General features: G+C 51.4%; 2 protein-coding genes and 1 long non-coding RNA gene across 7 annotated transcripts; 1 reads left to right on the plus strand and 2 right to left on the minus strand.

The window, feature by feature from the left end:
- Positions 1-8,197: 8,197 nt before the first annotated feature.
- Positions 8,198-77,304, minus strand: Ski (Ski proto-oncogene). Of its 4 annotated transcripts, none has more exons than NM_001100715.1 (7): positions 75,573-77,304; positions 14,930-15,052; positions 14,679-14,794; positions 13,966-14,228; positions 13,576-13,868; positions 12,120-12,350; positions 8,198-11,525 (listed from the first exon to the last, which is right to left on the minus strand). In NM_001100715.1, exons 1-7 carry the CDS (start codon positions 76,539-76,541, stop codon positions 11,337-11,339), a joined length of 2,184 nt encoding a protein of 727 aa, NP_001094185.1. In that variant the 5' UTR covers positions 76,542-77,304; the 3' UTR covers positions 8,198-11,336. The 4 variants fall into 4 exon arrangements, 3 of the variants coding, with proteins under 3 accessions (NP_001094185.1, XP_063143907.1, XP_038967302.1); XM_063287837.1 differs by lacking the exon at positions 75,573-77,304 and adding an exon at positions 74,436-75,494 and having other exon boundaries at positions 8,217-11,525; XM_039111374.2 differs by lacking the exon at positions 14,930-15,052 and having other exon boundaries at positions 8,217-11,525; positions 75,573-76,842.
- Positions 77,305-84,382: 7,078 nt separating this feature from the next.
- On the minus strand, positions 84,383-92,370 carry LOC103692526 (uncharacterized). Its single transcript, XR_005505152.2, has 2 exons — positions 89,592-92,370; positions 84,383-84,834 (listed from the first exon to the last, which is right to left on the minus strand). It is a non-coding gene; the product is annotated as an uncharacterized LOC103692526 (long non-coding RNA).
- A 3,304-nt stretch (positions 92,371-95,674) lies between these two features.
- On the plus strand, positions 95,675-109,946 carry Faap20 (FA core complex associated protein 20). 2 transcript variants are annotated; one of them, XM_006239585.5, is made up of 4 exons: positions 95,675-103,473; positions 104,021-104,165; positions 104,269-104,543; positions 109,360-109,940. In XM_006239585.5, exons 1-4 carry the CDS (start codon positions 103,229-103,231, stop codon positions 109,430-109,432), a joined length of 738 nt encoding a protein of 245 aa, XP_006239647.1. In that variant the 5' UTR covers positions 95,675-103,228; the 3' UTR covers positions 109,433-109,940.
- The last annotated feature ends 3,653 nt before the right edge of the window (positions 109,947-113,599 follow it).

The raw sequence follows: 113,599 nt of genomic DNA on the forward strand, positions 1-113,599 counted from the left end.
CTGGACCCGCCTTCTACCCTTATCTCCTACACTACTTCTGAGCATCACTTCCCAAGTCTGCCCTTCAGACAAGTACAGCATTCTGTAGCTTCCTCCTCCTCTTCCTCCTCCTCCTCCTCCTCCTCCTCCTCCTCCTCCTCCTCCTCCTCAAGATGAAACCACATTTCTGTCAAAAGAAAACAAAGAAAATCATGTTTCAATTTAGGAAGGAAAATGGCTGGGAGTGAGCAGCCGCAGCTGCCGTTTTCCAGCCCATCCTCAGGCAGCCTCTGGTATTTAACTCCCCAAAAGCATGCTGAGCTTTTAATGTCAGGAAACTTGTAGTCACTACTCCATGAGGCTATGGCACTACAGAGGCTTCTCAGCTGACATCAGGTCTGTCCAGGCAAGCGGGGCCAGGTGGGGCTGCTTTTAATCACAGAACCTCTGCAAATAGACAGCTCTGAGCTAGCCATCTACACAGTCACCAGCAAACCTACCAGCTGATCAGGGTCTAGTGGTCCAGGCAAGACCCCAGCTTCCTGCTCTAGCTTCCCGACACAGCCACTGAGGTTCTGAGATGACACTGGCTTTTTATCCTCATCTCAGGACATTAGGGGTAGCCACAACACCCAGACAGACACTGCCTCTTCCGGCCAAGTGTATCTGCACCAGTAACTGCTGGTCTTCTGAGAACTGTGGTCACTGGGACTGGTCTGGCCCTCCATGTGGCCAGGACAGGAACAGGTGCAGATGCTCTTGTCTGTATAACTCCTCCCCCTCCCAATGCCCTGCTGCCAAGTGGTCCAAGCATCTGAAATTTGAACACCCAGGAAGAGTTCTAGAGCCAGGCCTGGTAATGTGTAATCCCAGCACTTGAGAGGATCATTGTCCATTCAAGTCCAGTCTTGGTTATATAGACAGATCCTATCTTAAAACAAGAAGAGCAGAGACTAAACTCAGGATAAAGGAGATAGTTCAGTTGGTAACGCACTTGTCTTGCAAGCAGAAGGACCCATTCTCCAGAGCTCACATAAAAAAATAAAAGCCCCTGCTGGGCTGTGGTGGCACACACCTTTAATCCCAGCACTCACAGCACAGAGGCAGGGGGATCTCTTGAGTTTGGCCAGCCTGGTCTACAGAACGGGTCCTAGGACAGCCCAGGGCTACACAGAGAAGTCCTGTCTCAATAAATAGCCCCCCCCAAAGGAAAAGAAATGGGTGCTGTGGTGGTTCACACACATGCACATATGCATACATGCATATATCTGCACACACACACACTCAGGTATAACTGCACATGCATGCACATATGTGTAGCATATATATAGCCACACAATGTGCATATGTATAGCTGCACATATACATGCACACAGGTATGCCCACACACACACACACACACACGCACACACACATACACATGCATGTATCTGCACATACACTCACACAGGTATATCTGCGCATACACTCACACAGGTATATCTGCACATACATACATATATGTATAGGCACACATACATGCACCTATGTATACTTGCACATATATGCATACATAACAAAGTTCAGTGGGGCAGGTCTTGGATATAATTTGCTTGAGGTGAAGAGGTTGGGCATCCAAGCTAACCCAGTGCAAGAACTGCAGAGTGCACAGCCTATAACTACAGAAGTGATTGGCCTCCAGGGCCTCATTAGGCAGCAACATGGTCAGGCTGACCTCTTGGGCAGTACCGAAGCCTGAGGATCCCACCCTGGGGTTCCCTCACTATCCTGGGATTGGGTGGGCTCATTTCAAAGGTGACTAAAGGTACAGTTTCCAGGACTCAGACTTTGACAGCCAAGAACCCCCACTCCAGGTTTGTCCATCCCCTGTGGGATCCCCTCTTCTATGATGGCCAGAATTAGGATGGAGACCCAACAGGAGCACATGCCCAGGGGGTAACTTCACCCCAGCTACCCTCTCGAGGTCTTGGTCTGAGTACCAAGTTTCCACTGGGAAACTTGAGCCTGTGGCCAAGATGAATGAATACAGGTCTGGCCACAGCTCCCAGAATGAGGTGGCCTCACTTCCATCCAGAGGCCCAGTGCCTAGCACAATAACAACCATAGCTTCTGTCCTGCCTGGGTAGGCCCCCTTCTGTGGGTGGGAGGGACTAAGGGGTGGGACTCCATAACTTTAGATCTACAGCACTGCCTGACAGAAACTGTTAGGAGTCAGCTAGAGGCTTACGCAGGTGAATATAGCAAAAAAATCTCTGGACTGCCCCGAGACCTGGTGACAGTATGAATGACAGAGCCTCTGGGTACCTCCTCTGGGAGCTAGTAGCCCTCAGTTCTCAAACCACCACTCCAAACACGCTGACCCACTTGGGGATTGCAGGGGCAAGAAAGAGAAGACGGTTGGGCAAGTTAGAGGGTGTGGACCACCCTCCCCACTCCAGCCCAGAGTGAAGAAGCCGTGAAGCTGTGACTCCAGACAAAGCCTTTCTCTCCTGTGCTACATTCTAACCATGGACCCCTCCAGGGAGGAGACTACTGGTCTGCCTGTCATTTACTTAACAGATAATAAGATACTGAATGTCAAGACAGGGCGCTGTCAGGTTTGCTTGTGTGAGATACAAAGAGAGAGAGAATGGGATGGGAGGTGGGAGAGACATTCAAGGAAGGAAAGACAGAAGGAGTCAAGGAGACAGGAATGGAGAGAAATGAAGGAAAAAGATCCAAAGGAAGACCTGCCTGCCCATCAAGGTCTAGGCACGCAGAGGTGCCTCAGAGAGCTGGTTCATCAGGCCACCTGGGACACATGTGGGGTCAACAGAGGACAGCATGACCAGGACACAGCCTGAAACCAGGCTGTACGCCTGGTCCGTGCCACCCTCTCCCTGGGCCTGTTTGGCACAGGTGGCCATAGCTCCTCCCAGCCTCTCCCACTGGTCAGACTGGTCACTCAAGATACTCTGGGGGAGGCCTCCCCAAGCCCTGTCTACAGCCTGGGCAAGTTGCCTGGTCTTGGTGCCAGGCGGATGTGAGGCCAGCTGTGCTCCGCCTGGGCCCCTCCCAGCCAGGGCTTCCTGGAGGTTCCAGGGCCAAGCCTGCCAGACCAGTTCCTACAGCCTGGCCAGTTCACTGGGAGCCCTGGATCCTGGATAGTATAGGGCAGGCCACAGGCCTATCCCAGCAAGACCACTATGGAGACAATTTTCAGTGGTGGCTGGCAGACCTGCCCCTTTCTGCTCAGGTTTCCTCAGGGAAAAAAACAGCCTCAAACAGCCTCTCACAGCCAGAGGGAAGGGGGAGGTTCAGGTGGAGTCTGGAGGTCAGGTGAGGAAGGGACTGCCCATGGCTGAGGAACCACTGGTCCTGTGTAGGTCTTCAGGAGCCAGACAAAAGAACAGGGGACAGCAGTGTATGGGCAACCCATGCACATACACAGTGGCTCTGTCCAGGCTCCTCTTGGCATAAAATGAAACCGAAGGAGCAGACAGGCTGCCCTGTCGCAATGGCCAGACACCTGAAGACTATCACCAGGCTGTCCATGCCCACCAGGGCTGGCTGTGTTAGACCTCAGTCACAGGCTCTGTTGCCTCTTGTATTCATCCCCCATGGCATTGGGGATGGTGCCACTCTCCCACCTTTGTTCTGTAAACAATCAGGACACAAAGATCTCAGGTTTGCAGCTGGAGCCCCAGTAGAAACAGGGGACCTCTCTCCTTGACTTAGTACAATGCAGGCTAGGAGACACAGGAGGGCAGACCCACCCCAGGCTCCTAAACCACGGCTTCTGAGTCAAGTACACCAGCGAGGAGCCCAGGATTAGAGTTGCAGCACCCTCATACTGGAAGGGGATCTTGGGCTATGGCCCAACGGCCCAGTGTCTTTAATGTTGGGGTGAAGGTGGGGGTGGGAGTGGGACTGGACCAACTCAGGGCATCCTGTACCCAGCCCTCAGCCAGAAGCATTCCTAGGCTAAACTTCAGGAATCACACCTTAACTCAGTCCTTGTCCCGCACTCCTGTCCAAGGACCTTGGGCCACCTCCCAGGACCCCAGCAAACTTCCCTAGGGACCTCAGCAACCAGAGGCACATCTGGTCCTCCACGAGTTTCATGATTCATGAGACAATTATTTGTGAGTACCTGTAGAGGACCAATTTCTGTGGGGCTAGTCAGGTGCTGAGGGAAAGAAAAGCCCTGCAGGTTTGGCCTCGAGTCTCAGAGCCTGCTTCCAACACGTAGTCTCTGGCCCTGGGGTGGGGACAGGGACTTGGCTATGGGTTGGGTAGAGCTCTACACACTCCGATCCCGGTGTGTGGGTGTTATACACACTGCTCAGGTGACAGGTGGAACTTCATATTCGCCGGTCCCGTGGGTTGTGCCAGGCTGAATTCTGATGGCAGAGGCAATAGCTTCTGCAACTGCGGGTTCCAGCCGTGGGATCCTGTTAGCTTGGATGGTGGCTTTGGGAAGGGCATCCACTGGGGCGTCAGTGAAGCGACTAGGGACCGCAGCAGAAAGTTGCTTAAGGCGACCGGATCCCTTTTCAGATAACATATGGGCTGCACTCCGTGGCAGGGCTGGCGAGAACCTTCCAAAAAGGGTGAGACCCTTCTACGCAGACCACGAACGCACGCTCTGAGACCGATCCGGAACCCGAGGACTCTGGCCCGGAGTCCCTGGGGCTCGACGCCGGAGGAAGTCGGGTTGCGCGCGGGGCGGCGCGGGGCTGGTACGGCCCGGCCGAGCTCCCTCCTCGCAGCCGGAAGCCCCGGGCCCAGCCCGTCGGAATCCGCGGCGGGCGGGGGAAGGGAAGCGCACGCGGGCAGCAGGGCGAGGCGGAGGCCGCGCGGCCCGTGGGCGGGGCATGCCCGGCGGGAGCCGCGAGCCCCAGGCTTTGGGAGCTGGCCGGACTTGGGGTCCAGGAATGATTCCGCAGGCTGGGACCGCGGTCGGACCGCAGGAAGGCCAGCGCGGTCGCGCTTCCCCACAGCAGTCGCCTCCGGGGTCCGCTCATCCCGGGCCTGCAGGAGCCTAGCAGAGCTTCGGACCACTGCCGCCCCCGCCCGTCGGAAGGAGCGGGAATGTGGGAAGTTGAAGGGCGCGGCGGTTCCAGGGCGTCTCTCTGCCGCGCCCTTCCCTCCTCCTGGAGGAGTGCTGCGGGCGGCCGCACAAAGCCAGAAGCCTGTTTGGTGGGTGAACACCGTACTGGAGAGGCCGTGGATCCAACCGGGCTTTCTGTCCTTGATGTCCAGGTGGAGGACAACTCCTTGTCTGTCAGACCTTGGGCTGCTAGCCCTGGCCTTAGTGCAGGCTGTATCCTGACCCGAGGCCACCAAGCACTATTAATGGGGGATTCTAGCCATACTCATCCTTTAGGAGCCTCCATAACCTGGGCTACAGGGGAACCGTGTGGGGAAGGCCGACGGTGGGCAACCCCTTCCTATAGCAGATCTCCACCTCCACTACTTGATGGGGCAACTTCCTCAACCACCACCAGAGTCTCTCACTAAAGTGGTTACTCCGTAGAAAAAGGAAACAGAGATGTGAACTACTTGTCCATCCCGAGTAGTGGCAGCATGAGATTGGACTCCAAGATTTTGCCATAGTGACCCATGAACCCTGGCTCAGGCAGAAGCCCCATCCTGTGTCCAAGATCAGAGCGGAGCACAACACACAGGACCTTCGAGTCCCACGTCCTGGCCTTCCCCGATGCTCTACACCTTGCCTAACGCAGGTCAAATTCATCTGGCTCTGGGCCTCTCCCCAAGGGTAGGGGGTGGATACAAAGGACTGCCCCAGGGCCAGCACCTGCCTCTGGTCCTGTCTCCGATATACAGCCTTTTACATGCACATAGTGCATGCACACATATACACATGCTAGAACAGATAGATATACTGGTGTCTCAAGGACAAGAGACCTTTGTGTACCACCACAGATAAGGTACCTAGATTTGGCTGTCCCTTCAGCCGTGCCCCTGGCCCATCTCATTTTGGTGACATCAGTGGTAGGCAGGGCTAGGGTGAAGGTGCCCCTTGTCTCCCCTTTCTGGTGGGACTCACCACTTCCTCTCCCTGGTTCCTCAAGAGCTGGGACAGCTAGCAACCACCCCACCCTAACCCCCACCCTCTAGCTCACCAGGCATCTGGAGACATACATTTTTCTTTGAGTAGCCAGTGTGAACCAGTCCCCAACTGAGGAGTAGTTGCATTAGGGACCACTTGTAGGGGAAGCCAGAAATCTCTCTGGGAGACAGCTGAGGATAATAAACTCACGTGTTGGGGACAGACCATCAGTGGCCATGGATACTTGAAGCCCCCTGGGGTTCAGGACTGGGTTGACAGAAACTGAGCAGTTTACAAGGGCCAGCATGGGACCCAGGAAGCATAGGAAACCTGGTTCACCTATGAATGGGTTTGGGTTAGCAGCTTGGGGCTAAGTTAACCGGTTCTTTAGCTGTAGAGCCGAGCACATTGGAGAGCTGCCGTGGAGCAGATTTGGGGGCTGGGGGTAATAAGTCTCTGCTGGAGATTGTGGTAAGGATCCCCAGGTTGAGTTCCCTGTTTCCCTTGGATGTACTGCCTGTCTGCCCAAGCAGGCCTTTGTGTATCTACATCAATGTGAGCCAGAGCCTGGACCCATCTTCCTGCCGGTGACGGCTACCAGATCCATACACAGGAAGAAGAGGGTCCGTGCCAGACCAGCCGGACACCTGGCCCAGCACAGGATGCTATGAAGACGTCAGGCTAGCCAACTCCTCCTGCCTGTGCCCGCCTGCAGTGGGCCACCTGTTCCATGGCTTGGTGCCCCTGATGCCAGTACACCTACCAGCCTGGCACAGGCCTGATCACAGATGGCCTTATGCGTCACCAGGACCACGGGGTGGCAGGGACGGATGGGCATCCAGGCCTCAAAAACAAGCATCCTCCCTCCATCCCCAGGGTCACCTGGCTGGCAGAGGGATGAGCTTTGGCCATGTGTTGGGTGTCTGTTGGGAGGGCTGGGAGGCTAGTAGAAAGTCTTCCAAGCCCGGCATCTTAAGCCACAACCCTGTCCTTTGCTTTTGGAGTTTCCTCCATGTAGGTGATGGACTCTAGAAGTTCCCACACCCAGGTCACCAAAAACAGGAACAAAACTCCCGCAGAGCAGGCAGTCCTTCTCTTAACTCAGAGGCCAGCATGGTAGTGCCTGGTTCTACCTCATACTTGTCTGAAAGAAGTTTGAATCCAGGACAGGCAGAGGCTCTTCAGAGCAGGTGCCAGAAAGGTTTAGAGTAGCCTGCCTAGTCCAGGGTCTGTTTGGCTGGCCTGAGGGAGGAGTGATTCCCCTCTAGGCAGGATTTGAAGAGTAGGGATAGTCTTAAGGTAAGGGGACATGTAGAAGGTACAGGCTTATCACAATGACAGAGCAACAGGACATGGGCCTGTTTCCCATGGATAAAGTCTGGGATCTATCTTCCCATAATGGGTGGGTGGATAGATGATAGATAGATGATAGAGGCTTGTTTGCTTGGCCTAGGGCCAGCCCACTTAACTCTCTGGTGGTAGGTAGGAGCCAGGAGACAAGTAGGCACAGCTGAGCTGAGGGTGTGACTACTGGTGACTGAGTAGACATGAAAGTGGGGCTGGAGTCACCGGACAGGAACGGGGACCACCTGGGAGCTGCCGGCCCTTCTTAGGGAGTCCCCAGGTCTTGGGGAACTCGGGAAGCAAGTACTAGCCAGGAAGTGAGGTCTCAAGAGTTGTAGCTCAGGGTGGAGGGGCAGCTGTGTCCATATAGAGGACCTGGCTGATGCAGATCTCAGCCAGACCTTAAGATGGGGGCTTCTCCACCCAGGCCTCCCCCGTCTACCCTTTTCACTCTTTTTTGGCCCCTGGGAGTTCTGATCTCAGCAGACCCTTGTGGAAGCCCTGCCAGGAAGGGCTACGCCCATTCCATGTGTCCAGCACCGCTGAGTCCTGTCCAAGAGGTTACCGAGGCTGGAGTTCCTGATAACCCAGCTGAGTGACTGACACCCCCAGGTCTATCCTGTGGAGATGCCTTCCCCCTTTCCTGAGGACCTGACTGCATGCATGGGGGCTGCAGGCACACACGGCACTCCCAAGGTCCTTTATTGTACGATGTCATCTGTTTGGGGGGGGGGGCTTTAGTGTATGATGATGTCATCTGTTTCTGGGGAAGGGTTGGGGGAGGGTAGAGGGTCAAAGGACTAACAGGTACACGGAGAAATAGATAAATATGGCAAGCTTTTTCTTTGTTTCCTTTTTTTTTAAATCAGGCATTTATAAACAAGAAAGCATACATTAATTACATAAAAATAGTTCTCGAGTAGCAGAGTAAGCCGTCGTATTGTCGTTAGCAGCAGCGTAGGACTGGAGGGCGCAGGGGTTTGGGCAGTTATGAAAGTTGAGGTGGGGTGGTTTTTTTTTTTTCTTTCGTTGATGAGCGTGTCATTTGAGACTTCTGACTTAAAGCAAGAGCCCCTCCCCATCAGCCCTGGGGTAGGCATGTGGGGAGAAACCACAGGGGATAACCTGCGTAGGAACTGGGAGAGGGGGTGCCATGGAGGACACCACATGGGAAATGCCACAAGATGCTTTTGTCCCCTCTGGCAAATGAGCATTTTTTTTTTTCTTCAGTTAAAAACAACCCAGGAAACAAGACAACCAGCAGGTAAGAAGGTTTCTGGAAAAGGAGTCACCATATACACGTTATGCTACAACGGTGTGAAATGGAGAAAAGTTATTTACATGTGAGTTGTCTTTACACTGCCTTGTTGTGTGTGAAAAGCAGGGTGTGTACCAGTTAGCTGCTCACCAATGACTTTATTGCTGTTGGTTTTTCCCTTTGTTAAAAATCTTCTAGGATAGAAACGAGTGAACCGGTCAAGGGTTTAACACACAGGGAGGGTCAACAGCCAACATGGTGGAAACCTCTCTTCCCTTTCTCTGAAATCTGCAGCCTTCCTCAGAAGGAGACAGGCATGCAGTGCCGGGCTGCCCTCAAGTCTACCTCAGACCCTGCAGGGAGCAGGGCCACCATCCACGGCAGCTGCACCAGATACCCAGTGCTTTGCCAACTTCACCCAGGACTGGGGCCCAGGCATCAGGCAGAAGTGGCTGGATGACCTCGACGCTATGTCCTAGAGGTCCCGGACAAGTTACTAGTCCACGGGAGCCAAACTGTGATCCAACCAGAGGCAGGGGGAGGAAGGATCCAGGAGGAACAATGGATGAGATGACACGCCCTTCCCAGATCTAAGTCATTCTGGTAAGTGGGGAAGAGCCCCTGGGGCACACATAGACAGCACTCCCTTCCCATATTGGAGCCAGTGCTGGACCATGGAGACCAGGGAACTGAGGGTGACCAGGGCTGTGGCAAGGAGAGGCTCTGCTGAGAGGAGTGAGCGCCCCTGGAGCCAAAGGCTCAAAGGGGACCAAATCACTGGGATCTCCTAGGCAACAGGGCAGCCACACAGAAGCACACCAACACACTTAAAGCTTTGCTCCAACTAAATCATTTAGTTTTCCTTGAAGAAATGACTGAAAAACACAACTCTAGAAAAACAAGGCTGAGACAGCATTCTTCGTGTTGCGTAACAAAACCGACCCTTTAGGAGACACGGTCATAATGCCCATGGCGGGTCTAGCTATGGAGATGTGAAATCCATGCATACAAGTTTCATAACTGAAAGAGAGGAAAAAAAGCCAAAGGAAAAACTCCAAATAAACGCTGCGTATACATGATGTCCCTTTTGCATTGCACGTCAGAAGGGGGGACCAGCAGCAGCCCAGCCCCCCTCAGTAAACCAAGGGCAAAACCCTGCAGACGACCGACCTCGGCACCAGACATCAGGGCTTAGCAGTCTCCAGTTGCAGGCCGCAGTCCTTGAGGTCGTTTGTACCTGCACAAGCCTCCCCCTCCCCTCGGCTCACAGCTGCCCTGCTAGGACTGGAGGGGAGGGCTTTTGTATGATCTTCTCAGGTAAATAAACACAATTGGAGGATGGGTGGGGGCCTCTTGTCTACTGGGAAATCATTTTTCAAGCTTGGGCATAAGAAACCTTATACAATTTGCATAAACAGTTAAGAGTAAACGAGATTATTTGGAATAAATGCAAGTAACGTATTTTGACAGTGGCAGATTCAGTCGCTACTGAAGACGATATTTTGGGGGTAAAAAGACAAGTCAGGGTTTGCTGTACAAGATGCTGGAAGGCACAGAACGACCCCCAAGTCCAGTCTCTGCATTTTCATTGTCTCGTGATTCCCTTGTTCAACCAAGCACCAGAGGGGATGTGTGAGCGCTCGAGCACTTAGGGTTTGAACTGCTCTAGAGATCCGTAAAAACCGCAGTTAACGGGGGAGTAAGGAGGGAAGGGAAGGTTCTGACAAAGTGCAGTTCTAAATACATGTTTAAATGAACAACAAACAACAACAACAAAAAAAAAAAAAAAAAAAGGAAAAAAGAGAAAGGAAGAGTGATATAATGCTGTTTGCTCCAATGCTGCAGCCTCAGTCCACGATGCGAGGAGTGATGTCTGCCGCACTGAAGAGGGGTTGCTGTGGTCAAGCAGCGCATGGGTGGCTAGGTGGCGTGTGTGAGAACAACACAACAGGACACTGGACCATGGCCACTGCCTAACACAGGACAGCCCCTCAAGGTGTAGGTGGGCAGGGGCACCCAGGGGCCTGGGCAAACCGGCTCAGGCCTCCCGGTGCCCGCAGGGCAAGGTTAGTGGTGATGGTGATGGGCGGGGCAGCGGCGGTAAGGCGGGCAGTGTTGGGGCTCATCTCGCACGCGGCGCTCTCCCTGCTCTTCCTGGCAGCAGCAGGAAGACTGGGGTCCTTGTTGCTGAAAAAATAGACTCTGAAGAAAACCCTTGCTGTCCTCTGTAGCCGCGGGCACAGATGAGCGGTGATGGCTTCCCAGGACGGCGGTGGGTGGGTGCCACCCAGCCAGTGTGGGTGTCCAGATGGCGTCACGTGTAGGGGCCTTTTACAGTTAGTCATAAAAAACATGTTGATTTTCTGAATATCAAGTCTCCTTACTGGTTTTAAATAGCTTATAACAAAAGTGTAAATGTTAGAATGTTCTAGCAAGCAGAGGACCAGCTACAAGCCACAGAGCCAGTCTCAACTCTGGCTGCAGCTGGGGGACATGGCTTGCTCACTTGAACTTGGCCAGTAGAAAATTTTGCAGTGGATTCCAAAAGTATGTGGTTACAAACACTCGCTTGGTAATAGGCACAGTAGAGACGTTGTGCTGTGTGGCTGCAGAGGCATGGGCTGGGCCTGCAAAGCCACGTACCCGCCGCTCTCTGCGCACGCATAGAGGTCCATGTGGCAGTGGCAATCACTGCCCAGGCTAGGGATCCAGCTCAGCGTTGCTCTCACCTCCAGAATTCTCAGGCCGTGGCCGAGGCCACAGCTGCTCCTGAAGCTCCTTCACCACCTTCTCCAGGTGCTCACGGGCCTCCCGTTCCCGCAGCAGGTCAGCTCGAAGCTGCTCACGGTCAGCCTCTGCATGCTGCAGCTTTGCTTGCAGGTCCTCAATCTGCAAGGGATGCCAAGTGGTCAGTAGTGCTGCACCTAACTACTCAGGAGTCCAGGACCCTGCTGAGTTCACTCAGCCTAGGTGCCAGGTCTGTTCCTCTCCTACCTGAGGCTACATGGAAGGGCCCAGATACCCAGGCCTGGGAGAGCTCATTGCACCAGAACAGGAACAGGCTCCACGTCCACCCTGCTCTTCTCAAGTACCCAAGAGGAAACCAAACAGCACTGAAAGTGTGGAGACCTCTTCCCTTAAGGGCTCACTGGACTGGAACCCTAAGATGCAGAAACTGCACAGTGTGTCCATCTTCTGATCCTAGTTTAGAGCTTGCTCTCCAAGCCAGGGCAGGGAGAACAGCCTGTATTCTGGGGCCCTAATGGTCCTATTGGGGTGATGGAGCAGTTGGACTTCCACCCATGGCTATGGGAAACAGCCCCCAGCACATGGCCAGGTCCTGGTCTGCTGGACCTGCAGGGCCTCCAGGCAATGCACACCAACACCTCAGATCCAGCTGGGAATGGGTAAACTGAGGACCTTGGATTGGTGGCAGCAGCTACCTCTGTACTTTCAGTGTTACCAGCCCACCCACTGCAGTACCTGGGCTGAGTACTTGGCACGAAGGCGCCCGGCCTCGCAGCCCTTGTCACACACCCGGACCTGCCGCGCCTGCTCCAGTTCTCGCTTCAGGCGCACCCGGGACTCGTTGGCCTCCTTCATCTTCTTCTCATTTTCAGCTCGGAGCCGCTCAATCTCTTTCCTCAAACTGCGCTTGGCCTCTGTGGCTTCCCGCAGTTTCTCCTTCTTGGCCACACGCAAGAATTCTAGCTCCTGGGAGGACATGGAGCCAACAGGTTCAAGGTCCTGCCAGTCCGGCATCTTCCCACCCATCCTGCCACCCAACAAGCAGTCCCCTTCCCCTGACTGCCAGTGTCCTTTCCTACAGGGCCCAGCAGAAAGCTGTGACTGACTAGCTGCTGTCTGCTCCATCACTGCAGGCTACAGCAGACCCTCCGCACACCGCCCCCTCCCCCCTCCCAAGTACACTTGCCCTGTCTCAGCGAGGATGGAGGAGAGCACCAGCCGTCTCAGACACTGCACCTGAGGCCTCAGTTGCCTCCCAGCCAGATGGAGCCATCTACTTGTGGTACTTCTCATGTTCTCCCCTACGTGTTGGCATGCAGTGTGACCCCTGACCCCCATGAATACTTATGTGAAGACTCACACCTCCATCCAGAGTGGGGGCAAGGAAGGATGAGAGAATGACTAAGATTCACTCTGAGGAGAACTCTGAAATCCTGCAGCCCCGAGGATTGACAGGGTTGTGTTGTGTTAAAGCCCACGCATGTGAGGCTGCCCCCAGAGCTGCCAGACTCAGGCTGAGGTGTGAAATCAGCTGAGGTTGAGCCTGCAGCAAAGCCTTAATGCTGAGCCCTGGTGGAGAACATTGGCTAAGCTCTTCGCTTTCCCTCGGCTGCCTGAGAACTGGGCCTCCCTTACTCATGTCAGATAAACAACAACAGCAACAGCAACAGCAACAGCAACAGCAGCAGCAGCAGCAGCAGCAGCAGCAGCAGCAGCAGCAGCAGCAGCAAGCAAGCAACAACATCATCATCATGGCGTGAAAAGAAGGTGCAAAAGGAAAGTTTCCAGCCCAGAAAGGAGTGTATTCCCAGATGCCTTAGCTCTTCTCCAAGGCCTGCTGCTAACTCCCTTTTGGAGATGGCTTCAGAAGCCATCCCTGCACTGCAGCTGGGAAATAAACCAACTCCTCACAGAGCAAGAGGCATCCCTCCTATAGCCACTCCTCCCTCACCATTAACACTCTGGCCTTTGTCATGGCCGAGAAAACACGCCAGTTCTTTAGTGAGGCCCACAGATAGGGAGAGCTGAAGCTGGGACCACTATGGGAGCCTTCCCTGAAACACAGAAAGGCTCTGGATATCAAAATGCTTCACAGGGCTGGGCCCCCCAGAGGACGGGGGAAGAACCCCAAGCGTCCCCAAGAGGGCTTGGGCAGCCCAGGAGGATGCCTCCTGTATTTCGTGGGCCTTACCTGGTGCAGGCTGCGCTTAGCCTGAAGGGCTGCTGTCAGCTTCTCCTCTTGCTTAACTCGCATTTTGACCACCTCATGAAGGAACTTTTCTTTGGCTTCCTTGGTATCCAGGCCACCCTCCAGGGCTTGCCGAAGGTGCTCCAACTCTGCCTCCAGCCCACTTGGGGCATCAGCATGGGCTGCGGCATCAGGAGCAGCCACAGGGGGAGCATGCATGCCGGGGGAGCTTAGATCCTTGGCAGAGCTGGACGAGGTAAAGGATGGGGAGGACAGCGAGGACAAGGAGGAGGTGACTGAGGACAGACAGAGAAACCAAAGCATTAGGCTCGGTCACCAAACGCACCTCCTTACCCCACCTCCCAAGGGGAGCAGAGTCCAGTCCACACTTACATTCCTCTCTGCTTTCAACTTCAACCTCGGCCTCAGAATCCTTGTCCTCCTCTGCAGCAGCCACGGGTGTGAGCATGTCTGGGGCTCCTGGTGCGTCCATGGTCAGCTTTCGCTTTCGTGGCTGGATACACGTAGTAAGGGGTTCTGGTGCCCGGGAGACCACGGTGGTGCATGGTGGACTGTTCACAACCTTTTGCTGGGTTGGTGGTGCTAGGGCCACATTGGGGGCCACAGCTGTCTCAAAGCTCTTGTAGGAGTAGAAGCTAAAGGAAACAGATGCTTAGCCGGGGTATATCTGCCTCTCAAATCCCTACATGAGCTATAGAATGCACCCTGCTCAGTCAGCCAGGACACAGGACCTCTCCCCACTCTAACTCTCGAGGTCCAGATTCAAATGACCGAGAACCACAAATTTTCCTGCAGGTTGGGTTAGTATAGCACATAGCTAGACCTTCATGTTTTTAGAGGCACAATCTTCATGCAAGCCTCGCTGACTTGGAATCTGCTATAAACTCCAGACTGGCCTGAGACTCACAGAGATTCATTTGCCTCTGCCTCCTGAACGCCAGAAGCGAACTCTTAGTACTGTCTGTGAGCCCAGCATCTTCATTCAAGACTTCAAAACTCTAGGCAGTTTATCCTAGGACTAAGGGCACTGATGCCATGGAGGCCTCTTATACCAGAGCTCAGTTCTCCTGTCCATCCCTGCTCACCTGTCTCGAATCAGGGCTGGTAGGTGTGGGGACGTCTCCTTCTCACTTGCGGACACTGCAGGGGACCAGGGCCGGAAAGCAGAAAGGCGCTGGCGAGGGTGAGCACAGCCGAGGCTCTGTCAAGAAAACCCATGTAAATGACTACAGAACTACAAGCCACTTTATGTCCCTGAGGCCGAGTAGAGCCAGAGTTGGCTTAAGAAGGGCCTTACTCCCTCCCCAAAGACCCCAGACAGGTTCCCACATAGCACCTTATTGGAGGAACCAGCCAAGGTCCGCAGCCAAGTGGACTGCTTGTCCTTCTCAGAAGACGCAGGGGACTGTGAGGAAGTGTCGTCTGTTTTGGGTCTTATGGAAGCTGGGGGCTCTGAGACCTGTGATCAACACAAAAGGCCCTGTTGGGATCCCTGGGCCCAGGCAGGGTCTGGTCTCCCTACCAGCCCCATAGTAGCAAGCTCTCCACTGGACCATTGTAATTCCACAGCTAGGAAGGAGCCTCAGAGCCACAAACACAGAGCACCTTGGCCTTGTGCAGAAAGGTAAGCCTGATGTGTCTGCTAAGGGACGAGGGCGTCCCATGAGACAGAGAAATACTGTGCTGCTGTGGGCTGCTCTGAGGTGACCTCATCACAGCTGCAGCGGGTGCTGTGTGGATCGCCAAGACCCATTCCGGCTTCCACAGCACTCTTAGGTTCTTTGCCTTCAGTCCCACTCTGTGGCCACATCAGGAATGGGCTAAATGACCCAGCACTGACTCCAGGCTCAAGTGTGACCCAACAAGCAGCCTGTAAGGAACCCAAGAGGGCTGCCCTCTGGGCATCCTTTATCACTGCTTCATTGGAGAGCATTACGGTTACCACAGCTACCCCCTCCCCAGAGGAAGGAAATATTCAACTTGAAGGACCATGACATACCTCACAAAATAGCTTAACCAGGTGTCACCACACTGCCTTTGCTGTCAGCTTACAGAAGCCAGCCAGTACCCTAACTTATCTTGGGCACCAGCTGTGGTCTAGTTTGACATCCAGCATTAAGTGGTGCACACCTGAGCCAGTCTGTATGTGAAATCCAATGACCCTCCACCTAAGTGTCACATTACACACACACACACACACACACACACACACACACACACACACACACACCGGCGTTCCACCTGCAGAACAATCACAGCATGGGCCTCTCCCAGAGCAGATAAGACTAGAGGAGCTAAGCTGCTGTCCCCCAGGTAGGGCCTAAGGAGATGACACAGACCCCAAGGCAGGCATACAGGGTTTACACCTCGGTCCCACGCACAGCCTCGTTACCTTGGGTGTAATGGGAAGGATGCAGCTAAAGTGAGACTTCCAGCCAGAGCCCTCCGGCCTACAGAAGAACAGGGCTTTTATCACAACACCTGCAAAGAGGAAGAAGGCAGCCAAGGTGCCAGCTTGATAGGTTTCTTACTAGGAAACCTGGAGAGGGCGATCAGCCCCCCTGGCGGCATGCATGTGCCTGGGACGACACTGGTGTTCCCAGACACATACAAATAACTGTTCAAGAAGAAAAGACACCGAAACCACTTTCTAGAGGGAATAACTCTTAGTGTCAAGCTGTCACTTAGCAGAGGATCTGTCAGCGGAGGCCGTGTGTACTCCCTGAAGGAGTAGATACCCAGGATGCTGGCTGGGGTAGAAGAACCCACTTCCGGAACTGCAAGGATCCCTCTCACAATGGAGGCAGAAGGGGGGTGTTGCACACCAGGGTGGGGCTTCCTGTCTGAGCAGACACTGGAACAGGTGCAAAAAGTGAGTTTCTATTCTCTCACAGAGAAAGCCACAAGTCTAGTCTGGGACACCGCTCAGGCAGCCTCAAAACTGTGACCCAGCAGAAAATGCTGGGGAATAGGACCACTGGGTGAGGCTGCTTCCTGTTCAGAAGGGCCACAGACGGGGGGAGTGGTAGACTACCATACTGGGGTCAAAGTCTCCTAAGGTAACCCAGCTGCTTCACACATCGGATGGGGAAGCCCCTGGAGCTAGTGGAGGAGTCTTAGGGTAGCTGGGACAGCTCTCCTGAGATTTTCATACAAAGTCCAAAGGCAACCAGAACTCTTACAGAACAAGGAAGTGTTAAAACTAGACGGTGCCAGGAATCCCTTTAATACCAAACTAGCTGTACACATAAGGGGGAAGCTGAAGGGCATTTGTTAAGCAACAGGACCCTGAAGAAGGGTCACTTGACAGGGGTCCTGCTTGACAGGGGTGCAGTGAAAAAGCTTTGTCAGACCTGGGATACCACCATCTATAGCATGGATACTAGGGGTCCTAGGAGTCAGTCAATGGTTAGGACCAGTCAGTTACCTCTGGATCCTGTCCTTTCTTGGGGCCTCAAAACCATCCCAGTGTCTATAAGCCAGGAGGGGAGCTCTGGGCCCATATGCTAAAGCCAGGAGCTAAACAGGTTGACAAGAGACAGCCCTGCTGCCAAAAGTCCAATACCAAGGGCTATTATCAGGCTGTATCAGGGGAGGAGCCAGCTGAGCTGGCCACAGCAATGCCCTGTGGCTACTTCCTCTCTGGAGCTTCAGACAGTGGTGCTTGTTTCCTCCACATCCCAAGGGCAAAGACGCAGAGAACAGGTGTCACTGAGTGTGACCTTTGCACCTGTGCAGGAAGGGCTGGGCCAGGCAGGGCTGTGGATATGTAGATCCCAAAGCAGATGAGGAGCCAGCTATATACGCCCACCCCCACTCCCACCCCCACCCCCCATCGCTGAGTCTGTGTACTCTTGACCTACAGGGAACTTAAGAATTCCTCACCTCCACCTCCAAACCTCAGAAAGAGCACTTGAGACACTCATGCTGCCCAAGGGCAGAAACAGGGCAGGACGACATGGGCCTACGGGTTACAGTGGAGGCTGGCATTCAGGTGAGCTGTGGCCAATATGGCTGCTGTGTCTAACACTCTCCTCTAGCCTCAGATGGTACAGAGAACTGCCAGGCAGAGCCTCAGGGGTTTGTGGCCAGCAGGAACCATACAGCACAAGTAGAGGGCTTGAACCGGACAGACAGTGCACCCTGAAGATGCCTATGCCCAAGAAGCAAAGACGGTAGGTCTGGAGAAACCTCACGAGGCAACTTGCCAGAGGCAGTGGTCCCCTTGGCTAATACTGTGGAGGCAGTGGAGTGGGTTGGGGGTTCTAAAAGAGGCCTGCACATTGCTAAGATCATGGTAACCAGATACCCACAAAGAAGCTGAGAACCACTGGGGGTCCCTACAGAGCATCTGCTCACCTCACACGCTATAGAATCTTGATAGCCTCCACTCATTTCCAGTCCTGAGAGAAGCAGCTCACTGCCATTCTTCACCCCAAGATAACCCCTCTTTAGTCAGAGCCAGGGTGAAGGGCACACATGCACTTTTAACACCAGCACTAGGAAAGCAGAGGCAGGCAGATCTGGGAGTCCAAGGCCAGCCTGGTCTACACAGCAAGTTCCTCGACAGCCAGAACTACCTAATAAAGAGACCCTGTCCCCAAAACAAAACTAACAAGAGTCTGCCCCAGAAACTGTCCCCAAGGTGCCTGCGCTCCCATCCTTCCAGCCACATCCAGTTTCTTGTCCTTGATTTTGTGTGTGTGGGGTTGGGGGAGGGGGGTCATCTCAAATGCTGGCTGATGACTCAGGGTCAGGGTCACATCAGATTGCAATCATAACACGGAGCCTAACTTCCTATAGTGCTTTGGTCACTGCCCCAGACGCTGCCAACCATCTTTAAGCGACCACCAAACAGCCATGGGAGAACACAGCAATTCTGCTCTATGTCCCTGGCTATGCAGACAGTACCCATATCACAGGACAGACCCAGGCAGGCTTCCTAGAGACAGAGGCAGGAGAGGCCAACAGAAGGAACAAGTGTCAGGAAATGAGACTGGCCTGATTCCAGCCAGGCTCTCAGCCTATCTAGTGCCAGGGTTTCTTGTCACTTAGGCCCTTAAACACACAAATACAACAGGATGGATTATGAGGGAACACCCAAACTCAACAGCTGCCAACAGCAGTAAAGCAGGCTAGGCCCTGCTCTCTGTGCCACGCAAAGGGCCACAGCCATCTGGAAGACATCTACGGCGTCTCGGTGCCTCGCTCCTGAGCATCCCCTGTGAAATCTGTGCCAGCCCTGAGCCCTGAGCACTAAACAGCAGTGATGGGAAGGGACTTGGAATTTGGCTTGTGACAGGAACAGTCTCTCCAGGTGTGAGCCAGCTCTGATGTGGGGACATCATGGAATGACACCTGTTTAGAAGCTCCCAGAAATGCTGACTCTATATCCCTTGAGACTAGAGAGATGGCTCAGTGGGTAAAAGCTCTGGCTGTTCTACCAGAGGACTTGGATTCAGTTCCCAGCACCTGCAAGGTGACTCACAACCATCTCCAACTCCAGTTTCAGGGGGAACCGATGCTCTCTTCTGGCTTTCATGGGTACCAGTCATACATATGGTATAGTATGCATGCATGCATGCATACATACATACATACATACATACATACATACATACAGCTCAGTGGTAAGCATTTGCTGCTTTGGCAGAAGACTTGGGTTTTATTCGCAGCACCCACAGAGTGGGTCACAACCATCTGTAACCATTTGTTCCAGCACCAGGAATGTACATGGGTATGTGTGCAGACAAAGCGTTCAAACACATAAATTAAACAAGTCTGTTATTTCACTTTATGTGTATAGTTTTTTGTTGGTGTTTTTCAAAACAGGGTTTCTCTGTGTAGTCTTGGCTGTCCTGGAACTCACTGACCTTGAACTAAAAGATCTGCCTGCCTCTGCCTCCAGTGTGTTGAGATTAGAGGCCTGCTCCACCACTACTTGGCTATGAATGTTTAGTCTGCATGCATCTGTATTATGTATGTATCTGTTGGAGCCTCTGCAAGTGAAGTTATGGACAGCTGTGAACTACATGTGGGTTGTGGAAATAGAATCCAGGTCTTCTGCAAGAGCAAAAGACGTGTTCTTAATCATTAAGCAACCTCTCCAGGTCCCTTCCCAAATTGGAAAGTTGGGAGGGAATGAGGAAGAGAGGGAGGGAGGGAGAGTCAGCTGCAACTCTCTCAAGACTCTGGCTCACTGTGGACAAAGTGATAGCTGTTCTCTCCCAGACTCTAGAGTCAGTTACAAGGAGATGCCAACACCCCAGAGCAAAGGAGGCTTCATCTTGTCTGCCCTGGTAGGAGGTGCCACACATATAAAAGATTCACCAGATGCCAAGACCCAACTAACTACCATGGCGCAGGTAGTCTCTGCCTAAGGGTGTCAGGGCCTGGCTGCCTACACACAGATACACTGAGATAGACTGGGCCCAACTGACACTCAGCTAGGTGCATAAAGACCTTCAGGGGTTAAATTGGCAATCTATCTGTGACGGTCACTCTGGTTGAGACCTTCTGCCAGTATAATGCTCATGATGACTGCCTCAAACCTCCTGAATACTAGGGTTTGCCATCTATACAAAGACAGTCCATACCCAGGCCGAAAGAGCAACATATGTGGGTCATCTGGGAGTCCATGATCTCCTCCTGAGTGTGGGGTAAACCTTTAACAGGATACTTTGGTGTTACCCCAATTCTGGGGGAACCAGAGAAAATGTCAAGTAATCTTACCAAAGTCAGGGGCAGTACACCTGGCTACCCTTCAGGGTTAGGACCTCCATGGTACACCAGGGGTTCCTTGGAAGTCACTCAACTACGGGGACACATGGCTTGGTGGACAGGGCTAACCTATGCTTGTGTCCAAGAACAAGCAGTTCCTGCAAATTCCAGGTAAGGTGCCTTGGTCCACAATAGTGGCTTCCTAACAGAAAGTAGTAAGGCGGATCCAGCCATGCTTCATGAACAAGCCTCTCCTGGGCTTGAAAGGTTTGCAAGGTCTGGTGGGGTGAGCCTTGGGAAACTCTAGCTTTGACCTTGACATGGACCCAAAGGACACTATCAAACGGCAACCCCAGAAAACAGCTCTCTGGATAGGGAATGCCAATTGTGTCTAGCACAACTCAGCAACAGCCCCACGAAGGACCCAGGGACGGTAAGACACACCGTCTCACCCAATGTCCTACCCAGAGTTTAAGGTGCTGAGCATGTTTCACATGCACCTGAGGTGCAGCCTAACAACAGAGCCAGATAGAACTAGAATGGGGTCTGCGTGCCAAGGAAACTAAGTGGCTGACAGAGCAGATGGCTTCTTCTTAATACTCTTCTTTTTGTGCATGCAAATGATCAAACACCAGTGTCTTCTCCAGACCTCTCACACGTGTTGAAATAAGGGGTCCATGTAGAGCTCTCTCAACAATGATGTTGTGACTCCTTTAATACAGTTCTTCATGCTGTGGTGACCCCAAACAATAAAATCATTTTTCTCTGCTACTTCGTAACCTTTATTTTGCTACTTTTTAAAATCATAATGTAAATATCTGATATGACCCTTGTGAAAGGGTCTTCTAACCCCCAAAGGGTTGCAATCAATGGGTTGAGAACTGCTGATGTGGACGGTGCGCCTGGGTGGCAGCCAAGGTTAGTGCCATCTATTTCCAAAGGTCTGTTTTTCACCTGAAGGGTGACCTGCTCAGCTCTTAGACTCTAAGACCCGCAGGTGTGGCTTCCGCCAGAGGACACACCGTGGCAAACACAGCTTAGGCAGCCATGTCCACTTTCATCCTATTCCAGGTGGCTACAATAGGGCCGCTGTGGAAGTCTGGGCGGCTGTAGCCACAGTCTATCTAACCACCCTTGAGTGAGAAGGGCCAGCCTGGCACACTGGAATGACGCCTGTTCCTAAGGAGGGAACTGAATAGACAGACCCTCTAGCCAAGAACTTAGCCACCTGCACAAGCATTTCTCCTACTAAATCAGCCTGCCACCGGCTTCTAAGGGTAGCATTAGCCCCATTCCTGGGTCTTGTCAGTCTCATGCAGATTCCAGGGCGGGCTAGCCCCAGGTAGTATCCTCATTTGTAGACAAACAGGGAAGGGTACACACTATCCTCAGCAGCTCAGCTACAGGCTTACAGCAGGACCTTACTGGCTTAAGCACATGCCCTACAGATCCCCACATAAGATCTACAGAGAACGAGTTTCACCCACCCTGTAGCACCAAGCCCTCAACTACCCTGTCACAGGTGGACACTGCCCATGGCTGTCCTGCACCTTCTCTCCACATCCTGACCTAAGGCTGGGGTCCCTGACCCCTAGGACCAAGCACACCCTGACCCATTGTTCAGAGACCATCCAGGACAAAAATGCTGTGGACCCAAATTAGTATGTATGTGCATATGCAAATTTCTCCAAATTAATCTACTTTCCAGCAAGCACTGAAGATGTTCTGCCTGATTGAGGAATAAGCCAGATACAAGACACCATCTCATGCCACTAGGACAGCAGGGATGAAGACCACAGCCAACAGCAGGCAGGAGACAGGCTCTGTCAGTAAAAGCCCTGTGTTTGCTCCCCAGCACCACACCCCAAAACAATTTAAAAACCAACCAACAAAGAAACCAGCAGAGCCAAATGACTAGCGACCACACACTTGAGCATGTCTGACTAGCGACCACACGCTCGAGCATGTCCAGCTCTGCTGCAAGGTGCTGTCCTGAGCGTCCCAGGCCCACGCAGGTCTGCACTGATTCTTACAACACACACGGTTTTAAAGACCTGGACAATACAAGTATTAGCAATGACATAGAGACATGTGCTGCTGGTGGGAATGTAAGATGTCAAAGCCATACAACAGTTATGCAGGCCCCCACCCAAAATCACATGGCCCAGCAATCCCACTCTGGCTCTGTCCCCCAGGACCATGGGAAACAGACTCCACTACAGATGCACAGACTCATAATAGAGTCCAGTACATGTGTACATGCCTATCGATCACTATAGATGCGTACACACGGAAGAATCCACTACACATGCACACGCGTGTTCACAGCACCACTGTGTGAAACAGCCAAGAAATAGGAATGAAAACCGACAAACAATGGTGTGTCCACAGCCTAGGACCCCACTCAGTCCTCACAAGGAAGCACCAACAGCCACAATGCACATGACCTTTGAAAACATCATGCTAAGTGACAAAAGCTAGTTTCAGAAAAAAACAAAAACAACTAAGCCCCTTTATATTCTATAGTCTTCTTTGTACATAATGTCTCTGACAGCAACACCCAGAGACAACTTAGATCAGAGGTGGAGGGTGGCTGAAGGGCTGGGGTGGGGGCATCTTTAGGATGACAGCTAATGATACCAGAGTTCATGTCAGTGATGAAAATGTTCTAAATTAGACAGTGGTGATGGTGGCATATGGTCAAAGCTACAACTTTATGAGAAAGATAGATGATGCTATAATTATTTAGGGAAAAAAAAAGGTGCTAAAAACCCCAAAATGTGCCAATGACTTTTTGGTGGAAAACCAAAGCCTGAGGTTCACAGAATTGCAGTCTTCAGAGTTCAACACAGGTGTGGCACTAGAGAAACACACAGGTACCACAGATGCTGCTGCACGAGAACATACCACAGGAGCGCTCTAGGTCTGGGTTGCCGCCATCTACCAAGGTTATGTTATAAACTATAATATTCAGAATGAACATCTGGACAAGCAAGCAACAGCTCTTCGCTGCTCATGAGGAAGGGAACCCTCAGAGCGGGAGGCCTGACTTCTCACGAGCATTCCAGTCCTTGCCATGAGGCATATACACACCACAGGGTACTAGACACCGTGCCATCAAGAGGAACTCCTCAAACAAATACACAGGATGTTCTGGCATTGTTGTGAGGCAAGCAAAGACTTGGACCCCCAGGGAGGATTCCTGTCCTACCACAAGCATCTGCCTTCTATAGACAAAAACCTTGATGGCAGAGCTATAGTCACAAGTATCCTAAAGTAGCCATCCAGGGTCTCCAGGTATGCCATGGTGTCCCTCTTGTAGGGGGGTGTCCCAACAACTACCTCTCACAGCACCTAGTCCCTAAATTCCACTATCCTGGGTGGCAAACTCCCTCTCAGCTCCCACAGCAACCACAGGCAAGGACAGACACCATTAATAGACACACCATTGCTCATATCATGACTCAAGGACAGACCTATGCCACTGTCTGCCCTTCACTCAAGCTTGACCTCCATGCCCCAGTGCCCCGAGTGCCCCTCCCCAGGCAGCTTTCTCCCAGGACAGCCTTTTCTCTTCTCTGCCCCACTTGAACACCGGGCCAATACCCAGGGACCCCACCCTGTGCCGCCACTGAACTTCTGTGACCCACCATGTATTGTGAACCACAGAAGGAAACTCCAGCATTGGGAGGTCTTAGGATGTTAGAGACATTCTTGACACATGGGCAAACATGGGTCTAAGGATAATTTAGTACCTGAAGCAGCCCCGGCTGGCCAGGGATTCATGTGTGCCACCATATCTAGCTCACTTAGAAACCTTAGTAACACATAGATTTCCTAGTAATGGTTCAATTTAAAATCTGTTGTTTTTATTTTTAAGGTATTTATTTTTAATTATGTATATGTTTATATCTATATGTGAGTGTGTGCATGTGGCTGCAAGTGCCAAAGAAGCCCCAAGTGCTAGGAACCGAACCTGGGTCCTCTGTGAAAGCAGCGAGTATCTTAACCTCTAAGCCATGTCTCCAGCCCTTCTTTTTCCCCATAAGGTAGAATTCACTATAGACCTCAAACCAGTAATTCCTTCAAATTAGAAGCATTTATTCGCCCAATGTTAAAAGGAAAGTTTTCATTTAGCAATCTTTCCCATCAATCTAGGGATTTCCAAATCTCACGATAAAAGTCCAGAGCTGTCATTTATGTGCACATGGCCATGGTTCACATGTATGTAATGACTACAGAGCAGGAAGACATACAGGGTCAAGACTACTATCAGGGGTGTGGGGTTTCTGGGGACAGCTGCACATCTTGTGACAGCCTCACCCTCTGTCACTTGCTGGGGGCCCTTTAAAATCAGCGCAACTGTCATCTACCTTGTGATTTTCTCATCTAGAGGGTAAAACAGATGGAAACTATTCATAGTATGCTCCTTTGAACAAGGAAGATACTGGACTTTCAAAATAGTCCCTTCTTAAAATTCTACATCCTGTTATTAACTGTCCCAATAGCCATATCATATCCTGGCTGTCTGGAAGCTTCACTGGGGGTGGGGGTAGGGGAGGTAAAGCTGCAAAAGCAACCCGATGTGCTGGGGTCTCCTAAGACCCTCAACATGCACCACACCTCAAAGTGTCAGATGTGTCCTCTACCTTGGATATTCACTCCACAGACAGTAAGAACGGGATCATGTTGCTCACGTATCCATGACACTAACAGGCCCACAATGACCCACTCCGAATGTGGGTCTTCTGTAAGAACGACAAACATTCCTAACCTCCAACCTGTCTCTCCAGCCTCCTCCTTTCCTCCCGTAAAGCAGAAGTTACCCCAAGCCTTCAAAGTAGCAACACCTTCAAGTTGGAAGCATTTATTTACCCAAAGGTTCTGTGAGAATTTTTAAAATGTTCATTTGGACATTTTTGTCACATGAATCTCAGAGGGAACACAAGGCCTCACCACGCCTGGGGTACAGGACAGACTCAAGATGTGCACACAAAAAGGGAAGCCCTAATCATCGAGCGGCTCAACAGAGGAGCACTAAACGGGAACACAGGAAAGGAACAAAAAAGAAATTTCCAGAAAGATCAGGCATGTCAACAGAAAAAAACAAAAAACAAACAAACAAAAAGTTTTCCAAGGAAGTATCCTGATGTGGAATAGTGGAAATGTAGAGCGTCAGCCACAGACACAGAGTGGTGTCCACGTGCTGAGGAGCCATAATTCCAGAGGAAAATGGGGCAAGTCCTAGGCTTAAGATGTGGTTTCTCCTGCCTCCTCTTTCAAAGTAGGTCAGTGGGTCTTCCGCAACCCTCCCAGGCCAGCATTGCACGGCTCCCTCTCCACTGCCAGCCCTCAGCTCAATGGCTCTGACTACCCTCTATTGGGCCCTGCCACAAATTTACTCCAATGTAAGGGGAATCTGATTAGCGTCAGACACAGAAGCAAAGGTCCACATTCCTTGTTCCACTTAAGAGTCCTAACCCCGCACTGAGTCCTGAGCCACCCACCAGGTTCCAGGTTACTGCTGTATCTTGCATCTGCTCCTCCATGGCCAGGACCTGCCTGGCTCTGGCCACTGGCTAGCCCAGAGTCCTTCCTTTCCTTACACGTCAGACAAGGCTCCCGTCACACAGCCAACTGGGGCTGTGCACACGGCTCAGTGGGTAAAGTGCTTGCTATTTGAGAACAAGGACCGGAGTTTGGATTCCTAGCACCCGCATAAAAGCTGGGCATGGCACTGAACATCTGTAAAGCCAATGTTGTGTAGCGGAGACAGGGGGACCCTGGAAGCTCACTGGACGGCTAGTCCAGTGGGAATGGCAAGCTCTAGATAAAAAAAAAAAAAAAAAAGGAAGCACATCCACCGGCTCTAGGGCTGGTTGGAGCAGCCTTAATGCAGCCAGGGGACCTGAGAGAACAGAGTTCCAAATGCTCACAGCCAACCCACAGACCCCAGTCTAGCCACAGCAGGTCCCTAACGAGCATTCAGTCAGTGGAGAATCATCATGTACCATTCAACCAGAGCCAGAATAAAGTAGTCACTCAACCTGCAGTGAATGAGGCCTGGGGCTCCTTTCGGTAAAAAGACCAAGACATAGGCAACCCCAAGCCCAATACTACAGTTGCAGCTAATGCTTCCCACAGGGTGACTCAGAGCTAGGACCTCCACAGCAGGGCTTGTTAAAGTCATTTACCGTCTTCTACAGGTAAACCCTATGTGTTGCCTCACTCTGGAATTGGCTCAGTTTGAGCTATGGGTCTTTTCTGGAGAGTCCGCAGCTCTAGAAGTTGCAAAGCTATTTTTGTCATCGCCATTAATATTTTACACATCATAAGCCACATTCTCATCATGCTCAAATTAACCTACTTTCTAACTACTGTGCTACCGAGGAGGCAGACCGGATTTCTAAGACAACCCCAACCCCCAAATGAAGCAGGCACAGGCACCAGTTTCCACGACTGACTTTGATTCCTTTAGCTTAAGTAGGTCATTTCTCTAGTTATTCCAATCCTGTTCACAAGACTGAAACCAAGTCAGCGAGGGCCTGCCTTCTCCCTCCTGGGAGGACCCACTGAACAATCCTTCCCCTCCCACTGAGCATCTGTGAACAGCTCCCTCTCTAAAAGGAGCCCCAGGAGTTGGGTATGACAATAAACTCCTTCTATGGACCCGGGCCTGTCAAAATGGCAAGAACCCACCCTTGGAACGGGATTTCTTGCATGGGTTGGTTGGGGAGATGGGTAGGGAATGGTCAAGTCCTAGTGTGCCAGCCAAGCTTACAGAGAAGAGCTAGGGCCCCAGTACTCCAACCTGAGGCCAGTACTTGAACAAACGTCCTGGTCTTGTGAGGACACAACTCAAGGGCACACTCTGGAACTGCACTGATGCTTCCTCACAAACCTGTTTCAGAAGCAGAGAGTAATAAAGTCCCCAAACAGATATGGATGCTCCTAGGTGATCACTGGAAAGTAACTGTTAAAAGACCTATAAAACACAAGGATCACAGTCCTGAAGGCAGTCAGCTACTGGTACGCCAGCAGTCTGTGATGTGGGCGTGCCCCAGCCTGGGAGCTCTGGTCTGGGTGGGGGCAGGGCAAAAGGCCTATTCTTTCCTGGCGTCCCTCAGCTGCTCCCAGCAGACATTCCATCAAGATGACTCGCTAAGGGCGGGGCAGCCTATAATGGCTGCTTGGCCAGCTGCCACCCCTTCACCAGAGATTGATAAAGATAAACAGGCCTTCACATCTAGGGCTGGAGGAAAGGCTGCAGGCTGCAGTGAGGAGGACATGAAGTGAGGGAGGTGCATGATGCTGCAGGCAGGCACTGTTCTGGGAAGGCGGATTCACTAGAACCAGAGCCACGCTAAGCTTAGCTAAGAGTTTCCCCAGGCCAGCAGGAGGGCTTGACTTCCACCTCCCTTACTTCCTACAGCACAGCCACAAGCCCTCAGTAGCACAGAGCAGGGCAAACTCATGCCTTCCTCTCCAACATTAGCAAGTGGCAAGCTGGTTCTGACCCATCTCATGTGACCAGAAACACATACAACATGTATCACTGAGGAGCCATGGCCTCAGAAAGGACCAGGGTGATGCCAAGTCCTTCTAACGTTTAAGTGTGGAGACTAAGCCACTACCCAGCCTGAGCCTCAATGAGCTGCCAGGGGTTCTGTGAGCTACATCTTGAAGCCAGCTGTCTCCTGCCACTTACAGGCCAGCCCCAGCCCTTCTCCCAGGAACTGTGTTCCTAGGTCATTCTCTGTGCTCTCTAAGCTCACAGGCTCTGTCCCAGCATGCACTCTCATCTTAACATGCTACAGACAGGGTTAGTGACAGGTGAGAACCTCCACATTTGCACAGTCCTCTAGTTCTCCTGAGGGGTGGGGGACACTGCTAAGTTTGGATGTGTTCCCTCCCATCTCAAACCTCAGTGAGCAATTGAAGTCCCTCACTTCTGCAGGGGTGTAGAATGGACAACAATGCGTAGCCCAGGTTGGCCAGCCAGTGAATACCATGGACAGGAAAGCTAGATAGCAGGTGGTGGAAAGAAAAGACAGCTGGAGTAGATGATCCCAAAGCCACAGGAATCGTGACTATGCTAGAGAAAGAGCTTACTGGGGACCGAATGCAGGCCCCTCTAGGAGCCATGGCTTCTGGCTTTCCTGCTACCTTCCAGGAACTAGAATTCATGTGAGCCAAGGAGCAGAGAAGGGAGCAAAGCCACAGCATCTTATGGCTCAGAAGGGATCCTAGTCTGTGTGCTGATGGAGGGTGAAGGCAAGGAATTCTTCCGGAGAGGATACCTAGTTCTGATCCTTGGCCTCCTAAGGTTCCTTACTCTTCAAGGGAAGGGCAACTGTAGCCTACCAGGTTTCCATACAAAGTACAGTCTATGCTCAAGTTTCCTATCTTTCTTTCTAATAACAAGGCCCAGGTAGATGCTAGTGAGAGGTTATGTTCACAGCATAGTGACATGTGGGAACCAGAGTCTGGCCAGAGGTGACAGGAGAGCAACCAGGGCCCTGTGGGTGTTAGAGGTTAGCTCTGACTCAGACTTGCTGCCATGAGGGGAACCATCACCTCACATTCCCTGTGAGGTCAAACTCAGAAAGTGGGGCCTTCCTACATAGCTGTCTGCTTTGTGGGCGGCACTCACAGATGCAGTTAGCTTGATAACAGGGTCTAAGGTGAAGATGTCAACACTGACAGAAGGCCTCCCTCCTTCTACCTCAGCAGTCACCAGAGCCACTTGGATGGTGGTGTGGTGACCCCTCATGGGCCAGTGACAGCCCCACATTCAGATTTAGAGCATAGATGTAGGAAGTGAGGAGAAGAGCCACTGTCATCATACCTATGAGAAGAACAAGGCGGTATGCATGCACACATGTACCATTACATGTATGCAGGAATGAACACATGCGTGCAAAGACAGGAACAACTAAAGACAACAGTGTGCCATTCCTGCAGGAGGAAGTTGCTATTACAAATGCTCTGACCCTACAAGTGAGACTGAATTTGCACCTGTGAGCCACAGGTGACAGGCGGGTGCCCCTCAGTGCTAGAGAGGAGGGCACAAGAGGAAAGTGGTTCTGAAGATGGCGGTTTTGAGCCCCGTCTTAACTACTCAAGTGAGGATTCCAGGACCTGTCTCCAGAATCTGTTTTCTGTTTTGCTTTTGCAGAGCTGGAGATTTGATCTAGGGTCTAGGGTCTCACATGAAGCACTCTACCTTCCCTCCCTGCCTCCCTCCCTGCCTCCCTCCCTCCCTCCCTCAGTTTTGGTGGGGATAGGTTTGAGGCTGCTCTCACTATGTAACCCTGGCTGGGCTGGAACACACAAAGATCCACCTGCCTCTGCCTTCCAAGAGCTGGGATTAGAGATGCACGACACTACACCTGGCTTTTTATAATTTTTAGAAATTAGCCAGGCAGTGGTGACACACACCACACCTTAATCCCAACACTCACAAGGCAGAGGCAGGTGGATCTCCAAGCTCAGGCTTAGCTCGGTTTACAAAGTAAGTTCTAGGACAGCCAGGGCCACACAGAGAAACCATCTCAAACCCCACTCCTGTAGATTTTTCCTTTATATTCTCAACTCTTTTTCCTCCTGTCTCCTAACAATGTCTTCTCTGGCTCTGCTCAGCTCAGTTTCTCTTGTCTCAACTGTCACCAACTGTGTTCTCTCTCTTCTGTCCCTGGAAGCTCCTCAGTGCCACCCCCAAATCCACTCCCAGCTCTCAGCCTCGCTGGCTTTTATATCCTTCCCACCAAGAGGCAGCCACACTGAAGAGCACAGGGTCCTTTAAAGGTCCAGGCACAAACAAATCCTACTACACACTCCCATTTAATTTAATGAGTAAATTAGATTCACTCCTTTTTTGTTATGTGCTTTTAGCCTGCATAAATACCTGCTGTCTGTGCACCATGAGCTACCGGCTGCAGCGGTCAGAAGAGCACTGGGAACTAAACCCAGGTCCTTTCCAAGAGCAGTAAATGCTCTTAACCACGGAGTTATGTCTCTAGCCCTGTATAAAAGCAGCACTGAAGCAGGGTCACAATAGACTGAGGGCTGAGGACCAATGTCCCGACTCAGGGAAGGTACAGCTACCCAGGGAAGTCATTTGTTAGGGATATAGCTAAGGGCCCTGTAAGGAGGAGCCTCGGTGAGCAGTTCTCCGGAGGTGAGCAGATGTTCCAAAGCACCAGAGAAGCTCTCAAATAGATGCGGCCTGACCTCTGCGCTGGTGGCCACAAGAGATCCCTGGCAAGGTCTACTGCCCAACAAGCCCCTCTCGCTGGCGAGGTGCTCCTGTGGAAAGCGACAGCTTGGGGAGGAAATGCCAGCCAAAAGACTTTTGTAGGGCCAGACCCAGACCTTAGACAGTGAATATCCAGGTGAGGCGGACCCTTGTCCAGAACCCAGCACCATGTACACAAAGGTTCTACACCACTGACATTGATGCTCCATCCCAGAGTGAAATGTTTGGAGATTTTCATTTCCCTCTAAACTGGAAATTTTCTTGTCCAGAGAAAACATATGGCCACATTTCCTGTCCAGGGCCAACACCTTCCTATCTTCAAAGACTAAATAAAAACACCCCATGTGGCCTTGTCTCTCTCTGCAATGGACAGAGCAGGGTAGGGCTGGAGCCTGCATGGCAGAGCAAGGACCCCTGCGGCCCGAGTGAATACCAATTACCACAGCCCTGGGCATCGACAGAGTCTCCTGAAGCATATGAACACAGGCTGGGGGCTGTTCTAACACCTGCCCCAGGCAGACACAAGCTTGGCGCTGCGTCTGAGAAGAAAAGAGGCTTCTGCGATTGTCTTTAGTTCAGTGGCAAGCACCTCACCACTGGGTTCAACTCTAGAACAGCCGTTAAATATTCATATTGGAATATTCATATTGCCTTCCATCCCAAGCCACTGTGTACTGAGCATCCGTGACATGGGGGCCCAGAAGAGCCAGAGTAGGTTGGGGTGAGTCCTTACAAGCATTTCCCATATCTTCAAGGCCAGACTTTTTCAGACAGACTGTAGGATATGCAAAGCATGCAAAGCCCACAACATTGATACCAGGTGATTTTCCAGATTCACTCAACGCCCAAGCTATAAACCTGCAATGGGATATAACATAAGGCAGACGCACCCCGCCCACCTGTTCCTTGCTCCATCAGTGAGCTAGAGAGACTGCACAAATGTGAGGGCCAAGGAATGAAGAAAAATGGCGTTAGTTTTCCCACGAGATTTCCATGTTATAGCAAGAACAATTGCATGAAACTGTCCTGACATCTGTACCTCACACTGGTTCCACAGGGCAAATGATAGAACAGTGCTGGCTACCACTCTCTACTAACTAGATACCAGTTACCACTCTCTACTAACTAGATACCAGTCACCACTCTCTACTAACTAGATACCAGTCATCACTCTCCACTAACTAGATACCAGTCACCATTCTCCACTAACTAGATACCAGTCACCACTCTCCACTAACTAGATACCAGTCACCACTCTCCACTAACTAGATACCAGTCACCACTCTCCACTAACTAGATACCAGTCACCACTCTCCACTAACTAGATACCAGTCACCACTCTCCACTAACTAGATACCAGTCACCACTCTCCACTAACTAGATACCAGTCACCACTCTCCACTAACTAGATACCAGTCACCACTCTCCACTAACTAGATACCAGTCACCACTCTCCACTAACTAGATACCAGTCACCACTCTCCACTAACTAGATACCAGTCACCACTCTCCACTAACTAGATACCAGTCACCACTCTCCACTAACTAGATACCAGTCACCACTCTCCACTAACTAGATACCAGTCACCACTCTCCACTAACTAGATACCAGTCACCACTCTCCACTAACTAGATACCAGTCACCACTCTCCACTAACTAGATACCAGTCACCACTCTCCACTAACTAGATACCAGTCACCATTCTCCACTAACTAGATACCAGTCACCACTCTCCACTAACTAGATACCAGTCACCACTCTCCACTAACTAGATACCAGTCACCACTCTCTACTAACTAGATACCAGTCACCACTCTCCACTAACTAGATACCAGTCACCACTCTCCACTAACTGAACACCACTGTGACACACAAGCTTTCTACCTTGGCCACACCGTGGTGCTCCAAGTGCAGCAGGACACACTGCACAGCATGGAGGAGCCTCTACTCCCTCCCTTACCAGTAACTTACCAGGAAAAGGTCTACTGAACAACAGAGCAAGCTCTCTAAAGTACTTGTTCAGAATTTCTCTCAAACTAAAGGCATGCCGAATGTGTTGGTCTGCAACAGAGCAAGCAGCACCACTGAGCCCAGGACTCTCAGGAGACAAAGCAGGAGAATCTCAGCCAGAAGGTTGGACTCACCGTCACTAACTGGCTATGGGAAGTTGGGAACAAATTTCCAGTCTGTTACAAAAAAACCTCTCAGAGGAAAAGTCTTCAGCTGGTTTGCTCACACCTTCACATGCATGTCAGGCTATCCAATGTTAAGAGAGACGGAAATCCACTCAGCAGATGGGTATCTGGGCCATACAAATTGCCCTTGGTGAACAGCTCCTCCCCAACCTAAACCATGCCTACTAGGCCCAAGGACCCCCAATAGGCCCAAGATCAGAGAACTTTATCTGGGGGTACAAGGAGGGCCTCTCTTCTGCTCATTTAAATTACAAACAAAAATAGTTTTTGACTTATGAAAATGGCCCAAGTCTTTCTACAGTGGTGCCTAAGAAACAAGTCATCAGAGCCACTAGACATGCTGATCCCTCACCAGGGCCTTAGTATGGCCCTGTGGCTGACGGTACACACGACCAGTCCAAAGCAGATGGCTGTGTCCTCTCACCTCTCCCAGGTCTCATTAGGTCAATGGGGACAGTGGGTAAGTCTGAGCTTACCTGCACACCAGCATCTGCAGAATTCAATATTATGTGCACAAATCTCTTTCAGAAATGATCTTTACTTGGCAAACAGAAGCAAAGCCCTAAATTTCTGTCAAAACAAGACAAGCATAAAACCAGTTACAGGTTTCCTAGGCCCAAGGGGGAGGGTAGCCTTCCAGAGTCCCCTGTGAACCCATAGCCAACACTAGTAGTGAGGCTGCTGTGTCTGGACCTGCATTTATGGAACCCAAACCTGCCAGCCTTCTTTTGAAGGAGATGCACTCCCGAGATGGGAGTTGGGAGTGGAAAGCAGGCAGACCCAAGCCCTGACTGCGCCAGTGGAAAGTGACATAGGAAGTGCCACAGGCTCGGCACCTCCCCACATGGCATCTAGCCTGGACCTGAGTAACAGGCCTTGTGGACAGCAGTTCTGAAGTCCCTTTCCTGCCTCACCAGGAAGAGGAGGAACAGCTAGTACCACCCACACCCAGCAGTCTGCTTTGCTTCCTCAGCCTCCTCCCTCCCTTCCCCCCAACTGACGCCCACGTTGTTTTCTCTCCATAGAAACAGACACAATGCAGGGCAACGGCCCTCAGGACTGCGAGCTGCTTGGGGCTGCTGTGGCAGCTGTTCAACTTCTTTAAAATATATTTTTGAAATATGCATGGGTGTTTTGCTTGCATGTGTCTCTGTAAGCTGTGGGCATGCAGTGCCTGTGGCGGGCGGCTAGAAGGCAGTTAGATCCCCTTAGATTGGAGTTATAGACTGTTGTTAGCCACCATATGGGTGTTGGGATACAAACCCAGGTCGCACTGGAATAACAGCCAGCATTCTTAGCCACTGAGACATTTCTCCAGCTCCTCAACTTCTTGCTGGTGGGGTATCAAGTCAGGACCCCAACCCCATACGACGCCATGAATGTGTCCTGAAGACGGAGATGCCTAAGCCTAGGAACTCATGAACTGCCTCAGAGCACATCTGAGCAGAGGAACCGGCCAACAGGCCCTTTGAGGGCTGCTCTATCACACCCAGAAAGACAAGGTCACCAGGCATTCCACAACAGCAATGGGTTGTCCAAGTAAACTGGGAAACTTGTTCTGACAGACACACAAGTCTTCCAAAGAGGCCCAGTTGTGCAGATTCAAAGTTACTGCCCTTGGAATCGGTGAAAGATTCCAGAATACACTTACTTCTACCTGGTGTCCTGGAGACAAGGCCTCCTGAGACCTGGAAAGGGCCATGGTCAGTCCCCCCTGGAGAACTGGGGAAGGGGGTGTAAAAAAGTTACTATTGCCCTTGACTGGCTGACAGCACTGCTAGCTAGCAGGAAGGCTAGTAAGACTTAATCTGCTGTAAACAGACTCATTTAAAACATTTAGAGTGGTCTTGCTCAGAAGACTTGCATGCCAACAAGGACCAGTACAGGCTCTCAATTCTCCCTCACAGGGCATCTACAAGGGTCCAGAATTAGTGGAAAGAATCTGGGAGCTAAGCTGTTTTGTGCCTGGTATGAGAGAGAGAAAAAGATGCCTGCCCAAGTGCCCTAGCCACCTCCATGTCTTCCCTTCCCTGCTTTCTTTTGCTTATCCCTCCCCCAAAGCTGGAGTGGAGTCATAGGAAAGGAGACGGACACTTCCTGTGTCCCCCACTCCATCCCACCCCCTAGTTCCCCCAGCATTCTTGGCAATCCCAAAGAGAAGCAAATTAAAAATCAAGGAGAGAACCATCAGGAGCTGGAAGAGAAGCCTGGCAGCCACTTATGGGTGGGACTTGCAGAGCTGGGCTGGGAAGGAAGTGGAGGTAAGAAAGGGACAGACAGACAGACAGACAGACAGACAGACAGACAGACAGACAGACAGATGACACACATCATGGATAGAAGGAGGCCTCTGCCAGGCAGGGTTCTCTCCCACAGCATATCAGGCTACCGACTTCTGTTAAGAAGCCTGGAGAGAGAAAGGCTAGCGCAGGGTCTTTTGGTTTTGTTTTGTTTTTGTTATGGTAGAGAAATCCCTCCTCTAAGGCACACCATCACTCCTCTAAGGCCACAGGTTTCCAAGTGATCACTGCAGTCAAGGCAGAGACGTGCACAAAGCGGGGTGCCTGCTGGGGTTGGTTAGTCACTGACTACTCATGCCCAGTAACTAACCAAGACCACCCACGTCTTGCCTATACAGAGCTTGTGGCAGAAGGACAAACTAGGGCTGCAACTGGTGGTGCAGAGAGCGCACCACTGACCCACCACTCTGCGTTACACATGTGGCACAGCACAGGCTCCTTTTCATCAAGCTCAAGCCTCCAAAACCATCGGAAATAAAGCTCTGTTACCCATTCTCCAATTAAGCCACCTCCCTCTAACACAGCTTCCCCTCATCGGGAGTCAGGAGTGGGTTCAATGGGCAAAACACCTGATTCCACAGCATGGTGGTCTGCAGTGCAACTGGGGGCTCAGCAAGGCAAGAGGCAATGTTCAATATTTCCCCTTTCCATACCATGAACTGGGAATTAGCCCAACTCTCACAGGGGTGGGAGAGCGTTTTCTGGAAGGCTGATAGTTAGAGGTGTTGTCCTGGTTCAACATGAAGGAGCTCCCATCCAGAGGACTTGGCTGCTGTATTAGACTTTCCTTGTTGCTGTGGCAGACACTCTAACAAAGCAACTACAGAGAACACCTCACTGCTGCCCCTCTCCCACTCCAAAGTCCGTGTGGACCATAGGCAAGCAATCTACATGTGACAGCCCTGGACACACAGGTGAGAGAGCAGGCTGTCTCATGGGACCCGACGGTAAAGTGCAGGTAAAGTGCACTGCTCTGAAGGCTGGGAGCTCTTAGGGGTCCTAACACCAGGCTTTTCCAAGACGGCAAGTGACAGGCTGGCCTTCTGGACAATGTAGAACAACTCAAGTTCATCTGAGGCCTGTATCCAAGATCCCTCCCCTTAGTTCACTTTCCTTCCAATGCACTCAGGGACCGAGCATGCTCTACTGCAAGGGAGGTGGGCCCAAGACCCGGCCCCCCACCGCCTCAGATGAGCCATTACCGAGAGAAGAGTTTGTGAGCTGCTCAAGAAAGACAGGTAGATATTAAGTAATAAGGACAGATTTCCATAGAAGAAATCGGCTTCAGTTGGGTCTGGAACCACAGACCCATAAGGGCTCCTAGTTTGTGTCCAAGGCCCACTTCAGTGTAAACCCCACCCCATTACCAAGGACAGGAGAACGGGTGACCCAGCAGCACACCTTGCTCACGTTAGCAATGCCCAATCACTTCCTTCACAACACAGCCACATGATATGGCCTCCCCCATAAAGACCTCCTCCAGTCTAGACAAAGAGACAGCTGGGATGGCCACTTTAGGCCTTGCTGAAGCTCCTGATGACAAGACTGCTGCCAGCTCCACCCAAAGTTTCTTCCTCTAGACTTTATTTACCCAACTGAGAAACAAACATGCACTCGGCCCAGGAAAGCCCCAGGTAAACACACGAGTAGTTGAGCAGCATAATTCTACTGGGTGCAGCCAATCACTGCTTCCTAGAAACCATCTTGGAGGCACAGGATACCTGACAGAGTCCCAAGTCCCAAACAGGTCAAATTTAGATTTATTTAGTAGTCCTTCTTGGACAACACAGTCCTGGGACAGGGATCCCATCAGCAAACCCAGTCCTCAAGAGAAAGCTTATGGCTGAATGGCTCACTGCACATACAGCAGGGGTTCCCAGGACTCAAGAACCAAAAGGAAGCCATCCAGGGACCACTCTGGCCATTAAGACAGAAGCACCTCCCATCTTCAGGGGACAGCAGGGATGTGAACAGAAGTTCTGTTTTGAATCTGAGTGTGCAATCCAAGTCCCTGAGCTGGTAAGTAAGCACTCCACCACTGAGCTATAACTCCAACTCACAAGCTGTTAAAACACATGCGGGCTGGTGGATGAGTTAGTGGTTAAAGGTACTTGTTAGCAAGCCTAACGGCCTAAATTCAATACCCAGAACCCAGATGACAGAGAACTGACTCCCACAGCCTGTCCTTGACCTCTGCTGACCTGTATTTTTAAAAGTTTTCCTGGACTACCTCCCTGGAGCAACTTCAGACCACACAAAATAAAAAGATTTTCAAGTTTTGAGACTTATCTACCTTTTAAAAAAATGTGTTTTTGCCTGCATACATACATACATGTGTACATGTGTGTATGTGTGTATGTATTATATGCAGTGCTCTCAGAGACCAGAAGAAGGCACTGGAACTCAGTAGGGATGAGCCTCCAGGTAGTGCTGGAAACTAAATCCAGGTCCTTTGCAAGAACAAAAACTGTTCTTAACCACTGATGCATCTCTTCAACTCAACTTAGAATGGATTTAAAATTACAAAAGGAAAGGAGGCAGGCTCAGAGAGCAGCCACACTCAGGTGTTCTAGCAGGTGACACCTCACCAAACCTTCCTCAGAGGACAAACTATGAGCACTTCGATCTTCTACTTACAAGCTAAAAGGTCCAGACAAGCATTTCTGCAGGATCTGAAAATGCTCCAGGGAGGTGGTCCAAGAAAACCGTCAAGTACAGAGACCCCAAGACTCAGAAACAGGGTTCTGTGGGCCTAGGACAACAGTAGCTGCAGGTTCTGTTACTGGGCCTACCTGGGATGTGGGTTGCAGGCTGCCTGGGTAGTCTGTTGTCTTAAGCACGTGGTCCAGTCCTTCTAATATTTCACATCGCAGAAATAAGCTCTGACTACTGAATCTCTGGGAGTGGGGTGCTTCTGGGGTGGCTTGGTTGTACGGGGTAATTCCTTCCTCTGTAAACGGGACAAAACATGTCTGTGCCTGTCAGACTTTGAGAAGCAAGGAGTTGACTTAGATCACCAGATTCTTTGGTGCAGATTCCACAGCCCAGCACCTCCTCTCCAGGGAGGGAGGTTGTGTGCACGCCGCAGATGCCTTGAAAGAGCAAAAGGACGCATGGCAGACCCACAGTACTGAGAAACAGCAGGAGCCCTGAGGAGCCCCAGGCTCAGCCCCAGCTCCACTGCAAGCTCCAGGGCTGGTAAATTCCTACTCTGGAGGGGGACATGGCTGATAGCCAGGGGGTTCTGGGAGGACTGCAAAGGGCATCTGTATTAGACCCTCCCACAGGTAGGGCCAGGCCTGGAAATGTGGCTATTTCAAGACCAGGAGACAAACTGAATCTCGTTTTCTCTTCTACAGCAGACTGGGGACTAGGGCAAAGAGCTTAGCTGAGATACCTCCCGGTAAAGGGAGATGGCTTGACCCTGTCATTGCTGCGCAGGACTGCATCAAAGTCAAGGAAGCAAACTACACAATCTTGCTGGGCCACCAAACTAAAAGCACAAGCCATCTGCCCCAGGACACCAAAGCTCAGAGCAGACCAGAAGCCAGAACATGCTATCAGTTCTCAAGTCAAGCATGATCACTAGAGGCCCTTCTCACAAGGCAGCAGTCCAACTATAGAGAAAGGGGACAGGGCTCACAAGCCAACCCTCCCTTGCCATGACCCAAGCAGGATGACATGCAGACTAGAGTTATTGAGGAAGATTACTACAGAAACCAGAGGATAGCCAAGATCCTAGACAACTAGGATCCTGTGCTCAGCTCATGATGAACGTATCTCCTTGGTCAGGAATGGGACAGATGTTATCGTGCACCAGTCAGATAGTGGTGAGCCAGATCAGCCAGGAACAGCGCTGACCGCCTCATGCCTGAGCAGACCCTCACGGCTTCTCACTCCAGTGCTCCCCATCTCCATCTCTGTTTCCTGGGGTTCAGCAATGTGATCATGGCAATCCTGAGCCGCCTCAAATTTGACAAACAAACTATCATGAGACTAGCTGGCACAACGACCCATCATGCCCTGGAAGCCCAACCTGGAATCTCATTGCTACAACATGCTACAACAGTGGCCCTCACCCTTCCTAACACTGCAATCCCTCAATACAGTTCCTTATGTTGTGGTGACCCCCAACCGTAAATTTTTTGTTGCTACTTCATAACTGTAATTTTGCTACACACACATATATTTATATACACACATTATAAATCATAATGTAAATTCTGTATTTTCCAATGGCAACCCCTGTGAAAGGGTCATTCAACACCCAGAGAGGTCACAATCCCCAGGTTGAGAACCACTGTGCTACAGGAAGGTCTAAAATTAGTCATCGCCAAGATGGCCAACTGTGGCGGGAATAAACCCAAGAGCCTCTGGGAGGGCTAGCTGTTGTCTACTGTCAAAATATGCTTGGCTATGATCTGAGAAACTGGACCTCAGAATGCTGAGGAATGCTGTCACTTGAGCAAATTCCGAGTGTAGAGACAGCACCCAGCGTCCAAGTCTACATACACCAGGCCTGTCTCCCTAAAGTCTGATGAGGAAGTGAATGAAGCCAGAACTGTTCAGTTGTGGTACAGGGTCTAGCAACAAGGCCTTGGTATGCACCGTGAGCACAAGAGAGATGCAGAGCCTACAAAGAGACACGGGCATGACCTGTCATGGTGCCCAAGGCAGCAGCTTCCCTAACCAGAGCCATCTCCTCATTTTCCAGGGGGCTTTAATATCACAGCTAAGAATGGGCTCCCAGCACCAGGCCAACATCTGACAGAAATGAAGAGAAGGAAAGGCTCAGCCTGATGGGAAAAGCAGCTACCATCCAGTGGACCTGGGGCCACCCTTTCCCAGTTCCTCTACAAGACCCCATGGGGATTGTCAGGGTTACTTGATTTGGGGTCAACAATACCTCCAAGACCTGAAAAGGTTAAAAATTCAAAGTCTTTTATGTGTTTCTATTTACTCAATAGAAATCTGCAGAAAGGGAAATGGGCAATGATGAAACAGAACTCAAAGAATAAAATCAGGCCTCCCACAAAAATGCTAGACTTGGCAAACACCGTTGGAGCGGGGCGGCACACACCTGTCATGTCAGTAACCATGAGACAGTGGCAGGAGGGTCAAGAGTTCAAGCCCATCCTCAGTTACACATTGAGTAAGCCCTGGGGATAGGGTTGGGGGGGACAAACAAACAAGAAAATAGGGCAGGGGAATGGGAAAGGGGGAAGGAAGAACAGAAGCTATTTTTTTTTTCCATCCACACAGCTCTCTGGTAGAATGTGTGCTTATTCGTAGGTGGCCTGGGGTTAACCTATCAGCCTCCAGCATTTGTAGGGATAGAAGTCACCCTTCCTATGTAGACTGAACTACCTGCATATATTTTACTGACTCCAGACTAGGTCAGAGCAGGGAGCTATGCCAGGGATCATGTCCCAAAGCTACCACACAATGCTAGCTAGCCCTTCCCCCTTCATAGGGCTTACACTGCAGCACCAAGGCCCTGAGACTTTCCATAATGTGAAATAATGTCTCAGACTTTTTCTTTTTCTCCCCAAGACAGGGTTTCTCTGTGTAGCCCCCTGGCAATCTTGGAACTCACTTTGTAGACCAGATTAGCTTCAAACTTAAAGAGATTCACCTGCCTTTGCCTCCCCAGTGTTGGGATTAAAGGTGTGCAGCACCATGCCTTAGCAACCTCAGGTTTTTACACAAGTTACAAAAAACTCCACAAACCCCTTTCCACCCCCTTGCAGACCCAGTGTAGGTGCCTACGAAAAGTCAAGAAAAGGTCATGGGTCAAGAGCCTATCTCTAGGATCACATCCTCCCAGAGAACATATTGGTTCTTGAGGTAATTCTACTGCCCATGACTTAGGGACCCAGCTCTTCTCTTGCCCTAGGCTCAGGGCATGGCCATTCATTCAGAGGCTGCTGTAACTTGTTCCACCAAAAGGGGCAGGGCTGCGATTTTCCATATCCAGGCAGGCAAAAGAATGGGAAGGAGCTACTTCAGCCCTTTACTGCCTTCTCTGCCTGAGCACTGAGGTTCTCAGGCAGACCTCAGAAGTGACCCACTTCCTATGAGGTCCCACCCACTAAAGAGCTAGAGCTAGCAGGACAGATATCAGATCTGTCTATCTGTCTGTCTGTCTGTCTCTCATGCGCACACACACAGAGAAACATACACAGACATACACAGACACACGTACACAAGACACACAGACATAGACACACACACAGACACACAGACAATACACACACAGACAGACATACACACAAACACAGACACACAGACACACAGAGACACAGGTAGACACACATATTACATACACATTACACATCATACAGACACACACACAGACAATACACACACAGACATACACACAAGACACACAAACAGACACACAGAGACACAGGTAGACACACACATATTACATACACATTACACATCACACAGACACACAGACACACAGACACAGACACAGACACAGACACAGACACACACCTCTCCCCTCTCCCCTCTCCCCCTCTCTCTCAGCAATCTACTGACCTGAGGAGTGTGGGCAGAGCTGAAGTCAGACACTCCAGTGCACCCCTGGGGCCAGTTGAAGAACTCTCTTCATCTGTCACCAGGACAAAAGGCCAAATGGTTTCAGGGGTCACCTCAGGAAGAGTGCCTGTGACATTTGCACTCTGAATTGGTGGCAGCCTAACAAATGTCTGTGCTTTCAGGTGTCCTCCTGGCTATTTGATTACTTTTACTGCCACTAAGGCAGTTCTCCTGATTTCAGACTGGGAAAAAGTACCCTCAACATTTAACAGGCCCCATGGAGCCTCAGGGAAGAAGGAGCACACAAAGAAGACCCAGACATAATACCTCCAAGATGGCAGAATAACTGCAGGAAAAACCTCGTTATGACAGAACACGCATTTCCCTTAGGGGCGATGTTTGTGATGCCACACTTAAGGAGCTTGGGACAAGTCACTCTTCATTACAGAAGTTACAGCAGGTCTAGGATATGGAGACACTGCTGCTCTGAGGACTCACTTGTGCATTCTGATGCAGAAGTCTTAGAAGGCTGCACAGCCTCCAGCACCTCCGCCTCCATTGTTAGTATCCAGTAGATCGCTCAGGTCTTTAATACATACAGACACACACAGACAACAGACACACAGACACACAGACACACACACAGACACACAGACACACACACACACACACACACACACGTCAGAGATAGAATTATGGAAGTCGGTCTTCCCAGAGTACTGGTGAGTACCTGCAGGCATCAGCCTTGGCCAGAGGCACCTTTACCCACTGCACCATTTTACTGACCCGTTTGCTTGATTTTTAACATCGATTCTAGGCTACTGAAACACTTAACCTTGGTGGCTTGAGATTCAGACCATTCAGTGGATTTTTAATCCTCAGAAGGCTCGGGCCCTGTAAAAGGTCCATTCCCCATGGTCTGTGCAAAGGGCAAAGGGTCGTGAGAACTTAAGATACACAATAAAAATCAGGGCAGTGACCTTTTGAACCGGACTCTTTACAGGGTGAAGGCCTGTAGAAAACAGTGGCCAGGGGCACACAGGGCCTCAACCTCTTTCCAGAGTTTGGCTGCCTCTGCACCTGCCGGGGGGGGGGGGGGGGGGGGGAAGGGGAGTAGGAGGGAGACAAGTCCTCTCCCCAGAGAAGGACCAGAGCCAACAGACACTGTCCTCCTAGTCCCAGGGATGGTGCTTGTTGTTTTGTGGATCAGGTGTGTCTTTTAAAAACCACCCTCTGGAAACACTGCCAGTCCTCCCCAGGGTGCCAGCCTCTAGAGCCATCAGCACAGATGTTTCCAGAAACCTCCATGGCCCTCAGGGACTGGCCTGGATATCAGGGAAGGGAGCAGTTGGTATTCCCAAAGCCCCCAGGAACGGGGGAGGGGGCTCAAGAGGACAAAGGTTTCTGTAGGGACAGAGCAGATCAACCTAAAAGCTGGTAGTGGGATCAGTGCTTTGCCAAGGTCAAGGGTTTGAGCCTAGGCCGGGCGAGGAGGTAGGAGTCTAAGAATTTGAATTAGAGGCCGACCTAGTCTACAGAGCAAGTTCCAAGTCAGCAAGGCTACTTAGCAATGTTTGTCTACATAGCAAGTTCCAAGTCAGCCAGGGCCACTTAGCAAATATTTGTCTTAAAAAAATGTAAGGAGGAGGAGGAGGGGGAGGAGGAGGAGGAGGGGGAGGAAGAGGAGGAGGAAGAGGAGGAGGAAGAGGAGGAGGAAGAGGAGGAGGAGGAGGAGGAGGAGGAGGAAGAAGAAGAAGAAGAAGAAGAAGAAGAAGAAGAAGAAGAAGAAGAGGAGGAGGAGGAGGAGGAGGAGGAGGAGGAGGAGGAGGAGGAGGAGGAGGAGGAGGAGATGACAATGAAATAACCTTAGGGGATAAAGAAATGGCCGGGCTTTTAGGAGAGCTCCCTGTTCTTCCAGAACTCAGTTCTCAGCACTCTTACGGGGTGGCTACAACTGCCTGTAGTCGCAGTTCCAAGGGATCCAGCACCCTCTTCTGGTCTCCAGGCACCCTCGCACACATGATACACACACACAATAATAAGATCCCACCAAAACTAACACTCACTGAATAGTAAGTACATTTTAAAGAAGAAAAAAGGCAGACTCTGGAGACAGACCCCCATGGAGATCCCTGGCTCAGGGTGACTCAGCTCCCTCCCGCAGACACCAGCCAGACACTTATGCCTACTCCTGTGCCGGCTTGCCTGTGTCCCTGCATGTCCTCAAGGGGGTGATTTTGCAGATAAGGTTATACTCTGGTCAGACAGTGCGATCTTGTCTCCTCACTGCTTGAGGTTTCCCTACGGTGACTTGAGGCACATGTCCAAAAGGCAAGCTGTCTGTGTTAAGATTTGGAGTCACCACCATCTGTGAGTCTGCCCAGGGCTCTTCCACTCTCTGTGGGTCTCCCATGGGGGTTCTGGGAGATGCTGGTTACACCATCCTGATACTAGGGGCTGGAATAGCCCTGGGATGGTGTTGTCTCAGATGCAGCCCTAGTAACCTGAGCGTCCTCTGCTGGTCCCTGGAGGGCGGGAGGTGTGGCCACAGGCTTTGTTCTGTTTATGGGAGGTCAGGCGGCCACATGGGGGAGGGAGGCCTATGGCCCCTGGGGGCTGCCATCTGGCAATTGTAAAAGGGGCAATCCACATTTTTGGAAGGGGGATGGTAGGGAACAAATTGCAGACGGGTCAGAAGGGCCCTCCACCCCATGCCTCCCAGGCAGACACCTCTGTGCCCAAGGTGAAAAGTTCAGGCTGTCCAGTCCCCAGGGGGATGAAGACGGTACAGTCTTGCAGAGAGAATCTAGCTAGCTACTCCTGTTTTCCCTCCTGTTCCCTGGAGGCTAGGGTGGGTCAGCCTCTGGAAGTTCTAGCCAGTACTTGGGCTAGCATAGGACAGATGAATTCATACCCACCCCCTCGGGCCTCAGTGATCCAGACCTTGGGCCTCCTAGGGTTGTAGTGAGTGAGTATATGCAGGGTTGAGCACACACTACCATTAGCGGGTCCTTCGGAGTCTCACCTCATCGCCATCAGCCCACCCTCCTTGCCTGTTGGAGAGGCTCAGTGAGCATATACTGTATGTAGTTCAAATGCTCTTCCACTCCCACCCACGTTTCTCTTTCTGACTGACTGTAGTGTAACACTGGCTAGCCTTGATATTCCGCCCTTTCAAAAGAACAGGGCCTCACTGTGTGGTCCTGGCTGGCCTGGAACTTGCTATGGAGACCAGGCATGTGCCACCACATCATGTAATCCCAGAGATTATTTCCACCACCAAACCATGTTATAGTTCATGGGCAACGCCTCCCTTCTTCCTCTCTCGGTGGTGACAAACCTGATCATGACACAAGAAACACATGCCCCTAAGAATCTTTAACAATGACACCCCAACCCCAGCTCATGGATCAACTCTACTTCAAGGAATGATACAGGCAACTGCATTAGAAGAGTTAGCTGGCCTGGACCCCTGGTTTGTATCAGAGACCTTGCTGGACCCACTTCTAAACCATGCTGCCTTTCATCGCTGAAAAACTCACTATTATCGCAAGCAGACTCTTCTTTTGGCTTATCTTGTCTAACCAGCCGTAAATCAAACCCTTCCCTTCTTCTGTATCTAATAGAAGAAAGAAATCAAAACACAGTAGGGCCACACAGCCAGTTCTCATCCTCTTTCTGTTGTGATCTCTCCCTCATCTGTGCCAGGTCCCTTACCCAACAACCCTCAGGAGCCCAAAGGAAGCTGGAAAATGCTGTAAAACTCCCCATGCTGGGGCTGGGGATTTAGCTCAGTGGTAGAGCGCTTACCTAGGAAGCGCAAGGCCCTGGGTTTGGTCCCCAGCTCCGGGGGGGGGGGGGGGGGGGGGGAAGGGGGGGAGAAACCTCCCCATGCTGCTGGAGAGAGGAATACAACCTACAAACGAGACAAGACCTACCACAAACCCCCAATAAAAACAACCCATGGCTGCCCTGTAGAAAGCGGATTGTTCAAAAGCGATGCACAGAAATCCCCTGGGCACTAGGGCTGCATCTCCCATGCATCCCTACAGTATGCTCCCAGGAGCCTGGACTTAGGCTGTTTGTCCTGTGGTTTGTCCTCTTCAGAAGAGTGCACACCTCTTGTTCAGCAAGGAACAGGCAGCTACACACTCAGCATCTTATTCTACATCAAGGTGTGTTCTGCGGGCCACACCTGGCTAGACGGACCATCCAACTGACTTCAAGGACAGCACAGATTAAGACAGGAGTCAGGCAGGGCCTGAGAGCAAGCTCAGATGAGCTCCATGAAGTACCAAAAGTGTTCTGAGCTCTGAGAAAGACATCCTAAGACAGTAGCCAAGCTTGGTGGTACACGACTTGAATCCTAGTACTCTGAAGGCAGAGATGGACAGATCTCTGAATTCAGAGGGCAAGCCTAGTCTACATAGTGAATGAATTTCAGGAAAGCCAGGGGGGAAAGACCTGTCTCAACATCCCCCCCCCCAAAATAAACAGGGGCGCAGGATGTGGGGGAACACAGTAAAAAAAATGCCTTTTAGATATGTAAAAATAGCTTTGTCATGAACCCAGGACTTCACCTGAAAACCCCCCAAACCCAGAACATCACGCACTCAAGAGAACCAGACCCAAGTATGACTAGAACCCACAACACCCACTGGACAGGACAGAAGCAGAGACCAAGAGCCATGCTCTGCTCTGCACATCTTCAGGACGGCCAGAGACTGCTGGACAAGATACTATCTTGATCTGCCCTGCAGCTAGAGTCTCCTCTAGGATCCTGACCCTTGAACTACAGACTACCTTCTGTGAGAGGCTGGACCCAAGCTTTAGCTAAGATATGTCGTACAGGTGAGTAGCATGGAGAGAAGGGCTTAAGACTGTAGAAAACTTTGTGTGAAGACCTTCGGCATAGTAAAATGTGACTTCAGTTATGGTAACTACACGTCTCCATCTTCTTGCAGTGGAGATCTTAAGAGTGAAAGGTGTCCACAGCAGATTACAAAGCGTACAGGAGTGATCCAGCTGCAAGGCCTTGGATTAGGGTCCGAAACAGCCAGGGTAACAGAACCGGAGTTAAATCCTTATGGCCTCGATGAGCCCCAGCCCTCCACCAAGATGGCCCCAGACTCAACTAGGAAATGGAACCAAACTGTACCTCTGAAAGGTCTTGTAGGCTACTTAGGATGTGTGTGTTCTTGGAAAACAAACTCACTGACACCATCCGTACACAGTGTTCTAGGACAGTCTGGGAGCAGAAAGGCCACAAATCAACGCCTCACTTCTGAATGCTCCAGTCACTCGTGTTCCCTGACGGTCCCTGGCCCCAAAAGCAGTTTGGAAGTAGAACAGAGCACTTGGTACTTCATTAGAACAAGACCATTCGCAGGGCTGCTGCCCCTAAAGCTCTTCTTGCTCCCTCAAAACACTTCATAACGCATCACTACCCTCAGGCCTAGACAGATCCTAAAGCCCCTTTGCTCTGGAAAGGCCTCTACAATGAACATAGTATGTGAACACAGAGGTCCATCCCCAAGGACACACCTCGGGCGGCGGGGCGGGCCTTCCCACCACTCCACTGCAGTCTGCACGGCTCAGATGTGCCACCCTGCTTCACCCTGAGAGGGGCTGGGATGCCTGGAATTTTCTGCCAACAAATTGGGAAAAAAAATTCTGTTTCATATCTGCTTAAGCTGAATTTCGAATGGCCTCGGTGATCCCCTTCCTGATCGCCAGCCCCTCCGCCATTAGCATTGCCTGGTTTTGCAGATGTTACTGGACCCCATGCTTGTTTAAAAAACAGCGGAGTGCTGTCTCAATGCAGTTGTTAGGCTGAATAGTCAAAATCATGGCACTTTGTTCATAATCAATCTCAGCTAAAACTGAAAAGGCAGTAATGAAGATGTTAACAAAACGAATTTAATGCAGCCAAAATTATTGCAAAAGGAAAACATCCACTCAGAATGGATGTGCCAGTCAGCACAATTCAGGCTTTTTTTTTTTTTTCCTTTTTTTTTTTTGGAACTCTGCTACTGCAGAGCGTGGCCTGCCTACCTTAACCACATTAAGTCAACATCCCAAGGGCCTCTCTCCAAACTCTCAGGTTCTGCGTTTTGTAGTCTTTAGTCCTAGAGTAACCAGGCAACTTTCTCAAAACGTTGTAAGAAGGGGCCCTGAGAGTGGCTGCAGATGTCTGAACCAGACGTGAAGTCAGCAGCGAAAAGAATGCTGATTAGAGAGCTCAAAGTCACACACGGATGAGGCAGCAGGCTCCCAGGTCTGCAGTGCAGTCTTGAGTTCAACAAAACCCAGCTCAGCGTGGAGCACAGGCATCGAGGAGGTCAGGGAAAGTGAATGGGTCCAGGGCTCACAGTGGTGAAAGTGGTCTACCCTCACCCAGACAGGCTCACAGGGTCTCGTTCCTCGGGGGGGTCTCCATGGTAATGGGAAGAGCACTACTGAGCCCACCTAAAACAAACTCGTGAAACCCAAACCAGAAAGACCGAAGTATCTCCAGCTAGCTGCAACCAAGCAAAGCCCAAGAGGACGTACAGAGAGTCTGCGCATGCAAACAGGTAAATTCTAAAATGCTAGCATCCGAGAAGCAGAGATTGTAAGCTTTAGTGAGAAAAATGGCCCAGCGCCGGCAGAGGGGCCCATAGGCAGACAGTACTAAACCTGTGCTTCCGGCTGAATTCCATTTGTTTAAATGCCAGTGAGTAACAGTAAATCCCCAAAACTCAAACTCTGGAGATGAAATTAGCACTAGAGGACGGCAGAAAAGGGGACCCGAGATTCTGTGCACACAGCAAGAGAACCACTCAACAGAGGAGGTCTAAGAAGACAGGCATTGCTGCAATACAGTCCGATGTACAAGTAACTGAGCTACCAAAAGGACAGCCAAGTGCTGTGCCCAGAAAATAAAACCTGTACAAACAGGATCCCAAACCTTCCCAGACTTACCCTATCTTGTAAGTTCCAAACACACAACCTGGAGAGCGAGCGGTCACGGTGGAGCAGGTCACGCTCAGGGCTCTTGCTGTCTCAGAGCCAGCTATTGGCGGGTGCTGGGTACCAGGGGCGAGAGGAGGCGAAAGGAGGTGAGAGGAGGAGCGCTCTTTGGAAAGCAAATAAGCAAAAAGACCAAGGCGGCCAAGTCTGCAGGTTTTTCTGGGTACACAGTCCACCTGTTAAAACAACCAACTTCAAGGCACAAGGCAGAGGCCTAAAACAGTCAAAGGATCTGGATCAGACAAAACATGTTATCTGACCATAGGGAATTATTCGGGTAGCAATTAGTAACAAGTATCACTGGAAATCTTGCGTATCTGGAAACTAAATCACACACTTCAGCAGCCCACATGTGAAAGAGGTAACCGAAGAGCACTGTGTAGGCCTCAGAACAAGGCTTAGGGACCAGGCCCCAATGCTGCATTGAGAAACAGCACTGCTCAGTGTTCAACTTAGACAACAGAAAAAGGGTCAAATTCAACCCAAAGCCAGTCAAAGAAATAATAGCAAAGTTAAAAATGTGAACCAGAGGGGCTGGGGATTTAGCTCAGTGGTAGAGCGCTTACCTAGGAAGCGCAAGGCCCTGGGTTCGGTCCCCAGCTCCGAAAAAAAGAACCAAAAAAAAAAAAAAAAAAAAAAAAAAATGTGAACCAGAGAAGCAGGAAAAATTAGACAGTCAATGAAAGCTAAGACCTTTGAGAAGATCCTTGGTGGGACTGAATTTAGGACAGGCTGGCAAGACGGGGGGTGGGGGAGGGATCAGCACAAGAGTGGAAGGCTGTACCCACTCCACAGTGAGAACATAGCACTCAGCATGAGATCTTGAGTCTGACTACCCAGACCCAGTGTGCTGAGGCACACACAGGTACAGACCTGTGGCTGCAGACGCTGTAAACCGACCTGAAGCATCCACGCTAGCACAGCTTCCTGCTAACTCTTGCCAAACACACACTCGGAATAAACAACAATTACTTCCTGACATGTATGAAGAAAGGACACTTCTCATCAATAATTCAAAACCAAAGGTATTCTGGGGTGGAGGGAGTGTGAAACAATCCTACTACAGACCAACTACCACAACCTTCACGAGAACTACTTTAAAGCCCTGAGCTGGCAAGATAAAGGTAAAGATAACAGGGTAAAGGTGCTGTTACCTTAAATTCAATGACCTGAGTTCACTATGTGAAGAAAGGAGAAAACCAACTCCCAAGTTGTCCTCTGACTTCCACACACACATTGTGGCTTGTATAAGTCCACATACATACATACATACACACGCACACACACATAAACCGAATAGATTCTCACCAAGCTGACAAACTCCAACATCTATCCCTGAGAGAACGTGAGCCGGGGCAGGCGTGGGGGCTGAATGTCCACTCTCCATCACCTGGGCAGCTGGAGCAGATCGATCGGTCTGCACAGTGAGACCTGAGGGGACTGGAAAGAAGGATCAGCAGCTACGAGCTGTAGCTGCTCTTCCAAAGGACCCAGGTTCAATTCCAAGCAGGTCACAAATGTCTGTAATTCCGACTCTAGGGGATTTAACGCTCTTACACCACCACCTGGCTGGTGTTTTTATTTGTTTTGTTTTTTGCTGTTGTCATTTTCTAAAGTTTGGGGGTGGGGAGAGGACTTGTGAGATCAGTGAGAAAGGGTGTGGAAGATCTGCACACAGAAAGTCACAAAACAACCGGAGAGCATGGGGAAGCAGCCCATGGAAACAGGCAGAGTTCTTCCCAAATTGATCACAGAAATCAACAAACTGATCCTAGAATTCAAATAAAAAGCAGAGTCCCAAGAACAAATATGAAAAGAGGTTATGGAGCTAAAGGCCCTTGACTTCAAGTGCTGACAAGCTTGGGGAAGACCGTGTGGTACTGACAGACACACAAAGCGAGCAGTGGGAGCACCAATAATGCCCAGAGCCATAGACCCCGTCAGGTGACGGTGACCTCACAGTAGCTGGCTCTGGTGCCCACACAACTGCACATCCAGACGCAAGATAATGAACTGTGTGGAAAGCAGCCGGCAGGCCTAAGCAGAGAGGCGCTGAGAAGCTTCACACGCTGCTTTACGTTTTCTAAAAGAACACAGAAGATGCTGCCTGCAACCGGAAACTGAGAAAAGATGCTCAGCTGGGAAACGAGCCACAAGGTCAAATGAAAAATTGGGGGGAGTGGAGGGAAGAAATCTTTTCACAGGCAGGGAGGGTGTCTGTGGAGTACAAATGTGGGCGTGGCTAAGATCCCAACAAGGAAATCAGCAGAGAACCCAGCCCAGGCCAAGCAACAACCAAGGTAACAAACTCATCAGTCAGAGCAGCAAGAACAGTAAGACATTCCAAGTAGCACGAGAGTCAATAGATACCAAGGAAATGCAATGGTCATGTACAGTGTGAATTCAGAGTGACTGGATTAGTGCTGTTGCAGCAGCTAAGCTAAGCTGTGAGGGCTTGACCACCCCACACCTAGGTATCTACTGCCAAGGGGAAGAGCTGTCTGTCCCCGAAAACCCCAAGACCTCTGACTTGTAATGGCAAAGAGTTGCAAGCAGCCAGCTGTGGTGGTCCAGCCCTGCATTCTCAGCACAGAGGGAAAGAACTGCAACCGCAAAGCTTGCCTGGCCTGCAAATGCAAGACCCTGTCCTCTACAAAGGAGAGAACATGAACAAGAAATAAGTGGAATCTGTACCAACAGGTGAATGAGTTAAAAACAGACACACATATCCACAAACAGAATGCTAGCCAGCAGTAACAAGGAGGAACCACTGATACATCCCACAATGTTTCATTATGTCTCAAAAAATAAAATTGTTACACTAAAAAAGGTATACCAAACTTCAGTACTATATGGATGCATTTTGCACAGAGCAGGAGGGAGGCAAACTCCTGCAATGGTAGAGGTGCAAGGTTTCAGTGAATTCTGGAGTCGTGGGGGCACAAGGAGTCCAGGTACAAGATGGCTGGCTCATGCCATTCACTGCTTGATTCATTCAGTATGTGGTGCACAGCGAATCAGGAGCTGGAGACGTGGCTCAGTTGGCATAGTGCTTGTCTAGCATGCATGAGACCCTGAGTTGGGCACCATCACCATATTAACCAGGTACACTGGGATGCGCCTGTAACACCAGTACTCGGGAGGCAGCAGCAATACAATCACCAATTCTAGGTCATGGTCAAAATTCAGGATTCAAGAACAGCCTGAGTATAGAAGACACCATGAATTAGTAAATGAATGAACTGCAGATTCTTACATTGGTATGGTAATTACACTTCAAAAATCCATTTGAAATAATTATGCAGCCATCCCTCAAGCTGGACCCTTCATGGACAGATTTTTATTTGTTCTGTAGCCGTAAGCACTCTCCACAGGTCAAGACCCTGTAACATAGCAACAGAAGGCCAACATTTCTTCTATGAACAGTAATTCCAAATATATCCTTTTCCACATCAAAACATTTCAGGACAACAAGGCAGCACACTGCTGCAGTCACATCTTTCTGTGATCACTGTGAAGGGCAAATCAGTGTGTGTGACTTTGGGGACATGTGCTCTGACTCACAGCTCCAAGTCTGCTGCGGTATCACAAAAACAGCCACAGACATCACAGGCAGGAGCAGGCAGAGCCTGGGCCTCTGAAATCTGTTTACCTAAGCAGGAAGGGCTACTGTGGCCCACACAGCAGCAGTCACCATCACCACATTTCCTAGGTACTTGTCAGAAACAGACATTTTTCAGGCTCTACCTCCAGTAACAACAACAACAACAACAACAACAACAAAATCTGAAACCTATCACCTAAGAAGTTACCTTGTGATTCCAAAGCTCACACTTGAGCCTCTGGTCCAGAGCCAGACCCAGAAGAAACAACCCTAGGACCAACTGCCTGCCAGAAGCTGCACTGGGCCTCGGGTACTCAGTTCTGCACCCAAGCATTCAGAGGCAAGCACTTGCCTGCTGTGTGCAAGACTCCAGGTTCCATTGAGCACAGGGAGACCTTCAAGGGGTGAAACCAACCGAGGACACTCAAGGAGTGGAGAGCACCAAGCACAGGAAAAACAAAAAGCAACCCAGAATTCCCTGTGACCTGTGCTCCTGGCTAAGTGGCAGCTCCTGGTTCTCATCATGGGCTGTGCTGGGGACGGGATCTGCACACACCGGAGATCCTCTGCCTGAGCTGCATCCCCAGCCTGTGCCAAATGTTGACCCTTCTCACGAAGCCCAAGTGCCAGACCATTGCTGTTTTTCTTAACCCCGCATCATGAATAGCAGCCTCTACTGTTTAGATCTGCTCTGGGGACTGCCCATCTTGAGAGTCCTTAGGTGGAGCCTCTGGAGTCACTCCTCAAAACACCATCAAGACTGTGCCTGCAGCAGACGCTGAGGTCAGGATATGCAGGAGTCGGAATTATCTGAGCACTGCTTAGAGTCACAAGTGAATGGTATGTGTTTTCCATTTTACAGCGCCATTTCCTCCTCCAGTGCTCTGGCCAGTGAGATAGCTCCGCAGGCACAGGCACCCACCACCATGCCTGACAATTTCAACTTGGTCCCTGGAGTTCACACAGTGGAAGAAGAGACTCAACTCCTACAAGTCCTCCACACGTGTGCACACTCATATACACACAAAATAAATTAAAATGTTCAACATTAACACGTGCCTAAAAACTTGTGGATTTGGTGACTGTGATATAAGAAAACACAGCGACACCACAAACGAAGTGAGCTTCACAGGACGGCTCAGGCACAGGTGCTCACCACTGAGTCTGATGACACGAGTGACCCATACAGTGGAAGGAGAGAGCCAATGCCCTCATATTGTCCTCTATGTGCCCTAAAATATGTGGACCAAGCATGCATGTGTACACATGTGCGCGTGCGCGCACACACGCACGCACGCACACGCACGCACATGCACAACTAAACAAGTAAATACATTTTTGGTTTTTGTCTTGTTTAGTTTTTCCAGACAGGGCTTTCTTTGTAGCCCTGGCTTTCATAGAACTCGCTCTGTAGACATGGTTAGCCCTTCACTGAACTCAAAGATCCACCTGCCTCTGCCTCTGCCTCCTGAGTGCTGGAATTAAAGGTCTGTGCAACCACTGCTGGTCCAAATATAATTTAAAAAGTAGCTAGCTTCAAAACAGAAGAAGAAACATGTTCCAACTTTACTGTCTCTGCAATCCTCACAAGTAACCTGGATTAGTGGTGAACCACTATAAACCTACTACTGAGAAAGCCACGGTAGGGGCAGAAGTCAAAACCCCTGCACCCCAAGCAACCACTACAACCTGCTCTCTGAAAAAGAACTGCTTAAATACGTCCCAGGCCAGGGCAGAGCTGCAGAGCAAAGTGCCAAGAATCCCAGATAGGACTCAAAGAAACACAGGAAGTGGGCTATCACACAGTCTACAGGGAAGTCTATAGAGAAAGCAGCAAGCACGCTTCCAAAGGCCTGGACCCTGCAGCCGGTCCTGGCTACTTCAGCCCTGGGAAGACCTGCAGGTCACGAACTGCCAGCTTGGAGAGAGAGGAACCCAAAGGAGATCCAACACAGGGAGCCAGAGAAAGAAACCTCTTTAAAAATTTCAACAGAAAACAATATGGCATCCCCAACACAGGACAGGCAGAAGCTTTTAGAGAAAAAAAAAAGAAAGAAAGAAAGAAAATGAGACTCCCCTTTAGAAACTGAAACAGAATTCCAGAAGCTGAAGACAAAGTGTTAGATATAAAATGGACGAAGTCTCTAGAAAGCAATACCAAGAGAGGTGAAGGTAAAGCTCTAGCCACACAGGACAGCCATGGAATGACCAACTGTACATACAGACAAAGCTCCCAGCCCTGGGCTCAGGACACGGTCTTCAGAGCCCTGGTCAAGAAGTCTTGAAAGAGGCAGATCACAGCCCACATCACATGGCATCGGTCTTCTCAGACACTGGAGGCTAAATGTTGTCAGGCAAGCAAACTACTCCCAGTCCAACTAACCCTGGATGCAAAATTAAATATCCCGCTATGCACCAGGCATGGTAGCACCACTGTTCATGAGGCAGAGGCAGGTGGATCTCTGCACACCATACCAAAAGCCTGACCTCCCTGCCCCTTAGGTTCCCCTAGGTGGTCACTCAGACTCCGAGGGTTGCACGTCAGAAGAGACACAGATATACTCAGAAAAGACATGAGACAACAGCTAGCAGCAGACAGGAGGATGCAGACCGTCCACACGGTTACAATACCACACAAAGAGAACTGTGCTCAAAGGCAGGGGACAGTGCTACAACAGCGGTGGTAGCCAGACTTCTGAGAAAACCTCGTTTATGTAAAAGTAGAGACAACTGACTCCAGGAACAAACCACACAAAGTAGAGAGGAAATAAGGTCAGACATGCAACTTCGGGGCAGAAAGTTGTCCAGACAGGAAGTGAGGTCAGGCAGAAGAATGGCCCAGACAGGAAGTGAGGTAAGGACAGAGTGCTACCCTGAAACCGAGGTTTTGGGGAAGTAATCCTCTGAGTCGCCAGTGATTTATTTAGGTGGTAAGAATTGATTGGGAGGAGAGATGTAGTTGGAGGAAGGGGGTCACTCGAGATGGGCCCTGAGGAATTACTGACTCGTGCCTGGGCCTTCCTTCGTTTCCTAACTGCCACATGTCAGAAGCATTCCTCTGTCATGCTATGTCTGCTTTGTTTCAGGCTTATAAAAAAAACTCTGAAACCATGGGCGGAAATAAACCTGTAAATTGTTTCTGTCACCTCATTGAAAGGCTGTGGTTTTATGGTGACTGCTCAGTAGCTATATGATTGCTAAGAATGGACCAGTCCTACATACTCTGTGCCTTAGGTCACTTCCTGCGTTTGAGTTTGCTGTGCCAAGCATAGGTCTCCTATTTATACTTCACCATTAGCCACAGAATCTTGCGTGCCCTAGTTACTCAGTGTCAATGGCCAAGTTGTGACATTCACAGCCCCGTTCTCTTTAATTCTGCTTGGCCACAGGCAGGCTGATCTACGTTCCCTCTTCCTTCCTTTCAAGGTCTCACTCACTTTGCAGCCCCAGCTGGCCTCACACCCTGCCAGGTCAACACTTGCCACAGAGCACAGCGCTGCTAACTCCTGCTCAGCGGTGTGGATCTGTGCTTCTTCACAGCACTTGCCTTGTACACCTGCTGCCACTGAACACTGCGTTTTGATGAATCTGCTCCTTTTTCTTATGAAGAGTTAGCCACATTTTGACGATTCTGCCATTTACTTTTGATGTCATTCTGCCCTAACATCATTCCCTACTCTGGATACTGACATTCTTTCCTGACTTCATTTCCTGTCTGGGACACTCAGAGTCCTAAGTACAGGACTTTGAAATCTGGCTCCAGAACCCACGGCCACACAGTCAAGGAACCACAGTCAGACACTACAGAAAGTTCCAAGGGCTTTGCTATTCTGCCAGCGAACTCCCAAGTGACCCAGGCAAAACTGATCCCCACAGTGATGGAGAGCAAACTCTTATCTCGGCTCCCACCACCACCCTGCAGTCAATTTCACTCAGATTCAAAAGCAGAGCAGCACTGAGTCCATAACTACTGATGGCCATGAGCTACTGCATGGCCCATGCAGAACAGACTCGACTGGAAGGAAAAGCAGCCTGGTGAACACCTAGTTAAGACCTTGAGCTGTAGAGTTTGGTGATTCCTGGAATGGGGTGGCATCATCACAGTTTCCTGCTCCAGTAACAAACTGGGCTGAGGTCTCCAAAATCCCCACCTAACTATCTACTACCACCAACAGGAGGAACGCTGGCTAGGACTACGTTCCCCTCTGCACAGCAGCCTTCCACCCTCTGCAGCACCAATGTCTGAAGATAACTGAGTGACTCCTATGTGTTAAAACCTGCATGGGGCACTGCTATGTTGGTTCCCTAACACCAAGAGCCCACCTGGAACACATGCTAACCGCCACAGCTAACTAAGCACTAGAAACTACAGCGAGGCAACGTGAGTGCCTGCCACGACACATGTTCATACACCCAAATCCACTCCCACCAAATCCAGAAGTCCCTGGGGCTTCTCCCATTCCTACAGCCTGGGCCAGTGTGGTCACCTCCAGCTACCAGGGCAAAGCCACAGTCACAGTAAGATGGCTACCCACACTTGGACAGTTCTTCTACCAAAGGAGACCCCAAAGCTGAGAGAGGTGCAGACCCAAGAAGGTACCTACCAGCCCTGTAGCTGAGACTTCTCTATGAGCTGTCTGAGACACAGAACTCTCCGCTTGGTGGAGATGCTCTGGCAGGCACAGGATTTACACAATGGCCAATAAGACCTCTGCAATGCCCTGCACTGCCACCCACCACCAAAGCAGTTTCACGTCCTCTTATGTGTGGTGCGCAAGAAAGCATGAACATGTCTCATCAGGGACAGGTCAACACATGTAGGGAGCCTCATCCTTACTGGGCTCTAGGGATGCAGCCTGCCAGGCAAGGATGCAGAGCTGGACCACAGCTGCAGTTTCATCTTTCCCCCAGGTCCACCTCCTCTTCTGCTTCAGCATTTCTAACCATCAAAACTACAGAGTTTGTGGCTAATTATTGAGTTCATACATGCTGGAACGGGATCCCTGGGAGGGACAGCAAACACACTGATAGATGCCAGCAGCCTCTGAGATACGGCTGCACGTGCAGGGAAAGTTTGGTAGAATACAGAAACTCGGAGAGGGCTGATACATGGTGCACTGTCCTCTTGCCCTACAGAAGACCCCTCTAGGCTTCTGTCAGAGGAATAAGAAGAAGACAGATCAAAAGTTAAATTGAGGCTACAAGGCAGTATTTTCAGCTATTCCTCAGTTTGCTGCCCTGTAATAAGTTTTTCTTTTCAGTTTCTCTAGACATGGGTTTCTCTGTGTAGCCTTGGCTGTCCTGGGACTCACTCTGTGGATCAGGCTGGCCTGGAATTTATATCGATCCACCTGCCTCTGCCTCCTGAGTGCTGAGGTTAAAGGCGTGAGACACTCACCATGCATGCATGCATGGCCTCAATAAACTTTTGAAAACAAAAATTAAAACTAAGCTAAGCATGATGGTTCACACCTATAATCCCTGCACCCCAAAGACTGAAGTGGGAAGATCACTGTGAGTCCAAGGTCATTCAGCCAGAGCTATACAGAGAGACCCTGCCACAAACAACTAAAAAGAACTAAGACCAAACAAAAACTGAAAGCGATAGGGAATTGGAAAGATGGCTCAGCAGGTAAAGGCATTTGCCCCAGCAAACTGAGTTTCATCCTTGAGATCCACATGTTGGAAGAAGAGAATCAATTCTCTAAAACTGCTCTGACCGCTGCACATACTGTAACACACACAGTCTTAGACATAAACGGCCTGCACATGCACAGACACACAATGACAATTTTTCTGAGATAGGATCTCATTGTGTATCTGTTTGGCCTGGTCCTTCCCAAGTGCTGGGAATGAAGGTGTGTGCTATCATGACCCGTGTAGTAACATATTCTTTCTTAAGAAAACTATAATAATAATAACAACAAGGAGGAAGAGGAGGAAGAAGAGGAGGAGGAAGAAGAAGAGGAGGAGGAGGAGGAGGAAGAGGAAGAAGAGGAGGAGGAGGAGGAGGAGGAAGAAGAAAGGGCTGGAGAGATGGCTCAGTGGTTAAGAGCACTGACAGCTCTTCCAGAGGTCCTGAGTTCAATTCCCAGCACCCACGTGGTGGCTCACAACCATCTGTAATGGGATCTGATGCCCTCTTCTGGTGTGTGTGAAGACAGTGATAGTGAGCTCACATACCTTTTTTTTTTTTTTTTTTAAAGTAATAAAATGAAGAATTACTTTCAGCAAACTCCCTTTTAAAAGAGGGCTCATGTCTGGCACAATGGCACTCAGAGACAGCAGGCAGGTGTCTGGGAGTTTGAGACCAGCCTGGTCTCAGGACAGACAGAGTTACATGGTAACACCATGTCTCAAAAACAAGAAAAATGGGGTTGGGAATTTAGCTCAGTGGTAGAGCGCTTGCCTAGCAAGCGCAAGGCCCTGGGTTCGGTCCTCAGCTCGGGGTGGGGGGTGGGGGGTGGGGGGTGGGGAACAAGAAAAATAAAGAGGCTCAAGACTCCTGTGTCCTTTGGAACTTCCTGGTTTCCTCTCAGTGTCTCACACTTCCTTCACTGTGGTCGCTGGTGCTAGGGCTAGCAATGGCAGCCTTCGTCTGGGTGATGTGCACTGAGGTCTGGGACACTGTGGTACACAACAGCAACTAAAGCAAATTTAACCAAATCACATCATAAAATACTGTAGAACTTTAGCCCTTCTTCTCCATTCTAATTCTAATCTCTTCTGGGGAGCCAGAGCCACCAAATGCTCTAAGACCAGAGAGTCTGAGCACCAGCTAGGCCCTGAAGGAGGAGCCCCAGACTGTGCGGGGAAGGCGGGCCCTCCCGCCCGCCCTCCTGCCCTCCCTCTCCCGTTCTGGAACACTTATCACTGAGTTATCTGATTTTGCCTAGTGTTGTAATATGCAGGGGACAGCAGCTCAAAATAACACCTTTGACAGGCAATAAAACGAGTAACTGGTCGGGGCCTAAAGCTCTCTGCCAGGAGTCCTACAGAGAACAGTGGACCCTCAATCACGCCACCAACTTAGGAAGCAGAATCCACTCCAAACTTCCTTAGCTCTCCTGGGGACTAAGATTGGACTGAATCCATCTTAGAATACTTTCAAACTTTTAAGGCAAGATGGATTTAATTCTGTTGTTACTGTGACATTGTTGAGAAGCAGAGCACACATGCCATGGCGTGCAAGTGGCAGCCAGATGACAACTTGCAGAAGATAGCTCGCTCCACTCCACTCCGTGTGGGGTCTAGGAACTGAATGCAGGTTGTCAGCTTGGTAACAAGCACCTTTACCATTCTTTACCTGATGAGCCATCACAATAGCTCCAAGTGAACTAAATTTTATTTTGAAACTAGATAATCCTGGGCAGCAAAGCTGATAGAGAGAACTGTGGGTAGTTGTCTATGGGTACCCTGGGCTGAAGGGATGGCTCTGTAGTGAGAGTGTCTGCCGCTCTGGCCGAGGACCGGATTAACTCTAACACCCACATCAGACTGCCCTGGGGAACCTGACGCCTCCTCTGGTCTCCTCGGTTACACGGCACGGATGTGTTTATACAGAGACACAATCAAAATCACCCACATAAATTTAAAAAAAAAAAAAATCTGAAAAACAGAGAGTCTTGAAATCCGCAGCACCTGCATATCCCTTCTCACACCGCTCACCAGCCATCCACACATACCTTCCTGAAGACCCCAGGGCACCCTGTGTGGTGTGTGAAAAGCATACCAGAAGAGAGGAGGAGTCCCGCTTGCATGTCTGGGCACAGCGAGAGTGGCACAACGGGACAGACAGCTTCGGAGACAGTATCGGGAAGATAAACCATAGCTTGGCCGCACTGATGGAAGGAGTCAGGGGACAGGAGAAGTACAGGAGAGAGAGGAAGCCTGTGATTCTTACCAACAAGAGGGCTAGGAAGGCAGTCAACACGCACACATTGGATATTTGGCAGAAGATTTTGCAGGAGGCAGCCATTTGGTACAATCCAAATTTAGTGATGGAGACTTGGGAATCTGTGGGGTAACTGGGCTTCACTAGTAATGCAATGGCTTAGCATCAGCCACCATGGATGGCAGCGCCAGTGCAACAGCACGGACTCCACCGGGAGAGCAGTGGGGTTGAGTGGAATCAGGCAGTCACCCAGTTAGAAGAAAGCAAACAGCACATCATGGGCCAAGACAGGGTATCGGGGCATTGGAGGCTGTGTGTGCGCTAGTTCTCTAGAAATCATCAACAAGACAAAGGGTGATCAGAAACAGATGACACAGATAGCAAAATGGCCATGATATGGTGACAAAAAGATGGGGTAACCAACACAGTGGAGAGCTAGGCCTCAAAGGCTGTAGCATAACTGGGCCAGGCAGGATCACAAGGGCCCCACACCCACTGGAGCAAAGTTCATGAGGACAGGAGACCAAGGGCTGAAAGTCTGCTCCTTGGTTACTTAGTAACCACAGATAGGAAAGGCTCCCAAAGTTGGATACAAACACCCATAACACCTCAAGTGCTACCAAGTCCCTAAATACCTGGCTTACCAAGGCTCAGGAGAAATGTGGTGGCCACAGTAGGGCCACTCAGCCATGTGCCCTTGCCTTGGCGGGAGGACACCACTGCCTGAACATCCTCACCACTATCACCAAAAGCTAAAACAAAAAAAGAGAAAGGCAAAGAACAGTAGCACAGGCCTTTGATCTCACTGCTCAGGGAGCAACATGTAGATTTCCATGAGCTCAAGGCCAGCTTGGTCTACACAGTGAAGCCCTGTCTTTCAAAGCAACAGTAGGACAGTAGTTTTCAACCTGTGAGTCGTGACCCTCTGACAAACCTCTATCTCCAAAAGTACTTACATTGCGATTCGTAACGTAGCAAAATTACAGTTGTGAAGTAGAAACAAAAATGTTATGGCTGGGGGTCAGCACAGCATAAGGAACTGTACTAAAGGGTGCCAGCGTTAGGAAGGTTAAGAGCCACTGCATTAGGGAACCAAGTGAGGCAAAGCAGAGGAGACGCTGGCTGACACAGGCACACAGAGGTCCACCACCCGCCTCTCCTAACAGTTTGAAGATTCTTCAAAACAAAGCCTTAAGCCAAAGACGGGCAAGCTTAGTGATGGTCAGTCCCGTCCCTTCAGCCTTGGAGGCAGCACACACAGAATAAATAGCAGGAACATCAGGACTGAGAGGAACCCTAGCCCCACCTACCCTTCATATGAGCCACATTCACAAAGCCATATTCAAGTGGCTTCTCTGAATCAGGCAGAAACATCAAATCCAAAACAGAGTAACATCCAACTGGAAAAAATCCCCAAACTTCTGCGCCCACGAGAACTTAACATGGGCCCTTCCCACTGGCTCCTCTCTCTCAGCTCTCAGCCCCAGTGCAGCAGGGCAGAAACAGACCTCTCTAAGGTGCTGTGCACACTGCCTTGCTTGCTTTCCGGAAAAAGGTTTTCCCAGAAAATTCCCCAAGATCAAGCAAGCATCACTCGTGGCGAGGTCAGTCGGTCTGGAAATGCCTAGACAGCCCATGCTCTGAAACTTATAGTTACCATGTGAACTCAGCAGAGAAGTGACTTCCTTTACCAGATAGCGGGCAGCTGCAAATATACCCACACGGTCACCTAGACCTCAGAGTTCACAGTATCTTCAACCTGTGTCTCCCAGAGCAGCAGGTGTCCCACCAAGATCCCAACCAGGTGAGTCCAACAAAAGGCAAACCCTTGGGAGGGCCCTGGCAATACCAAACACTGTCGTCGGCATAGGCACAAAAGGGCAGACGGGAGGCATTCTGGCCTGGCAGCTTTAGTGAACCGTGTCTCCTGGTGCCTTTGATGGTCACTGACTGAGTGCCAGGCTGGTGACGGCTTGCGTCACTCACACTCAGGCTACAACACATGTGCTCAGACCACTGTGGGTTCTGAGACTGCTTGCAGAATACAGCTGGCTCTCCCCAAAAAAGGGCCAAAACACTGAAAGTCTTCAAGACAACGTTGCCTCGCTGTCTGTTCACAGGGTGTTCTAGTGCTTCCTTTCAGAAACTCCGTGACCCAGGATCGGAGTGACCCAGGCCCAGCTATGCTGCCTTCAGACCTCACACCCCTAACCACCACACAGATCTGCCTCTCTCTCCAAGAAGCTGACACTCAAGCCAAAGGCACAAAACCCCATGGCTGAGCTACTGCACACAGGAAAGGAGGGTGAGAATCTCGACCCACAACAGCAAGAAAAGACTTTCACTTCATCACGGGCCAATCACCAGCAGGACCAGTGGAAAAGTGGCTAGATAATCTACTGACTCTCCCTTTTCTTAAAGCCAAACACAAAAGAACCACCATCCCTGAGGCTACAGGTCAAAGGCTACTTACTAGCCCCAGCCCTAGGCACCAGGGTTGCCTTTGGAATCCCACAAGTACCACCCGCCCCCCCACTACTAGCAGGGGTTCCTAACATAATTTGCAAAACAAAAGGCAAGGGCCCATTTTTCAGGAACCACCCTGGCCTAGCCCCCACTAGCCTCCCTCATTAACATTCAACAATTATGACCAAGCCAAGCCTCACAAAACTGTTCGGGTCATCTCAGCCACGCTGCCAGGCTGACCAGGCAAGAGAGACACTTACAAACCAATGCTGAGAATGGGGCCTGGCCAGGCGGAATAATCAGTCAGGGCACTGAGGGCCCTAGAGGATCCCAGGTTCTGGACGTGCTGCTACAGGCACCAGGAAAGAAACAAAGGGGCTCGGCGTGGGCGGTGTACATGAGCTACTGTGGCTCACAGCACACAGAGACTCTCCGCACTTTGAGGCACTGAAGCCCAACAGTAGAGACAACCTAGCAGGGCCACTCATCACCAGTCACCCATAGGAGCAACCCTGGTGAAGGGAGAAGTACACAGAGGCACAGGAAATTGTGCCTGGAGACAGGAGGGAGACTCAGCAGGGAGGGGCAGGCTCTGGTCAGTTCTTTCCTAAAACCAAACTGGACAGATGATTAGGAAAATGAGAGAACACATCCCAATCTAGAGGGGAGGCCCTGAACTCCTCTTCCATTCCTAGAAAACAGAGGCTGAGCCAGGGTGGTCCCTACCAAGAAGGAATAAACTGTGTGTGGTGCTTCAGAAAGTCTTTTTCTTTCTCCAGAAAGCAGGACAGACAACCTTACAGCCTGAAGTCTGCCCCACCCCCTTTGCAGTCCTCTTTTCCCGAGTTGAAGTAACCATCTTCCAGGTCCCACACCCTTCAGGCACATGCCAATAAAAGACAAAGACAGACTTGCACACATGCGTGTGTGTGTGTGTGCGCACGCACACACACACACACACACACAGTAGCAGTCATAACAACAAGAAGTCACGTCAGTCACATGGACAAAGGGACTGAAGGGACACATGACAGTGCTTAACATCATCGACTACCAGAGGTGCAGCTCAAACCACCGACAAGTTCTACCTTACACACTCACACATACTCAGGGAAAGGAAAAGAAGGAAGGTAGGTAGGTTGGTTGGTTGGCTGATATTGATTGATTGATTGGTTGGCTGGTTGGTTGGTTGGCTGGTACATATGAATAAACCCTGAAGACACTGTGCTGAGTGAACAAAACCAGAGAGCATTTGCTTGCTGTACTTAAGTTCCTAGAGTAACTGGGCTGACAGAAGGAGACTTTCAATAGAAGTGGGTCAGGGCTAAAGGAAGGAGAGGCCAATGTTTAAGAGGGACACAACCTCAGGACAGGATGACTGAAGTCAACTAGGGGACAGTGGTGACAACGGCACAAGGTAACGTGCTTGATGCCCACAGCCTCCTAAGGTAAGATGGTGCCGCACGCCCGGTGTGCCTTTGATCCCAGCACTGTAAGAGGCAAAGGCAGTCAGGTTTCTAAATCTGAGGCCGGCCTGGGCTACAGAGTGAGTTCCAAGACAGCCAGGGCTGTACAGAGAAACTGTCTCCAAAAACAAACAAACAAGACAGATGTCCCAAGCTCGGTGGCACACACCTAGACCCACAGCACGGAGATGTAAGAGCAGGAGGAACAGGACTAAAACAGCCACAGCTACAGAACGAGTTCAACGCCAGAGACCAGAATCAGGCCATCACGTTTGGCAGCAGGAAACTTTTCCCATCTCATGGTCTCACTTTTTTTTTGAATTGCACATGTCACCTTAGGCCTTGTCTTACACACATTGCAGAAGAGTCACTGTGGCAACATGGAACACCATCAATGCCTGTGCACGGTCAAGAAGTGCAGCGAGTGACCTCCGCCAGTGCTGGGCCCCCAGAACTAGGAAGGGGTGCAGTATTACGCCCTAGCACTTCCCATTGGCGTACCATTCTGTTCCCACCTCCAGCTCCTGAGGGTTGAGGGCGGTTGGTCACTATAGTGCCAGCAGTGTTGCTCTCAAGGCACCCCTGTCATGCGGGTAGGCTCAGTGTCACTGTGTGTGGCTTTGTTGTGTCCCTGTTCTTGTGTTGATGTGTGTTTGGGGTCTGGAGACAAGAACATAGACTTCAGTTGGGCGTGTCTTGATGCAGCTTGGGCATGAGCTGCAGGTAAATCTGGGGCAGGCCCAGAGTGGAATGGCTCGATGAGAAGCTCAGAGTCAGTGAACGACAAGCACCCCTGTCCCACTGGAGTGCACAGGGGCTCTGAGCTCCTCATACTCTGGATGGGGGAGGGAGGAACCCAGCAAGAAGCTCTGCTCTTCACAAACTCCAAATCTTTACTAGTTGGAGCTAAAAGGGGGGCAACCTTGGGAGACTTGCAGTCGCTACCTGGAGTGGCACCCGTGCCGGTGGCCATCCAGAGCACACGACATACTGCAAGGTCTACCTATAGCCAAGAAGGATCAGGGCTACAGAGCTCTTGCTCTAGGTGAGTTGTACAGGGCTTCGTTGCAAACGCAGAGGCTGAAGGTAGAGGCTGAAGGAAGATCACCTCTCCCAGTGAGAAACCGGGACCCAGGATGTGTGGGACAGGATCCTGCATTTCTTCCTGCCACACCACTAACATGCTCTGCAGCATGAGTGGCCCGCCAGCCCCCAACAGGAGAATGTGCCCTCCATATGTCCTTGCTATATTACTATGGTGGTCTACCACCTTGCTAACAAAGAGAAGGAACTTCACCTCTATATAACGCCTACTTTTCTTTCTACAGCGGACAGTCTCTTTGAGCTAAAGGCTAAAGGCATTCCCATCTTAAAATCCACAAACTGTACACCATGGGTCTCGAGGGAACTGGAAACCCTGCCCGTGGACCCAGCTCTGAAGTCTTCTCTCTTCCCCAGCAGCGACAGCTTCTCAGGCTCAGGAGCCAGGTGTCCCTTCTCCGGCTCCTCCTCACTCACTGACATGGGCTTTTGGAAATTATCGCAGAAGGCTAGGCTAACGGGACAGAAGAACCTGAGGACGGACTGCAGGAGGGCTTCGTGTTACAGGGCCACCCTGACGAGTCCTCAGCCCACAGACACTCTCTACAGAGAAAGAGATCACTTTCTCCATTCAGAGTCAGATATTACCCAATCCCCCAAAACCCAATCCAAATTAAGTATTTAAACAGGGAAATAGACCTCAAGCCCAGGCAGTGCAGTCCTATACCTCAAGCCAATGCTTTAATAATAGGCCACAGGAGCGGGGCTGGGGATTTAGCTCAGTGGTAGAGCGCTTGCCTAGGAAGCGCAAGGCCCTGGGTTCGGTCCCCAGCTCCGGAAAAAAAAGAACCAAAAAAATAAATATATAAATAAATAAATAAATTAGGCCACAGGCACAAAAGCAGTCCCACGAGGTAAAAAATGGGGCTCAAAACTTCCTACCACCTAGTATCTCTCTCTCCCTCCACGGAGACAGAGCCTTGAGCTGGCCTGGAAGCTGCCACCTTCATGCCTCAGCTTCCTGGGTGCCGAGGCTGCAGGCATCTGCTGCCAACGTCAGCTCCGTCTGGCATTTTTACTGCACCTTCTGCACCTCAGACACGGAGATGAGTGAGAACTTACCCAGCACTCTCTGACGGCCTGCACCACTCAGGGCATGCAAACCTGGTACAGGCCCGCAGCAGGCACACTGGGCTATGACCGAGTCCAAGAACATGGTCAGCCATACCACCTAGCTGTGTAAGCACACTTCTCACAAAACACTGTGTTCCTCAGAAGACATCTGCATCATCAGGCAACACAGTAAATCTGAGGATTATCTGAAAGGCATTATAAGCCAGAGAGGAAAACCCTCTTTTCCCCCACAACAGAGATGAATTTAATAGCAACAACAGGCGAATCAGAGTAAATTCTAAACCCAATCAAAAGAGCCATTTATAACAACTACCCCTTACACACTAGAACATGCTGGTAGGGTGGGTGTGAGGGATTCAGAACCAGCAGCTGCAAAGACATGACCAGGCTGTATCTGGACACAGGTGTCGGGCAAACCTCCCTCCAGCTCAGGAGAATCAGAGCGAAGCTTCCTGGCCTGAAGGCTTTCAGGTAGCCAGGCAAAGAACTTTAAAAAAGCAGGACTCTTCGCCTCTCTTAAATGGAAGAACAACAGGAAGACTCTGAGTGATGTCTAGGGAGGGTCAGCTGCCCCATCAGGCACCTCACTTAGGAGGACGGACGGATGCCCAGCTGCACCATCAGGCACCTCATTTAGGAGGACGGACGGATGCCCACCCACATAGCTCCTGACTCCCACTCCAGGCGCCCAGCTGTTCCTGGGTAGGATACCTGTGCTCCATCAGCACCAGACCCAGGCTGGAAGGGGCCTTCTCTCCAGCATCCACCAGGGAAGCCCGGGGAGTCACCCTGCCAGCCTGTGCCAGGAAAACAAGGAGTGTGACCTAACTAGCCGAGCTGTGCGGAGGTAACCTACAAGGCCCACCTCATTTTTACAGTTTCAAGAGCTTCATGAATGGAGACAAACCCACTAGGGTCACGCGAGCTGGGCCACACTTACTGCATAGAAGGATGTTAAAAAAAAAAAAATCACAGTTTTGATAGTTCTGCAAAAAAAAACTTAGCAAATTTACAACAAAACTGTCAAGTAATTAAAGCAAGGCACTTCACACATGAACTTAAACTGCTAATTAAAATCCCCTCGCTTAATTGACTACATTTGCATATCATTCAACTTGGGAGTATAATTCTTTTAATGGTTTGGGCAACACCGTTGTAACACCAGGAAGCGGGAGGCAGCAGGTGAAGCAGAAAAAGAGACAGGCAACGCCATCAAACACCAGGTGGCAGCCCCAGCAGTGTGACAGGGAGGTCTCCACAGAAAAGACTCCATCTCAGAGCATTGTGCCAGCCATAGGGACCTGGGCATCTCCAATCAAGGCCTCACCCCCAAAGAGCCATGGCAGGTTCCCAAGCAACACACCCCAGAACACAGGACACCCACAGCAACGTGGGGGGGGGGGGTGCGCAGCAGGACTTCCTGGGGCTGCACTGTGGCCAAGCCCAGGGATGCCCAATTCCAACTTAAACCTCACTTAGTTTCTGCAGTACGAGTGGCCAAGTAACTCCTAACATCACACATGGAACATGGGCCTGTACGCAGGTTCTTATGGTGTGGCCCAGCTGTCCCCCACCTGCCAGCCTGGTCCACCTCCTGCTAGAATGAGAGAGGTCAAAGTCCAGGCCCAGCATTCACCTTCAACAAACAAGCCCATCAGCCCATGTGGTGGTACATCCCTGTAATCTCAACTCAAAAGACTGAGGACCACAAGTCAGCAACAGCCTAGACTACAAGATCCTGCCCCCTCCTCTCCCCAAAAAAAGCAAGTCCCTCTTCTCTTCCAGAGAAAGGTGCTCTGATATTTGCCCCTCAAAACTGTCATCTTCAGGTGGATGAGATGGAGAAAGGAGCGCACTCTAGCCCAAGAGCCTAAACAGAATTGGAACACAGAACACGGTGCTGAAACCAAGGCTGGCTGGTGTTGCAGGACGGGCCCAGAGTTGCCAATCCTTCAGGGTGGCAGGGTGTAGCAGCACATCCCAGACACAGGTCCGATGCCACCTGGTCAATTACAGAACCACAAGGTACCAGAGGGACTGCAGGCCAGTGGCAAGGGCCTCTCTGTCATGCTGAGGGCACAGGAGACACAGAGGGAAAGCACAAACTAATTGCCCTGCTCTCGCCTACAGGTCCGCCTATCCCAGTGTTTCTCTGGAGTGTACATTACTTTGGGTTACTAAATAAACTGAAAGGGGAGTGGAGGAGTCTCTGAGAAAGGTCTGCATTGTTACCCACAATTTCTCACAGAGGGGACCCAGATACAACACCCTCAGGCTACACCAGGAAGGGACTATCAAGCGGGCCATTGGACAGGGACTAGCACAGAGAAGTCCCTTATGCCAGCATGCATAGGGACAGCAGTATTGCTGTGCAAGCAAATCAGTTTCCCTAAGTGCTCGACCCCTGCAGGTTACACATCTTCTAGGGCTAAAGACACTCATGAATGAGGGCCTCACACTTCCTGGAGGTCTGTCACTCAAGGAAGGGTACCCCAGCAAGGCAACTGAGACAGCCTCAGCCTCATCTCTAAAATCAGACATCAAGGTCCAGGGAAATGGCTAGGCAGGCTAAGTGCTTGCTGCACAAACAAGAGACCCGAGTGCAGATCCTCCGTACCACACCCTTGCTCACAGCACCTGTAACCCCAGCACTGGGTAGAAGAGAGAAGCACATCCCCATGCTCACTAGCCAGCTAGTCTAGCCAAAACAGCCAACTCCAGATTCAGAGATAATTGCAAAATGAGGTGGGGAAGGACAGAGGACATCCAACATCAACTTCTGACTTCTCACAAAGGGCATGTGGACTCATGTGCACACATACACCATGCACACACACGAAATAAAAATAAAAGGAACAGGCACTAAGAACCTCTGTCTACAAGCAAAGGGCCACATTCCATAGTCAAAACAAAAACATTCCCATGTTGCTTTCAGTACAGAGCCAACGAACTCTGCTGGCAGCCGCCCACTCTGACTGGCCTTCCCAGCAAGCAAGGCCAGCAACGCCTACTATTAGCTGAGGGGTCTGCAAGGGCAACAGCCACTTCTCACTCCGGTTACTTATAGACTTGCTTGTGGACAGACAACACTACACTTAGAAACAATCTGTACGCTGACAATGGTTTTTCTCACAGCAGTGGAAAAAGTTGATACCAACGGGGACTATCAGCAGAGAGTGTGCATGGACCACAAAATCGCATTTAACAGCATCAGGGTGGTACCACGTGACACCAGTTATACCTCAGGTATAGCCACAACTCCTCACTAAACTGGTAAACCCATTCTGGGAAACTTCAGTACCCACCCCCCTAAATATTGTCACCTGTCACATGGTGGATGGGCCTTCCTCACACCCAAACTCAGGGGAAGTGAGGGAAGGGAAGGGTCACATCAGAGCCCCATTACCACCCTGGCCCTCCGGTCAGCTCCATTTGACAGCCCACAAGTCTTCGCAGCACACCACAACCTCCACCAGGTCGTTCCCAGCACCCACGCCAGGCTGCTGCACTTCCCTGAAATGCTAGCACAGTGGGAGCTACAGGAAGCCGCTTCCAACAAGAGCTGCTTCTTTCACAGTGACCAGCGGACGTTCCAGAGGAAGCCACAGTCGGCTAGAAGAGGGCTGGGAAGAACATCAATGCTCAGTTTCAGCCAAGGGAAACATTCTAGGGTTTTCCAAGCACTCCAACTGGAAGCAGGGAGCAGGTATCTCCCACGTCAGACATGCAAGAGCAGGCCTTCTTCAGAGCATTCTGTGAGATGGAACCGTGCTAGGGACAAGTCCAACCTTCCCTCCCTTCCCTTCTGCAGCCATGGAGATCTGGGCACTGAGGCCCGCCCGCCCGCAGTGACTCCTTGCTTCCACTGAATCATCCCTCCACCCCCACTACCCAGAGACCCAGCTGTGATCAGCCCCCACTCATTCCCAGAAGCCAGAAACAAAACACACCATACCACCGCAGACAGCAGACAGCTCCCACAGTGCACACAAGAGCCTGGGTGGGTATGGTGTGGCACCTCATTCCCTGTTACCAAAGTCCTGGCATTCTTTCAGTCATTAGAAGCCAAAAAAGTAAAACTCAGAGAAGGCACAAACGCCAAACAGCTAGACAGATCTTGGGTGACTCTGGGCTCTTGCCAAGATCCCTTTATCGGTTTCCACACAAACAGGTCAGTGACTCAAAAGAATACACAGACAAGAATAGCCAAATCCACTCACAGGACACTTGGTAGTGTCACTGTAACCAGGTGCGCATGTCCCTCGAGGGCCACAGGCTCCCGCCTGGACTTTACTATCATTTCCAAATCTTGGTCCCTGTTTCAGAAACAAGGATTCTGGCAGCTGTGAGTCCAGAACCCACGGATCTCTATGCAGCAACACAAAAGTGCGGGGACGGGGCCTTGTGTGCAGAGAGAGAAGCTAAGTGAGCAATCCCTTACTACACTGTGGCCCCGGTGACATGGGTGCTTGCAGAGGGTGATCCAGGATAACCTCTCCAAGTGCCTCAAAAAGCAGCAAGATCATAGATGCACACTCCTTCATCTAGACAAGGGACCAGACTTCACTGGGTCACAAGAGAAGATGGGAGGCACCCTTGATGGAGCAGTGCAAGCAGGTCAGCATGATAGCACCCAGAGGTGTCATCAGTGGCTACAATGGATACTGACCAAAACCTGTTCCTGACCACACACGACACCAGGGGCAAAGCACATCTCAACCAATGATCCCAAGCCCCCATCTATATATAACATCTGGCTCCCAAACCCACAATTCCTTTCCCTCCTCTGGCAGCCAGGGCAGGCAAGAGAGGCTCCCCTCCATGCCCAGGTCTCCTAGATCTCACAGAAGTAATTTAGCCTGTGTTTTGATTCAAAACAAAGAAACTTTTAAAAAACATTTCAGTTGAAACTTGCATAATTCTTCTAAAGGAGAAACCTTCCCTCAACTTTCGCAATCCTTAGAAAGAGACACTGTTGCAGAATCCAGCCCCAGCCATGGCCACCTCACCTCCCGCCAGACAGCAGGGCAGGCAAGCCCCTCAACCGCAGCCTCCCTTCTGAGGCTGCAAAGACAGCAGCTCAGACCTGGGGGTTGGGGGAGGCTCTGCTCCAGGGCAGGGCTGGGTTCACACTTGGCCCAGACTTCCTCACCCTCTACATCCTGTCTGCCCTTAAACACTTCAGACAGACATTACACAAACCAGCTGCAGGGGAGGTTGAGAAACGGCTGAGAGAGAGTCAATGACCTTACTCTTGGAAGCTTCTTGATGACCAGGGCCTTCAGTGGGCATCCGGGGACAAAGGTGAGGGCTACTCAATGACCCTGCTTCCTCCAGATGGTGAGGGACCCAAATGGCTCCCAGAGGAGCCCCAGAAGGTAGAGAAGGATGAACAAATAGGCTGACAGTTCTCTATGCTATGAGAACTGGCCCTCTCAGAGGTAGGTCTGCACCAATACTCACTAACCCTCCACAAACAGCTGGCCCTGGTGTACTAGAGCCCACTCTCAAACTGCTGTCCACTCTCTGACGACTCACTGGCCTTGGACTGGAACTACCATCCGGCCAAAGAGCCCCCTTCTTCTACTCCTGGACCTCAGGACCTGACCTCAAGGCCTGGCACCCCATATTCTTGGCCTAAGCATCTGCAGGGGGAAAATCAATACCAACTCTAAGAAAGCCCAGCACAGGACATAATCTCAAGGAATATTCTTCAAAAAGAAGCCACTGGACAAAGGGCAGTTGACTTTCTGAGGAACACCCAGACCTGCAGGTATCCAGGAGACAGGGTCCCAGCATATTGGCCTTGTCCTCTCCTAAGGCAGTCTTCATGGAAGGGAAAGCCACAACTCGGCAGTGATACACAAACGTGAAGAAAAAAACACAACTGGGCAGTGATACACAAATGTGAAGGAAAAAACTCAACGCAGTGATACACAAACGTGATCCCACGGCTCAGGAGGCAAGACCCTCTCCCAAGAGACCAAGAGCAAACCGCAACCCGCTGAGAGGACTCCTGAACCCAGCACACCTCAGCTCTGCACCCTAAAGCCACAGGCATGTCCCAAACATACCCAGGGCTCAGCTCCCTAAAACTGACCATCTGACTAAGCGTGGATTTAGGAAACATAGTCCCAGGCCTACTGTGCTGCTCTGAGGAATCCTGACAGTCTACATCAAGTAGTTATCAGCTGACAGAACAAAGTCCTGAGAACCCAGGGGCTTCAGAACACAGAGATGCCATAACCTACCAAGTTCCTCCACACCAAAGCCCACTTCTCAGACCCACAGGTGGGTCCCTACTGTATCCGGAAGGAGGCCAGAAGGAGACCAGCAGGAAAGGCAGCTGCCCGTAACTACAAATCTTCCTAGGGGACATCAGCCACATCCCACTGGGTACACAAAGTGGCAGCTCAAAGGGCCGCTGTCCATTTTCCTTCAGGGTATGTAGATACCCTGAGCTCTGTGGGAAGTTGAATGGCTATCAAACAACCCAAGAGGAAGGGAGAACTGTCCAGGAAGCTGCTGGATGGAAGGGAAGGCTCAGAGGCTCCCATCCATCTGTGCTCTGCCACCACCCACCCTAGAAATGATCTTAAGACAGGTTCAACAAAGCATTAGTCCTAATTTACTTCAGAGAAAATGGGGCACAGAGGGGTTAGGCACCTTGCTCACACAGCCACTGAGGAAGAGAGTGGGAATGTGACCCCACAACCAAGCTGGCTCCCTGTGAATCTGCTACCTAAGTAGCCAAGGGGGTCCCTCAGAAGGACCTACTCACTGAGTAGGCACCCGGTGAGCAGCCTTCATTTTCTTCAAAGCTTTACCAGCAGCAGTGGACATTTCCTGCTTCCTTGTGACATTAGGAGGGTATTGCCTCCACCACCAGCCTTCACATTGTCATAGCCCACATGCCAAAGACTGGGGTACAGCGGCCCGCACCCCCAAACATACTCAGCTGACCACAGGAGCCACAACTCCACCTCAACCAGGCCAATCCCACCTGATCCAAGCAGACCCTACCTCAGTCAGACTGAAGCCGCCTCAGGCAGGCTGCCCTGGAGCAGAGCAGCCAATTGTCATGGGAGTATCAAGGACTCAGGAAAACCAGACCTCTGTACCTTCCCACCATGGGCTCAAGAACCCATACCTCTCCACAAAGTGTTCAGCTCACCCCTAGGTCAAGACAGCCCAAGGGCCTGTCAAGAGCTGCATGCCCTGCAGTTCTGGTGCACTCTTTGTCCCCTGTGCCCTCCTCCTCAGTAGATCAAAACTGTTAAGATAAGCAATGAAGGAAGCAATGAAGGTCCTGACATCCAGTGGACAGGAGCAGACACTCAGGCCACTGCTTAGAACCAGAGAAGTCTGGGCAGCCATGGGTCTGAACCCAGACTGGCCTCCCCTTCCTGGGTGTTACCTATGGTTCATGGAGATAAACGCATGGTGGTCCCATGGGGACGGAAAGAGGACAGTCCAGCCTAAACCCAAGGCAGAGCTCACCCGAAGCTGGGAGCACCTCACAAAGAGGCAAAAGACTGCCACCTTGTCATGTAAGCACTTAGAAGGTGGTCAAACTCTAGAACCCAGGGTGAAGCCACTGCTGCCTGAGAGGAGTTATGGGGATACAGAGCACCTGAGAAGCTTCCCTTCGCTCAACAATCGAGGTGTCAGGGCGCTCCCGGGGTGGCTAACGGGGAAGAGCAACTAGACAGAAACCATGGCGGAAATGACCCGAGCACATGACCATGGTCAGTGCACTGCCTTCTAATCCCACAGTGCTGTCATGGGCATCTGAACCATATCCCCTGAGCCCAGAGAATCTCATACCCAGCACCACAGGACTTGTAAGAAGACAAGACAGGAGTCTTCTCAGCAGCGGCTGGGACAAAGGGGACCATGCTAGTCCTCTAAGCCTAGACAGAAAGACCACAAATACACAGGACCCAGACAAACACAAACACAGACACACCCAACTCAGACAAGATTCTCTGACTGCTCCCAAGATAAGAGGCGTGAAAGCGTCCCGGAGGCACAGCCCTCTCCAGTCCCACGTCTCTATAGTGGTCCCAGGGAGTCCACCAGTTATCATACACATGACTACCTCAGGTCTCAAAAGGGTGCAACCAACCCAGACAGACAGGTCTCCACTGAAGGGAACCCCACAAGCCAAGTCCATTTGGAAAGACCTGCCTGCAACATCCCCCACCCGGGGCACCAGCTGAGGTAAAAGTGCCTTAGAACACACAGCATATGCACTCCCTCTGCAGCCCCCAGAGAATGAGGCGACCATCCTTCTTCAGAGCCCCTCCCCCCACAACTCTGACACTCTGCTGGAGGGGCGCCCAGAGAAAACCGGGCTGCAGCATCTATTCACAGATTTAGAAAAAAAAAAAGTTTGATGCAATAGCTGAATTAATTAGGTCTCCCAAGAATAGCTGAGCCAATGCAACATTCTGTGTGTGCAATTTAATAAGCCTGGATATTTAAAAGTTAAAGACACTTAGGATGCATATGCAAAGAAACTTCCTGTGGACTCCAGTGAATGATTTAGGTACCAAGTGGCCCAGGAAATGCCCAGGCAGATCTCACAAAGCTTTCTTTGACTCACATACAACACAGCCTGGGCTGACAGGCCTCCACACCGAGCAAGAAGAGCAACAGAAGGAAATGGGTGAGTCCAAGTAAACTGCAGACCATCAGCAACTCCCGCAGGCCAGGCCACTGACCACGACAAAGTAGCCTCGGCCGAGCACAACTCGGGGGTTGCAAGTGCCAGGTCTCTGCCAAGACAACTGGCTTGCTTCACTTTAGCTGTCCCTGCCCCACGATTTAAAGACAAAACCGGAGAGGCAGTAAATATGTATGGATAGTCAGCTGAGGCTCACAGGAAGGCATCCCTCCCGGTCATCAGTCAGAGAGAAAGGGGGCAAACTTCATTCTCATGGGGACATCTCTGCCAAGGTCCCATGGAGATATGGGCCAGAAAGTCACAGCCTCTAGAGTCCAGGTACTCTAACCTCCCAGAGCTTAAGGTGGCCTCTTTCTCAGACCTTCAGAGCTTACTTAACCTGTACGGTCGAGGACTATGAGCCCTCAGAGGGCTTTCCCGTTCACTCTACTCCATAGGTGCAGCTCAACAGACAGCACGAAGGTGGCCTCATGGCCTTTCCCACAAGAAACTGATGAGACCCCTACTTTCCGAAATCAAAACAACCCAAAGCCAGATAAGGTCGAACCATGAGCCCCAAGCCTTTACAACCCACAGTCCCCAGAGCAGAAGGACCCCACCCACCCACCCACCTTGGGCATAGCTTGCCAACTCCCAAGACCCGGAGACACTTACCCGGGGCACCCTCCGCTTGTACTTGTTGGCATAGTCGAACTTCTCCTTCACGTCGTCCAGGCAGCGGCCAAGGCGGGCCTGCTCCTCCTTGCCCGTGTAGTCCTGGCTCAGCAGGATGTAGGCCCGCCAGTTGGCTGAGTCGAAGCCCCAGTGGCAGGTCCGGTTCTCCAGGGCCTTGTGCGAGTGTACAACGAACTTGTGCGGCGGGTACATGAGGCGGCAGTCGAGGCACTGGATGCAGGCGGCGCTAGGACTGCTGTACAGCTCGGGCACCAGCAGCCCTTTGCACTTGCCGAAGCACTCGTGGTACACGCGGACGCTGCGTTCGCTGAGCTCCAGGCCCAGCGCCAGGCTGGCCGCCAACTCCTTCTTGCAAGGCGGCGGGTAGGCGCCGCCGTAGAGCAGCGCGTTGCACAGGCGCTCCGCGTCCGTCTTGGTGATGAGACCGCAGGAGGGCGCGGAGAAGGGCAGGATGCCCATGACTTTGAGGATCTCCAGCTGGTCGGCGGTGCAGCGCGAGCAGTAGATGTGCAGCTCATCGCACACCGAGTTGATCTGCTGCAGTGAGAAGTCGCGCAGCACCGAGTTGAGGATCTGCGGCAGGCACAGACGCTTCTCGCCTCCCACCACGAAACAAGAGATGGTTTCCCCTTCCAGCACGGTCTCACAGCGCTCGGTGGAGCGGTCCGACGGCATGAAGAAGGGCCCGGGAAGCACGGGCGGCGGCGGCTGGATGGCAGGCAGGTGCAGCACGGGCGGCGGCTCCGCGGCAGTGGGCACCGGCGCCGGCACTGTGGCCGCACCCGCCTCCTTGGCGCTCTCCTTCTTGTAGGCCTCCTGCGCCCAGCGCGCCGAGAAAGCGGCCGGGCCGCCCAGCGAGCTCATGGAGCTCAGGTGGAACTGCTCCAGCGTCTTCTGCAGCCCCGGGTGCGGCTGGAAGCCGCCCCGGCCGGCCGCTGCAGCTTCCATGGTGCGATCGGGCTCCCCCGGCCGCTCCCGCTCCCGTGCGCCCGGGCCCCCACGGCCTCCGCCGCCGCCCCGCGCACCCCGCCGCCGCCCGCGACCGCGGCCACGACCGCCCCCCGTCGCCGGCTCACGGCCGATCACGGCCCCGGCCTCGGCCTCTCCCGGGGGCGCGAAGGCGAAGGCGGGCGGGGCGAAGGGGTCCCGCCGCTGGAGCCCGCCGCCGCCCGGGCCCGGCGCCACATCCACGCGCCCCGCGCCGCGCCCGCCGCCGCCCGGGCCCCCCGCGCGCCCCCCGCGCGCCCCCCGGGCTCTAGGCGCCGGGCATGCCCCGGCGCGCGCCGCCAACGCCAACGCCAACGCTCGCGGGCCCGGGGCTCGCGGGGGGCGCGCGGGCAGGTGCCGGCGCCGCGAGGCGCGAATCGCCGCGGCAGCCGAGGCCGAGGGGCCCGGGAGGAGCGGGGGCGCGGGCGCGGGGCCCGCCGGGCCGTCCTCGCGCGGCGCGCCGCCGCTGCCCCGCTCCTCCCACCGCGCGGCGCCCGCTCGGCTCGTCCCGGCGGTGCTGACCGGCCGCGTCGCGCCCGCCGCCGGCCCCTGGCGGCCTGCCCGCCCGCGCGGCCGCCTGCCGGCTCCCGGCCGTCCGCTGGCCCGCGCGCGCGGCTCCCGGACGGCGGAGGCGCCTCTGGCCCGCGGCCTCAGAGCGCCGCGGCGGCGCGGGGTTTTGCGCGCTCAGCGCACATCTTTCCGGCGGCTCGCTCCGGCTCGGACTGAGCGCCCGGAGCTGAGCTCACGCCGCCGCGCGCCGCCCCGCCCCGTACCGCCCCGCCCCGCCCGCGCCAGCCCCGCCTCCCGCGTTGTTTGTTGCTGTGCGTCCGCCTCAGCCGGAGTGCGGGCCAGGAATGTGACCAGCTCTGGGCAGGCTCTTCCAAGAACGCGCGCTCCCCCTCCCGGGCTCAGTGGCATTCGGCTACGCCCGGACCGAACTCGGCCAAGCTCGGCTTTGTCCGCCCACAGGTCGACTCCGCTCGGGTTCCCCGTCCCGTAGCTCGGCCCCTCTCGGCACTGCTCGGCCCTGCTCGGCCCTACTCGGTCCGGGCTCGGCCCCGCTCGGCCCTACTCGGTCCTACTCGGCCCCGCCTTGTGGAGGCCACTGGAGGCGGCCACAGCGGAGGCGCCTGGGGCCCCCCTTCCGGCCGAGGCCGCTTCCTGCGCGGCTGGGAAGACTCCGGTCCTGCTGCCACCACGGTCTTGGGGGCCCCCCGAAACCCACAAGGCCCCCGCCACAACCACAGGCCAGCTGAGTGGCGGTCCGCAGCAGATCTCCGCTGCCGCCCTTCATCCCGGGGTCCCCATTCTACGGAGACACTCCGAAGTAACCTTCACTCCCCCCACTGCTGGAAGTCATGCTCCACGAGACATTCGTAACAAGGACACCATAGAACAAAACCCAGGTTCCCTCCCTCATAGCAAGGATGCCACAAAACATTCGGGTTCTGATACAAGAACGTCTCGAGGCACCCTACGGTCTCCACACACCCCTGTCTCCATATGATAGGGGGAACACAACGCGCATCCCAGGTTACATAAAGGACACCACAGAACACTCACGCCAGGTTACTCTATGATGAGAAGATGGCACAAAACCCCATATGCCTACACAACCAGAACCTCACAAAGAACCACCCAAGGTCTCCATTGCAGAAGGACTGCACAAAGTACTTCTGGGTTTCCATGTGTAGAGAGAATACCACTTGATATACAGAATTCTGCACCCAAGAACGACACAGGATTTGCAGAACCTAGGAGCTCACAGCATGACATGGGGATGCTGAGATGCATAAGAAATACAGCTGTGGCACTTGCCTAGCAAGTGCAAGGCCCTGGGTTCGGTCCCCAGCTCCGAAAAAAAAGAAAAGAAAAAGAAAGAAAGAAAGAAAGAAAAACAGCTGTGGAAAGCAGGCTACATGGACTACCCCATGAACTGTGATCCAGTCTCTCACCAGTGACATAGGTACCAGCAACATCTGTCTACTGGACCCTGTTGAGTGAGGTGGGAACTTTGGAACGGAATCCTGCCTTGAAGAAGCTGTACCTAGTAGCTATTGACCCTTCTTGAGCCAGCCATTAACCAATAGCTTGGACCGATCTCTGTGATTCTCTGTGATTCAGGCTGGCAGCCTCCAGGACTGGGAACCAAGTATCCATCTGCATATGTATGGCCCTCCATATATTGACTATACAATGGGATCAAGGCAGGACAGTCTTGCAGAAAGATAACTAAAGCAGGCAACGCCTAACAGAGGCCCTGACACAGGTATTCAAAACCAGAGCCAGGACAGTTTAAGTGAAGAAGTGGGAAATTTTCCCCCAAAAGACCAGGAGCTCAAATTGGCCTGGGCACAGGCCTTTCCTGATTGGGGAAGTAGGAGGGCCATACCCAGGGCAGCCTGGGTTATCTTCAGCTTGTGACAAGTTTCTTACCTCCTGGTAAGATCAAAACAGACACAAACCAACACTCCTAGACACAGCACCTACCTCGGGGCTGGCCAGGCATCTCTGTGCAAGCCTTAACTACCCCTACCTCAAGACAGGCCTTGATATTGAAAGTGCAGGTTTGATATCCCACAGTGCCCAGGAGATTGTCCTCTCTTGTTAAGCACAACTCAGGTTCCCAGTTTCTTAGTTGTCTCTTCTGTCAATACATGTGACAACTGGTATAAGACTGGCAAAATAACTCAGCAGGCAAATGGTTGCCCTCAAGCCTGACAGTCTGAAGCATAGTAAGAGAAAAATGGCTCCCGTAACGACTGCTGACTTCTGTACATACACTATGGCATGAGCCTCCCCACAACTTAAAAATCTTTTTTCAGTATAGTAAAATAAACAGTTTTTTTAAAAGACAGCTGATTGCTTCATTAAAGGAATATTAGAGAGAGAGAGAGAGAGAGAGAGAGAGAGACTTAGTTGTATCCCCATAGATAGCTTTGTCTGCCCGCATGCAGACTCCATACAAATTAATGTTGCATTTGAGAGAGTGACTTCCTCGAATGGGATTATAGTCTATCCAATTCAGGCAAATTGTAATCCAAAGAAGGTGACTTAGACAGTCCTTGAAAGATTCGTGCATGCCAAAATATACTCCTTTTTTTTTTATTTCGGCTCTTGGGAACAGAGTCAAACAGATCTCCGAGTTCCAGCCTAGCCTACCCTACACAGTGAGACCCATCTCAAAACAAACAAGGAAGTTATGATCTTTATCTTAGTGGGGCCCTGGGCACCAGTCTGGGTGGTTAGTGCTTTCAAAGATGCTAAACGCATGCTCTATGCAAGACCCAAGCCAGGGACTAGCATTGACTCCTAGGTGCAGGGTAAAGAACCCTAGAAAACAAGGAAGGTCTCAGGCTGGCTCCTGTAGCTTCCCACCTCAATGGACTCAAAAGCTTCTCCTCCATTTGAGATGATTGAGCTTCTGAAGCAGCCTGACCCACAGGGCAGCCGTGACAGACAGAGCTAGCAGGGCTCCATGTGCTCCCCGAGCTCAGTGGAGGTAGGTTTTCCACCTGCTGACTTTCTTCCTTCAACCCCTCCCACAGCTGCTCGGGCCCCTGACACAGTCGTGCTATGGGCCAGGCCTCCATGTGGGTAAATGGATCATCTAGTTCATAGACACAGTTGTGTCGGGTGAAGAACTGAAGGCTTGGTGTCTACCCGGAGGACCTTCAGCACACAGGCAGAAGCAGGGACCCAACTTCACGAGGCCCATTCAGCTCACTGCCTGGACCTTACCATACTGGTGTGCTGGTCAAATGCTTGTCCCCCTTCTGCAAATGCACACTTGCTGAATCTCCCTAGACAAGTGTCAGCTAGGGCCTGGGACTGGTTTACCTGCGTATGAAAACGCCATAGTGAAACTCATTACTTTGTATGCTAACTTAAGAGAAAGAAGTAAAGGAACCATGTGGTGTTGGGTGATACCGTGTGATCTTTCATCGTACCTATAAACACGTGTTTGCACAAACGTGGCCAACACTCCCGGCTTTGTCCACCAAAGGAGGGACTCTGAGAATCAGTCTCTGAGCATCAGAGAGCATTCTAGTCTTCCAAAAAGACCCAAAGCCTGGGGAGAAACACTGAGAAGCAGGTGAGCCCAGGTCAGTTGAGAAGGAAGACTCTCGGGGTTGGGGATTTAGCTCAGTGGTAGAGCGCTTGCCTAGCAAGCGGAAGGCCCTGGGTTCGGTCCCCAGCTCCGGAAAAAAAAAAAAAAAGGAAAAAAAAAAAGGAAAAAAAAAAAAAAGGAGAAGGAAGACTCTCCAAAAATCAAGGCAGGAGAGCAAGGGACACAGAGGGGATTTGGGGGAGCTCCCCTTAGCCAGATCAGATGGTGTAACGGATAACAGGGATGGGTAGTAATCACAAAGTAAGATAAGAAACCACAAGTTCATGCACATTTAATATCTACTATAATAGTTAAAGGCAAAATGAGAACTATCTGCACGTTTAAAAGCGTTTCCCTCAGAACTGCTTATTGGTTACAAAGGGAAAAGAGTAGTTTCCCAGTAGAGATTCTGGAAGCCACCATTTTAACTGGGCCCACCAGAGTGGATCCTGTAAGTAGTAAGAAATAGCTGCTGCCCACCTCAGTAGTGTGAGCAGATCCCGCACCCACCTCTATCACTATGTCCAAGACCCCACGGCCTACATCTAACTATGACAGGTTGTCAGCAATGAGACATCCAAACATAGATCTGGGTGCTTCTCCCCCCTCCCGAAGCCTCAGCAGGAGCCCTTATAGGCAATCAGGGCCACTGCGGGCAGGGAAAGGCCAGGCATGCTGAAGGCTAACCAGGACAAAGAGACAAGGACATTTTGGTCTAGCACGTGCTCCTGACCAGGTTGACCTATCTTGTCACAACAAAAGGCAATACTGGGACAACCAGGGAGCCCTGGATTGTGTCTCAGTCCCAACATGACCCGCTTTGGATGGCCCTGTTAGGGTATTGCAAAAACAAAACAAAACAAAACAAAACAAAACAAAACAAAAAAACAAAAAAACAAAAAAACAAAAAAAACCTGTCCTTGGTGTATGGAAAATTGTCACGTTAGCCACGTTAGCCACCGAGTGTCAGAGAGATGGACTCCTGAGTTACTCTTACAGCATTTCTTTAAATCTGGTGTCAGGGTGCCAACTTTATTGTGTGAGGCAGGCTGAGTTCTCCGTCTCTGCTGAGTACGTATGAAGGACAAACCGACCGGGTCTTGTGGGAACTGACAGAGCATGTGCCACAGCTCAACCAAGACAGTACAAGGTCCCCTTCTCAGGCCAAGCACAAACACAAGAAATAACTGTGCCAGGAGGAAAATGTGCTGTTTAAACATTCAACAAAAACGTGTGAGGAGCAGTAGACATAAGCCTGGTACCCACTCAAGCCACAGTTGTAAGAATGAAGACCAGGCTGTCAGCATGAGTCCTGGGAGAGATTCCCATCCACCCAGGGATAGGGATGAAGGCCAGAGTGAGGCTAAGTGTCCATTCTGAAGCAATAGCTGGAACTGGACTTCTGTGAAGACAAGAAGTAAGGGTTGTCCAGTCTGAGGACAATCAGCTCAGACCGATATAGAGGAGAGAAGAATCCAAGAAAACCTGGAACCGAACGGGACGCGTCTAGTTGTCTCAAATTAGGGGGTCGGTGGGGGGAGAACTTGTTGGAAGATATAAGAAAGATCACCTTGGATCCAGAGAAAACTCTGGAGGTTAAAAAAGAAAGCAAAGCGAATGCTAACTTCAGGGGGAAAAACAAAGAGAAAAATACAAGCAGAGTTTACTACTTGGCTCGGCCGTGAATAATATTTACATAGTTATAGTGATATAAATGACTTAACAAGAAATTATGAAATTGCTCATTTTTTTTGGGAAGAGAAAAGAGAAAGAAAGGTAGGCGGAGAGCACTGGGTAAGTATGGTGGCTCACACTTTAATCCCAGCACTCAGGAGGCAGGTGAGGTCTGGTCTACGAAGGGAGTTCCAGGACAGCCATGGCTACACAGAAAACCGTCTCAGAAGCAAAACAAAAACAAAACAGAAACAAAAAAAAATAAACAAACAAACCAAACACACGAACAAACAGACCCTTATCCTCGGTTACATCTTACCATGCCTTAGCAGCTAGACGCAGGACAGAAAGAGGAGACTCATAAGTTAGAAATACTGAGAGTGGTAAGACAAAAATGTTTGAGAAGATTGAAGGAGGCTGGTTTAGGAAACTGGAAGACACGGGGGGGGGGGGGGGAGGTCTAAAAGAAGTCCACAGTACATCTTGTAACTATCCCAACTTTGGGGGCTTTTAAAAACATATAAGAATTTATTTCACTCTTGTTGTGTGCACGTGCCAAGGCTCACACGTGGAGGTCGGAGGTCACTCTTAGGAGTCTGTTTTCACCATGTGAGTCTTTGGGGTCAAACTCAGGTCACCAGGCTTGGCAGCAAGCCCCTTTATCCAGTGAACCATCTCGTCAGCTCTTTTTGGTCTTTTCTATATATCTGTATTTCAGTGGTAAAAATTAAATGGTCTGGAGATACAGTTCAATGGCAGAGTGCTTGCCTATCTTGTATGAATCCCGGGGTTCAATCCCCAGACCACCAAGAATAAAACATTAGACTGAGCGTGGGGAATTCCTTTAATCCAACTCAAGAGCCAAAGGCAGGCAGATCTCTATGAGATCGACGCCAGCCAGGGCTACACAGTGAGACCATCTCTTTAAAAAGAAAAAAAAAATAGTGTTGGTATAACAGTATACCTTTGTAACCCAAGTATTTGGAAGGTAGAGCCCAAAGTTTGAGGCCAGCCTGAACTACGTGAGACTCTGTATCAAAAAATAAATAAATAAATAAATAAATAAATAAATAAATAATAAAGATAAAAACATTAATTTAAAAGGAAATGAAAATAATTAAAGAAGAACCCTAACCCTAAGCTATAAATAATACAGTGAGGTGGCTCAGAGGCTAAAGGTGCTTGCTGCCAAGGCTGATGACCTGAGTTTAAAACCGGACACTCGCCAGGCGAGGTGGCACTCACCTTTAATCCCAGCACACCGGAGGCAGAGGCAGGCAGATCTCAGTGAGTTTGAGGCTAGCCTGGTCTTCAGAGCAAGTCTAGGACAACCAGTGCTTTGTTACACAGAGAAACACTGTCTTGAAATAAGCAAGAGGGAAGAGGGAGGGTAGGAGAAAGAGGGAGAGGGAGACAGAGACAGAGGCAGAGAAAGCTAGACAGACAGACAGACAGACACGCGCGCGCACACACACACACACACACACACACACACACACACACACAGAGGAGACTCACGTGGTGGGAAGAGTGCCAATTACCAAAAGTTGTCCTCTGATCTCTGTCTACATGCTCCTGCACGCACATAAAGTAAATAAATGCAACTTAATAAAAACAAGCAAACCAAAAAAAACATTTTTTTTAAGAAGGAAAATGAGCTCACATTCCCACATAAAAGAACCGTCTTGGTTTGGAGCAAGGCAAGACAAAACGCAAGACGTACTGTGGAGAACTAAGTCATCTGCTAAAGAGTGAAGCTGGTCCTGGTCCTGTCTTCGCTGCTTGGAAGTCGAGTCAGGAGAGTTGAAAGTCCAGGAGCTCCATGGAGCTACAGAGTAAGTGGGCTCAAGAACAATACAGGCAACATAGTGAGATCCTGTCTCAAATTAAAAGGTGAAAGGAGGATTTGGGGTGCAACGTGGTAGGTGGTAGAGTGTTTCCCCAGGGTATGAAAGGTTCTGGGGTCGATCCCTAGAAGTGTGTGGGCAGGAAGAAAGAATAAAGTGGAAATAATATATATATTTTTTAACATTTTTAGTTTATTTATTTTATTAGTGTGTGTGTGTGTGTGTGTGTGTGTGTGTGTGTGTGTTGTCTGCATCACTGTTTGTACACCTTGTATATGCCTGCTGACTGCTGAGTTCAGCAGAGGGTGCGCGTCAGGTCCCATGGGACTGGCGTTGACAGACGACCGTGAGCCGCTGTGTGTGTGCGCTCAGAATAGAACCCAGGTCCTCTGCGACAGCAACAAGTGCTCTTCGCCGTCTTGTAGCGAACTCTCCGGCCTCCATAAAAATGTTTTAAACTGAAATCAATCACTGTTAATGTTCCTGGACAAAACCGACACAGCACTTTGGTTTTATGTACCCGTGTGGTGCTAGCGTAGACCCAAGGTGTTGCGTGTGAGCCAGGCATTTGAGCACTGAGGAACAGCCCGGTCTGTTACTTAGAAACTTTACAGCTTTCATCCTACAAAAGAGAAAAAAAAAGTGGATTTTTGTAGAGTGAAGGAGCCATTGGTGTTTTAAATTTTCTTCTTTGTGTAAATCTGTATTTTCTAGTTTTTTTTTTCTTTCTTACTTTCTTAAAGAAAAAGACGCTTTTGGTTTTTGTTGATATTCTCTGTTGTTTCTTTCTAGACCATTCTGTCCAGGAGGAACTTCCCCCACAACAGGAATTTCTGTAAAGTCAGCCACACTGTCCATGCAGGGTCACTTGTTCTGGGTGGTCTTAGGTATATGCCTGTCTCCCCTGGGGATCACCCTGGAGCCAGAGCAAGCTTGGAGTCATTTTGTGGGCCCTGGCATCCCACAGGCAATTTGATCTGCCTCCAACACACAGGAAGTGAGAACAGAGGGCTTCTCCTAGAGCTGTATCTGTGGGTGCTTCTGATCTGTGGGAACCAGAGGATGAGCTGGCAGCAGGGGCTGGTCCTACAGTAGCTGACCACCTCAGTCAGCACTGGGCCCAGCTCCTGCTTCCTTCTACTAAAGCAGGGCCTCTTTCCTGTGTCAAACAGGAGTGCCTGTTTACCTACATCACTGCCAACCTAGAGAGGGTAACCATGGGGCCACCACACTCAGAGACCGAGCAGAGGTCAATGACCAATCTCAGGAGCCCATTGATCCTAAGCTGGGGAGGGAGGCTGGATGAGCTCCTGGGCCCTTCTCTTGTGGAAGACCCCCCATCCAACCCATTTGCCTGATACAGAGTTCTAAGGCTGAGGGTGCAGCGTCAGGAATGAGAGGAGAGGGCTCCCATCCTGAGCAGCTCAGGCCCTGGAGTTGATGATGTATTCAAAACCTGTGACAGCCAGTGTGACATTTCACCAAAGGCCAGGCTGGAGGATCGGCACAGACCTGGAGGAGAGTATATACAGACACCCTATCCTACAGTCCCACCAGAGCCTCCTGGACCCTGTCCCTTGAAGCATGCTGTGCTGCTCTGGAATGTACACCTAGCTGGCGATCGCCTGCCTTGGGCTCCAGACACACCGAGCTGATCACAGCACAGCCGCCTCATGCCCGTGGCCTGCAGCATTCTGCCAAGCCCGGGCCCTAAGGCTAAAGCTGTGATCCCAAGTGGCTAAAAGGGTTCATGTGTAAAACATGAGGAGCTTCAGGGCAGAGGGGGCAGGGATCATGGCAGCCCCAGTCCATCCCTCATCCCTATCATCCTCTGGGCTCCCTTTGCTGTTGCATTGCCTGACACATAGACAGCAGTGGCGCTGTCCCCGTCACACAAAGGTTCAGTCTGCTTCTCCAACAGTTAAGGCCACTTCTCAATGTCTCTCCCAGGGCCCAAAGCTACAGTGGTATTGGGAATCATGGTGGAACTCCATGTGCCACAAGATCAGGGGTCCTGGTGGTACATTTACTTCACCTTGAGGTTCAAATCCAAACAGCACACTAAGCATCCGAGGACGCTAACTGCTAAGGGACTGAACAGTCAAGACGTGTTGGCTTACAGGGCTCACACACTATCATCAAGAGAGAAGAGAGCAGGGGATATTTTTAGGGTCAGACTCCAGAGGCCTTGAGGAGCCCCTAAAGTACACTGTCACCCAGACTCTTACCCATGAAATATACCTGTCGTGCCTCCCAGCACTCAGGCAAGGTCTTGAGATCTTTCTCTTATGTAGAGGGAGTCCAGCCTTCAGGCCCAGACCAAGTCCTCATGGGAGCCCCAACATCTTCCTCTCTCTTCCCTCTTGCTTCTCCCCTTAGTGGGTATGCCCCGTACTGAGCACCTCAGGCAGCCCCGACTCATTTCCGGTTTCCACTTGTAGGCCTATAAAATCAGGGGCTCAGACCCTCCCCAGGAGCTGCCTGCCTCTCAAGATTTGGCCTCGTAACACATAACTACTCAGGCTAATGAGCCAGGTTCCTCATGACCGGGGTATACCCTCGCTCTGCCTCAGGGTGTGCTAACTTTTTAGGCTGTCAGCAGATAAGAGAGTCTCTCTACATCTTAGGGAGTAGTTCATCGTCCCAGCAGAATTGCTGAAGTAAGATGGTTGTTTGGGCCTGCTCTGGAAGAGGATTCTTGTGTGACTAATACCTCTCTAAGCCTACTGATCATCCTGGTCCCAAGGAAGCACCAACAGCCCCTAACATAGCCTCTTTGAAGCACCCTCTCTCCATCTTGGGACCTGAAATCCCTCCAGAGGATGATCACCAAGATGCTGTCCTGGACCCATCCGAGGTGTACACCTGGGTTGCAGACCTGCCCGCTATAGAAGGCAGGTGATGCTGCACACGTCCCAGAGAGGCAGAGGAAACCGTAAGAAGAGAAAAGCCGGGTCTGGAAAGATGGCTCAGTGGTTAAGAGCACCAACTGCTCTTCCAGAGGCCCTAAGTTCGATTCCCAGCAACCACATGGCAGCTCGCAACTGTCTGTGACTCCAAGATTTGATACCCTCATACTCTACATGCAGGCAAAACATCAATCTGCATGAAATAAAAATAAATATTAAAAAGAAGAGAGAGAGAGAAGAAATGCAGGGTGAACAGCTATCAGTCTTGGAATCCAGTCCCATCAGGGCTCTTGCTCTTAGGGCAAGCAAATGCCCTGGTTTAGGACACTGTGGGTGGAGGAGGGTCAGAAGGCAGAGGGTAGCTGGGGTTAGGAAAGAGCTGTGCTGCCTGCTACCCCTCCACACCCTCTGGAACTCCTCCAGGGAAGATCCTGGGTAACTTAGGAGGAACCCTTTCCTCTGAATCACGGCCCTTCTGGCACCAGGCTGGTGGGGGCAGCAGGGAAGATTTGGGTCTGTGGCTGCTTGGTGATCAACCCGACACACCCTACATCCCAGGCCAGCCAGAATACCAGCCCCTCATCCCATTCAGGCTCCGGGGGCCCTTGTTGCCTCCAACAGACTCAGCTTATAGCTTTGCTGCCCTTGCACCCCTTGGGTTGGTGTAGCATCCTTCTCCCTGTACAGGCCCCAGGCCCCTCTCTCCTGGAAACAGGGCCTCCTCGTAAATCTGAGCCACACTTGGTTCCTGAACAGGCCCCCTCCCGCCAGCCCGCCCTCGTGCCGTCATTTCTGGCAGGCCCTTGCAGTGAGCTCACGAGTTACATAAGGCATTCGAGCTATTTCTTGGGGGAACAGCTCCCCCTTCGTGGGGCTCCATTTACCCTCGCCCTCCTCAGCCACCAACTGCCAAGCCAAGGGAGGTCTGGGCATGAAAGGACAGACCCTGTTCAGGGAAGGAGATGCCGCTACTCCTGCCTGAGGGCCCCCCTCCCCCTGCTATCAGAAAACAGTGGTATTTGCATGAAGGACACACAAGCCCAGATGCCCAGGATGTGGAACCTCGGGTGGTTTGGAGCAGAGGTGCAGAAGAAGGAAGGAAGGAGGGAGGAGGCAAGGGGGAAGTAAGAGTGAGAGAGGGGTGAGGACGGAAACAGCACTTCCAGGGCAGCAGATAGACATCCACAACAGGACAGACGTCTTTGCTACTCCTCCCGGGAAGGTTCTTGTTCTATCTCAGGGCAACTAAGTTGCCCTGCGGCCTCAAGCTCAGTGTTACCTAGTCAGCAACTAGTTTCTACTTTGGCCAGGACATAGGTTCCTCTGGGACTCTGGAAAGCGACTGCTTGGAGGAGCCCTCAGGTGCTAAGTCTACATGCTGATTCCTGTGGCCCAGCCCAGAGATGCAGGGAATCTTCCCAGGCTTGCCCCTTCAACCCCACTGCTGCATTTCTGTGGCCTGGGACTTGAGAGAACCTGTAAGGACGCTCAGCAGACACCCCCACCCCCACCCCTCTGGCCTCCTGGGAATGAGAGCACAGCTACGGAGACATGCAAACAGTTTGCACTGGATATTTCTGAGTGCTGGGTCCCATCCCAGCTTGTTCCAGAGGGAAATCCTGGCTCATGCAAGGAGGGGGTGTTTTTCTCATATGGCTACTTTTCCTCGCTGCAGCAGGGCAGGAAAAGGGCACCTGGGCCCATGCCAAAAAGTGTGTGCGCTCTCTCTCTCTGTCTCTCTCTGTCTCTCTGTCTCTGTCTCTCTGTCTCTCTGTCTCTCTGTCTCTCTGTCTCTCTGTCTCTCTGTCTCTCTGTCTCTCTGTCTCTCTGTCTCTGTCTCTCTGTCTCTCTGTCTCTCTGTCTCTCTCTCTGTCTCTCTCTCTGTCTCTCTCTGTCTCTCTCTCTGTCTCTCTCTGTCTCTCTCTGTCTCTGTCTCTCTGTCTCTGTCTCTCTGTCTCTGTCTCTCTGTCTCTCTGTCTCTCTGTCTCTCTGTCTCTGTCTCTCTGTCTCTCTGTCTCTCTGTCTCTCTCTCTGTCTCTCTCTGTCTCTCTCTGTCTCTCCCCCCCCCCCCCCCCCCCCCCCGCCCCAACCCTGCAGAGTCTGCCTGAGGCCAGAGTTCAGACTGAAGGAGCAGGAAGCTGAGCTCCTCCAGCAGGCTGGCCACTTCCCCTTTCTGAGGAAGGGACACCCCGGTGGAGCAGCTTTCTATGTCCCAGCAGAGGCCATATGCTTGCAGATGTCCCCAGCTGGGAGACTCTCTCATACCATATTCTGAGTGGGGGCAAGCTCCCAGTAGTGCCTAGGTCACAAGCCCGGTGGGTGGTAGCGGCCTGGAAGTATCCTGGCCCCTCTCATTTGTCTCCAGGATGGAGTCTCTGTCCTCGTGAGCAACAAGAACTTGTATTCCTTTCTCTTTTCAGACTCTGATTCTTGGAACTTACACCCTCTTGGGTTTGCTATTTTTACCCACCCTGAGCCTTCCGGTCTCCATGGCGACGCCTCCAAACAGCAGATTCCAGGCGGCAATGACGTCACCTTTCCCTTTCCTGCCGCCCAGGCCTCTAGGCGCTGCTGCTTGGGGCCCAGGGGCTGCAAGGCTTCCCTGGGCCCCGTTCTGTGCCCCCTCAGAGCAACCCCAAGCCAAGACTCCAAGGTCTGTGGACCACAGCTGGACCTCTCTACTTCCTGCTGGCCCAATAGTTGGGGCCCCGGGGGAGAGCGTCCATCCTTCTCCATGCCCCTTGGAGTGGTTCTGCCAGAGCCCCTTGGCAGAGGGCACCGGCCCAGGGGAGGTGACCCAGAAGCAGCCGCCCTCCCACTCTGGGCTCTCTGCCATACCGGCTGCCCTGTTCTACAGAGCTGCCGCAGGCCCTAGTGGCTGGAGAGGAAGGGGCTGGCCGGCGCCAGCCTGCAGTCTGTCTGGCTTGGGAAGCTCCCCATGGCCCCTGCATCAGAAGCCAGTTCCCAAGAGAGGCAGCTACCTCAGCAGGGGGCTGAGGAGCCCACAGACTTGTGGGAAGCTAGAGTGGGAAACAGCTTACTAGCTGGCCTTCCAGGAGCTTGCAGGGGTGCACATTCAACTCCCTCAAGTGAGGGGAAAACAGGTCACCCTGCAGGGCCCCATCCTGCCCCTAGGCCCTGGCTAGACTACTGATATGTTCACATCTCTCCTCACAGCCCATGTCTCCCACAGTCAGCCTGCCTGTCAGGGGCCACCTTTTTCCTAGCTGGAGCCCTCTCAGGCCAGACTGAGAACAGGGACCCCTGTGATCCAGATAGGGCAAGGAGTTGTACTTCTTTCCTTCTCTATAGGAAGAGAAAGAACATCATGGCTTACTATGGCTCAGACATTTACTGAAAGAACTGAGAAGTCTTTCCTGTGCCTCGGGGGCTGTGGATGTGTAGGTAGAGTGCTGGCCTATGGTGAAGCCCTAGTTTCATCCCCAGCACCTTGTAAAGCGGGTTTGGTGGCATGAGCCTATAATCCCAGCTCTCAGAAGGTAGAGACAGGAAGATCAGAAGCTCAAGACTGTCTTTGGCTATCTAGTGAGTTTGACGTCAGTCTGAGCGACGCAAGACCCTCTCTCGGAAAAGAAAAATAAAAAGTCTTAAGTTCCCCTGACAGAATGGATAATTCAAGAGCTCTGCGTCCCTCTCTGCACCCAGGGGAGGGCTTTGTCAGTGAAAGAGCCCCACTCACTCCAGACATGCTCCCTACCACCCCCTTTGAGGATCCCCAAAACAGGGTTTGCTCTCTCCTGTGGCCTGCATGGTTCTGACTGACCCCTGATCCACCCTTGCCACCAAAATCAGGGGTTAGGAGTTGAGCAGAAAAGTAGCCAATATGGCTGTAAGATTCACTGAGTGTTAGAGCCTTAGTGTGGGGTCTCCCTCTGTCCTGCTGAATCCTAATAGGAAACGACAATCCTTAGGAATCCAGGGAGAGCCTGAAAGAAAGTGGTTTCCATGCTCACATTCCTGCCTGATTCCAGGAATGAAGTCCTATCTCGCCTGCATCTGACATTGACAGGCACAACCACAGGTCTGGGCAGGAGTCAGGCAGGTGGGTGGCGGTCTCCAGAGCCCCACACAGTCACCAACCAGGTGTGTGGAGTGTTCAGCTGGTGGGGTCTTTCCAGCCAGCCTGGCGCTCGGGATCCCTGTCCTAAGGCCGTATCCAGGGTGAAGTACTGGGGAAGGGGCCTCTTGAGACAGGGTTAGAGAGCCAGTGAGGGTCTGGGTATCTGAGCCGGGTGGCTCAACTCTCAGAAGTGGAAATGGCTAATGTGAGGGAGGAGCTGTGGCTTGTATGAGAGAGTGAGCGCCCACTCCAGCCTCCCTCTAGACATCAGGCAGAAAGGAGGCCAGGGACTCCTGGGGAGTGGTGAGCAGACAGGGGAGCTTCCCCATTGAGGGTGTTGAGTAAGTTCACAGAAGAGCATACAACAGCCTAATGAGAAGCCCCAGACCAAGTACTGGTCAGCCTACTCCACCCGAGTCGAGTCATGGTCTCTCGGAGATACTGATCCTTTGGGTAGTCCCTAGACCAGGTCAGAACATGGAATTAGAAGGATTGGGGTGATGGGTCTGGAGTGGAAGGCTCACACCCTAGGTTCACCTGACCCCATTTTCCAGAATGGTTAAAGAGTGAGCTTTCCGAGTAGGCAAAAATAGCAGATACAGAGGCCCTGAGGAGCATTTGGTCCCTGTATGCCTCATGCAGGGGAATGGAAGGCAGAGTGGTCAAGAAGGAAGTATGTCGGTTAGTCAGTCAATATAGTTTTACTCCCTGGGAGACATGTGTCTGAGTGGGCACCATATTGGACTTCCCCCCTCCCCCAAACCATAGCTTGAGTGGACAGGCTGAGTGGAGAGGGTGGGGGTCAGGTCCCCACGCCTACCAATTACTGGGGCTTCCCAGGTACTTGAACCAACAACACACCCTCAAGTATCCACTTCCCTGTCAGGAAAACTAAGGGGTAATGGAGAAATTACATGAGGCAGACAAGGCTGTTTTTCCTGAACATTGTGTTCCGAGCTCTTCCCCTAACCTGGCATAAGGCTAAAATGGGCTGCTGAGGGGAAGGCCTTCATCTGGCCAGCTCAAGCCCCTCTGGGGCCCCTGGTTGGCTCCTCCTACTTTGCCCGTGGAACCACTGCCCACCAACCTGCAGGATCTGCAGAACTGAGGGCGGGGGGTTCAGCAAACAGGCACCTTAGCAACTCAAAGAGGGGGACAGAGGCTGAAGACTCACGGGTGTGTTTCGGGGTCTTCCGAGGCTTCGGGACTGGCGTCTGCCTCCACCCAGCACCTTTCAGAGACTAGTCCACTTCCATGCTTAGGGCTGCCCTGCAAGCTCCCATCTCCATGAGTAATATTTAACTTGGAAGGGCCCTGGGACAACTGCAGGGGAGAAGTTAATAACAAGTTTGGATTTCAGTCTGCTTGCCAGGAGAGGAGGGAGGGAGAGGCATAAAGAGAGGACAGAGTTGAGGGAAAGAAAGGAGGGCAGGAAGCAGGGCATAGAGACCGGGCTCCACACACCGCTCAGGCCAGGAAATTCAGGGCTGTGGTCTGAGCGTAGCCAAGGGCCCAGGGTCACAAGACCAGTTTGCCTCGGGAGTAAGAACTGTAAGGCCAGCTAGTGGTTAGACACACACTGGACATGTGGGTGAGCCCACCAAGTCTTAGTTTCCCCTGCAGAAACCACCATGGATTAAAGAGAAGTCTGGGAAGATTGTTCTGGGCAAAGACCACCACCACTATTGCCACTGCCACCAACACCACCACCATCCACCTCCATGTGCCTCTACCACCCCCACTGCCACCACCATCATCCCCTGCACTCCCACACACACCACACACATGTACCACAACCACCACACACACATACACACATGAATACACACTAGCACACCCACACATACCACACATACATATCACACCCCCTCAACACACACACACACACCAACCCCCCAGCACACACACCACCCCCAACACACACACCACACACACTTACCACCACACACACACACACACACAACCCACACACATACACACACCACACACACAACCCCCAACATACACACCCACACACACCACCTCCCAACACATCTAACACACACCCCAAACACACACAGCCCCCTTACACCCCACACCACCTTCCAAAACACCCAACACACACACCAACCCCACCACACATACACACACATATGCAGGTAGGCACACATGCATGCACACATGCACATACAAACCTTTCACACACACACACACACACACACACACACACACACACACACACACCCCTCTCCCTGTAACTCTGAAGCTTCAACCCAAGGTTGGAAAATCCATGAGGCTGGAGTAAGAATGAGTTTCCATGCTGAGGGTGGGGAGTTGGGGAGAGTAAGACTAGAGCTAGCACAGACTTTCTCCACACAAAGGCTGCTTGCTGCAGGGGCCCAGCACATTCAGGGTTGATCACTGCAGACCTGGGCTGTCTGAGGAGGCTATGGCCGTGTGCCCTCACTTATCACAGTATGGATATTCCTGGGGGAAAAACTGCTGCATTCGTGTTTCTGGTACCTGCCTGGCAAAATGTACCCCCAAAACACACAAGAGGAGAGAAAGTTGGAGGCCAGGCCTAGGTTTCCATCCTATGACAGCAGGGAGAGAAAGGCTGGGCTAGAGATCAGCTGTGCCAGGCTTTTCTGACTTCAGCCAAACTCCCATAGAGACCCAGGAGCCCTTTCCTGGCATGGGGTGCTTTCTTATTCAGAGAAGAAGAGAGAGACCTGGATCACTTTCTAGTCTCCATAATACCTCAGTGGCTAATGCTGAAGGCCCTTCCCGAAAGGACCAGGGGCAGGCTGCCCTGGGTCTCTGAACCACTTGGGCCTGGACCAGCACACTCCGGTTCTTCCAGCAGCTTCGTAATTTCTGGTTTGAGCCCCATCCTGGGTCATTCTCACACACTCACTTCTATTCCAGAGTGTGGCAAACCTATGGGTTTTGGTTTTTTTGTTTGTTTGTTTGGTTGGTTTTTCGAGACAGGGTCTCTCTGTGTATCCCTGGCTGTCCTGGAACTCACTCTGTACACCAGGGTGGTCTCAAACTCATAGGGATCCACCTCCCTCTGTCTCCTGAGTGCTGGGATTAAAGGCCTGTGCCACCACGCTCAGCCCTAAACCTGTGGTTTGAATGACATTGTTTTTCACCAATGTGAACTTTCACAGGGAAAAGACTTCTTCCCCCGCCCCCGATCTTGGGACTATTTGTGGCTTGACAGTGGCTGTTGGGTACATCCTGAGGTAGATGCAGCCACCTTACCCAGGCTGGGGACACAATGAGACACTCCCAGAGCCTCCATGTGACAAAGACCACGGCATGGGAGATGCCTTGTAAGCTTTTTACCACTCCTGGTTTCTGCGACAGTTTGTTCCTGAAAGTTGAACTCCTCTGTCTTCAACTCCACAGCCTGGGACGGATTCCTCTTGGTCATAGCTTTTCAATTCGTGAGGCAGAACTTCCCTGGGTTTGGAAAGGGCTGGACAAATTAGGCCCTACAGGTTATTTCTTAAGGGGAAATATCAGCTTTTACCATCAGATCACACTAACATAGAGGACTAGAGCCCAGGGAAGGTGGGCTGCAGACCTCCTTCTTCTGTGGCTTTGAACAGAGTCCTCCACACATTAATGTAGCATTTCTGGGGACAGGGATACGTCCCAGACCCACAGCATCCATGTAGTAGAATGAGCCCACACCGATGACCCACCCTGGTGGGAGCCCCTCATCTTTCCGATCTGTAGAGCGCCCTGGTCTTCCGGTAGGTGGCACTTAGAGCCAGCTTTGAAATATGTTCAGTCTCGCTCTACATGCAAAGCACACTGTATTCTCAGAACCTAGGGTGAACAAAGGCAAGAATTAGAACAGGCTCATCATTTATACGGGGTTGCTTCTATGTCAGGGACCATGTTCAACTGCATGCCGTAATTGACGTTAATCTCACCTACCTCTCTTTGTCTTTCCATAGGCGGCTATGCTAAATTTAACACATGACCTATCTGTGCTTTCCATTTCTACTGTGCAGGTGTCTTGGGAGCACTCCTGACTGTGCACTGTCCGAGCAAGAAGAAGCCGGATTCAGGCGTTGGAACTAAAGGAAATTAGTGCTGCAAGGTCTTACAGTATGATGAACTGTCCCGGCAGCGGGTGATCCGAGGCCCTCAGGGATCGATCTACCCCGAAGACAGGAGCAGGATGTGGCCTGGAGATGGAGCTGTTGAGGGTTGAGGATGGGCGGGGCATGGGAGAGGCAGGACATGGGAGGTACTGGGAAGGAGAGAGGTGCCAGCGGTTCTGGCAGGGCAGCAGATGGTGGAAGGCAGGCACTGAGTGCAGGACACAGGAGAGGTTGACTGGGGTGCAAAGCCTGGCCAGCCAACAGAAGGCAGCACCGGCAGGTGACTAGCAGATAGAGGCTGGCCAAGGCTACCCTGCTTGGTGCTTCTTCTCCTTTTTCTTTTTCTTTTCTTTTCTTTTCTTTTCTTTTCTTTTCTTTTCTTTTTTTTTCCTCCCAGAGCTGGGGACTGAACCCAGGGCCTTGCGCTTGCTAGGCCAGCACTCTACCACTGAGCTAAATCCCCAACCCCCTGCTCGGTGCTTCTTTTCGGTGGTGCTTAGTTTCCTGCTGGGTATTCCTAAGCCATTTTAGTTGCTGGTCCACAAAAGACAATGGGAACACACCTGCTGATTGCCCCCAACTCCTCATCAACACTGGGCAGTGGGCAGACTCCTAAGAGGAGGCGGGGCCTCTTGAAGTCCTGGGTTTGTAGGATTTCTAAGTCTCTGCTCATTTGGTTTTGGGCTCTTCCCTGGTGCTTCCACCTCCTGTACCCAGGTAGACTCACTGTGTCGAGTAAAGAAACTATTCCGGGAGCTGATTGTCCCCAGCGACTCTCCTAGAGAGGAATGGGGTCCTTCCAAAGAGGACCAAGGGCAGCCTCTGCAAGTTCATTCAGGATGTGCCAGGATGGTAGGCTACAGCCAGAACCCAACACGGGATCACAGCATTGGCAGAGTCGACGGCATGCCAAGCGTCCAGGCTTGGAGACTACTGAAGGACACACCAGCCTGTGACCTGGCTGCAGAGGTGGTGGCCTGTGAACATTAGGGATTGCTTAGCTTGACTGTCTGTGGGAGATGATGAGAGACGGCTAGGCCCAGAAGAAGAGTCGAGTCATCTCTGCATAAATTTCTGGGGTCTTCCACAACCCGGGAGGAATCCAGATGCCAAGATTCCACCATGCAGGTTACCTCACCTTGTAGTTAGAATTTCTCTTGCTATGATAAAAGCCACGACCAAAAGCAGCCAGAGGAGGGAGGATTACTTCACTGTGTAGCTAGTAGCCCATCATCCGGGGAAGTCACAGTAGGAGTTCAAGGCAGGAAGGAGCACAGAGGTAAAAACTGAAGCAGAAGTTACAGAGGAACAGTGCTTACTGGCTTGCTTCTTACGTACGGTTTGCTCGGTCTGCTTTCTCATGGTATCTGGGACCACCAGCCCAAGAGGAGGAGTGAGGTAGACCATCCTACACCAATCCTCAATTAAACCAACCAAACAAACAAAAATGCTTGTAATGACCTTACTGTGGGGGTGTTTTCTCAGTTAAGGCTCTCCCTTCTCAAATGACTCTAGCTTCTGTCAGGTTGACAGAAGTGGAAACTGAAGGGTTCTTTGGAAAGTCCTTTGTGTTGGTTGGTGTTTTGCTAAAGCAGACACGTGAAGGAACGTTTCACTGAAGCAGACACAGGTGAAAGGATGTTCTGCTAAAGCAAGCACGTGAAAGGACACGGGATGAAGGATTCTTCGATAACGGCACGCATGTACTGGTCTGCCTTACACTGCGTAATTGAGCTCCTTTTGTCGGGACTCCATAGAGAGAAACGCACCAAAAAAACCTTTTGGTGGTCTGCTGGCAGCGTCTTGCAGCTTCTGTGGACTCAGGATGATTGGTAGAGTGATGTCAGCTGAGAGAGACTCACGTGAAGTTTTGCTAAGACAGACTCTCTGCTGAGACAAGACACGTGGTGAGGACACGTGATGTTTGGAGGGAATGTGAATAGGACTGGACAGACAGAGACAAGGGCTTGGCTTACAGAGCTAGCTGTACAATGCTTCTCGGTCTCAAGTCTTCGATGATCTTCTCTGTATAGACAGAGGCACAGCTGAGAACTTCTCCTGGTGTCGCTGGTGGACTTGGTTGCTCCTGCTGACTCGTGCTGATTTGTCCGAGGTCTGGCTGTTTCTGCTGGGTCATCCCACCGCTGCTGCTATCCCAACACTACTGAACTGGACTGCTGTCGTGTGCGTGAAGTGTTTGCATGTGGATTGAGCCGCTGCTGCTGACCTGTGAACTGAACTGCTGATTTCCAGACAATGCAGATGGGAGTTGCTCTAAAGAACCTTTCTCAACAGGTCCACTTCCCCCATATCCTTTCTTTCCCACTACGTCTGGTGTGTGCTGGTCTAGAAGGGAGGTTAAAATGTTAAGAACCATCATTAAAAGTAGACTTTGAAGAAGACTAAAGTTACAGTTAACCCGAAACTAGTCAGAACATCTTGGCCGGTCTTCCAGGATGGAGGCCAGTCTCTGCAGCTAGAAAGCCCTACTTGGTCCCCTGACTGCTGACACCCAGCAGGGTGTCACTCATTGCTAGTATGCTGGGGAAGAGCTGACTTCTTCGTGGCCGGCTTGCCCAGTCATTGTCATGTGCCCTATGACCTTTGGTATATGCTTTGGGCCTTAGTTGGACCCATCTGTACGCGTGTCAATCAATAGCACCTCCATCACAGGGTTGGCTACGGTGGGGAGCAATGGTTTTTTTCTTTTTCTTTTTTTTTTTTTTTTTTTTTTGGACAAGAGCAAAATGGGTGTGGTGAGGGCCGAGGATCCATGGGACAGGGATGCAGACTGTTACCAGTTGCCATTTTGATCAGAAGTCAGGGCTGCCCCTGTCCCATAGAGACATGATGAGGTTGCTGTTTGCCCCAGTGAGGGCTACCTACAGTCCCTAGCCAGGTAGGAACTATGCACAGGACCCACACAGGAGGTCCCTAGAGAGGGGGCGGATGCTTTCTCTCTCAGCAGCACCCTACACAGAAGGGGAGTGATGTGGACCGGGTAGTCTTGATGCTGCAGTTTCATAGTAACTCATGGAGGGTGATCTTGGAGAGAAAAGAAGTCACTTCCTTGGGCACTGGGAAGAGCACAGGCTGAGGGCACGGTCAGTGGTATCTGGGATCAAGGCTCGAGAGTCCAGTAGTGCTCAGGTTTTACTGGGACAGCTCTAACTAAGCCTGTGTCGTCTCTAGTCTACTACGAGCACACGACGGTGGGGAGCACGACGGTGGGGAAATATAAAAATCTGGGCCAGGGGTTAGGGATATTGCTCTATTAAAAAAAAAAAAAAAAAAAAAAAGGACTCGATGCACAAGCATAAAAGGATCCAAATTTGATTCCCAAAACCCATCTAAAAAGATAGGCACATTTGTAATTCCAGCACCGGGGAGATAGAGACAGCTGGATTCTTGGGTTCACTGGCTGGCCAGCCTAGCCTGACTGGTGAATTCAGTCTCATTATCTCAGGGAATAAGGCTGAGGAATGACTCCTGCAATCAACTTCTGACCTTGACCAGTACATACACACATGTGGAACCACACACACACACACACACACACACACACACACACACACACACACACACATGTGCACACTAATTGAGCCAAATACCTTTCAGGTAATTTTTTTTCCCCCTACAACGTACAGTTCTTCCAGGTGAGCAAACACAAGACAGTACACCCCACCCCCACCCTGCAGTGCCTTCTCAATTTCCTGCTCACAGCATTTTGGCTTCTTCTGGAAAGTGCTGTTAGGCCCAGAGAAGTTCCCTAGACCTCAGGAGCCTGACTTACGGGGCCCACCTGCTTGATTTTTCAAATGAAAGCAGATTCCGGGGTATTCCTGTGGTACCGTATGAAAGACTCTGCACCTTTCAAAAACTGTATGGTGTGGGGGTACAGCTCACTTAAGTAGCCCCGCCTCCAGTTCCATCCCCAAGGGTGAGAAGAGAAACAACAATACTTAAAAACCAAAGCCCAAATCAGAAAGTTAAAATGTAGCCAGGACACAGCCCCAAATTGATGGCTACGGTAAACACAGTCTGTTTATTTCAGATGCTTTCAGAAATCTGTATCCACCTGGCTGAGGGGCCCAGAAGGTGAAGAGACCTCTGGCATCTGGGTCAAGGGCCTTCCCGTGTGCAGGTTTCCTGTAAATGCTGTTGGATCCGGGTCAAAGCTGACTCTGTGGGATCTGAGAAACCACAGCCTCCCTGGGGAGTCCCCCTGGGGCTCCCACTCACCCCATGCACCAGGAAAGCTTGGTTTCTGCTTGACTTATTGTCTCCGCAGGAGAGGCCCCAAGTTTTTCCCCTTTCTGCCACCCTCCTCCCTAAGGCTCTGTCCTTCTTTCTGTGGCCCTGTGGTCCCTCTGAAGCTCTGGGCACAGCTAGGACACAGTACACAGGACTGCCCTCTGGAAGTTGCCCCACGGTTGTGTTTCAGGAAAACCTAGAAGGGCATTAGTGGGCAGGGCTGGAAGGCGTCACATTAAGGCCAGGACTTAGGGCCATATGAGTTAGCCTCCTGGAGAAAGGGCCAACGAAGGCACAGACCCTGGAGGGAACATAAGCTGGGCCATGAGAGGGTTTGGAAAAGTGGCTGGAAGAGTTTGCTGGATGTCAGAATGCCACTGTGAACCGACAGAAGTGGCCGGGTGGAAATGTGACCTGAAGGGTGGTTCAGAGGTGGGAGCTGAAATGGGGCAAGGTCCCTTCCCCCAGTGCCCTCTCCTCCAGTGTCCCTTGGCTTTTTGGGTTAGATTGCCCCACCCTTGGCTTTGGCTTGCTGACCATGGGCAAGTCCTGGCCACGATCCCCGGTTGGAAGCTTGAAGAGGTACCATAAGGGAGTTGCAGTGTCTGAGCCTCCCCCTCCCCCAACACACCCTTGCCCCCACACCCCATGTGTGGGCCTGAACAACCACTCTGCTGCCTGGCGGATCCTGCGATGTTTCCCAGGCAACTGTCTCATACAGCCTGTCTGCCTGGCACTCCCACACCCCATAAATGCCGCCGTGCCTGGATCCAGGCAGCCTTGCCTGCTTGGCACACACAGGCCAGCAGGTGTGGGGAATGCAGCCCGTTGTCAGAAGGCCACGCAGGCAGAGAGGCAGCTCAGGCCTCTTGGACACCCTCACGCAGTCAGTGAGTATGGCTGGGGTGCCCTGCGTAGATGCCACGCTGTTCTACCTCACAGTAAGTGTGGGGAGATCTGAGTGGCATGGCTAGAGTATGTCCCCGGGCATGCTGGCCTCTACAGGTTTCACTCGAAAGCTAACCCTAACCTGTGTCCTTTCTGGACTTGGACACCGACAGGTGCTGTCACTGTCATGACCCATTTGTCCAGTAAATTAATGGTAAACCCGGTTCCCAAGAAGGCAAGGAGAATGTTGGAAGTCAAGCAGGACTTGGATGACCCCAGCAGCTTCCAACTGGGGTTCTGATGGACGGGTTCACCTAGTCCACCAGCTTACCAGCCCCTGTTGACGGCAGAGATCAATCTGGTGACCAGCTTTGCTAGTGAGAAAGTCAGGATTCTGTTAATACCACCTTGAGAAAATAGCTTGCTGAGACACCAACCCGGCCGGCAGACCCTCGGCACTTCTGAGACTAGCTTTGGAGGGTGGAGTTTAGGCTTTTCCTCCAAGAAAATACGGTCTAATGATGGACAAGGCCAAAGAGAAAAAGGTGGGCTCAACCTGGGTGTGGGTGGGCAGATGCAGGCAGCTTTACTGCTTCCCACACTGGGTCACTTTCTGCATCACCAGTGTGTCTCCTCCAAAGGGCCGAAGTATCCTTTTGTAACTGTGAATCTTGGCTCAGAAGGAAAGTTGTTTCTGCAATGCAAGGGTTAATCCCAAGCAGAAAGTATTTTCCAGTAAATTCCTTGTCACCACAACAGATAGCTCCAGGAGAGTGAAATCCTTTCACCGTATTCAATCTTAGGTTTTTAAATTTTTTTCTTTTAATTTATTTTGTTTTTCAAGACAGGGTTTCTCTTTGTGTAACCCTGGCTGTCCTGGAACTTGATTTGTAAACCAGGCTGGCCTTGAACTCACATTGAGCCACATGCTTCTGCCTCCTGAGTGCTGGAATTAAAGGCAACACCACCACCTGGCTTCAACTTTACATTCTGGAGAGATAGCTCAGTGGTTAACAGCACTTCACTGCTCTTCTAGTGGTCCCAGTTCCCAGCAATCACATGGTGGCTCACAACCATTTATACTGGGATCTGATGCCCTCTTCTGGCATGCAGGTGTAGGTGCAGCTAGAGCACTTACATACATATTTTTTTTTTCTTTTTCTTTTTCTCAGAGCTGGGGACCGAACCCAGGGCCTTGCACTTGCTAGGCAAGCGCTCTACCACTGAGCTAAATCTCCAACCCCCATAAATATTTTTTTAAAAATTCCTTCCTCTGTGGTGTGAGCATACACACCATAGTGGAGGTCAGGAGACAACCTCACTTTCCATATTGTTTAAGGCAGTCTCCTCTTTGGTTCCTGTCTCTGCTCATCTCAAAGTACCCTGGGAGTCCAGACTTGTGCTGTCCGGCATGGTTTCACGTTGGTTTTGAGAACTGACCTCAGGGCCTCATGCTTGCACAGACACTTTGCCCACTGAGACATCTCCTCAGTCCAAATTCAACTTTTTGCTTTTTTGTTTTTGTTTTTGTTTTTTTTTCAGAGCTGGGGACCAAACCCAGGGTCTTGCGCTTACTAGGCAAGCGCTCCACCACTGAGCTAAATCCCCAACCCCTTGTTTTGTCTTGAGACAGGATCTTTCTTCATAGCCCTGTTATCCTGGAACTCACTCCACAGAGCAAACTCATAGAGACCCTCCTGCCTCTGCCTCCTGAGCACTGGGATGAAAGGTCTGTGCCAGCACCGTTCAAATTAAACTTTTAAAGCCTTTCTTGGCAATACTTCGCAGACAGCTGGGACAAGGTCACTGCTGGGGCTGCTCATTACCCTGCTTCTACCTCCTCAGGTTCTAAAGATGGTTGGATTGGGGCTGGAGCGACGATTTAATGGTTAAGAACATTTCCTTTCTTTCTTTCTTTTTTTTTTTTTTTTCGGAGCTGGGGACCGAACCCAGGGCCTTGCACTTGCTAGGCAAGCGCTCTACCACTGAGCTAAATCCCCAACCCCAGTTAAGAACATTTGCTCCTCTTTGCAAAGGATCCAGGTTCATTTCCCAGCATCCGCATGGTAGCTCGCAACTGTAACCACAGTTCTAGGAGATCCAAGATCTTTTCCCACCTCTGTGGGCAGCAGACACATACCGCACAGATATCTGCTCTCGGATCCTTAGGAGATTAAACTTGCTGATCCTCTTCAAGCCTACAGAGATAGAAGACAACCTCGGTCCGGAATCCATCCCCGACCCTGGCCTGGACACAATTTCCAGGTTGTGGAACCTGGAAGTACTCACAGTAGGGGTGATCTCACCTAAAGATGAGAGGCAAAGTTCTGACTGGAGGAAGAGCCAGGAAAGGGGTTAGGGAGTCAGATGGTTGCAGGACAGGCTTTTGGACCGTCCCTGACCCCTGGGGGCTTTGCAGTAGAATGCTATTAGCGAATCCCAATGCGTCTGTCAAAGTGCCTGGGCTTTTGCTGCCACCAAGTGATGGGTTGCAGGATTGCAGGGCGGGTTATTGGCTAGGTAGGAAACCGGGGATTTTCTCTCTGAGCCTTCATCCCCTGGGCTTTGAGGTTTCATTGCCTCTCTCTTTGGTAGAAAAACCCAGTTCCTTCTATAAGAAGAAGAGGAAGATGATGGCAAAACTGGACTTGGGAATCTGGCCCTGTCCATGGGGCCCTCCTGAGAAAGGCCAAAGAACTGGAAACTGAGGCAGGGCATTGTCTAGTACCACTGGGAGGTGCCATCAGCAGGGCAAGCCTGACAGTTCTCAGCACGTGTTGACAGATGGGAGCCCAGGCTCCAGGGTCTGCACAGGGTCGGGTGGGTCCAATCTCGCACCCCTGCAAACTGGAGGTCAGCTCCACGCTGTCGCGACTCTCCCTCAAGGCGGCAGCCTCGTGTTCCCAACGGTTGGGATCTCGGCGCCTTAGATTTCCAGCGCCACAAAAGGGAGCTGGCACTTGGCAGAGCGGAGAGCGGGGGCTCTGGAAGCCTCCGGAGCGGGTCCCGGTCGGAGGGCGGGTCTGGCTGTAAGTCTCACTTCCGCCGGACGCTCTTAGGAGAAGGATGGAGGAGGAGCGGAGGCTGCGGGGGAGGCTGAGCCGCCGCAGGCCGCCCGCAGGGGGCGGGTGAGGCGGGACAGAGCGGAGGGGTGGGGTCCTGGGGGCTTTGGAAGGAGGTGGGAGCCTGGGAAGGCGGTGGGGACGCCGCGACGTTCCCGCCTAGCTGCGGGGTTCCTCGCACACGTGCATCGCGCTACTAGCCACGCTCCGCCTCTCTCCGGGCGCGGTCGCTTCTTCCGCCCCAACCCTGCAGTCCCCATCGCCACCTCCGCCACCCCTCTTTCCGTCGCCTATTTAGCCTCTCCTTTCGCAGCTCCAGGCTCCATTTCCTCCTAGAGTTCGTTTACCCTTCAACGTGAGGTTCATTCCTGTCCCCTTACTATGGGCTCCCTCCTCCTCCATTACTCCACTGTGGGCTTGCTCCCCACCCCAGCCTTGTTGCCCCTCACTGTAGAACCAACCCTTCGTGACATCTACCATGGATCCCCTGGCTGACCCTTCTTATGATTCCCAGGCCCCCTAACTGCCGCCCCTGGTTTCTCTCGGAGGAAAGTAAGAGTGAGCCGTGGGCTGCTCTGCTGCGCAGCACCGTGGGCGGGAACACGGATTGGACCCCGAACAGTCAGCCATTACCACCGCTGCCTGCTTTTCCCAGCCAGGTGTGTCCAAAAACACTAAGCCGGGATGACTCCGGAGAGGGATCTCAGGCCCTGGGGAGGTCATGGTGTTGGTGGCTATGACCTTAAGGGCACTGCTTTTCAGGAATCTCTGCCTGACCCAGAGTCCACTGTGCCTCCTGAGGTCTTCACTGTAGGATCCAAGACTTTTTCCTGGACGCCTTTTCCGCCTGCCCTTCGTGGCTCTGGAAGCTCCTGCCGCCTGTTACGTTGTCCTGAAGGCTCTCCGGGGTCACCTGCTCCATCCCTGAAAGGATGCCCTGCACTGGATTCCCGTCAAACTCCCAGCACCCAGGAGTGTGTGCAGAGTCAACTTGTGTTGCTGAACTGCCCATTGTGCCAGAAGGCATTTGACCCGAAGTGAGTGTCCCATCCCAGACCTCAGGCTGAAGACTTAGCTGGATGTAAGGCCCACTGGCTTAGGAGGCAAAGAGAGTGCCTGGTGGGGCTCAGGCCTTTTGTTTATGTAACTAATTTTTAAATTATAAATATTTACATACATGTGTGCCTGGCACGCATGCATGTGGAGGTCAGAAGACAACTTCTTGAAGTCTGTTCTGGCCTTCTATCACGTGAGTCCAGGGGTTGAACTCAGGTCCTCAGATTTGCTGAGCCTTTATTTGCTGAGCTTTCTTGCTAGTCCTGGTTAATCAAGCACAGAGTTGGCTTGATTAAATAGCTGTCAGAACATGAGGCAGGTGGGACCCTAGTTCAGAGCCCAACAGGCTCCTCCAGATGATTACAAAAGAAATTGTGCTGAGCTGGAAGTGGAGGCTTATGTGCTTTTAATCCCAGCCTTTGAGGGACAGATGTCTGAGTTCCAGGCCAGCCTGGTCTACATAGTGAATTCCGGAACAGCCAGTGCTATGTAGAGAGAGATCCTGTCTCAAAAAAAATGTGCATATTTATTGTTTGTGTAGTATATGTACATGTTCAGAGGGTTTGTACACAGAGGTGCTAGGGTGGGCTACACAGTGGGCTCAGGATACGCCTGTCTGTCCTGCCACCAGTACCTGTATCACGAATGTATACAGCCTTTTACATTGGTAATGTTTGCATAGAAGGTACGTTACCATTAACTGAGCCATCTTTCTAACCTCCAAAATGTGGCTTTTAAAAAAAAAAATCAGATTCAAGCCTTTATGAATTTGGGAGGGTCCCCAATCCCACCCCTCGACAACAGCTCTCTACTCATACCTATATAGCTGAGACAAGGGGGATGTTGACAGGGCTGCCTTGAGTCAGGTTATGACTGTACCCAACTGGGGTCCTGTTTATGTGACAGTGAGTGATTTGTAAAGCTGACACCTCTGTGCTTCTTACCAATCAAGAGACCCAGGGGCAGAAGCTGAGGGCTTAAGCCCTTTTGGGGAATTCATTCTCGAAGAGCCCATCAGATTCCTGATTATGTCAGGGCTCCCGCTCTTGTTCCGGGACAGCCTTTTGTCTGTGCTGTCCTTTGGTGTGTCTAAGAAAAGACTCTTGGAAGATAGGGCCATTGAAGAGGGGGCTCACTCCATCCGTTGGGTGCTGTTCAAGCAGCCATTTGAGAGCTTGGCAAAGCACCCTGCTTTTTTTTTTTTTTTTTTTTTTTTTTTTGGTTCTATTTTTCGGAGCTGGGGACCGAACCCAGGGCCTTGCGCTTCCTAGGCAAGCGCTCTACCACTGAGCTAAATCCCCAACCCCAGCACCCTGCTTTTTAAGGGTAGGTGTCAGCGAGGTAGGCTCAAGTCTTAGCAAGTCCGCAGTGCTTATAACATCTTCATGTTGAGCTATAAAGAAACTGGGATGTATTTGGTCAGACTCACCTGAGGTGGCAGCCAGGTCACCAGACTGACTTGGGGGACATCATGTCCCATGCCCTTCAAGGAGTTTCCTTCCGTTTCTGCCCCACTGCAGGGTGTTCTGGGGCTGAGATGGCAGGGATGTTGTCCCAGTGGGCAAGAGCTGTTAAGGAGGCAGACTGGCTCTGGGCAGGTCAGCTCGACACAGCGAGCTGTCATATTGTCTTCTGAGGCAATCTGTGCAGACATTGCTGCCCAGCTGAGCTGGCACTGGGGATGCCCCTCAGGTAGGACCACTCCATTCTCTTTCCTTCCTTTAGCACAGCATGAGCCACGCTGTTTTATTCCTAAAGGCGGCAGGAATTAGATACTAGGGTTGGCAATGCAGAGTGTTCTCTGTCCTACGATCTTGCTGCTGTACTTGGATACTTCAAAAATTTATTCCCATCTTTGGGGACCCGGGTGCAGTATCCCCAGTTTACCAGCCTGCAGATACTCAAGTCCTTTTTTTAAATTTCATTTATTTATTTTTTTACATAAAACTATTGTTACTTCGTAAGTCCTACATCTCTGCGCATGTAGGACAGTGCGCATCTCTGTCTCTGCATGTCTGTCTGTCTGTCTGTCTGTCTGTCTATCTTTCTCTCTCTATCTGTCCATCTGTTCCCCCATAACCCCTGGTTGTCTGTCTCCCTGCCCTTTTATTTCAGTATGTAGCCTAGGCCTTGAACATCAGAGCCCAAGCTGTCTTCTCACCTCAGCTTTCAGAGTAGCTGGGATAACCAATGTGTACCATGCCTAGCTCATGTTGTGACTCTCAACGGTACAGTCGATAACTGGCATGAGTCCATGTTGGTTTGCTATAACCAGGGATGGGCTGTGTCCAGGAGTTAGCAGGAGCCCAGCTGTAGGGTGGGTGCTACAGAAGTAGCTCTTGCTGTAGGGTGGTACCTGGAGAAAGAACCCCTGAGAACCCACTTGAGGGATGACAGCTAGAAACTCCGACAGATGGTCCACACAGAACCTTTGAGGTGCCTTGCAGAAAGCTGGAAGGAGGGAAGTGTTAATACTTTGGCCACATTGGCTGAGGGGCTCTCATGGCCTTCAAGGACCTTTTTTTTTTTTTTGGCACTGCCAGTTGAGAGAACCAGTGGAAGTCACAGGACCTGGGAGCCTGGGAGTTGTGGGCTCAGGCTAGGTGAGGGGTCTTGCTGTCCATTCTCTGGCCATTGATCTGGATGTGGTTCACCTAGGATATAGTGAGCAGGTCACACCCTGGGAAGGGTGTGAGGGCAAGCAATGGGTACCTGGCTGGCCAGCCTTAGTGTATCCAGAGGATCCTTAGGATCTGTGGGGTTCCACCTGAGGACTACTGTGGGTAAGTTCACCAGCTTCAGCATATACAGGGTGAGCTGGCTGCTGGGAGACACAGGGCACGGTGATAAGAGTCTTTCACAGGGTTCTGGGTTTGTTCTACACTAGGAGATGGTAGTCCTGCTCTGACAGGTTGCGATGAGACTGTCTGGCATTGGTCTGGAGAAGGGAACTCATTGTGGTGGTCACATGGCTTCAGGAGCTATAGAGAGGGATGCAAGACAGAGTCTGAGTGAGGAGTGTTGCTTCGAGGATTACTATCTGAGGATGGAAGGCTATAGGGTATTCAAAAGAAGCAGGGACTTTAGAGCAGAGACCAGTAAGTTTAGTCACTCTGGGTACATGCCCCCTGGTGGTGATATCTAAGAGATGGCCACTATTATAGGATGGTGTCCACATGGCCTCACAGTAAGTCCTGGGCTAGTTCTACTGATCACCCCAGTTGGGTCACCTCCTCCCTCTGATGGGCAGATGAAGTCAGGGGTGGAAAGACTGCCCATGTGCTACCCTTGTTCTTTGGCCGTGATGCCTTTCCCTGGGCCGCTGACCAGCATTCCTGAGGTACAGGTGCTATATGGGCCTTCCAGAAATGTAGTGCCAGAGGCCATATGACTGAATGACTGAATCTTTTTCTGTTTTTTTCTTTTCTTTTCTTTCTTTCTTTCTTTCTTTCTTTCTTTCTTTTTTTTTTGGAGCTGGGGACCAAACCCAGGGCCTTGCACTTGCTAAGCAAGCGCTCTACCACTGAGCTAAATTCCCAACCCCCATATGACTGAATCTTGCATGGTAGGGCTTGGTCCTTTCACATCAAGAAAACATGTCAGACATGGTGGCACATGCCTTTAGTCCCTGTACCCGGGAGGCAGAGGCAAGTAGGTCTCTGAGAGTTTGAGGTCAGCTTAGTCTACAAAGTGAGTTCCAAGATAGCCAAGGCTATGTAGGAGACCCTCTTTCAAGTCAGCCAACCAACCAACTAATGAACTAACCTACCAACTAATGAACTAACCTACCAACCAACCAACCAACTAACCAACCAACCAACCAACCAACCAACCAACCAACTAACCAACTAACCAACCATCTCCCTCAAAAGAAAGCATGCCCAGACTGGGTATCTCCTGAGTGTGATGTCTGCCTCTTGGAGGACGGCAGGCAGCTGTCCTGAGGGACTCTTAACATTCATGCACCTTTCTTCTGGGCAACCCAGTGAGCTGGACTTTCATGAGAACTGCCTTGTGCTGGTTGATGGAAGGATCTAATAAGTTTGACCAGCCAATATGCCGATATGTTATAGTTAGGCTCCGGGCTTGCGGAGGGCCTGCACTGGACCTCTAGAGCCAACGTGGTGTCTCCAGCTTCCCTGCTGATGTGTCTGCAGATAGCCCTTTCATTTTGTGAGACGGGGTCTTACTGTGTAGCCCTGGCTGTCTTTGAACACCCTACGTCAACCAGGCTGGCCTTGAACTCATAAAGGTCCATCTTTCTCTGCCTCTTGAGTGCTGGGCTTAAAGGTATATGCTACCACACTTGACTTTTATTAGACTTGAATTACGTGTGTGTGTGTGTGTGTGTGTGTGTGTGTGTGTGCGCGCGCGCGCGCATGCGTGCGCATGTGTAGAAGTCAGAGAAAAACTTGTGGGTTCCAGGGACTGAACTCAGGCCATCATGTTTGGCAGTAAGCACTTAACTCCCTGAGCCATCTTGCTGGCCCCAGAGAGCCTTTGGGTTAGCTTTAGACATGGATGAGTGAGCCAACAGATGGCATGGGAGCTTTTCAAACTCTGGTCAGGGAAGGAGTCTCTGGGACTAAGACATTTCTGGCCTAGAGAAGGGCTCTCAGACAACAGGGAGCGGAGAGGGGGCGGGTGGGAATGGCTAGCTCAACCTGATAAGGTTATCACCATAACCTTGCTTACTGTTCCTCCAGCTGTCATGGAAGAGCCCAGGACTCTCCTCAGTGGGTCACAAGTTTGTGGAGGCCCTTCCTGCGTCTTTTGACTGTTTCCTCTCCCTTGCAGGCTGACCCAGCTAGATGTGGATAGCCACCTTGCTCAGTGCTTGGCTGAAAGCACAGAAGACGTGGTGTGGTGACCTGCAGGCTGCCTTGCTGTATCCTCTCCTTCAAGCCTATATGCTGACATTGGATGTGGCTGCTGAGAGGTCTCTGGGACACCTGAGGGCTGGCTCCTTCTGGTTTTGTTCCTGGGCACAGGACGTAGTGCTGGTCACTGACAGCAGGCAGCAGATCCCCTGCGGGCTCATTTTCATTGTCAGCCTAATTGCATTTGGAATCACCTAGGAGACACATCTCAGGGTGGAGACACATCTCAGGGTGAGCCTGTGAAACTGTTTCTAGAGATTAACTGGGAAAGGAAGAGCCACTTGAATGTGGGTGGCACCCGTGGCCTGGGGTCCCACTGATTGACTATGTGTGGCACCATGGCCTGGGGTCCCACTGACTGAAAAGGGAAAAAGGAGAAATTGAGCTGTTTCCTGATTGGGGATGTGATGAGACACACTTCTCACCTATGCCCTCCCTGCTACAGGGACTGTACCTTCTTCAACTTGTGAGCCAGAATAAATCTTAAGTTGCTTTCCAGTATTTTGTTATAGGGAGTAGAAAAAAAAAAAAAAAAAAAAAAAAAAAGCACTCAGGCAGGCAGGGACACCAGCATCTGTCACGAGGTAGAATTTGGTATCTTTACCCAAATTAGCATCTGTAACCAGGCAGCCCCTTTTCCTGACCCCAAGAGTGACGTACTGGGACATGTTCCACAGCCATTTTTTTTCTTTTTTTTTCTTTTTTTCGGAGCTGGGGACCGAACCCAGGGCCTTGCGCTTGCTAGGCAAGCGCTCTACCACTGAGCTAAATCCCCAACCCCTCCACAGCCATTTTTTAAAAAGAGAGAATTGTGTGTAGCAGGCATGTGTCTGTGTGGGGGTGTGCACATGTGGATGTAGTTACCTGTGGAGACCGGTGGAGAGCATTGGATCCTCCAAAGCGACAGTGATGGGTAGTCGTGGACAGCTGGGGCTCTGCAAGAGCAGTGCGTCTTACATGTCCGAACATCCTGCTAGACCTTCCAGTTGTGTTTTAACTTCCTCAGCGCACTCATCTCTCCACAACGGCGCTGCAGGCTGAAGCTCATCCCTCAGTTACCGAACTGAGGTCTTCGCCCCAGTGATGATGATGGAGCCTTTGGGAGGCGACAGATCACGAGGGTGGGGTTTCCTCAAGGGGACTGGTGTACTGACTGAAGGGGCTTTGGGGGACAGGAAACCCATTTCCACTCGAGACATAGCAAGAGGCCTGTCCTCAGTGTCCCTAGAACTCTCCGAGTTGACTCCTTGGTTTTCAGGACTAAAATGACAGTGTGTTGTCTACCTAAGCTGGGGAGTGGCCTAGTTGTACAGCATTTGCCCAGCTTGAATCAACCCCTAGTTCTAGCCCGATACTGGGAGGAATGAAATGTGTTCTGGCTGACTGGTACAGCATGTAGAGGTCTCCCTGACCTTATCTCTGCGGGGCAGGGCTCAGGGCCGTTTCAGTTCACATCAGAAGTAGCTCCTGAAGGAGACACTGTAAGGGGATGGGGGGAGATATGGCCATACCTCCATCAGTCACATGTTCTGGCTGACTTGTAAGTGTAAGTGGCGTAAAAGCAAATTTACATTGTTTTCTTGTGCTCTTAAGCCCAGATTCTAAATAGTGGGCTCTAACACCCACTTAGGTCGATCACACCCTCCTCCACCTGACCCCCTCTGTGTTTTGAGCTCACTCCATGACTGAGGGCAACTTGATTTTCCTGTCAGTGCTGGGATTACAATGTCCCCTACTAAGCTTGCTTGTGTTGGATATTGTCTACAGAAACAAGTGTTGGCCTGGGGCCGGGGACAGGCATGGTCTGAAAGTCCAAGATAACCAGCAAATCTGTGTTTTCCTTTCAAAAATGGTTTCAATGGGTTCCGCGTGGTGTTTCGAATCTGTAACCACAGCAGGTGATGGAGAAGATCAGTTCACGCCCAGCCTCTCCTACATAGTGAACCAAGGCCAGCCTGGACTACAGGAGTCTGTCTCAGAACACAAACTGAAAGGGTTTCAGATAAACCACAAAACACACGAAACGGGCTGTGGTGCAGCATAGTGCTTGGTGAGGACTCACCAGGTGTGAGGGCTCACCAGGTGTGAGGGCTCACCAGGTGTGAGGCCTGGGTGCTGCCTAGAATCCTTCGAAAAACTCAACAGTGCCCAAAACTGGCTGTGTTGCCAGGTGAAGAGGCACATTTCAAAGGCTGCCATCTTGGGGTTCTTCTAGAGGAGAGCAGAGAGGTTAAGTGTACACAGACGAGAGAAGACTCCCTGGTCACAGGCTGAAAAGTCTGACAGGATACCTGCAGGTTAGAGATGCTGGCATGCTGGCAGCTGACTTAGTCTAAAGGCAAGGCTTAGAAGCAGTGACACCAATGCTGTGGGTCTCTGTCAGACGGCCTGGAGTAGGTCCCAGGGAAAGTGGGGAAGAGAAGACCAAGCCTGGAGCTCTGATATAAGTGGCCAAACGGTATCTACCGAGGAGGACTCTTTTCACCTGGTCTTGTGAGACTCAAACTAGTCTCTAGAAATGTTCTCACAGATACCCCAAAATGATATTCTCTCAGGTTTCTGGAAATTCTTCATCGAGTCAGCTGGTACATTTTTAACTTCAACCCCAATGCTATAATCTCAGAAAGCAATGGGAATCCCAGAGCTGGGAGAGCGTGCGTGCGTGCGTGCGTGCGTGCGTGTATGCGTGCGTGCATGTGTGTGTGTGTGTGCGCACATACATGTATGTCAGCGCTGTCTGATGTTGTAGTGGCACACCCATCCAAATCCCCAAAACACACCAGGAGGAAGAGGGCATGCCTGGGACTCTTCAGTCGCAAGGACAGACTCAGGTCATGGGGATTGGGACATGGGCACTGAGTAGGCAGGTGTGTGGGCCACCTGTTCTTCTGTGGTGAGAACCTGATTGTATCCTGGGAAGGGGCTCTTAAGGAAAACAGAATAAAACCCTTTGCCTCCCCCAAACCCCTACTTTGAGTTCAAATAACAACAGGAAGGGTATTTTCATCAAAGTCTTTAATGGATGTGCAAGAAAGAGTAAGAACGACCCTTGGCCATGGAGGGCGAGGACATCGCCCACAGAAGGAACGTCGGCCGGCGATGGGCTCCACTGATCAATTGTACAAAACCACATGGTTACTGCGTTACAATCATGAAGTCACCAGTGTTTGTGACCACCATTTTCGAAAGACACACGCTCTCTTGCCCGGAGCTGTTTGCAGACGTTTGGGTATTTCCCAACCCCCCCTCCCCACCCAAGTCACATTTCAATACATCTTTCACTTTCTTTAATTTATAAAACAAATTACTATATATAAAAAAATCTCCCCCTCTGGTGGGCACAATATTATTCACACATTTGTACATGAGCAGCCAAACCAGTAACCAGCAAGTCATTTGGCAATAGGGCAGTATCTAAATAAACACCCCCATTTCTAACAAACCAAGGGTCCCTGTGCTGGTTGGGCAAAGGGGTTGTTGCTGTCCCTAGGCAGCACGCTGGGAGGAAAGGAGCTTGCAGGAGCCTGTTTGCATTTGGACCATCTGTGGGCTCTTTATCTTAGCAGCTCAACTCATAGGCAGCGAGACTGCACAGGCCGCAGACTGGGACTTCCGCCACTTGGACACCCCCCCAGGCTAGGCTGCATCCTCCCAGAGAGCCCCCAGGCTGGGCAGGGTACCCATGGGAGGACCGAAGGCTGGGCTGGGTACCCCTGGGAGGCCCGAAAATTGGCTCTTAGGCTCTATTTGCATTTTTTGACTAGTTGTTGGGGACATGTCTTACCAATGGACACCAGGGAGTGCTGGCTGAAGTGTGTCCATATTCAATAGGAGTCACAGAGCCACCCAGAAGCCTGGACTTGGGATATGGTGTCAGAAGCCTGGGCTGCCTGTTCTGTCCCAGCACCGTGGACCTGGGTGTGGCTGTGATGTGTTCAGTGCCAGACATGGCGATGGCCTGAGAAACCTGAGTGTGTATTGGGGGTGAGGGGTGTGGGCGGCCACTGGGCGTCACGGAGAAGCAGAGCAGCACTGTTAACAATGCCTCTGGAATTTTTGTTTTTCTCTCACTCTGATCTTTGTCAGGGCCACCCTCCCCCAAGGCATGAAAGCAAACATGACAGGAGCCCAGACTTCACTCTGCCTGACGTGGAGAC

The sequence above is a fragment of the Rattus norvegicus genome, chromosome 5 (genome assembly GCF_036323735.1).
Source record: "Rattus norvegicus strain BN/NHsdMcwi chromosome 5, GRCr8, whole genome shotgun sequence".
Classification (NCBI taxonomy): Eukaryota; Metazoa; Chordata; class Mammalia; order Rodentia; family Muridae; genus Rattus; species Rattus norvegicus.

Excerpts from the sequence above, each read along its gene's own strand:
- Ski (NM_001100715.1), bottom strand. The coding sequence starts at position 76,541 with ATGGAAGCTGCAGCGGCCGGCCGGGGCGGCTTCCAGCCGCACCCGGGG. Across the intron at positions 14,229-14,678 it reads CCAGCCCTGATTCGAGACAG|CTTCTACTCCTACAAGAGCT; the intron begins GTGAGCAGGGAT and ends TGTTTCCTTTAG. Across the intron at positions 12,351-13,575 it reads CTAAGCGCAGCCTGCACCAG|GAGCTAGAATTCTTGCGTGT; the intron begins GTAAGGCCCACG and ends ATGTCCTCCCAG.
- Faap20 (XM_006239585.5), top strand. The coding sequence starts at position 103,229 with ATGGGAGCCCAGGCTCCAGGGTCTGCACAGGGTCGGGTGGGTCCAATC. Across the intron at positions 104,166-104,268 it reads TGCCTGCTTTTCCCAGCCAG|GAATCTCTGCCTGACCCAGA; the intron begins GTGTGTCCAAAA and ends ACTGCTTTTCAG. Across the intron at positions 104,544-109,359 it reads CAGAAGGCATTTGACCCGAA|GCTGACCCAGCTAGATGTGG; the intron begins GTGAGTGTCCCA and ends TCTCCCTTGCAG.